Source organism: Stenella coeruleoalba (genome assembly GCF_951394435.1).
Source record: "Stenella coeruleoalba genome assembly, chromosome: 20".
Lineage (NCBI taxonomy): Eukaryota > Metazoa > Chordata > Mammalia > Artiodactyla > Delphinidae > Stenella > Stenella coeruleoalba.
The window spans coordinates 37,462,607-37,606,785 of NC_137166.1; the positions used below are offsets into that span (position 1 = coordinate 37,462,607).

General features: G+C 46.7%; 1 long non-coding RNA gene across 4 annotated transcripts; it reads right to left on the bottom strand.

Moving 5' to 3' along the window:
• Nucleotides 1-10,815: 10,815 nt before the first annotated feature.
• LOC307178970 lies at nt 10,816-112,008 on the bottom strand. 4 transcript variants are annotated; one of them, XR_013825315.1, is made up of 9 exons: nt 111,581-112,008; nt 107,996-108,141; nt 79,939-80,206; nt 79,174-79,285; nt 68,207-68,343; nt 64,892-65,037; nt 57,866-58,006; nt 54,301-54,437; nt 10,816-10,868 (listed from the first exon to the last, which is right to left on the bottom strand). It is a non-coding gene; the product is annotated as an uncharacterized lncRNA (long non-coding RNA). The 4 variants fall into 4 exon arrangements; XR_013825313.1 differs by lacking the exon at nt 57,866-58,006 and having other exon boundaries at nt 68,207-68,326; XR_013825314.1 differs by lacking the exon at nt 57,866-58,006.
• Between the last annotated feature and the right edge of the window lie 32,171 nt (nt 112,009-144,179).

Below are 144,179 nucleotides of genomic sequence, written 5' to 3' on the forward strand. Positions count from 1 at the left end.
TTGAGGAGGCTTTTCTTCCTGCTTTTACTGACCAGTAACAAAAATTAGATCCCGTGACCAGCCCACCAATCACTGGCTGCCATGGTTCTTTCCTGGGCCTTAATGGACTATGCAGTACTGTTCATTAATAAGCACTTAGAACCAGGGCAGTTCTTCCTTCTATCTTACATGGACCCCATTATCTTCGGTGCAATTATTACTGCACCTGTGAAAATGGAATAAATCATTACAGTAGAGTGTTGTATTTTTTAACATCTTTATTGGAGTATAATTGCTTTACATTGTTGTGTTTGTTGCTGTTGTATAACAAAGTGAATCCGCTATACGTATACATATATACCCATATCCCCACCCTCTTGTGTCTCCCTCCCACCCTCCCTATCCCACCCCTCTAGGTGGTCACAAAGCACCGAGCTGATCTCCCTGTGCTATGTGGCTGCACCCCACTAGCTATCTGTTTTACATTTGGTAGTGTATATATGTCAATGCCACTCTCTCACTTCATCCCAGCTTACCCTTCCCCTCCCTGTGTCCTTAAATCCATTCAGTAGAGTGGTTTTTAATTTGAAGGTTGTAATGGAGGGAAAAAATGTTTCTATTTGGGCTACTTGTCATAATTCCTTTTTAGCAAGATGCAATACCACACCTCCCCCTGCCCCAAATTGCTATCCAGTTGGAACTTCAATTACTTTTTCAGTCTTAGTTGCTTGGAGACGGCTCCTTCCCCAAAGAGTTAGCCTTGTTAGAAAGAAGAGCCGTTTGTTCTCTCCATAACAAGACACAAGGGTGAAGGGCCCACCCTTGTCCTACCAAGAGAGGTGGGAAGCAGTTCCCCAACATGCCTCCCTGGCGTGGTCACTGCCTGCACAGTGATGTCTGCTTACTGTCCTTCCCTCCTTAAGCAAGGCAGCTTCATTTCTGTTCCTGTTGAGAGGCTCATATTCTTTCAGGTTTCCTTTTCTGGAGGCCAGTCTCAATGGAAATGAAGCATCTTTTAAGACTGTACAGAGGAGAGGGTCATGTCAGAGATGCTGGGCAGTTCTGTGGAGAGGCGGCACAGTCAACCGGTGAGAGCAGAGACTGCTAGGTAGACAGATCTGGAGTGGAAGTTGGCTCTGCTGCTTCTTGGCTGGCATATCTTGAGCAAGCCACTTTACCATACTGAGCCTCCATTTTTGCATCTTATAGAATAGGAATAAAGTAGTATTTACTTTAGATTGCAGAGGCAATTAAATGAGATAATGAAAGTACTCATACAGTACACAGTAAATGACAGCTATTATTGTCACTGGAGTCACTACCACTCAGATAGGCCCTGGGATCAGGAGGTGGGACAGCAAGAAAAAAATATACAGTGTATAACCCTAACTTCCCTTAGGAAGAGGAATTAATTGATGATGGTGGAATAAAAAATTCAAATGTATTTGTCCCCTCCTGATTTATGTTGAATCTCAGCTGGAGTTTCTGACTGCATACACAGCCCCCTCATTATTGTCTTCTCCTCCTCCTTGGAAGCCAGGGCCCACTGCCTGCAGTGCTCTCAAGACCTGTGGGAAGAATGCTGGCACATTGCTCAAGAGATTGCCACCATGGGCTTTCAAAGCCCAGTCTCATTTTCCTCCACAGATAATTGATCCCCTCTTGTCCATTATGGCTCACAGTTTGTCCAACCCAACATCAGAGGCAGGGCTGCCTCAGGGTCCAGGGGACCTCTCTGAAGATGGCTTCTTTGGCTTCTGCCTGAGGTATCGCTTTGTGCAACTCTGGCCTGGTCCCTGGAGCTGGGTGGGGCAGATAGCAGCCATTACCTTGTCTTTTAGTAAAAGCACCCAATTTGGGGGAGAGAACCACTCTTTCTGTTCTCTCAGCTCAGTGGGCCATGTCTCTCTGACCACTGTGACTAGTTTCAGCATGAAGACATGACCAGTGGGTCCACTTCCAAGTGGTAGCTGGGTGATGGTCAGCTTGCTGTGCTGGGTGAGACCTGGGCCACCCCAGAGCTGAGGCCTTGCTCTGCCTTGTCCACCCTCTGTGCCAGGAATGGCACAGGACTGGGACAGAGGCTGGGGCAGATATTGTAACAGCCTGCAAACAGGCCCATTGGGTAAGAGCTTTAAAATGGTGAGCACAATACTTCATGTGAGGAAATATTGGACGGACCATGGCTGGAGGGCTTATTTGTTGGTGAGTGAGGGAAGTGACATTTATTGAGGTATGTGATATACTGTACACATACCTGACATAAATTATCCAGTTTCATTCTCAAGCTTGTCCCATTACGTTAATATTATCCCCATTTAAAAGTTCTGTGTTAGATAAGGATTTGAGATTCATGTAATCTCAGGGAAGTTATTTAATCTCTTTGTGACATAGTTAACTAACCTCTTATACAGAGAGAGAAAGTAAGTGTCCACTTTAGACCTCAGTTGTACTATAATTTTGGATGATATTGAAAAAGAAAAAAATTAATAATAGTAAAAGTTTATAATTTGATCTGCAGTCACTCCTTCGTACCAAAGGGTTCTACATCTGCAGATTCAACCAACTGTGGATCAAAAATGTTTGAAAAAAAAACCTCCGGGCTTCCCTAGTGGCGCAGTGGTTGAGAGTCCGCCTGCCGATGCAGGGGACACGGGTTCGTGCCCCGGTCCAGGAGGATCCCGCATGCCGCGGAGCGGCTGTGCCCGTGAGCCATGACCGCTGAGCCTGCGCGTCCGGAGCCTGTTGCTCCGCAGCGGGAGAGGCCACAACAGTGAGAGGCCTGCGTACCACAAAAAAAAAAAAAAAAAATCTCAGAACGTTCTAAAATGCAAAACTTGAATTTGCTGCATTCCAGCAACTATTTACATAGCATTTACAATACATTGTATTAGGTATTGTATGTAATGTAGAGATGATTTAAAGTGTAAGGGAGAATGTGCATAGGTTACATGTAAATACTAAGCCATCATATATAGGGGACCTGAACATCTGCAGATTTTGGTATTCACATGGGGTTCTGGAACTAATCTCCCCTACCCAGATACTGGGGGATGACTGTATTTATATAATACAAAATGTAGTTTGATTTAAATTGTCCATATCCTTCAAAACAAATATTTGCCATCTAAAAAATAAAATATACAAGGGTGAACAGATTGAAGCAGTAAATGTCTTTTCTCCCAACCCTCAGTGCCCCATGGCCAGGCTCCCTAGGATTGGCCCTGTTGCCCTTTTCATAAGCTGAGGTTATCACACCTACAGTCACCTCCCCAAAGAGTGAGTTCTGGTAGGAGGGCAGAGGTGGATAGGAAGTTGGGCTGAATCAGGGAAAGCTATTACATGCATTGTCTTATTTAATTATCACAACAACCCTGTGAGGTAAGCACTGTTATCATCTCTATTTTAAAGATGAGGAAACAGAAATTCAGGGAGGTTAAGTAACCTGCCCAAGGTGTATAGTTAGAGCCCAGGTTGGGATGAACTTCAAGTTTGTGTTCTCTCTCCTACCGTGATGTACCTAACGAGATATTTTGAGATAGAAATCAACTTTTTACCCATTCATTCTGTCTTCATCTTTGCACATTTCTTAGGCAATTGTCACTCTCGAGAGATGATAGATACAAAGATGATCAAGACATAAATCTGATACTTGAGAAGTTCAAAGGTAGCAGGAAGAGGGAGGGGGCGCTCAATAAGTTTAGTACAGAATATTTGTTAAACCTTGCTTCTTTTAAGGAAGGTAAGTTTTCAAAACTAAACAGAAGGAAGAAAAGTACTTGTCAAGAAATCATCCTGTAAAACGTGGTCACAACTTGCTAATTTCTTTTCAGATGATTTTAAACAATGGAATTCTGCAGTATTTTAGCAAACAATTATGTCAAAATTCAAAATCTCTGGAAATTGCTAAAAACCGGATTTTAGAGAATCGGAGAACCATAAGGGCATGAGCCTTGTGGGCCTGTAGTTGTCAGTGCCTCTTTTCTGGGCTCTGGTTGAGTGGATGCATTAAAAGATAGGAGAGATGACCACTGGGACCTAATCAGACCTCCTGAGCCAGCTCCTCCTCTCTTTGTATTTGGGTTCTGCTGGGGATAATTCCCCTAGGGAGTCATGAGATCTTTAAACTTTTTTTGTTTGTTTGATAATAAAGAGACACAGACCTTTAATGTACTAATGTGCACAGACAATACTTGTAATTTTTTTGAAATTAGATACTTTTTCTTGGGTATTATTCTTGGCCTTTGCTGTTTTACAGGTAAGATTTCAGCAGATGAGAGGAAAATGTACAAATACAGAAGGAGAATGGGAAACGATTTTTCTGTTAAGCTGAGAAGAGAACAAATAGGTTAAAGAAACTTGGAGTCCTGTCTTTGAAAAGTCATTTCAAGTTCCATTCAGCTGCACAATCTGGCTCCGAGCTACTGTGACAGCTAGGCATAGGCATTTGGCTGTCAAACACTCAGATGAACTTGTGTGCATGATTCAAACTGAAAAGTTAACCAGCCTTACAGAGCCAGTCAGCAGGATGGGCGAGACAGCTAAAGCCTGGTGCAGAGGGCGCTTCCTCCCAATGCAGTGTGTCCTGGGGCTCTACAGCAAATGTGCTTCTTTGCCTAGAATCAGGCACTTACCTGGGGGAAAGTACTGTGAAAAATAGGGCCCAGCGTCTAGGGCCTCTCTGCTTTTATCAACTCACCAACCTCCCCAAGTCAGGGCCAAGCTCACTAATTGGGTGCAGGTGGATTTCATTATGACATTTTTCAGGGACTGGCTAGAACTCTGACAAAATCCTGCTTTTATGTGCTTGTCTGTTTTCTATAATGAAACAATCAATAGTTTTCCTCTCTTTCCTATTTTGCTTTACAGGTTAAGTATGTGTAATAAATTCTGTCTTTTGGGCCTCATGATGAAATAAACCTGCTATTGAATTATTTCTTTTATATTGTTCTCATTAATTTGTTCAAATTAAATTTAGTTATTTACCTCAGTGATATCTGAGTTTCATCATACAGTCCATTAGTAAAGCCTTTGAAGCATGTCCCCCCCACAATATATCAGTATTTATTTATAAATTATAAATATGTTCTATCTTTAGCTAATAGCTGAAGGCACCATTGACCCTTAGGGTGAGGCTTATCATTAATGACAGTATATATAAAAAAATTACTGATTGTTTTGTTTGTTTTTGTTGATATTTTGACCACTCTAGTTAGATAATGATGATTTTAGCCTTGTAATGTGGCTGACAAAGAGCTCAAACTATGAGATGGAGTTCTGTCACCCCATTTTCTTATTGATCCCTTCTTCTCACTTCATCAGTATTATCTCCATTTTGCAGTTCCTCTGTAGGAAACTTCTGAAGCCTTCTGTTCATTGGTCAGTATTGGTTTGATTAAAACAAGACATTACCATCCTCAAATCCACTAACCAAGCACAAGTAAATTGCAGAAGGAACACTCAGTTCTGATCTGTGAAACTCTTCATTCCTCTCAAGGTACCTCATGGAATTCATAGGACATGTGCCATCTGACAACCTAGGAGAGGGATTCAGGGACAATCATGCATTAACTATTAGTAAACTTATTTTTTTCTTATTATTTCTAATGTTTCTCTCCTGTACTCCAGTGGATTGTCCTGTGCATGCATCCTGGGAGGGCATGTAATGGTTTTCAAGACAGTGTCTGAAACCTGCAGAACTTTGCTGGATCTGAGGACCCAGTTTGGGGACCTTGTCTGAGGCAGGGGGAGATATAGGACTAGCAGGGGTTGAGCCATGAGGTGACCAAAGTCCTGATGTGAAAGTGGCTTCAGAAAGGAACATGTGGTATGTCAAAGTGTCAAAGGTAACCTTCATTAGGTCCCATTTGTTTATTTTATTTACTTATTTAATTTTTAACATCTTTATTAGAGTATAATTGCTTTACAATGTTGTGTCAGTTTCTGCTTTATAACAAAGTGAATCAGTTACACATACACATATGTTCCCATATCCCTTCCCTCTTGCATCTCCCTCCCTCCCACACTCCCTATCCCACCCCTCTAAGTGGTCACAAAGCACAGAGCTGATCTCCCTGTGCTATGTGGCTGCTTCCCACTACCTATCTATTTTACGTTTGGTAGTGTATATACGTCCATGCCACTCTCTCACTTTCTCCCAGCATATCCTTCTCCCTCCCCGTATCCTCAAGTCCATTCTATAGTAGGTCTGCATCTTTATTCCCGTCTTGGCCCTAGCTTCTTCTGACCATTTTTCTTTCTTTTTCTTCTTTTTTTTTTTTTAGATTCCATATATATGTGTTAGCATATGGTATTTGTTTTTCTCTTTCTGACATACTTCACTCTGTATGACAGTCTCTAGGTCCATCCACCTCACTACAAGTAACTCACTTTCGTTCCTTTTTTATGGCTGAGTAATATTCCATTGTATATATGTGCCACATCTTCTTTATCCATTCATCTGTTGATGGACACTTAGGTTGCCTCCATGTTCTGGCTATTGTAAATAGAGCTGTAATGAACATTTTGGTACATGACTCTTTTTGAATTATGGTTTTCTCATGGTATATGCCCAGTACTGGGATTGCTGGGTCATATGGTAGTTCTATTTTTAGTTTTTTAAGGAACCTCCATACTGTTCTCCATAGTGGCTGTATCAATTTACATTCCCACCAACAGTGCAAGATGGTTCCGTTTTCTCCACACCCTCTCCAGCACATACTGTTTGTAGATTTTTTGATGATGGCCATTCTCACCAGTGTGAGATGATATCTCGTTGTACTTTTGATTTGCATTTCTCTAATGATTAATGATGTTGAGCATGCTTTCATGTGTTTGTTGGCAATCTGTATATCTTCTTTCGATAAACGTCTATTTAGATCTGCCCATTTTTGGATTGGGTTGTTTGTTTTTTTGATATTGAGCTGCATGAGTTGCTTGAATGTTTTGGAGATTAATCCTTTGTCAGTTGCTTCTTTTGCAAATATTTTCTCCCATTCTGAGGGTTATCTTTTCGTCTTGTTTATGGTTTCCTTTGCTGAGCAAAAGCTTTTAAGTTTCATTAGGCCCCATTTGTTTATTTTTGTTTTTATTTCCATTTCTCTAGGAGGTGGGTCAAAAAGGATCTTGCTGTGATTTATGTCATAGGGTGTTCTGCCTATGTTTTCCTCTAAGAGTTTGATGGTGTCTGGCCTTACATTTAGGTCTTTAATCCATTTTGAGTTTATTTTTGTGTATGGTGTTAGAGAGTGTTTGAATTTCATTCTTTTATATGTAGCTGTCCAGTTTTCCCAGCACCATTAATTGAAGAGGCTGTCTTTTCTCCACTGTATATTCTTGCCTCCTTTATCAAAGATAATGTGACCATATGTGCGTGGGTTTATCTCTGGGCTTTCTATCCTGTTCCATTGATCTATATTTCTGTTCTTGTGCCAGTACCATACTATCTTGATTACTGTAGCTTTGTAGTATAGTCTGAAGTCAGGGAGCCTGATTCCTCCAGCTCCATTTTTCTTTCTCAAGATTGCTTTGGCTATTTGGGATCTTTTCTGTTTCCATACAAATTGTGAAATTATGTCTTCTAGTTCTATGAACAATACCAGTGGTAGTTTCATAGGGATTGCATTGAATCTGTAGAATGCTTTGGGTAGTAGAATCATTTTCACAATGTTGATTCTTCCAATCCAAGAACATGGTATGTCTCTCCACCTATTTATATCATTTTTAATTTCTTTCATCAGTGTCTTATAATTTTCTGCATACAGGTCTTTTTCCCCTTAGGTAGGTTTATTCCTAGATATTTTTTTGTTGTTGTTGCAGTGGTAAATGGGAGTGCTTTCTTGATTTCAGTTTCAGATTTTTCATCATTAGTGTATAGGAATGCAAGAGTTTTCTGTGCATTGATTTTGTATCCTGCTAAGGCAACCATAAACAAGATGAAAAGACAACCCTCAGAATGGGAGAAAATATTTGCAAATGAAGCAACTGACAAAGGATTAATCTCCAAAAATACAAGCAACTCATGCAGTTCAATATCAAATAAACAAAAAACACAATCCAAAAATGGGCAGAAGAACTAAATAGACATTTCTGCAAAGAAGATATACAGATTTCCAACAAACATATGAAAGAATGCTAACATCATTAATCATTAGAGAACTGCAAATCAAAAGTACAATGAGATACCATGTCACACTGGGCAGAATGGCCATCATCAAAAAATCTACAAACAATAAATTCTGGAGAGGGTGTGGGAAAAAGGGAACCCTCTTGCACTGTTGGTGGGAATGTAAATTAATACAGCCACTATGGAGAACAGTATGGAGGTTCCTTAAAAAACTAAAAATAGAACTACCATATGACCCAGCAATCCCAGTACTGGGCATATACCCTGAGAAAACCATAATTCAAAAAGAGTCATGTACCAAAATGTTCATTACAGCTCTATTTACAATAGCCAGTGCATGGAAGCAACCAAACTGTCCATCGACAGATGAATGGATAAAGAAGATGTGGCACATATATACAATGGAATATTACTCAGCCATAAAAAGGAATGAAAGTGAGTTATTTGTAGTGAGGTGGATGGACCTAGAGACTGTCATACAGAGTGAAGTGCATCAGGAAGAGAAAAACAAATACCATATGCTAACACATATATATGGAATCTAAAAAAAAAAAAAAAAGAAGAAAAAGAAAAAAAATGGTCAGAAGAAGCTAGGGCCAAGACAGGAATAAAGATGCAGACCTACTAGAGAATGTACTTGAGGATACCGGGAAGGGAATGGGTAAGCTGGGACAAGGTGAGAGAGTGGCATGGACGTATATACACTACCAAACCTAAAATAGATAGGTAGTGGGAAGCAGCCACATAGCACAGGGATATCAGCTCAGTACTTTGTGACCACCTAGAGGGGTGGGATAGGGAGTGTGGGAGGGAGGGAGATGCAAGAGGGAAGAGATATGGGGACATATGTATATGTATAACGGATTCACTTTGTTATAAAGCAGAAACTGACACACCATTGTAAAGCAATTACACTCCAATAAAGATGTTAAAAAAATAAAATAAATAAAAAATACAAAAAAAAGGTAAGCTTCACCTGCATCATAATTTTGATGTGAGCTAAACATTTTTTCTTCTGCCTGATGTTCTGACCTTTAACATGGTTTTTGAATTAAATGGTACTGTGTACTAGACATAGTAACCCATATTTGTTGAACAGTAGCATTTAATGTCAATTTATATTGTTTTGCTGCCTTTAAATTTAGTAATGAAGAGCTTAATGGTGTTTCTCTCTCTTTAAATCTTATGCATTTTCCAACTCGACAGCTTTTGTTTTATATCTGTTGCATGAATGTATTTGCTATATTCCAGATCATTCTGCAATTGTCTTCATCACCCACTAGTCCATCCATAAGCTCCCTGAAAGCAGGGCTGGATCTAGAGCACCTCTGAACTCCCTATATCACCCAGAAAAATTCTGAGCACAGAATGAGTACTAAAACAAAACTTTAAATTGGAGGGTGAAAACTGGCCATGTATGGGAAAATTCAGCGCTGAGATATATAAGCTTGTAGTGCTATACATCTGTATAACATTTCTATATGCCCAAAGTCTACTTTTTCTTCATCAGTTTCCAACATTTAAAAGTCAGGAGATGCTGCATCAGGAGCCAGATTCGCAACGTTCTTAAAAAAGAGAAGATATGGAAAACCTAGACCTAGCCTGCATTCCTGCATAGCAACTATCAGCTGGAGGTGACTCCTGGCTGCCATTCTTGACTGGGCACTCTGTCCCAGTCCTCACCACTTCCTTTGGGATCCCTGATATAAGACTGAGTATCAGGTGGTCATTTATCATCATACATGTCCTTTTGGTTTTATTTATTGAACCTATAGCAGTTGCTCTTTGTGCCTTAAATATTTCCCCGCTGCATTCACCTCTTATGCCCAAGGCTGCTTAGTAACAGTCATGGCTGCAGCAGGGCAGGCCAGAGTGCTAGAAAGTTAACACTCCTAGAAGTGGCCCACAACCAATAACAAGAAGCTGGGGGGTAAGAAGCCCAGCCTCCTTGACTCTCAGGTGGAATTCTCTGAGGCATGTTCCATTTCATTTCCCAGAGTCCCCAGCAGGTTGAGCCCACAGTTGCCCACAGTTCTTAATAGCACACCCTTTATTGGCTTCCTTCTCTTCTTGTCCTACACATTCACCCCCCGCCCCCCGACCAGAGAGTCCTAGGATCACCTCCCAAAGAAACCACTTGTTCTCAAACATTTGTCTCAGGTTTTGCCTTTCCGGAAACTCAAACTGAGCACCCTTGTTTCTATCATAAGTAAAGGAAAGAATTTGTGAAGCATATGTTTCAAGAAAATGGGAGTGAGACTATTTCTTTATTAGCATATTAAACATATAGGAATAGTCTTTACTTGAACAAATTGTGTCACTGTTGAAATAATAACTCAGCACACTTTGCCCGTTTACATTACATTTCTGTAGGCATCTGAGATTTCAAGCTCTGCTTTAATAGAATAATAAATGAATGAATAAAAAGTAAAAATATCTAAATTAAGTGTTACTGTTCTTAAGCTTTCTTGAAGGTTTCTGAGCCTTAAGAAAGCTGCTGGGATTGAAATAAGACTATAATTTAGAATTCATTGGAACCTCCTCTTTTGTAAAACTCACACCAAGGCCAGTTTCCTATAGCCTCTAAACAAATGCTTAATGAGAGTGTGACCTAAGTGGTCACTAGAGTTCCAAGGCATATCTGCTGTGACTAATTATGTCACAGTAGATGTGTGAGCCTTTAGAATCACAGCATTACCTTATTTTCTGAAGCACCGATTTGGCTGCTGGATCCAGGAGAGATCATTTCATAGGTTCTGGGACTCTAGGTTTTGTAGAGAGAAAACAAATAATAAAAAGAAAATGTAGCTGTAATTCCGAACGGCAACATGTCCCACTTTTCACTACGTTCTCCTAAAGGCAATTAAGTGAGTTGCAATTAGTTAAAGATAAGTATCTGAGATTTAAAGGTGCATTCTGAAAGTGGGGAGCCTGGCCTCAGATGTATATTAATGATCAAAAGTATTAAATCAGAACTGCAGCCATGGGCTTCTCTAGTGGTGCAGGGGACATGGGTTCTAGCCTTGGTCTGGGAGGATCCCACATACTGCGGAGTGACTAAGCCCGTGCACCACGACTACGGAGCCTGTGCTCTAGAGCCTGCGTGCCACAACTACTAAGCCCATGTGCCACAACTACTGAAGCCTGTGCACCTAAAGCCCATGTTTGGCAACAAGAGAAGCCACCACAATGAGAAGCCTGCACACCACAACGAAGAGTAGCCCCGCTCGCTGCAACTAGAGAAAGCCCACGCGCAGACCCAACACAACCAAACATAAATGTAAATAAAATAAATAATTTTTAAAAAACCCCTGCAGCTGCTCTGTTTTGACTCAAAGATTTCCCTTTTTTCTTTTTCTACTGCTACCTGCCTTGCTCTTTTTTCTTTTTCTTTTTTCTAAAGTTAATTTTTATTAGAGTATAGTTGATTTACAATGTTGCATTAGTTTCTGCTGTACAGCAAAGTGAATCAGTTATACCTACACATATATCCACTCTTTTTTAGATTCTTTTCCCACATAGCTCATTACAGACTATTGAACTCTTTTCCTATGCTATACAGTAGGTTCTTCTTAGGTATCTATTTTATATATAGTAGTGTATATAAATTAATCCCAATCTCCCAGTTTATCCCTCCCCCCCACTTTGGTAACCATAGTTTGTTTTCTACATCTGTGACTCTATTTTTGTTTTGTAAATAAGTTCATTTTTACCATTTTTTTTAGATTCCACATATAAACGATATCATGATATTTGTCATCCTCTGTCTGACTTACTTCACTCAGTATGACAATCTATAGTTCCAATCATGTTGCTGCAAATGGCATTATTTTGTTCTTTTTTATGGCTGAGTAATATTCCATTGTATATATGTACCACATTACCCGTTCTGCTGTTGTTGGACATTTAGGTTGCTTCCATGTCCTGGCTATTGTAAATAGTGCTGCAGTGAACATTGGGATCCATGTAACTTTTCGAATTATGATTTTATCCAGATATATGCCCAGGAGTGGGATTGCTGAGTCATATGGCAGTTCTATTTTCAGTTTTTTTAAGGAATCTCCATACTGTTCCCCATAGTGGCTGTACCAATTTACATTCCCGCCAACAGTGTAGGAAGGTTCCCTTTTCTCCACACCCTCTCCAGCATTTACTGTTTGTAGAGTTTTTGATTTATAGCCATTCTGACCAGTGTGAGGTGATACCTCATTGTATTTTTGATTTGTATTTTTCTAATAATTAGTGATGTTGAGCAGCTTTTCTTGTGCCTCTTGGCCGTCTGTGTGTCTTCTTTGGAGAAATGTCTATTTAGATCTTCTGCCTATTTTTTGATTGGGTTGTTTGTTTTTTTGATATTGAGATACATGAGCTCTTTGTATATTTTGGAGATTAATCCATTGTTGGTTGCTTCATTTGCATATATTTTCTGCCTTTCTGAGGGTTGCCTTTTCATTTTCTTTGTGGTTTCCTTTGCTGTGCAAAATCTTTTATGTTTAATTAGGTCCCATTTGTTTATTTTTGTTTTTATTTCCATTACTCTAGGTGGAGGATCAAAAAAGATCTTGCTGTGATTTATGTCAGAGAGTGTTCTGCCTATGTTTTCCTCTAAGAGTTTTATAGTATCCAGTCTTACATTTAGGTCTTTAATCCATTTTGAGCTTACCTTTGTGTATGGTATTAGAGTAGTTGTCCCCAACCATTTTGGCACCAGGGACAGGTTTCTTGGAAGACAATTTTTCCATGGACCAGGGTCGGGGGACGGTTTTGGGAAGAACAAGTGCATTACATTTATTGTGCACTTTATTTCTATTACTATTACATTGTAATATATAATGAAATAATTATGCAGAATCAGTGGGAGCCCTGAGCTTTTTTTCACTTGCCACTGACTGATAGGGTTTTGATGAGTCTGCAGGCAATTGATTTATTATTATCTCTGTGCAGTCAAACCTCTCTGCTAATGATAATCTGTATTTGCAGCTGCTCCCCAGTGATAGCATCACTGCCTCAGCTCCACCTCAGATCATCAGGCATTAGATTCTCATAAGGAACGTGCAACGTAGATCCCTCGCACCTGGAGTTCACAGTAGGGTTTGTGATCCTATGAGAATCTAATGCCGCTGTTGATCTAACAGGAGGTGGAGCTCAGACAGTAATGCAAGTGATAGGGAGTGGATGTAAATACAGATGAAGCTTTGCTCGCTTGCCCACAACTCACCTCTTGCTGTGTGGCCTGGTTCCTAACAGGCCACAGACTGGTACTGTTCTGTGGCCCAGTGGGTGGGGACCCCTGTGTTAGAGAATGTTCTAGTTTTATTCTTTTACATGTACCTGTCCAGTTTTTCTCAGCATCACTTATTGAAGAGACTGTCTTTTCTCTAATGTATATTCTTGCCTCCATTTTCATAGATTAGGTGACCATAGGTGCATGGGTTATCTCTGGAACTTCTATCCTGTTCCATTGATGTATATTTCTGTTTCTGTGTCAGTACCATACTGTGTTGATTACTGCAGTTTCATAATATAGTCTGAAGTCATGTAGCCTGACTCCTCCAGCTCCGTTTTTCTTTCTCAAGGTTGCTTTGGCTATTTGGAATCTTTTGTGTATCCACACAAATTGTACAATTTTTGGTTCTAGCTCTTTGAAAAAGTCTGTTGGTAATTTGATAGGGGTTGTACTGAATCTGTAGATTACTTGGGTAGTACAGTCATTTTGACAATATTGATTCTTCCAATCCACGAACATGGTATATGTCTCCATCCATTTGTGTCATCTTTGATTTCTTCAATCAATATCTAATAGATTTCTGAGTACAGGTCTTTTGCCTTCTTAGGTAGGTTTATTCCTAGGCATTTTATTCTTTTTGATGTGACAGTAAATGGGATTGTTTCCTTCATTTCTCTTTCTGATTTTTTGTTGTTAGTGTATAGGAATGCAGGAGATTTCTGTGCATTAATTGTGTATTGTGCCACTTTACCAAATTCATTGATGAGCTCTAGTAGTTTTCTGGTGGCATCTTTAGGATTTTCTATATATAGTATCATGTCATCTGCAAACAGTGACAATTTTACTTCTGTTTTTTCCAATTTGGATTCTTTTATTTCTTTATCTTTGATAGCCATGGCTAGGACTTCCAAAACTATGTTGAATAAAAGTGGGGGAATTGGAATCCTTATCTTGTTCCTGATTTTAGAGGAAATGCTTTCAGCTTTTCACCATTGAGAAGGATGTTTGCTGTGGGATTTGTTGTATATGACCTTTATTATGTTGAGGTAGGTTCCCTCCAAGCCCATTTTATGGGGAGTTTTTATCATAAATGGATGTGACTATTGTCAGAAGATTTTTATGCATTTATTGAGATGATCATATAGTTTTTATTCTTCAATTTGTTAATGTGATTGGCAGGTACTGAAAAATCCTTGCATCCCTGGGATAAATCCCACTTGGTAATGGTGTATGATCCTTTTAAGGTATTGTTGGATTCAGATTGCTAGTATTTGGTTGAGGATTTTTGCGTCTATGTTCATCAGTGATATTGGCGTCTAATTTCCTTTTTTGTGGTGTCTTTTTCTGGTTTTGGTATCAGGGTGATGGTGACCTCATACAATGTGTTTGAGAGTTTTCCTTCCTCTGAAATTTTTTTGGAAGAGTTTGAGAAGTGTAGGTGTTAGCTCTTCTCTAACTATTTGATAGAGTTCACTTGTGAAGCCATTTGGTCCCGGACTTTTGTTTGTTGGCAGTTTTTTTTTTTTTTTAAACACGGTTTCAATTTCAGTACTTGTGATTGGTCTGTTTATATTTTCTATTTCTTCCTCGTTCAGTCTTGGAAGGTTTTAGCTTTCTAGGAATTTGTCCATTTCTTCTAGATTGTCCGTTTTATTGGCATATAGTTGCTTGTAGTAGTCTCTTATGATGCTTTGTATTTCTGTGATATCCATTGTAATTTCTTCTTTTTCATTTCAAATTTTATTGATTTGAGTCCTCTCCCTTTTTTTCTTGATGAGTCTGGCTATAGGATTATCAATTTTGTTTATCTTCTCAAAGAACCAGCTTTTAGTTTCATTGATCTTTCCTATTGTTTTCTTCATCTCTATTTCATTTATTTCTGCTCTGATATTTATGCTTTCTTTCCTTCTACTAGTTTTTGTTTCTTCTTCTTTCTCTAGTTGCTTTAGGTGTACAGTTAGGTTGTTTATTTGAGATTTTCCTTGTTTCCTGAGGTAAGATTGTATTGCTATAAACTTCCCTCTTAGAACTGCTTTTGTTGCATTGCATACGTTTTGGACCATCGTGTTTTCATTGTCATTTGTCTCAGGTATTTTTTGATTTCCACTCTGATTTCTTCAGTGATCTATTGGTTGTTTAGTAACACATTGTTTAGCCTCCATGTGTTTGTGTTTTATACGTTTTTTCCCCTGTAATTGATTTCAAATCTCATAGCATTGTGGTTGGAAAAGATGCTTGATACATTTTCAATTTTCTTAAATTTACTGAGGCTTGAATTTTTGTCCCAACATATGGTCTATCCTGGAGGATGTTCCATGTGTACCTGAGAAGAATGTGTATTCTGCTGCTTTCAGATGGAATGCCCTACAAATATCAATTTAGTCTATTTGGTCTAATGTGTCATTTAAGGCTTTTGTTTCCTTCTTAATTTTCTGTCTGGATGATCTATCCACTGGTGTAACTGGGGTGTTAAAGTTCTCCACTATTACTGTGTTACTGTTGATTTCCCCTTTTATAACTGTTAGTATTTGCCTTATATATTGACGTGCTCCTATATTGCGTGTGTATATATTTACAATTGTTGTATCTTCTTCTTGGGTTGATTCCTTGATCACTATTTAGTGTCCTTCTTTGCCTTTTTTTTAAAGTTTATTTTGTTTGATGTGAGTGTTGCTACTCCAGCTTTCTTTTGATTTCCATTTGCATGGAATATTTTTCTCCATCCCCTCACTTTTAGTCTGTATGTGTCCCTAGGTCTGAAGTGGGTCTCTTGTAGACAGCTTATCCAGAGGCCTTGTTTTTGTATCCACTCAGCCAGTTTATGTCCTTGGTTGGAGCATTTAATCCATTCACATTTAATGTAATTATCGATATGTATGTCCCTATTACCATTTTCTTAATTATTTTAAGTTTGTTTTTGAAGATATTTTTTCTTCCCTTCCTCTTTTGTTCTCTTACCTTGTGGTTTGATAACAATCTTTAATGTTGTGTTTGGGTTGCTTTTTCTTTTTTGTGTGTGTATCTACTGTAGTTTTGGGGTTTGCTCTTCCCATGAGATTTTGATATAGCAGTCTATATATGTACAAGGTTGTTTTAAGTTGCTGGTCCCTTTTCCACCTAGAGAAGTTCCTTTAGCATTTGTTGTAAAGCTGATTTGGTGGTGTTGAATTCTCTTAGCTTTTGCTTGTCTGTAAAGTTTTTGATTTCTCTGTCAAATCTGAGTGAGAGCCTTACTGGATAGAGTATTTTTGGTTATAGGTTTTTCCCTTTTATTACTTGAAATATGTTGTGCCATTCCCTTCTGACTTGCAGAGTTTCTGCTGAAAAATCAGCTGATAACCTTATGGGGATTCCCTTGTATGTTATTTGTTGCTTTTCCCTTGTTGCTTTTAATGTTTTTTCTTTGTCTTTAATTTTTGTCAGTTTGATTAATATTTGTCTCAGAGTGTTCCTCCTTGGGTTTAATCTTGCATGGGAATTTCTGCACTTTTTGGACCTGGGAGACTATTTTCTCTCCCATGTTAGGGAAGTTTTTGACTATAAGCTCTTCAAATATTTTCTCAGACCGTTTCTCTTTCTCTTCTTCTGGGACCCTTATAATTCAAATGTTAGTGCATTTAGCATTGCCCCAGAAGTCTCTGAGGCTGTCCTCATTTGTTTTCATTATTTTTTCTTTATTCTCTTCTGTGCCAGTGATTTCCACCACTCTGATTTCCCGATCACTTATTCGTTTTTCTGCCTCAGTTATTCTGCTATTGACTCCTTCTAGTGTATTTTTCATTCCAGTTATTGTACTGTTCATCTCCGTTCTTTCAATCTTCTAGCTCCTTGTTAAACATTTCTTGTATCTTCTCGATCTATGCCTCCAATCTTTTGCAAGATTTTGGATAAACTTTACTATGATTACTATGAATTCTTTTTCAGGTAGTTTGCCTATCTCCTCTTCATTTAGTTGTTCTTGTGGGTTTTTATCTTGTTTCTTCATTTGCAGCATATTTCTCTGTCATCTCACTTTGTCTAACTTTCTGTATTTGTGGTCTCCTTTCCTCAGGCTGTAGGATCATAGTTCTTTTTGTTTCTGGTGTCTGTCCCTGGTTAATGAGGTTGGTCCAGGGGCTTGTACAGGCTTCCTATGGGAGGGGCTGGTTCCTGCCCTCTGGTGGGTGGAGCTGGGTCTTGTCCTGCTAGTGGACAAAGCCTTGTCAAGGGGTTTGTTTTGAGGTGGCTGTGAACTCATTATGACTTTAGGCAGCCTGTCTGCTGATGGGTGGAGCTGTGTTCCTATCTTGGTCGTGTGGCCTGAGGCTTTCCAGCACTGGAGCCTGCAGGTTGTTGGGTGGGAATGGGTCTTGGTGCTGAAATGTGGACCTCTAGGAGAGCTCACACAGATCAATATTCCCTGGGGCTTCTGCTACCAGTGTCTTTTTCCCCACAGTGAGCTATAGTCGACTTTTGCCTCCCTAGGAGATCCTCCATGACCCCTAGGTATGTGTAATCCTGGTTCCTATGGAGATACTGCTTTGTGTTGGGTCCCAGTTCATGTGAGACCTTGTGTGTGCCCTCCAAGAATGGAGTCTTTATTTCCCCCACCCCTGTGGAGCTCCTGCACTCAAGCCCTGCTGGCCTTCAAGGCTAAATGCTCTTGGGGTTCTTCCTCCTGATGCCAGACCCTCAGACTGTCTTGGAGTGCTATTTTTATGTGGGAAAGTCCCTGTGTAGCCTGAGTAGTTTAATATTTTTTGGTACAAGGGCTGTTTTTAGTATAAATCTCACCACCTCTTTCCTCAGCGTATGCTGGTCATTATCCCCATAATAGAAGGTGTGACTGATGGTGCGGTGATCAGAGCCTGCACTGGATATTGAGCAGGGCCTCCCCTTTACTCTGTGGTTGTCACTGCCCTGTCATATTTGGGGTCTGCTCCCTAGTTGTTGGAGTAGAGGGCCCCAGATATGTTTCTTAGCTGTGTATCTGATCTGCAGTGCAAGGTAGATGGGATTGAAGCACTCCCACTTGGAGGGAAGCCACTGACTATTCCTCCTCTGGATCTGTTCACCTGTGGGTGTGTCCTGTTGTGTCACCTTTCACCCATTGTGTGAGCTCTCAGGTTACACTGTTCTTGGCACTGTTCTAAGTCCCACCTTAACTGTGGGTATGCTGGCAATTGGCCCTGGTGTGTCTCAGACATTGTTTTCACCAGGCCATCAGCATAGATGCACTGAAGTCAGGTCCTAGGATTGCAGTAATCATGGATCTGGACCTGCTGTGGTCACTACTGGGGCAGCTGAGACTCTGGCTTGGCCCAACCCCCACATGTATGTGCCCACAAAGTCTACAACTGCTAAAACTAGACCTGTCTTGGCTGCTGGAGCACTCGTTGTCTGTTCAGATGTTCTGTAGGCACTGAGTTTACAAAACTGGTCACAGGGATGTCAGTTCTCAGTTTGCACAGCAATGAGGAAAGATTTTAGCTTTTCTTCCTTAGTTGCATGGCCCCTGGGTCTCAACTGTGGTTTCAGTCCCACCTCTACATGTGTGCCATCCACGGAAGTATGATCCTGAGGCTGCCCAGGAGCACACGAGTCCAACCCAGTGTGGAAGCAGCATCAGCTGGGGTTGTGTGAGCCCCAGTGGGGATGTGTCATGCAGGGAAGCTGGCAGCCATGGGCGTGAGAGAGCCAGTCCCAGTGAGAGCCCTTCCTAGTGCCTGGGGAGGCAGGGGTCATCATGTGGGGAGAGAGGCTGCCATAGTGGCTCCACCCATTCTGCATGATTCAACAGTTGTGCTTTACTTCTATGGCAGTCTGGGCTTCCTCTAGGAGCATTCCTGCTTGCGAATTTTCTCACTCCCATCCCCTCAGGCTTTCTCCTCACATCCAACAGCAGTCCTCTCCACTCGTTTGCTCTCCAAACACCATGTTCAAGCACCCAGCTCTTGTTCACACTGGCAGACACATGTCTCAGGCTGGGGCCTGCAGGGCTGTAACACAGACCGTCTTTGTAGGTCTCAATCTGCCTTGTCTGCCACAGACCAGTTGCTGTGTTCTCCTCTGATAGCCCCCAAAGGTCCCCTTCTGTCCCAACTGATCTATCTGCTGGTGAGGGGTCTTCCCAGATGTAGGAACCTCTCTTCTCCTTCAGCTGCCCACCAGGGGCACAGGTCCCATCCCGCTTCTTCTCTTCTTCCTTTTCCCTTCTTCTTTCTTTTATCCTACCTGGTTACACAGGGATCTTCCTTGTCCTTTTAGGTGTCCAAGGTCCTCTGTTAGTGTTCAGCTGGTACTCTGTGAGAATTGTTCCATTTGTGAATGTATTCTTGGTGCATTTGTGGGGAGAGATGAACTCCATGTCCTCCTACTCCTCTGCCATCTTGACTCCTTTTTCATCATACTTTTCAAGTGTCTTCTCTGTGCTTAGGCATGTAAGTGACCAGGTGTATAACTCATGACCCTTAAGAATGGCCAATATCTTTTTTTTGGTGCTTCACATATCATTTGTTTCACAGGCCAGGTAGGCCACCTCCAATAGGTCAGAAGTGTGAAACATATTAAGTTGCATCTGAGCTCAGTAAGCAAATGCAGAGATTGATTGCTCATGTCTTCTATGGGTGGAGGTGTGGTCACTCACTGCACACTTGTCATTTGTGCTACAGACAGAGGTGGCACACTGTGGGCAGCATCTGATACACAACAGTGATATGTTTAGCTAGGATACTATTAGCCCACAATGTGCATGTGTTTGAAAAAGGTATTGTCGGGCTTCCCTGGTGGCGCAGTGGTTGGGAGTCCGCCTGCCAATGCAGGCGACACCAGTTCGTGCCCCAGTCCGGGAAGATCCCACATGCCGCGGAGTGGCTAGGCCCGTAAGCCATGGCCGCTGGGCTTGTGCGTCCGGAGCCTGTGCTCCGCAACGTGAGAGGCCCGCGTACCACAAAAAATAATGATAATAAATAAAATAAAATAAAAAAGGTATTGTCAGCACTTAAACCTCATAGGTTTACATTTTAAAAACCTGGCTTCTTGCTAAATTTCTATTGAAATTTAGAAGATCTGGTGTGATTGAGCCTATATGGCCTGGTGAGAGAAGTTGCAGAAGTTAAGGAGCACCTGTGCTCATGTGCTTCCCAATTCACCTCAGTGCTCTCTGCTCCATATCACTTTCTCAAATCTGTACCTGCTGATCCCCTGTGAGCATTTGAGTTTGTGAATACAGGTCCATGCTCATGAAAAGGCTATTTCTAGTGTGTTCTCTCTCTTCCCCAAAACAGCAATGCAACCCAGCTAAGATGGCACTGACCTTGGAAACAGAAGGTTTGTTTTCACATTTAAGGGCTGGTGTGGCTTTCAGAAAGTCACTTAAACTCTCAATTCCTCAGTTGCCTTAATTATAAAATGAAGAGAGTCAACTCTTAGATAGTTATTTGCCAATCAAATGAGATGGTGTATTTGAAAGTTGTAAGTGTTATGTTTAAGATCACAGATTAACAATGGTAACATTAAAAGCCACAACAACCTATTATTTTTACACAATAAAAATATTGAAGAAAATTTAAATTGTTTTCATAATGAAGAAAATTGCCTTCAATCAGAGGACATTTTTTTAAGAAATTCATTTTGGCCCCAAGAATGGAAGGAAGATAGGAAGTGAGAAGAAAGTAAAAAGTTTATTAAGGAAATTGTGATTTTTGTTTTTGTTTTTTGCAACAGCAACAGAGTGGGGGATTTGACCCTTTCCTATTAACAAGCAAAACAAATTATTGAGCAGGGACAACTGACATGGGAGCCTGATATAGACTTTTGCCACTGCAGTGTGTTTACAGCATTCTGGTTGTCAACCTGTCAACCTGACAATCCTTGGTTACTGGCAACTTATTATTCAAGCAAATAAATGAGAGTGTGTGTAATCTCAGAATATGTATAAAATTCCATGGATCCTAAAAGAAATTCGACTCTGGGTGAGGGAGAATGTCAGCATTCAAAGAAATGGATGACAGTGTTGCTGGTTTTGTTTCATCTATTAGAACAAATGATATAAAATTGTCATTTCTGTAAGTAAAAGATGACAGAATATTGGCAATAGCATATGATTCCAACTTGTTTTAGTCTGTTTAGGTTGCTATAATAGAATACGACAAACTGTGTGTCTTTTAAACAATATCTATTTATCTTTTACAGTTCTAGAGCCTGGCCAATTTATTGGCTAGTGAGAACCCACTTCCTGTTTCGTAGTGGTCATCTTCTTGCTATTCCCTCACATGGTGGAAGGGGTAAGGGATCCCTCTGGGGCCTTTTTCACAAGGGCACTAATCCCATTTATGAGGAGTCCACCTTCATGGCCTAATCATTTCCCAAAGGTCACCACTTCCTAATACCATTACACTGGGAGTTAGGATTCCAACTTATGAATTTGGGGGAACACAAACATTTAGTCTATAGCACAATGAATATTAAAACAAAAACTATTAATTTTGTATCCTGCAACTTTACTGAATTTATTGATGAACTCTGGTAGTTTTCTGGTGGCATCTTTAAGATTTTCTATGTATAGTGTCATGCCACTTACAAACAGTGACAGTTTTACTTCTTCCTTTCCAACTTGGATTCCTGTTATTTATTTTCCTTGTCTGATGCTGTGGCTAGGACTTCCAATACTATGTTGAATAAAAGTGATGAGAGTGGGCATCCTTGTCTTGTTCCTGATCTTAGAGGAAATGTTTTCAGCTTTTCACCATTGAGTATTATGTGGGTTTGTCATATATGGCCTTTATTATGTTGAGATATGTTCCCAATATGTTCATTTTCTGGAGAGTTTTTTTTAAATACCATAAATGGATATTGAATTTTGTCAAAAGCTTTTTTTGCATCTATTGAGATGATCCTATCGTTTTTATTCTTCAATTTGTTAATGTGGTGTATCACACTGATTGATTTGCAGATATTGAAAAATCTTTGCATCCCTGGGATAAATCTCACTTGATCATGGTGTATGATTCTTTTAATGTATTTTTGGAGTCAGTTTGCTAGTACTTTGTTGATAATTTTTGTATCTATGTTCATTAGTAATATTGGCCTGTGATTTTCTCTCATTCTTTCCTTTTGTTTTTTGGTATCTTTGTCTAGTTTTGGTATCAGGGTGGTGGTGTCTTCATAGAACGGGTTTGGGAGTGTTCCTTCCTCTGAAATTTTTTGGAATAGTTTGAGAAGGGTAGGTGTTAACTCTTCTCTAAATGTTTGGTAGAATTCACCTGTGAAATTATCTGGTCCTGGACATTTGTTTGTTAGTTTTTAAATTACTTATTCAATTTCATTATGGTAATTAGTCTGTTAATTTCTATTTTTTCCTGGTTCAGTCTTGGGAGATTTCTAAGAATTTGTCCATTTCTTCTAGGTTGTCCATTTTATTGACATATAGTTGTGCAATTCCACTCCTGGGTATATGTTCAAAAAAACCAAAAATAATAATTTGAAAAGATACATGTATCTCAATGTTCATAGCAGCATTATTTACAGTTGCCAAGATATGGAAGCAACCTAAGTGTCCATCAACAGACGAATGGATGAAGAAGATGTGAGATGCACATTGGAATACTACTCAGCCATAAACAATGGAATTTTGCCATTTGTAACAACATGGGTGGATTTGGAGAGTATTATGCCAAATGAAATAAGTCAGACAGAGGAAGACAAATACTGTATGACATCACTTATATGTGGAATCCAAAAAATAAAACAAACTAGTGAATATATAAAAAAGAAGCCAACTCACAGATATAGAGCACAAACTAGCAGTTAGCAGTGGGGAGAAAGAAGCGAGGAGGGACAATATAAGGGTAGGAGATTAGGAGGTACAAAGTAATATATATAAAATAAAGTACAAAGACATATTGTACCACACAGGGAATATAGACAATATTTTATAATAACTATAAATGGAGTATAAACTTAAAAATTGTGACTCACTATATTGTGCACCTGCAACTTATATAATATTGTACATCAACTATACTTCAATAAAGATTTAATTAATTAATTTACTATTAAAAAAATAACTAAAATAACTAAGAGCTGACTTTGCCCTATTGGACTAGGGTGACATGTGAAGAAACAAGGCTGAATCAGATCTGGACTCTTCCCTCCAGAAACAGCCCTGTTTATGGCCAACCAGGAGAAGGCCCATGGCCGAGCTCAGCAATTACAGTGACAGAGAAGCTAATCTTGTCTGGGGCAATCTGGGAGAGCCTGCTGGAGAGAGTGAGCTGTGAACTGGTTCTTGAAAGAAGAGCAAGAGTGTGGAGTAGGGCTGGGTGATGGTGGTGATGGAAAACATGAGTTTCTCCTTTAAATCCTGTTATTAGCTCATAAAAACACTTATTTCTAGCAACTGGCACGGCAATACCTAAGCCCACAGAGTCTGGGAACATCTGGAAGAAAAGAAAGATGGTTTCAACCAACTCTCCCAGATCCTAAGTCTGTAGAAGAGCATCTGTATGTTAGTCAACATATGAATATTAATATTAAAGTAAAAATTAAGGTCCAATATAGTGACCAGGAAAGGGGTGCAGATTTATTGAGAAATAACTCAGTCCCTGCATTGGTCAGAGAAATGTGTACAGAGCACATAGTACAAACACATTCACATTTCTATTTGCTCCCCTTCCCCCCTCCCAAGATTTAATCTTTCAGCACTGACAGCATAGAAAGGAACTTAGATTTATTTTTATCTTATAGTCTGAGATGTGGGTACAACTTAACTTTTTCATTCTGACTTAAATAAAAATAACTCATGTGCATTTCCATCTCAGCAGCCAGGATCACTCTGATAGTATCTTCATTTTTTTTTGGTACCATTTTCCACTGGGGGTTGTTGCCAGAACTCTAATAAGAACAGTAATTTGTTATATCATGAAAAAAATGTATATAAATCCTTAGGGACTTGTCATATTAGAAAGAATTTAACTTCACGGTATGAGCAAAACTTTGTAGAATCAATGATAATAGTAAATAAGAAATAGCAGGTGGTTTAAATTGATATTGACATTGTACAATGCCAGCTATCTCTACCCCATTACACCTGCCCTAACCCTGGAGGGATGCCTAGGATCACTTATACTGTGTCAAGAGAAGAGAGTTTGAAGAGCATCAGTTTTGAATATGTTATATTTTAGTTCTTTTGTGCACCTAAGGGGGACGCTATAATTCATATTTTAACTTCAAGTCTCTTAAAGATGTAGAGATTGTCACTGCTTGAAAACAGATGGGGATTTCAGACAAAGCTAGGTATCCTTGAAAATGTGCTTAGTGTCAGCCAGAATAAATCTGTGGTTGGAATTCTAGGCAGATTGACTTTTTCTTTAAAAGATTAAAATTTCCAGGTGGAAAGAAAGAATGATGGTGTAAAGGACCTGATGAAGGATTCCCCTGCTATTTCTAGAAAGGAAAGTATATTTCTAGTAATTAAGAATTTCTGAAATGAAATCCCTGCCCAGACCTGCATGGGAGGATGTTGAATAGGGATTTCTGGAACCTCTAGGGCTGGCTATGAAACTGGTGTGAAATGCACAAATCCAGCATGGTGAGGTGTGGCTGTGAGCCAGTGTTTCTGCTTTCACATGTTTAATTGAGGAGTAAACTGACAGAGGGGCAAAAGTTTAGCTTGGTCATTTGGAAGTTAGAAAGTATGTTCTTTATTATTTTTTCTTGGAGTATAATTGCTTTATAATGTTGTGTTATATTCTGCTGTACAACGAAATGAATGTGCTATGTGTATACATATATACCCTCCCTCTTGAACCTCCCTCCTACCCAACCCTTCCCACCCATCTAGGTCATCAGAGAGCTCCTTGTGCTATACCGCAGGTTCCCACTAGCTATTTATTTTACATACGGTAGTGTATATATGTTAATCCTAATTTCCCAATTGATCCCACACTCTCCTTCCCCCTACTGTGTCCACACATCAATTACCTACATCTATGTCTCTATTCCTGCCCTGGAACTAGGTTCATCTGTAACATTTTTCTACATTCCACATACATGTGTTAATATTTGATTTTTTTTTCTATTTCTGACTTACTTCCCTCGGTTTATTTTTCTTATGTCAATGTTACTCTCTCACTTCGTCCTAGCTTACGCTTCCCCTTCCCTGTGTCCTCAAGTCCATTCTCTACGTCTGCATCTTTATTCCTGTCCTGCCCCTAGGTTCATTAGAACCATTTTTTTAGATTTCATATTATGTGTTAGCATACAGTATTTGTCTTTCTATTTCTGACTTACTTCACTCTGTATGACAGACTCTAGGTCCATCCACCTCACTACAAATAACTCATTTTCGTTTTCTTTTATGGCTGAATAATATTCCATTGTACATATGTACCAAATCTTCTTTATCCATTCATTTGTCAATGGACACTTAGGTTGCTTGCATGTCCTGGCTATTGTAAATAGTGCTGCAATGAACATTGTGGTACATGACTGTTTTTGAATTATGGTTTTCTCAGGATATCTGCCCAGTAGTGGGATTTCTGGGTCACATGGTAGTTCTAGTTTTTGTTCTTTAAGGAATCTCCATACTGTTCTCCATAGTTGCTGTATCAATTTAAAACCCCACCAACAGTGCAAGAGTGTTCCCTTTTCGCGACACCCTCTCCAGCATTTATTGTTTGTAGATTTTTTGATGATGGCCATTCTGACTGGTGTGAGGTGATACCTCACTGGAGTTTTGATTTGCGTTTCTCTAATAATTAGTGATGTTGAGCACCTTTTCATGTGCCTCTTGGCCATCTGTATGTCCTCTTTGGGGAAATGTCTATTTATGTCTTCTGCCCATGTTTTGATTGGTTTTTTTTCTTCTTTTGTTATTGAGCTGCATGAGCTGTTTATATATTTTGGAGATTAATCGTTTGTCCATTGCTTCATTTGCAAATACTTCCTCCCATTCTGAGGGTTGTCTTTTCATCTTGTTTATGGTTTCCTTTGTTGTGCAAAACCTTTTAAGTTTAATTAGGCCCCATGTGTTTATTTTTGTTTTTATTTTCATTATTCTAGGAAGTGGGTCAAAAAAGACCTTGCTGTGATTTATGTCAAAGAGTGTTTTTCCTATGTTTTCCTCTAACAGTTTTATAGTGTCCGGTCTTACTTTTAGGTCTTTAATCCATTTTGTGTTTATTTTTCTGAATGGTGTTAAGTAGTGTTCTAATTTCATTCTTCTACATGTACCTGTCCAGTTTTCTCAGCACCAGCTATTGAAGAGACTGTCTTTTCTACATTGTATGTTCTTGCCTCCTTTGTCATAGATTAGGTGACCATAGGTGTGTGGGTTTATCTCTGTGCTTTCTATCCTGTACCATTGATCTATATTTTTGTTTTTGTGCAAATGCCATACTGTCTTGATTACTGTAGCTTTGTAGTATAGTATGAAGTCAGGAAGACTGATTCCTTCAGCTCAGTTTTTCTTTCTCAAGAATGATTTAGTTTTTCAGGGTCTTTTGTGTTTCCATACAAATTGTAAAATCTTTTGTTCAAATTCTGTGAAAAAAATATCATTGGTAATTTGATAGGGATTGCATTGAATCTATAGATTGCTTTGGGTAATATAGTCATTTTGACAATATTGATTCTTCCAATCCAAGAACATGGTATATCTCTGTTTGTGTCACCTTTGATTTCTTTCATCAGTGTTTTACAGTTTTCTGAGAACAGATATTTTGCCTTCTTAGGTAGGTTTATTCTTAAGTATTTTATTCTTTTTGTTGTGATGGTAAAGGGGATTGTTTCCTTAATCTCTCTTTCTGATCTTTAGTTGTTAGTGTATAGGAATGCAAGAGATTTCTGTGCATTAACTGTGTATTGTGCCACTTTACCAAATTCATTGATGAACTCTAGTAGTTATCTGGTGACATCTTTAAGATTTTCTATATATAGTGTCATGTCATCTGCAAACCATGACAGTTTTACTTCTTCTTTTCCAATTTGGATTTTTTATTCCTTTTTCTTCTCTGATTTCCATGCCTAGGAATTCCAAAACTATGCTGAATAACAGTGGCGAGACTGGACACCCTTGTCTTGTTCCTGATCTTAGAGGATACACTTTTAGGTTTTCACCATTGAGAATGAGTTTGCTGTGGGTTTATCTTATTTGACCTTCATTATGCTGAGCTAAGTTCCCTCTGAGCCCACTCTGGAAAGTTTTTATCATAAATGGGTGTTGAATTTTGTCAAAAGTTTTTCTGCATCTACTGAGATGATCATATGGTTTTTATTCTTTAATTTTTTAATATAGTGTATCACATTGATTGATTTGCATATATTGAAGAATCCTTGCTTCCCTGGGATAAATCCCACTTTATAATGATGTATGATCCTTTTAATGTGTTGTTGGATTCTATTTGCTAGTATTTTGTTGAGGATTTTTGCATCTATCTTCCTCAGTGATATTGGTCTGTAACTTCTTTTTTGTGATCTCTTTGTCTGGTTGGGTATAACGGTGATGGTGGCTTTGTAGAATGAGTATGGGAGTTTTCCTCCTTCTGCAATGTTTTGGAAGAATTTGAGAAGGATGGGTGTTAGTTCTCCTCTAAATGTTTGATAGAATTCACTTGTGAAGGTATCTGGTCCTAGACATTTTTTTGTTGGAAGATTTTAAATTACAGTTTCAATTTCATTACTTGTTATTTGTCTGTTTCTATTTTCTAATTCTTCCTGGTTCAGTCTTGGAAAGTTTTATCTTGCCAAGAGTTTGTCCATTTCTTCCAGGTTGCCCATTTTATTGTCATATAGTTGCTTGTAGTAGTCTCTTATGATCCTTTATATTTCTGTGGTGTCAGTTGTAATTTCTCTTTTTTCATTTCTAATTTTATTGATTTGAGTCTTCACCTTTTTCCTTGATGATTCTGGCTAAAGGTTTATCAATTTTATCTATCTTCTCAAAGAATCAGCTTTCATTTTTTTGATCTTTGCTATTATTTTCTTCATTTCTATTTCATTTCAGTTCTAATCTTTATGATTTCTTTCCTTCTACCAACTTTGGGTTTTGTTTGTTCTTCTTTCTCTAGTTCCTTCAGGTATAATGTTAGACTGTTTATTTTAGATTCTTCTTGTTTCTTGAGGCACGCTTGTATTGCTATAAACTTCCCTCTTAGAACTGCTTTTGCTACATCCCATAGGTTTTGTATCATCGTGTTTTCTTTGTAATTTGTCTCTAGGTATTTTTTTTATTTCACCTTTGGTTTCTTCAGTGATCTTTTGGTTATTTAGTAACGTATTGTTTAGCCTCCATGTGTTTGTGTTTTATACTTTTTTTCCCCTGTAATTGATTTCTAATCTCATAACGTTGTGGTTGGAAAAGATTCTTGATATGATTTCAATTTTCTTAAATTTACCAAGGCTTGATTTGTAACCCAAGATGTGATCTATCCTGGAGAATGTTCTGTGCACACTTCAGAAGAAAGTGTAATCTGCTGGTTTTGGATGGAATGTCCTATAAATATCAATTAAATCTATCTGGTCTATTATGTCATTTAAAGCTTGTGTTTCCTTATTAATTTTCTGTTTGGATGATCTGTCCATTGGTTTAAGTGAGGAGTTAAAGTCTCCCACTATTATTGTGTTACTGTCGATTTCCCTTTTTAGCTGTTAGTAGTTGCCTTATGTATTGAGGTGCTCCTATGTTGGGTGCATATATATTTATAATTGTTATGTCTTCTTCTTGGATTGATCCCTTGATCATTATGTAGTGTCGTTCCTTGTCTCTTGTAACAGTCTTTATTTTAAAGTCTATTTTATCTGATATTAGTATTGCTACTCCAGCTTTCATTTGATTTCCATTTGCATGGAATATCTTTTTCCATCCCCTCACTTTCAGTCTGTATGTGTCCCTAGGTCTGAAGTGGGTCTCTTGTAGACAACATATATGGGTCTTGTTTTTGTATCCATTCAGCGAGCCTGTGTCTTTTGGTTGGAGCATTTAATCCATTCACGTTTAAGGTAATTATCGATATGTATGTTCCTATGACCATTTTCTTAATTGTTTTGGGTTTCTTTTTGTAGGTCCTTTTCTTCTCTTGCGTTTCCCACTTAGAGTTCTTTTAGCATTTGTTGTAGATCTGGTTTGATGGTGCTGAATCCTCTTAGCTTTTGCTTGTCTGTAAAGCTTTTTTTTCTCCATTGAATCTGAATGAGATTCTTGCTGGGTAGAGTAATCTTGGCTGTAGATTTTTCCCTTTCATCACTTTAAATATATCCTGTATTCCCTTCTGGTCTGAAAATTTTCTGCTGAAAAATCAGCTAATAATGTTATGGGGATTACCTTTTATGTTATTTGTTTCCTTGTTGCTTTTAATATTTTTCTTTGTATTTAATTTTTGTTAGTTTGATTAATACATGTCTTATTGTGTTTCTCCTTGAGTTTATCCTCTGTGTGACTCTCTTCGCTTTCTGTACTTCAGTGACTATTTCCTTTCCCATGTTAGGGAACTTTCCTACTATAATCTCTTCAAATCTTTTCTCAGGCCATTTCTCTTTCTCTTCTTCTTCTGGGACCCCTTCAATTCGAATGTTGGTGTGTTTAATATTGTTTCACAAGTCTCTGAGACTGTCCTCAATACTTTTCATTGTTTTTTTTTTTATTCTGCTTCTCAGCAGTTATTTTCACCATTCTATCTTCCAGTACACTTATTCATTCTTCTGCTTCAGTTATTCTGCTATTGATTCCTTCTTGTGTATTTTTTCATTTCAGTTATGTTTTTGTTCATCACTCTTTGTTCTGTAGTTCTTTTAGGTTCTTGTTAAATATCTCTTGTATTTTCTCAATCCATACCTACATTCCATTTCCGAGATTCTGGATCATCTTTACTATCATTACTCTGAATTCTTTTTCAGGTAGGTTGCCTATTTCCTCTTGATTTATTTGGTCTTGTAGGTTTTTTATCTTACTCCTTCATCTGTAACATATTTTTTTGTCATCTCATTTTTTTTATTGTGTGGGGCTGTTTTCCCATCTTACTGGTTATTTGACCTGAGGTGTCCAGCAGTGGAGTTTGCAGGTAAGTATGTAGAGCAAGGTCTTGGTGCTGAAATGAGAACCTCTGTGAGACCTCACTCTGATTAATATTCCCTGGGGTCTGAGATTCTCTGTTAGTCCAGTAGTTTGGACTCAGCACTCTCACTATAGGAGCTCAGACCTGACTCCCAGCTTGGGAACCAAAATTCTGCAAACCAAGTGGCACTGAAAAAAAGCAGAACAGTAACAAAGAATAAAAAATAAAATAAAATTAGAAAAATAAAAAATATTATATATTAGAAAAAATAAAACTATTAATGAAAAACAACAAGAAGGCAAAACAGAACCACAACAGCAAAAAAACCACAAGGGGCCAGAAAAGGTCTGGCTGTGGGGGATGGGGCCTAGTTCAGGACCAGCACATCAGGTAAAGGTCCTGGGTGTGTGGTGGGCATGGGGCTTAGTCTCAGTGTGACCATAGGGGCCCTCGGAGTGTGAAGGTTTAGGCCCAGGACACCACAAGGCTTGCTGGTGACCGTGTGGGCAGGAGAAATGCTGGCTGCATTCCCCTCTGATCCCCTAATTGCCCAAATGTCTCTCACCTTCCATGCTGATCCCCTCACCGTAAGTGGGCCCCTCCAGAGCATGGGAACCCCTCACCTCCCCCTGCTACCCCTTAGGGGCACTGGTCCATCTTACCTCTTCTTTTCCTCCCCTCTTCCCTCCTTCCATGCCCCTAGGACTGCACAGACAGATGGGGCCTCGGAAGTTGGAGGCTCAGTTCTGGGACCCCAACACACTCCTCAGGGCCTGAGCAGGTGGGGAAACACTGTCCACATTCCCTTCCAATCCTCTGATTCCCCTGAAGGTCTCTCCCTGTCCCTGCTGATCCCCTTGCCGTGAGTGGGCCTCTCCAAGCATGGGAACCCCTCCCCTCCCCCAGCTGCCCCTCAGGGGTGCTGGTCCCATCCTGCCTCCACTTATCCTCCCTCTCTCAGCCCCCCTTTACCCAGTCACACGGGGGTTCCTTCCATACCCTTAGGTGTCTGAGGTCCCCCAGCAGTTCCTGGTAGGTGCCCTAGTTGTGAGGAGATGCAAACTCTGTGTCCCCCTACTCTGCCATCTTGTGGAAAGTATTTTCATTTCTCTGACGTCCCTCAATCCTGATCTCTTTTGTTGTCTGTTCAGTTGTAAAACAGACCATTCTATATACCAGGAGCTGGAAACAAACCTGTCTGTCACATTTAATAGCAGTTTGAAACTAGTGGTGAATTGGAATTGGACTTAAGTGGTCATGTGAATGATCAGCCTGTACAAACAGATCTTTCAGGCAAAGTAATGAACTTTCTGTTGGATTTACGAGGTGGGGTGAGGCCATTCATCCCCAGACCATGGTATTGCTGCTTGATGGAATACTCATTTCCTATTTGTGTTTCATGTTTTTCTGTAGCAGTTTGTCAGCGTCAATTTTACAGGCTCAGGCTCCTTGAGGCATTTAACAAAGGGTTGTGTTCTCTGTGGAAGCTTTTCCTGGAGGCACTGTAATTCAGAAATCATAGACTATTTTCCACCTTTGGATGGGGGGAAATGGACTCCAAGCATCCTGCTACAATGAAATATTATGAGAAAAGCAACCAGTAATATGGACAATTATTTTAAATATTCTAGATGCACAGATCATCTAGATTCCACTTCTTATGAGTTTTTGAAACAAATGTGATGTTTGGTAAATTAACCTTTCTGTTGCATTTTGCTAGAAAATCTGGGGATTACTGCTTGATGCTGACATTCATTAAAATGTCATTGCAGTTAATGGATGCAAATATTAGTACACTTAATGTTATCCCAGAGGTCTCTTAAACTTTCCTCATTAAAAAAAAATTCTTTCTTCTTTTTGCAGTTCTGATGCAACGATTTCCACCGTTCTTATTCCAGGTCAGTTTTCTCTTCTGTATTATCTAATCTGCTGTTTATTTCCTCTAGAATAATTTTTACTTAAGATATTTTATTCTTTGGTTCTGACTGATTTTTTATTATATTTTAAAGTCTTTGTTGAAATTCTCACCAAGTTCCTCCATTCTTTTCGTGAGTTCGGTGAGCATCCTTATGACCGTTTCTTTGAACTCTTTATCAAGTAAATTACTTATCTCTGTTTATTAGGGGTTTTTTCCCCTGGACTTTTTTTCTTTCATTTGGAATATATTCATCTGTCTCCTTATTTTGTTTGACTTTTGGCTTATGGCCCCTACTTGGAAACACACAGTGCTACACCCAAGGACAACTTAGTGGAGTGACTGGTGCTGGAGTGGTCTTAGCCTGGGGGCAGTGCCTTGGGAACACTGTGCTTGAGACTTCCTTGGTGGAGTGAGGAGCCACATTACTTTTTGAAGATGTGAAGGGAACTGCCTACCCCAGTCTGTGAGTAGTTTAAGACCTACTTGGGAACACCTAGCACCCCTCTCTGTCTCCACATATATACCAGAAGTGCTGGATCAGAGTTGTTATTCCAGCTTCGTTTCCTAGAAACTGAAATTAATGTTTAAGGGAAACTGCTAGAGAGTCTCAGAGTTGCTGGTGGCCAAGTCAGGGAAAGGAGAGCTAGATGGTGGCAGACTCAAAGAGGATTTTAGAGAAAGGAGAGGAGTCAGACACTTTGGTCCTGATTCAAAGCATCACTGCTGTCTACCCCCACCCCACCTTAACCTAGGCCCACACAATGCCAGCCACAAGGAATGATTTAATGCATATACAATAAAATATGAATAAGAAAGTCATTGATTAGCTATTTTCTTGTAAATCTTAACCAGTGTTGTGACAATAATGATAACATTATTATTATTATTTGACATTACTGAGAAACTACTCTGGGCCAGGTCCTAGGCTAAGTACTTTACATGCATTATCAGGCTTAATACTTATATACACAGTCTATGAAGTCCATGAAGCCATTTTTTCCCTCTACAATGAAACAGACATTAAAAAATTTGAGTAACCACCTGAGGTCATATACATAAGAAACCAGAAGGAACCAGGATTCCAGGGACCATGCATGTTCATAACCATGATGCTCTACTGCAATGTCTTGAAGTTCCTACTGGGGTGGCCTCTGTACAATAATTTCTACTTCTCTGCAATGCAAGCTATATGGGTCATGTTACTGTCATGTCCCCAGAATTTGGTGCAGTGCCTGGGACATAGTACACATTCATTAATGCCTATTGACTGGATGTTGGAGGAATGCAGACCCCCTGTTGCAAAATGGAAGGCTCCCAGTGGCCATGGCTATGCTGGAAGATCCTGCCCTTTTGCCTTAGCTCAGGGACAGATCTCTTCCTGCAGCCCACACTGTTGGTGTCCTTCCCAGAACCTTTTTAGCTGGCCAGCGTCTTCCCCATCTTCTGTGGGTGTTGGATGGAAATGGCTCACACTTGCACCTTTTTCAGGAGGATTATTCTCAGCTGACAAGCGCTGTCTTGTCTGGTGATGTCTAGGGGGGTTTATGTGCTGCCACCTCCTAACACGCCTCACAGGAATGGACCTAGCAAACATCTCTAGTGCATTCACACTCTAGAGCACCCCATAGAACCAGGTTAAAGATAGACTTCTCCTAAAAACACATCATTGCTATGCTTCTTCTCCTTCTTTCATTTCCTAACAATCTTTCCTGAGAATATCCCTCAGTAAGTCACTTATACAAGAATTATCATCTTAGTCTTTGCTTTTAGGAAACATGAACTAGGATACCCTAGAATTTAAAATGTGAAAGGAAGATATCCCTACTACCTTTCTCTCATATTCATGAAATACTCTAGCATATTTCTAGACATTTTGCTGAGGCCAACTGGGGTGGATTTTGTTGCCAGTAAGCAAAATAAACTTGAAATATGCAAACCCATCTCTCTGTTTTTAATCAGTCAGTAAAGAGATTTAAAATTCAGAGACTGAACAGAGTTCCTATAATACCACCATACATTGAGGTTGTGGGTATCTTGATCTAAGATGGTGAGTTAGATCTGATGATAGTCCTGATAATCTCAAAATATGTCCTTGCTAGAGGCTAGGACTTGTGTCTGTCACATCAGAGAAGCTTAATTATCTGAAAGCACCACTCAAAAGAGCCTTTATAAACTTCCTGTGGAAGAAAGATTGCTGCTGCCACCAGCTTTTGTTCTTGCTGACAAGGTTGCATTAGCAGCCTTGGATTCTATCCAAATTCATCAAGATCTTAAAGTAGTTAATGGGATCTTTGTACTAATAAATACAGAGTGTCCAGAATAAGGGAGGAGTAACCCCACTTTTCCTGTTGCTGTTCAGATACCAGATGAAGTGTTGTAGTCAGTTAGGAAAGCATCAATTAAGTTGGTGGTTGACAATCTGGATGGAGAAGGACCAGGAGGAAAAGGGCCTGAAAATCATGCCACCTGAAGAACTAAGGATGCTGTGCCTCTTTTTAAAAAAGAGACATCACTGGGACATACCTAGGTCAGTCTTCATGTTTTGGAAAGGCTGTCATGTAGCTGCAGAGGAATAATTAAGAGTGGGTGGAAGCTATGCAGAAATCATGCTGTCCTAACATAAGGAAGTGTTTCTAACAAACAAAATCATTGAAGTACTTGAATTCCCATCACTGACCCGTTGGAGCTGATGTCTGAGGACCATTTACCCCACTGTATAACAAGACAGTGTGTGTTGTGCAGAGGTCTATATTAGGCGGCCTCTGGGTTCCCTTTAAACATGAAAGCCTCAAATTCTATGAATTAGGTTTAAACAGAGAAACATACCTGTTAGATATGATCTGGCAATTTACACAACTTTTGTTGGGCTACTTTTGGGGATAACAGTTGAGATAAACCAAAGAAAAGACAATACATTGCATTTGTAAGATTTTTAGGCTCTAGTCCTTTAGCTTGGGAAGTGAGGTTGTCACTGCTGGGGCAGTTGGATATGTATCCTAACCCTATCAGGCAGCCGTTCTATTTTAGGGATGATTCACTGTGGTTAAATAAGGCTTCCTCAGCACACGTTGGGAAACACCATCAGTGCCAAACCTGGGGGTGCTGGCTCTTCTGCTCATTATCTTTCTGACATTGAGAAAGTTCTCTAAGCTCTCTGTTTCCTGAAAATTTCTGCCATGTCTACTGATGAGATAAAAGAGGATATGGGAAGATACCCAGAGATGACTTCAAATTTCCAGGCTTGGCAGTAGCAAAACTGAAGCCCAGTTACTGATAGAAATGCCACATTTTCTGTGTAAATTGCTGAGCTCCTCTTGAGACGTGCTGAGACTGCTGGAGAGATGGAGAGTTAGGTAAGTAACCCCGAAGCACAATTAAGAGGAAAATCAGGGCTGGGGCTATGAATGTGGGAGCCACTAAGTATTTACTGAGGCCATAGAATGGATGATACCTGAGAAAAAAAGTATGCAGAGAAAGAGCAGATGCTTGAGACAGAACTTGGATAATGAGGGGAAGCCAGGTAATGGAAGGATTTATAGGGTTATCAAAGGAATTCAAGAGAGTGATTTAGAGCCAGAGGGGTCAAAGAGGGGAAGAAGAAAAGCCACCAAGGTGTGGATTCATGGACCAAGTGTATGATTTTTTTTTATTAATTTTTATTGGAGTATAGTTGCTTTACAATGTTGTGGTAGTTACTGCTGTACAGCAAAGTGAATCAGTCATGCATATGCATATATCCACTCTTTTTTAGACTTCCTTCCCATTTAGGACACCACAGACCATTGAGTAGTGTTTCCTGTGCTATACAGTTGGTTCTCATTAGTTATCCATTTTATACAAGGTAGTGCATAAATGTCAACCCAGTCTCCCAATTCATTCTACCACCACCCCCTTCTCCACTTGGTAACCATAAGTTTGTTTTCTACATCTGTCACTCCATTTCTGCTTTGCAAATAAGTTCATCTGTACAATTTTTCTAGATTCCATATATAAGTGATATTATACAATAATTGTCTCTTTCTGACTTACTTCACTCTGTATGACAATGTCTAGGTCCATCCATGTCACTTCAAATGGCATTATTTCATTCCTTTTTATGGCTGAGTAATATTCCATTGTATACATGTACCACTTCTTTATCTATTCCTCTGTTGATGGACATTTAGGCTGCTTCCATGTCCTGGTTATTGTGAATAGTGCTGCAATGAACACGGGGGTGCATGCATCCTTTCGAATTATGGTTTTCTCCGGACATATGCCCAGGAGTGGGATTGCTGTATCATATGGTAGCTCTATCTTTAGTTTTAAAGGAACCTCCATACTGTTCTCCATAGTGGCTGTACCAATTTACATTCCCACCAACAGTGTAGGAGTTCTCTTTTCTCCACACTCTCTCCAGCATTTATTGTTTGAAGGTTTTTTTTAATATAAATTTAATTATTTATTTTTTGCTATATTGGGTCTTCATTGCTGTGTGCAGGCTTTCTCTAGTTGTGCAATTGAGGGCTACTCTTTGTTTTGGAGTGCAGGTTTCTCATTGTGGTGGCTTCTTTTGTTGCCGAGCATGGGCTCTAGGTGCATGGGCTTCAGTGGTTATGGCATATGGGCTTCAGTAGCTATGGCATGCAGGCTCAGTAGTTGTGGCACACGAGCTTAGTTGCTCCACGGCATGTGGGATCTTCCTGGACCACGGCTTCAACTCATGTCCCTTTCATTGGCAGGTGGATTCTTAAGCACTGCGCCACCACGGAGGTCCTATTGTTTGTAGACTTTTTGATGATGGCCATTCTAACCGGTGTAAGATGATACCTCCTTGTTGTTTTGCTTTGCATCTCTCTAGAAAATAGTGGTGATAAGTATCTTTTCATATGCTTTTTGCCCATCTGTATGTCTTCTTTGGAGAAATGTCTATTTAGATTTTCTGCCCATATGTTGATTGGGTTATTTGTTTTTTTTCATATTGAACTGCATGAGCTGTTTGTATATATTGGAGATTAAAACCTTGTCAGTTGCTTCATTTGCAAATATTTTCTCCCATTCTGTGGATTGTCTTTTCATTTTGTTTATGATTTCCTTTGCTGTGCAAAAGCTTTTAAGTTTAATTAGGCCCATTTGTTTATTTTTGTTTTTATTTTCATTACTCTAAGAGGTGGATCAGAAAAAGATCTTGCTGCAATTTACTTCAAAGAGTGTTCTGCCTATGTTTTCCTCTAAGAGTTTTATAGTATCCAGCCTTACATTTAGGTCTTTAGTCCATTTTGAGTTTATTTTTGTGTATGGTGTTAGGGAGTGTTCTAATTTCATTCTTTAACATGTAGCTGTCCAGTTTTCCCAGCAACACTTATTGAAGAGACTGTCTTTTTTCCATTGTATATTCTTGCCTACTTTGTCATAGATTAGGTGGCCATAGGTGCGTGGTTTTATTTCTGGACTTTCTATCTTGCTCCACTGATCTATGTTTCTTTTTTTTATGTGTGTGCCAATACCATACTGTCTCAATTACTGTAACTTCTGGTAGAGTCTGAAGTCAGGGAGAATGACTCTTCTAGCTCTGTTCTTCTTTCTAAAGATTGCTTTGGCTATTCAGGGTCTTTTGTGTTTCCAAGCAAATTGTAAAATTTTTTGTTCTAATTCTGTGAAAAATGCCATTGGTAATTTGATAGGGATTGCATTGAATCTGTAGATTGCTTTGGGTAGTATAGTCATTTTTACAATGTTGATTTTTCCCATCCAAGAACATGGTATCTACCTGTTTATGTCATCTTTGATTTCTTTCGTCAGTTTCTTACAGTTTTCCGAGTACAGGTCTTTTGCTTCCTTAGGTAGGTTTATTCTTAGGTATTTTATTCTTTTTGTTTCAATGGTAAATGAGATTGTTTCCCTAATTTCTCTTTCTGATCTTTTTGTTGTTAGTGTATAGGAATGCAAGAGATTTCTGTGTATTAATTTTGTATCCTGAAACTTTACCAAATGCATTGATTAGCTCTAGTAATTTTCTGGTGGCATCTTTAGGATTTTCTATGTTTAGTATCATGTCATCTGCAAGCAGTGACAATTTTACAATTTTTCAATTTGGATTCCTTTTGTTTTTTTCTCTTTTCTGATTGCCATGGCTAGGACTTCCAAAGCTACATTGAATAGAAGTGGTGAGAGTGGACATCCTTGTCTTGATCCTGACCCTAGAGGAAATGCTTTCAACTTTTCACCATTGAGTATGATGTTAGCTGCAGGTTTGTCATATACAGCCTTTATTACATTGAGGTAGGTTCCCTCTAAGCCCACTTTCCAGAGAGTTATTATCAAAAATCAGTGTTGAATTTTGTCAAAAGCTTTTTCTGCATCTATTGAGATGATTGTATTTTTTTACAATAATATATATGTATATTTATTGGAGTATAGTTGATTTACAATGTTGTGTTAGTTTCTGTTGTACAGTGAAGTGAAATAGCTATATGTATAAATATATATCCTCCCTCTTGGACCTCCTTCCCACTCCCCACCCATCTAGGTCATCACAGAGCACCAGGCTGAGCTCCCTGTACTATACTGCATGTTCCCACTAGCTATCTATTTTACACATGGTAAGTGTATATATGTCAATCCTAATTTCCCAATTCATCTCACACTTCCCTTCCCCCAAACCCCCATGTCCACATGTCCATCCTCTACAACTGACCTCTGTTCCTGCCCTGCAAATAAACTCATCTGTACCATTTTTCTAGATTCTACATATATACCTTAATATATGAAAAATTTTTTCTCTTTCTTACTTCACCCTGTATGACAGACTCTAGGTCCATTCACATCTCTACAAATGACACTGTTTCATTCCTTTTTATGGCTGAGTAATATTCCATTGTATATATGTACCACATCTTTATCCATTTATCTGTCAATGGACATATAGGTTGCTTCCATGACCTGGCTATTGTAAATAGTGCTGCAGTGAACACTGGGGTACATGTGTTCTTTTGAATTATGGTTTTCTCAGGGTATATGCCCAGTAGAGCATTTTCTGGGTCATATGTTAGTTCTATTTTTATTTTTTAAAGGAACCTCCATACTGTTCTCCATAGTGGCTGTATCAATTTACATTCCCACCAACAGTGCAAGAGTGTTCCCTTTTCTCCACACCCTCTCCAGTATTTATTGTTTGTAGATTTTTTGATGATGGCCATTTGACCAGTGTGAGGTGATACATCATTGTAGTTTTGATTTGCATTTCTCTAACAATTAGTGACGCTGAGCATCTTTTCATGTGCCTCTTGGCCATCTGTATGTCTTCTTTGGAGAATTGTCTATTTAGGTGTTCTGCCCATTTTTTGACTGGGTTATTTTGTGTTTTTATTTTTTAATATTGAGCTGCATGAGCTGTTTGTATATTTTAGAGATTAATCCTTTGTCCATTGCTTCGTTTGCAAATATTCTCTCCCAACTGAGGGTTGTCTTTTCGTCTTGTTTATCATTTCCTTTGCTGTGCAAAACATTTTAATTATAGATCAATGGTACAGGATAGAAAGCCCAGAGATAAACCCACACACCTATGGTCACCTAAAATATGAAAAGGGAGGCAAGAATATACAATGGAAAAAAAGACAGTCTCTTCAATAATTGGTGCTGGGAAAACTAGACAGCTCTTGTAAAAGAATGAAATTGGAACACTACCTAACACGACACAAAAACTCAAAACGGATTAAAGACCTAAATATAAGGCAGACACTATAAAACTCTAATAGGAAAACATAGGAAAAACACTCTTTCACATAAATCACAGCAAGATCGTTTTTGACCCACCTCCTAGAGTAATGATAATAAAAACAAACAAATGGGACCAGATTATATGTTTTTTATTCTCCAATTTGTTAATGATGTGTATCACATTGATTGATTTGTATATATTGAAGAATCCTTGCTTCCCTGGGATAAATACTGCTTAATCACGGTGTATGAACATTTTAATGTGTTATTGGATTCAGTTCGTTAGCATTATGTTGAGGATATTTGCGTCTATGTTCATCAGTGATATTGGCCTGTAAATTCCTTTTTTGTGATATCTTAGTCTGGTTTGGTATCAGGGCGATGGTTGCCTCACAGAATGAACTTGGGGGTATTCCTCCCAATGCAATTTTTTGGAAGAGTTTCAGAAGGGTAGGCGTTAACGCTTCTCTAAATGTTTGATAGAATTCACCTGTGAAGCACGTGGTCCTGGACTTTTCTTTTTTGGGAGTGTTTTAACCACAGTTTCCATTTCGTTGCTTGTGATTGGTCTGTTTATATTTTCTATTTCTTCCTCCTTCAGTCTTGGAAGGTTTTACCTTTCTAGGAATTTTTCCATTTCTTCTAGGTTGTCCATTTTATTGGTGTATAGTTGCTTGTAGTAGTCTCTTATGATCCTTTCTATGTCTGTGGTGTCTGTTGTAACTTCTCCTTTTTCATTTCAAATTTTATTGATATGAGTCCTCTCCCTTTTTTTCTTGATGAGTCTGGCTAAAGGTTTATCAATTTTGTTTTTCTTCTCAAAGAACCAGCAGTTGGTTTCATTGATCTTTTCTATTGTTTTCTTCATCTCTATTTCATTTATTTCTGCTCTGATCTTTATGATTTCTTTCCTTCTATTGTACTGTTTGGGTCTTGCTTGTTCTTCTTTCTCTAGTTACATTAGATGTAAAGTTTGATTGTTTTGGGTTTTTAATTTTTTTACATCGTTATTGGAGTATAATTGCTTTGCAATGGTGTGTTAGTTTCTGCTTTATTACAAAGTCAATCAGTTATACATATACATATGTTCCCATATCTCTTCCCTCTTGTGTCTCCCTCCCTCCCACCTCCCTATCCCACCCCTCCAGGTGGTCACAAAGCACCGAGCTGATCTCCCTGTGCTATGGGGTTTTATTGTTTTTTGTGGGTTTTTTTGAGATTTTTCTTGTTTCTTGAAGTAAGCTGGTATTGCTATAAACTTCCCTCTTAGAACTGCTTTTGCTGAGTCCCATAGGTTTTGGATTGACGTGCTTTCATTGTCATTTGTCTCTAGGCATTTTTTGATTTCCCCTTTGATTTCCTCAGTGACCCATTGGGTATTTAATAACATTGTTTAGTGTCAATGTGTTTGTGTTCTTACAGTTCTTTTTTTCCTTTAATTGATTTCATATCTCATAGTGCTGTGGTCAGAAAAGATGCTTGATATAATTTCAATTTTCTTAAATTTATCAAGGCTTGATTTGTGTCCCAAGATGTGATCTACCTTCCAGAACATTCTGGTGTACTTGAGAAGAAAGTGTATTCTGCTGCTTTTGTATGGAAAGCCCTATTAATATCAATTAATTCTATTTGGTCTAATGTGTCATTTAAGGGTTGTGTTTCCTTATTAATTTTTCTGTCTGGATGATCTGTCCATTGGTGTTAGTGGGGTGTTAAAGTCTCCCACTATTATTGTGTTATTGTTGATTTCCCCTTTTATGGCTGTTAGCATTTGCCTTATGTATTAAGGTGCTCCTATGTTGGGTGCCTATATATATTTACAATTGTTATATTTTCTTCTTGTATTGATCCACTGATCATTATGTAGTGACCTTCCTTGTCTCTTGTAACAGTCTTAATTTTAAAGTGTTTTTGTCTGATATGAGTACTGCTACTCCAGCTTTCTTTTGATTTCCATTTGCATGGCATATCTTTTTCCATCCCCTCAGTCTGTTATGTGTCCCTAGTTCTGAAGTAGGTCTCTTGTAGACAGCATATATAGGGGTCTTGTTTTGGTATCCATTCAGCCAGTCTTTCAGTTGGAGCATTTAATCAATTTACATTTAAGGTAATTATCAACATGTATGTTCCTATTGTCATTTTCTTAATTGTTTTGGGTTCATTTTTGTAGGTCTTCTTTCTTCCCTCCTCTTTTGTTCTCTTCTCTTGTGGTGTGATGATTATTTTTAGTGCTGTGTTTGGGTTCTTTTTTTCTTTTGTGTGTGCATATCTATTGTAGTTGTTTGGTTTGCATTCCCCATGAGGTTTTTTTTTCTTCTTTTAACATCTTTATCGGAGTATAATTTGTTTACAATGTTGTGTTAGTTTCTACTGTATAAAAAAGTGAATCAGCTATATGTAAACATATAGCCCCATATCTCCTCCCCCTTGTGCCTCCCTCCCACCCTCCCTATCCCACCTCTTTAGGTGGTCACAAAGCACTGAGCTGATCTCTCTGTGCTATGCAGCTGTTTCCCACTAGCTATCTATTTTACATTTGGTAGTGTATATATGTCAATGCTACTCTCTCATTTTGTCCCAGCTTACACTTCCCCTCTCCGTGTCCTCAAGTCCAATCTCTATGTCTGTGTCTTTATTCCTGTCCTACCCCTAGGTTCATCAGAACCATTTTTTAAAATTCCATATATATGTGTTAACATATGGTATTTGTTTTCTAGAGTCTGTCATACAGAGTGAAGTATGTCAGAAAGAGAAAAACAAATCTCATGAGGTTTTGATAAAGCAGTCTATATGTATACAAGCTTGTTTTAATTTGCTGGCCTCTTCGTTTCAAATGCAATTCCCTTTTCCTGCATTTGTACTCTTCTCACTGTTGCTGGTTTTTATATCATATTTGTGTTTGGTTGATTTCCTGTTTTTACTGTATGTTTGCCTTTACCAGTTAGTGTTCCTATTTGTGATTTTCTTGTTTCTAGTTGTGGTCTTTTCTTTCCCCCTGCCTAAAGGAGTTCCTTTAGCATTTGTTGTAGGACTGGTTTAGTGGTGCTGAATTCTCTTAGTTTTTGACTGTAAATGTTTTGATTTCTCTGTCAAATCTGAATGAGAGCTTTCTTGTTAGAGTATTCTTGGTTGTAGGTTTTCCCTTTTACTACTTGAATTATATCATACCACTTCCTTCTGGCCTGCAGAGTTTCTGCTGAAAAATCAGTTGATAATCTTATGGTGACTCCCTTATATGTTATTTGTTGATTTTCCCTTGTTGCTTTTAATATATTTTCTTTGCATTTAATTTTTGTTAGTTTGATTAATATGTGTCTCGGCATTTTCCTCCTTGGGTTTATCCTGCATGGGACTTTCTGCACTTCTTGGACTTGGGTGACTATTTCCTTTCCCATGTTCAGGAAGTTTTTGACTATAATCTCCTCAAATATTTTCTCAGACCCTTTCTCTTTCTCTTGTTCTTGGACACCTATAATTCAAATGTTAGTGCATTTAACGTCCCAAAGGTCTCTGAGACTGTCCTCATTTCTTCTTATTTTTCTTTATTCTGTTCCATGGCAGTGATTCCCACCATTCTGTCTTCCAGCTCACTTATCTGTTTTTTTGGCCTCAGTTATTCTGCTATTGATTCCTTCTAGAGTATTTTTTTCATTTCAGTTATTGTGTTGTTCATCTCTGTTTGTTCTTTAGTTCTTCTAAGTATTTGTTAAACTTGCCTTACATCTTCTCAATCTATGCCTCCATTCTTTTTCTGAGATCTTGGATCATCTTTACTATCATTATGCTGAATTCCATTTCAGATAGATTTCCTATCTCCTCTTCATTTATTTGTTCTTGTAAGTTTTAATCTTGTTCCTTTGTCCACAAGAGATTTCTCTGTCATCTAATTTTGTCTAACTTATTGTGTTTGTGGTCTTTCTGCAGGCTGCTGGATTGTAGCTCCTCTTCCTTCTGCTGTCTGCCCCCTTGTGGTTGAGGTAGATATTGAGCGAGGTCTCCCCTTTGCTCTGTGGTTGTCACTGCCCTGTCAGAGGCATGGTGTTGTCCCTAGTTGTTGAAGTAGAGGCCTCAAGATTTGTTTCTTAGCTGTGTTTCTGATCTTCCATGTGAATTAGGTGGGATTGGAGCACTCCCACTGGGAGAGAAGGCTCCTAGTATTCCTTCTCTGGGACTGTTCACCTCCGAGTGTGCTCTGTTGTGACCCCTTTTTCCCATTGTGCAGTCTCACAAAGTACACTGTTGCTGACACTGCTCAGTCCCACCTTAACTGTGAGAAGGCAGGCAAATTGTTCTCAGGTGTTGTTTTCACCAGGCCACTAGTGCAGATCCACTGAGGTCAGGTTCCAGGATTGCATTTGTCATGCACGTGGACCTGCTGTGGGAGCAATGGAGGTAGCTCAGACTTTGGACTGTCTCAACCTGCATGTGTACATGCCCACAAAGCCTACAGCTGTTAGAGCCAGACTTGTCTCAGCTACAGGAGTGCTTGTTTTGTCCATTCAGATGTTCCACAGGTTCTGAGTATAGGAAGCTGTCAGCAGAGGTGTAACTCTGTGGTTCATGTAGCTGCTAGGAGAGATTTCAGCTTGTCTTCCTTAGTTGCACGACCTCTGGGGCTCAGCTGTGGTTTCAGCACCTCCTCTGTGTTTGTTCCTCCTACCAGCATCTCTTCCCAAGGATGCCCCAGAGCACACATGCCCACACAGGCAGGCAGGGGTGGAGGCGTCATTAGGCATGACCACTGGGACAGGCATGGCCCAAGGAGTTTGGTGGGGTTGGCACTTGGGCCGCCAGGGCCTGCACAGTTGGAGGAGGCTTTGGCTTGAGGGGTGGGTGAGACTGCTCAGGCAGGCACGCCTACTAGTACCTGCAGAGGCAGGGGCTGGTGCATGGGGAAGGGGGTTGCAATGGCAACCCTGCCTCTTGCACACTACTCAAAAATGGCACCTTGCTTCTATGGTGTCCCTGGCTTCTTCTGCAAATTACCCAGTTGTGGAGCTCCTTACTCCCATCCCTTCAGGCTGTCTCTTCACAGCCAACACTGTCCCCTTCCTGGGCCCACTCTCGAAATCCCACATTCCAGCACCCCCACACACACCAGGAGACACACAATTCAAGCTGGGATGCTCAGGGATGCGGCATGGGCCATGCACCTAGGTCTTGCTCTGTCCTGCCTTCCACAGACCAGTTGTTGCATTCCACTCCAATCTCTTGAAGCTCCCTCTCACTCCCAGTTGATCTCCCTGCTGTGAGGATGCTTCCCTGCATCCAGGAATCTCTCCTCTCTTTCAGCAACCCCCAGGGGTGCTGCTCCCATGCCATTTCCAATTTTTCTTTCTTTCTTTCATCCTATCCAGTTGTGTGGGGATTTTTCTTGTCCTTTTAGGTGTCCAAGGTCCTCCGCTAGTGTTCAACAGGTGCTCTGTGAGAACTGTTCCTTTTGTAGATGTATTCTTCATGCGCTTGTGAGGAGAGGTGAACTCCACGACTTCCTATTCTGTCATCTTGACTCCTCCCCCTAGTGTATGATTAACAGTGTTATATTTTCAGGCTTTCAAGGAGGCTGAGGACTAAGAAAGGAATACTGGTCTGGTTGACTGGGGAGTCACTACTAGTGAGTGAACAGCATACGACTCTCTTAGCTGAAACCTAACAGAAATTAGGAGAGTTAAATCGGGAATGTAATAGCTCTTAAAATCACAGGAAGGACTGATTCAGCAAATCACAAAGAGGGCGAAAGGTGTAGATATCTTTAGATAGCTGGAACCGAGAACACAGGCCACCAAGCCTCTCTAGCTTTCACTCTTGCTTCTCTCTGCATATTGGCTCCATTCTTTCAGATTGACTTTTTCACAAGGCCAGAAACCTGATAAAAGCAACTCTACACTAACCCGAACTTTTCCACAATGTAGTATAGGCATCACTTTTCAAGCCCACGTAAATTTCATAGAGAACACACCGGGCCTCGGTGTGCCTTCTTGTGGTAAGGAAACTTTGCATTTCATTCCTTGGGTGGCACACTGGCTCAGGACTGCCCTACCCCAGAGACTCACAGCGCGCAGCCCGATTGGTTGAGATCAGCCCCCTTGGCGCTTCCAAGGATGAAACCAACTCGGGAAAGAGCCGTTCAAAAGCTGGGGACCGTGGTGGCTTTCACTAGTCTTCACAGCCTGAGCACCCTGAAGGAGAGGAGCTGCTGAAGTCCGCTAGCAAAGTCTTTTAATCCGAAGAGGAGCCTTTCCTTTAAAGGGGCTTCCAAAGGCCGTGATGCATTTTCGCCGTTATCTAGAGTGGAGGCCTGTCGCCTGGCAGACTCCCCCAGTGGCCTGCTTCCCTGGCTGGGATACGGACACGCCGCCTGCTGCAGCCGAAAGGGACAGCTTAGAGTAAAGGTAAAAACGCAGTGTGTAAACGTTCTTGCCTAGCCCTCGCCACAAGCACAAGCGTACAGGCCTCTGGTCAAAGGCTTTCGCCACAAGCTGAACACGTTTGGTCTCATCTAGCCTCTGAAGCCCGAGTTTACCCAGCAACGAATCAAATTTCAGAAAACGTACTCAGGGTGGTTCGGACTGCCAAGTACTTCACCAGGCAGCCCAGATCGAGTACAAATACTTGTGTATTAAACAGGCAGAAGAAATGGTGTCAACAGCAGGCCTCCATCTGCCGGGTGACGTACAAATTTTCTCCATAAGATGCAAGCCCTTCCTTCAAGTGTGAAAGGCCTCTACTCCTCTTCGCACTCACAGCACAGAGGTGCCACCAGCTCTGAAAATCTTCCAAAGGCACAGGGTCACACAACGTGTGAACCACCGAGCGGGTGCAGCACACACCTAGGTCTTCTCTGTCGGCCTGAGAACACCCACGGCACAGGGCTTCTTGGGTGCACACACGTGGTGGCGGTCGGTGATGCATTCTGCTACATGAAACCTTCTAGCGGACACATAGAATGAGCGCACGTAGATTAGCCCTACACCTCATTCCTGTTTCTTGAGTGAGTTGTACTGCTACAAGGCAAAACTCCCCGCTGGAATCTCAGTGTGGCGTAAGTATCCTCCGGGAAGCGATCGCTGCTAGAGACACTGTGCTGGTATCTAGGATAACGGTCTGTGCCTCCACTGCGCTGTTGTTGTCTCCAAGCCATTTGCAAAGGTTTTTTGGAAGATGTTGCTCACAGTGTCGTTTCTTTAGAGTAACCCACAGGCATACGAGGATACTGGTTCTGTGAAGTAAAATGCTACCTGCCTCAGCCACTTGGGCGCAGTTTTGTACAGGAAAGGACACTCCGCCTTGAAGGTTCTTCCTTCCGGATTGCCACTTGCACTGGCAGTGTCTCCTAAATCTCGCAGGGTTTCCAGCCGTCACAAGGTCCATATCTAAGGCCTAGAACGGCAGAGCGTCCGGCAGCTTTGAAAGAGACCTTTGGCATTCTGGCCCTTTGGCTCCCTCCATGAGGAACAAGGCCCTCAGGACCATGCGTCTTTAGTTCTTTCATGTCAGAACGGCTGTGGGCGACCTCATTCCTCCCCCCACGTAAGAGACACACAGACTTGCCATTAGGGGTGGAAGGTTTCAGAGTCCAGAAGGGAGGCTGGCGCTCCCACGCAACATTCCTACACGGAACTGAGCCCGGGTACGTGAGACCGTGAGAGGGGGCAAGACAGGCGTACCAGCGAGCTGTTCACAGTGTGCTATGACGCATCACCCTTCAAGCTCACATTCATTTCATGGAGAGAACACGAGGCCTTGATGCGCTTTCCTGTGGTAAGTAAACTTTGGTTGCATCCCTTGGTGGGCACATCGGCTCAGGACTGCCCTGTCCCAAAGGCTCAAGGTGTGGAGCCCGATTGTTGGAGATCAGCCTCCCGTGGATCTTGCACGGATGAAACCGGCTCGCAATGGGACCGTTCCCACGCTGGGGACCGTGGTGGCTGTTAGGCGTCGGCACACCAAGAGCACTCCGAGGGAGAGGAGCTGCTGACGTTTGCCAGCACAGTCTCCAATTCCGAATTGGAACCTTTCCTTGTAAGTGGCTCCCGAAAGCCTCGACGCATTTTCTCAGTTAGCTATAATGGAGGCCAGTCACTTGGCAGACTCCCCCAACGCCCTGCCTCCCAGGCTGCGAAACAGACACGCCGACTGCTTCTGCCAACAGGGACAGCTTAGAGTAAAGGTAAGAATCCTGCGTGTCAAAGTACTTGCGTGACGCTGGCCAGAAGCACAAACATTTAGGGCAGGGCATCAAGGCTCTTCGCCGCACGCTGAGCAAGTTTGTTCTCATCTCGCCTCTGAATGCCGAGTTTAAGCAGCTAGGAAGCAAACTTCAGGAAAGGTACTCAGGGTGCCGCCGATTCAAAATTCTTTCACCAGGCAGCCCAAATCGTGTCCGCCTGTTTGTATTTTCCATGGGCAGAACAAAATGGTGTCAACCTGCACGCCTCCAGCTGGGGGTGGTGTGGTGTGGGGTGGGGGGTGGATGACGTACACTTTCTCCCTGGGAAAGAAGCCCACGCCTTCAGTGTGAAAGGCCTCTACGTCTCTCTGCTTTCGCAGCCCAGGGGTAGCCTCAGCTCTGAAAAGCTTCCAGAGGAGGAAGGTCAGAGAACCTTTGAAGCACCCAGCAGGTGCAGCACAGAACAAGGACTTCTCTCTTGGCCTGAGAACACCCAGTGCCCGGTGCTCCTTTGGTGTACACACGTGGTGGTGGAAGGGTGCTGGATTCGGCTCCGTGAGAACTCCTCCGGGCCACGTAGTGTGAATGCAAGTTGATGAGCCCTACCTCTCATGCCAGTTTCCTGTGCAAGTTGGACAAGGCAAACTCCCTGCTTCAATCCCTGGGTGGGTTAAGTACCCTCCAGGGAAGGATCGTTGCTTGGGACACGGGGCTGGAATTAAGGTGAATGCGCAGAAAGGTGAGGAACCCAGGCAGGATCAGACTCTCACCACAGGGCCCACATTACCAAGGGGATGGGAACCAGGCAGGAGTGTCCTCACACCAGTGGGGCCACATCCACATCATCGAAAGTTGTGGAACCCAGCACATGTGGCCTCAAACCAGAGGACCCACATCACCAAGGGGCTTGGAGTGAGGCAGGCAGGAGGAGCCTCACAACAGAGGGCTCACGGAATAAAAAGGTGAGGAATCCAGCAGTTGGAATCCCCCAGCAGGCGGCACGGAGCACTAAGGCTATGGGATCCAGGCTGCAGTGAACTCACACCAGAGGGCTCCACACCATGAAAGTGTGAGAAAGCCAGCCGTTGAGACCTCAGAGCATAAGGCTCACAACCCCATGGGGATGGGAACCTGGCAGGGGTGTCCTGGCAACACTGGGCACACATCAGGAAACGTGGGGGGTGCCCAGCAGTTAGGGCAACAGTCTTGCCTCTTATGCTGATGCCATTATGATGTGTCTAACTCAGGCCCTGAATTTAGTCCCAAGGCCGTGGCACTGTCCCTAACTGAGGCCTAGATGCTCTTCCTAAATCTGGCCCAGAACTGTCCCTCACTAAAGCCCTAACACTATTCCTAACTCAGGTCCTGATACGATATCTAACAGAGGCCCAGATGCTAGTCCTAATGCAGGCTCTGACACTGTCTCTAACTAAGGCCCTGCTGCCATCAATGTCTAAAGTCCTGACATTATCCTGAGGTAATATCCTGAACCAAGTCTCACCAAGGTCTTGAAATTGTCCTAAAGTATGCCCTGACGCTGTCCCTAACTGAGGCCCTGAAGCTGTGCCTATCAGAGGCCCTGAGAAGGTCTTTAACGAAGACCCTAATACTGATACTACAGAGGCCGTTATACTACTAAGTCATGCCCTGACACTGTCCCTCACTCAGGCTCTAAAGATAGGCCTCACTTAGGCCCTGTTGCTGCACCTTAGTTAGGCTCTGACGCTGTCCCTACATCAAGCCCTGACACTGTTCTTGATTAAGCCCCTCACACTGGTCCTAACTAAGGCCCTGATGCTTTCAATAACTAAGGTCTTCGCGCTATCCCTGGCTCATTTACTGACACTATCCCTGGCCTGGAACCTGACTCTGTCCCGAGATAATTTCCTGCATCTTATCCTCACTGAAACCCTTATGCTCTCCCTAACAAAGGCCCAGAGTAGTCCTAACTAAGGCCCTGACACTGTCTCTAACTAAGCCCGGAATCTGTCCCTAATATAGGACTTCCTGCTGGCAACAACAAAATCCAGACACTATCTTGAGTTAATAAACTCACACATTTCTAACCAAGGTCCTATCACTGTCCCTAATAAAGCTCTGTCGCTGTCCCTATGTGAAGTCCTGAGGCTGTACCTAACTCAGAACCTGATCATGTCTTTAACTAAGATCCTATTGCTGACCCAACAAAGGCGCTGATGCCGCTCCTACATCATGCCCTGACAGTGTCCCCAGCTAAGGGCCTGACGCTAGGCCTCACTCAGGCCCTGTGGCTCTCCTTAAGTCAGGCTCTGACGCTGTCCCTACCTGAAGCCCTGACACTGGTCCTAATTAAGGCCCTGATACTCTCAGTGACTAAGGTCTTGACACTACCCCTAGGTCATTTCCTGACATGATCCCTATAATTTACCCTAAGCCTGTTCCTTGCAACTGTCCTGCATCTTATGCTAACTGAAGCACTTTTGCTGTGCCTAACTCAGGCCCTGAATTCAGTCCCAAGGCCGTGACACTGTCCCTAACTGAGGCCTAGATGTTCTTCCTAAATCTGGCCCAGAACTGTCCCTCACTCAAGCCCTAACACTATTCCTAACTCAGGCCCTGACACGGTACCTAACAGAGGCCGAGATGCTAGTCCTAATTCAGGCCCTGACACTGTGTCTAACTAAGCCACTGCTGCCATCAATATCTAAAGTCCTGACATTATCCTGACCTAATATCCTGAGCCATGTCTTACCAAGGTCCTGAAACTGTCCCAAAGTAAGCCCTGACGCTGTCCCTAAGTGAGGCCCTGAGGCTGTCCCTATCAGAGGCCCTGAGAATGTCTTTAACGAAGACCCTAATGCTGACCCAACAAAGGCCCTGACGCAGCTCCTACATCGTGCCCTGACAGTGTCCCCAGCTAAGGGCGTGACGCTAGGCCTCACTCAGTCCCTGTGGCTCTAAGTCAGGCTCTGACGCTGTCCTTACCTGAAGCCCTGACACTGGTTCTAATTTAGGCCCTGATACTCTCAGTGACTAAGGTTTTGACAGTATCCCTAGGTCATTTCCTGACACGATCCCTAAACTTTACCCTAAGCCTGTCCCTAGCAACTCTTCTGCCTCTTATGCTAACTGAAGCCCTGATGCTGTGAATACCTCAGGCCCTGAATTTAGTCCCAAGGCCGTGACACTGTCCCTAATTAAGGCCTAGATGCTCATCCTAAATCCTGCCCTGATACTGTCCCTAACTATGGCCCTCACACTCTTGCTAACACAGGCCCTGACATGGTACCTAACAGAGACCCAGATCCTATCTAAGGCCTTGACACTGTCCCTAACTAAGGCCCTGCTGCCGTCAGTATTTAAAGTCCTGACAGTATCCTGAGCTTATTATATCCTGACCCATGTTTTATTAAGGTCCTCAAACTGTCCCAAAGTAAGCCTTGACACTGTCCCTACGTGAGGCTGTGAGGCTGTCTCTCACAGAGGCCCTGAGAATGTCTTTAACAAACCCCTTAGGCTGTTCCTACTGAGGCCCTTATGCTGCTTCTAAGTCATGCCCTGACACTGTCCCCAGCTAAGGCACTGACTCTAGGCCTCACTCAGTCCCTGTCGCTCTCCCTAAGTCAGGCTCTGACGCTGTCCCTACCTGAAGCCCTGACACTGGTTCTAAATTAGGCACTGATGCTCTAAGTAGCTATGGTCTTGACACTATCCCTACGTCATTTCCTGATGCTATTCCTAGACCTTAACCTAACCTTGTCTTTAGCTAATGTCAAGTCTCTTATGCTAACTAAATCTCTGATGCTGTCCCTAACTAAGACCCTGAATTTAGTCCCGAGCCCGTGAACCTGTCTCTAACTGAGGCCTGGAGGCTGTCCTTAACAAAGGCCCTCAACTTATCTTTAACTGAGGCCCTGACACTCTCCCTAATTAAGGACTGAGGCTGTCTCTGACTAAGGCCCTGAGTCTGTCTTTAACTACTGGCCTCACTCTTTCCCTAACAAAGGTCCTGAAACTTTCCCTAACTAAGACCCTGACACGATCCCTAATAACTTGAGCTGTCCCTCATTACTGCCCTGATGTGGCCCATAAATGATGTACTGAAGACGGCACGAAGGTCCAGATGATGTCACTAATGACCCAAAATGTCTCTTACTAAGGCCCTCAAATTACCTCTAACTGAGGCCCTAAAGATGTCCATAACTAAGGCCCTGACACTATCTCGAACTAAGACCCTCAAGTTATCTTTAACTGAGGCCATGACAGTGTCCCTAAAAAAGAACCTGACACTGTCTCTAACTAAGGCCCTGAGTCTATCTTTACCTAACGGCCTCACTCTTTCCCCAACTACTCCCTGATGCTGCCCCTACTCAAGGCCCTGACGGTGTGCCTAACTGCCTGAGCTGTCTTTCACTAATACCCTGACCCTGTCCATAACTAATGCCCTGATGATGTCCCTAACGAACAGCCTGAAGCCTCTCTTACTAAGGCCCTCAAGGTTTTCTCTGAGGCCAGGAAACTCTCCCTAATTAAGGCCTTGACACTGTCTGTAAGTAATGGCCTGATGCAGCTCCTACCTGAGATGCTGATGCTCTCACTGAGACCCTGAAGTCTCTACCTGAGAAGCTGACACTGTCTGTAACTAATTTTCTGGCTTTTTCCTTAACTAACATCCTAATTTTGTCCCTAAATAAGGCCCTGACACTGGTCCTAACTACGGCCCTGATGCTGACCCTATCTAAGGCCCTGACGATGTCCCTAATAGACTTAGATGTCCCTTACTGTTGGCCTGAACCTGTCCTTCACCAAGGCCCTGACCCTCTTCCTAACTAAGGCTGTGATGATGTCTCTACCTGAGGCACTGTCACTGTCTATAATAACGGCCGACTCTTTCCCTAACACCCTGATGCTGTCCCAAATAGCCTCATGTATCTCTCAATAATGCCCTGATCCTGTCCATAACTAAGGCCCTGAATATGTCCCTAAGTATGTCTCTGACGCTGTCCTTCACTAAGGCCCTGATACTCTCTCTATGTAAGGCACTGACACTATCTATAATAATGGCCTGACTCTTTCCCTAACTAATACCCTGATGTTATCGCTAATTGAGGCCCTGAAGATGTCGCTAATACGCTTAGGTGTTCCTCTCTATGACCCTGATCCTGTCCATAGCTAAGGCCCTGAATATGTCCCTAGGTAAGTCTCTGACCCTGTCCCTAACTAAGGACCTGATGCTGTCTCTACCTCAGAATCTGAAATTCTAATGTCCTGACTCTCCCTAACTAACATCCTGACGCTGCTCCTAAGTGAGGCTCTGACACTCCTCTTAATTAAGGACTTGCCGCTGTCCCTACGTAAAACCCTGACACTGTCTGTAACTAATGACCTGACTCTTTTCCTAACTAACACCCCAGTTTTGGCCCTAACTAACGCCCTGACACTGGTTCTAATTATGGCCATGATGCTGGCTCTAAGGCCCTGAAGATATCCCTAAATAACAGCCTGAACTGTGTCTAACTGAGGCTCTCACGTTATTTCTAAGTAAAGCACTGATACTGTCCCTAACTTAGTCCATGATGCTGGCCCTTATAGTCTAAGCTGTCACTAAATAATGCCCTGATCCTGTCCCTAAGTAAGGTCCTGAATATGTCCCTAAGTGCATCTCTGACGATGTCCTTAACAGCCTGAACTCTCTCCAAGTTATCTCTGAGGCTCTGACACTGGCCCTTCCTAAGGCCTCACCCCAGGGTTGTCCCAGGCTGCTGGGCGGTTTTCTCTTGTCCGCATCTCTAGCCAGCTGCCTGCCATCGGCCACTCTAAGATTCTGCGATACAGTGGTCCCACGTGGGATGTGCCTGTGTAGGCTCACCTGCGGGAGGAGAGTCATGGCCACTCCGCCTTCCAGGGGACTGCGGCTCAGGGTAGGAGCCTCACAGCCAGTGTCTGGACACAGGGTTCTGTGTCCTTGTTTGTTGTAATTCCCTTGGAGTTACCTCTAACATTTTTGAATGGATATCGCCCCCTCTGCATATTTATAATATAAATTATTTACCACATTCAAATCCAGGAATGACATTCTTAGAACGAGCAGGAGAACACTGGATGCCCCCCCCCCCAATGATCTATTACTTGGAGGATTTAAAATTCTAATGAGAAAACACTCATTCTCCTCACACTCTTGGGCGTCAGCACAAGGCGGGAATCAGCTGCGTCCTTTATTTATCCTTCTGATTTTCCAGAACCTTTCCTTCCAGAAGAAATCTCTGGGCTCTTCAGGAGCTGTGAGTGGTGGCCGTCAGGTAAATCTGAGACTGAAAAGCAAGAGAAAGACAGACAGAGGAGGAGATGAGAATTGGTGATGGGGAGAAGCAGGGGCGTCCACGTTCAATCGCAGGCTGAGAGTCTGGGTTAGTCTCCAGCGAAGCTAAGGACCACCAGGGTCTGGCCCCACTGGCCTTGTCACCTGGTGTGGGGACTGGGGACAGCCAACCCCCCATGGCCACTCTCAGAGAAATCAGGGAGGTGGGAGGGCACCCCTGAGAGCCAGATTGAAAATGGTCATGCTGTGAAATAATAAGATGCCCTTTCAGAAAAGTGAAGACTGTTCTCTTGGTTCTCAAAGACTTGCAAATACTCTGTGTCCTTCTGGAGGCATGCTGAAGCCTTCAGCCTTTGAGGGCAGTAATGGGAGTGCATCTGGGCTCAAAACCATCCAGCACTCACTCCCTGAGGGTGCTGAGGATGACCCGTGTCCACCCCTCGGGTGCTGTGGGGCCTGAAACTCCCTGATCACCGAGGACGGGAGGGGTCGCACAGACACTCCACTGGACCACCAGGGGCTTGGCTGCTGGGCTACAGTCCTTTATCAGATACATGGTTTGCAAACATCTTGGGCCATTTTGGATGGTGGATTATCTTATTCCTTGCTCCTTTTATACACAACTGTTTTTCATCTTGAGGAAGTCCAGTTCATCTATTTTGTCTTTTGTTGCTTGTGCTTTTGGTAGATCTAAGAAATCATGACCAAATCCAAGGTCATGAAGATTTACTCTCATGTTTTCTTCTAGGAGTTTCCTAATTTTGGTTCTTGCATCTAGGCCTTCGGTTGATTTTGTATATGAGGTGGGGGGAGGTAAGGGTCCAACTTTACTCTTCTGCATGTGGGTATCCAGTTGTTCCGGAACCTGTGCTCATTCTTTGGGAGAAAATACCTGCAAATGACGTGACCAACAAGGGCTTAATTCTAAAATATACAAACAGCTCATACAACTCAAAAGAGAAAAAAAATCAAAAAATAGGCAGAATTTTAGAAGGTCCAAATAGACATTTCTCCAAGGACATACAGATGGCCAAGAGGCACGTGAAAAGATGCTCCACATCGCTAATTATGAGAGAATGCAAATCAAAACTACAGTGAGTTATCACCCCGTAGTGGTCAGAATGGCCATCATTAAAATGTCTAGAAATAAATGCTGGAAAGGGTGTGGAGAAAAGGGAACCCTCCTACACTACTGGTGGGAATGTAAATTGATGCAGCCGCTATGGAAAACAGTACGGAGGTTCCTCAAGAACTAAAAATAGAATTACCATATGAACCAGCAATCTCACTCCTGGGCACACATCCAGACAAAACTATAATTGGAAAAGGTACGTGCACCCCAGCATTCACAGCAGCACTCTTCACAATAGCCAAGACACGGAAGCAACCTGAATGTGCCTCAACAGATGAATGGATATAGAAGATGTGGTACATATATACAATGGAATATTACTCAGCCATAAAACAGAATGAAATAATGCCATCTGCGGCTACATGGATGGACCTAGAGATTATCATACAAAGTTTAGTAAGTCAGACAGAGAACAACACATACCATGTGATATCACTTATATGTGGATTATAAAATGAGACCCAAATGAACCTATCTACAGAACAAAAACACACTCACAAATATACAAAACAGACTTGTGGTTGTCAAGGGGAAGACAGGGGAGAGGGATGGATTGGGAGTTTGGGATTAGTAGATGCAAATTATTATATATAGGATGGATAAACAAGGTCTTACTGTACAGCACAGGGAACTGTACTCAATACCCTGTAATTAACCATAATGGAAAAGAATATGAAAAATATGTATATATGTATGTTTCTATATATGAATCACTTTGCTGTACAGTAGAAATTAACACAACATTGTAGGAGCACGGACACTCCGGTCAGACTCAAGGTGACCTCTGGAGCCAGGACAGAGGCCCGGCCTGTCTGTGGGCAGGCAAACCCACACCGCACGGGCCCTGGTGCAGTGCCCGTTCCGTGGGGTCAGGTGGGTGCACGCAGGTCAGCCAGTGTCTGTGTGTCTCAGCCTGTAACCACAGACCACACTGTCCTGCTCTGCTCACAAGAGCGAGGACAATGGAGGGACAACAGGGGTGGGAACAAAGCCGGGTCATGGTCTGGCCGGGTGAGAAAAGGTCCAAGGAGCGAGAACCCGGCTGCCCTTGCCTGGTGAGACGAGAGCTGACGTCCACCCTGTGGGCAGCCCCTCTCCCCACGTCCCGAGGTAAGGCTGCCTTTCCTGCACCCTGGGCAGTGTCATGCCCATGTATACAGCAGGACGCACAGCAGTGCACGCAGCAGGCCTGATGCCTGCCCTTGCCATGTACTTGGGGGCTTCCTGAGGGTGGAACATCCCGACAGGACACGGGCCGACCAAGGGGAGGATGCAGGGGTGAAGCATTTGGGAGCCTCTGGAGGGGATCCTCACCTGTCTGCACAGGTGGAATGAGGACACCGACCAAGGGTGAGCAGGTGGGGAGCCCCGCAAGGGTCCTAGGACTTCCCAATATAAAGGACTTCCCTTTCCTCCCTGTTGTGGATGACTTGGATGTGGTCGAAAAAGCGGGATTTTGGAAGTTCAATTTTCCACATCATTCCACCAAAAAATACTGTTAGAAATAATAAATGAATTCAGTAAAGACACAAAATCAGTACACACAGCTCAACTGCATTTCTAAACACTAATAATGAACCATCAGAAAGAGAAAAAAACCCTATTTACAACCGCATCAAAAAGAACAAAATACCAAGGAATAAATTTAACCGAGCATGTGAAAGACCTGAAAACTTTAAGACACTGAAGAAGACACAAGTCGGTGGAAAGACTCCCCGTGCTCATGGAATGCAAGAAGTACTGTCGCTAAAATGTCCATTCTACCCAAAGCGGTGCACACAGGGAAGGCAGGCTGTCCTGAAATTCCAATGGTGTTTTTCACAGAAATGGAGCAAATCCTCCTAAGATGTGTGTGGAGCCACAAAGGACCCCGAAGAGCCAAGGCGACCCTGAGAAAGGAGAACGGGCCGCAGGCATCTCCCTCCCTGACTTCACACTTCATCCCGAAGCTACAGTCCCCAAAACAGTGCGGAACTGGCTCAAAACAGGCACACAGACCAGAGGGAAGGGTCGGCGAGCCCAGAACACATCCTGCACGGTGGGGGGGGGAGGGGGCCATTAAGTTACGACAAGGGGGCCAAGGACACACCAAGCGGAAGGGCAGCCCCACGGTAAACGGCGCAGGGAAGACTGCACACCCCATAACCCACGCGGCTCCACCGCACGCAGCCTGACCAAACACCCAGCTTTGCACACCAAGGCCTTCCTGGGTCGCATGAAGATGGACCCCCGCAGCCATCAGTCGCCCCCAGGAAGCTTCTCCCCACTGTTCCTCACTGTCTCCTCACCTGTTCCTCCGGCGTCGCCTGCGTCCTCAGGAAACCCAGCTCCCGCCAGCGTGGACGCAGCCCCACGTTGTCCTGAAGCCAAAACCACAGCGAGTCCTTAAGGAGACCGAGCGCCCGTCAGCAGCCACAACCCCGCGGTGCCTGAGGAGACACAACTCCCCTCAGCTGCGCTCAGAGCGGGGTCCGCGGGGAACGCGCATGCGCTGTGGGTCACAGAAGGGGTGTCAGCGCCACCCTGTGGTCGGAGCGGGAACTGCAGGCCGCCCCTCCCTCATGGGTCACTGGAGACAGAGACCCTGCTGGCAGAACTGCTGAACCCATTAAATGGTGGAAATCAAACAAATGAAGACAATATCCCATAGCTTCTCCAAAGTAGTTAGGGAACAATGAATTGGAAACCATATGGAATAAGATGAATGTAGACACGAGCTTTACAACTTACACCAAATTCACTCAAAATGATTCAGATACAAGTTTGAAATGCAAAACTATTCAAAATTATAGGAGAAAACATAAAAGAAAATTGATATGAGCTTGGGCTTGGTCATGTCCATCACAAGCTTTGTGGTTTTAACACACAACACAAAAAAGGAGTCCAGAAATAAAAACAAGGGATTCTGTGGACGTTATAAAATTAAAGATTTCTACTGTGTGAAAAACCTCATTCAGAAAATCAAAAGACAACACACACTGGGGGAAAAAAACTGCAAACATATCTAATAAAGAATTTGTCTCAAAATATACAAAGAACTACAACACAACCCCATTAAAAATAGGGAAAGCTCTAAATAGACACTTGGTCAAAGAAGGTACAGAGATAGTATACAAAACTATGCCCAGGACAGGGGGGCAGAGAAACAGTGGTCCAGTTCAACTCCCTGAGTCATGTGTGACCCAGGACTAGTCCTGTCCTTCCTGGAGGCCTCAGAGTGATAGGGAGGGAGGAAGGGGAAGAGGGCGGATTCTGCTTAAACCTAACTCTAACCCCGACCACTCTCACCACTTTCATTCAACATGGTCTAGGAGTCCTAGACATAGTAATTACATGAGAAAAAGAAATAAAAGGAATCCAATGGCAGAGGAAAAGGTAAAACTGTCACTGTTTGTAGATGAGATGATGCTTTATATTTCATTTATTTATTCATTCATTTATTTATTCTGGTTTCGCTGGGTCTTAGTTGTGGCAGGTGAGCTCCTTAGTTGTGGCAGGCAGGCTCCTTAGTTGTGGCATGCGAACTCTTAGTTGTGGCATGCATGTGGGATCTAGTTCCCTGACCAGGGATCGAACCCACACCCCCTCCATTGGGAGCGCGGAGTATTAACCTCTGGACCACTGGGGAAGTCCCGACATGATGTTTTATTTAGAAAATCCTTCAGATGACCCCCCAAAACAAATAGAATTCATTGGAAAATTCAGTTAAGTTGCAGGATACAAAATTCACCTATAGAAATCAGTTGCATCTCTATCCACTGGCAACAAACTTTCAGAATGAGAAATTAAGAAAACAAACCCATTGACAATGGTATTAACAAAAATGAAATACCTAGGAATACATCTAACCCAGGAGGTAAAAGACCTGTACTCAGAGAACTGGAAGACACTGATGAAAGAAACTGGAGACGACACAGACAAATGGACAGATATAATGTGTTCATGGACTGGAAGAATTCATATTCTTAAAATGATTCCACACCCCAGAGCAATCTAGAGATTTGATGCCATTCTTATCAAAATACCAATGGAATTGTATGAGAACTAGAACAAAGAATTCTGATATGTGTAAGGAAACAGAAAAGAACCTGAATAGTCAATACGATCTTAAGAAAGAAGAACAAACTTGGACATATCACACTCCCTGTTTCAAACTAGACGACATATGTAGAGTAATCAAGACAGTATGGTACAGGAACAAAAGAAATACACATAGACCCACGGAACAGAACTGAGAGCCCCAAAATCAACATAGGCACTTATGGTCAATTCATCTAAGACAAAGGAGGTGAGACTATACAATGGGGAAAAGATAGCCTCTTCAATGAATGGTGGTGGGAAAACTGGACAACTACATGCACAAGAATCAAACTGGAATCCTTTCTTATACCACCTACACAAGCAACCTCAAAATGAATCAAATACTTCAATGTAAGACCTGAAGCCATAAAGCTCCTTGAAGAAAACATAAGCAGTCTGCTCTTTGACATCCGTCTTAGCACTATTTTCTGGATCTGTCTCCTCAACAAGAGGAACAAAAGCAGAATAAACCAATGGGACTCCATCCAACTTTAAAGCTTTTCAATGGCAAAGGAAACCATCCACAAAATGAAGAGGCAGGCTACCGAATGTGAGAAAATAGTTGCAAACAATATGTCTGAAAAGGGGTTCATATCCAAAATAGACGAAGAACTCACACAACTCAACCTCCAAAAACCAAAAACCCAATTAAAACATGGGACTGAACATGTTTCCAAAGAGTACTTACAGATGGCCAAGAGACATAGGAAAAGATGACCAATATCACTTATCATCAGGGAAACGCACATCAAAAGAAAAATGAGATTATCACCTCACACCTAAAACTTTGGCTATCGTCCAAAAGACGACACTGTACCTAACAAAGGCTCTGATGCTCGTACTAAGTCAGGCCCTGACACTGTCTCTAAGACCCTGCAGCCATCAATATCTAAAGTCCTGACATTATCCTGAGCTAATATCCTGACCCATGTCTTACCAAGGTCGTGAAACTGTCCCAAAGTAAGCCCTGACGCTGTCCCTAAGGGAGGCCCTGAGGCTGTCCCTAACAGAGGCCCTGAGAATGTCTTTTACGAAGACCCTAAGGCTGATCTTACAGAGGCCCTTATACTACTCCTACGTCATGCCCTGACACTGTCCCTCACTCAGGCCCTAAAGATAGGCCTCACTTAGACCCTGTTGCCGTACCTTAGTTAGGCTCTGACGCTGACCCTACATCAAGCCCTGACACTGGTCCTGATTAAGCCCCTGACACTGGTCCTAACTAAGGCCCTGTTGCTCTCAATCACTAAGGTCTTCACGCTATCCCTAGCTCATTTCCTGACACTGTCCCTGGCCTGGAAGCTGACTCTGTCCCGAGCTAATTGCCTGCCTCTTTTCCTCACAGAAGCCCTAATGCTCTCCTTAACTAAGGCCCAGACTAGTCCTAACTCGGGCCCTCACACTGTCTCTAACTAAGGCCTGGAATATGTCCCTAATATAGGCCCTGCTGCCGGCCATAACTAAAACCCGGACACTATCCTGAGCTAATATCCTGACCCATTTCTAACCAAGGGCCTGATGCTCTCCCTAAGAAAGCCCTGTCTCTGTCCCTAAGTGAAGGCCTGAGGCTGTACCTAACTCAGGCCCTGAAGCTGTGCCTACCTGAGGCCTTGAAGCTGTGACTACCTCAGACCCTGATCATGTCGTTAACTAAGACCCTATTGCTGACCCAACAAAGGCCCTGATGCACCTCCTACATCATGCCCTGACACTGTCCCCAGCTAAGGGCCTGACGCTAGGCCTAAATCAGGCCCTGTGGCTCTCCCTAAGTCAGGCACTGGAGCTGTCCCTACTGGCAGCCATGATAGTGGTTCTAAATAAGGCCCTGATACTCTCAGTGACTAAGGTCTTGACACTATCCCTAGGTCATTTCCTGACATGATCCATAAACTTTACCCTAAACCTAGCCCCAGCAAATGTCCTGCCTCTTATGCTAACTGAAGCCCTTCATCTGTGCCTAACACAGACATTGAATTTAGGCCCAAGGCCATGACACTGTCCCTAATTGAGGCCTAGATGCTCGTCCTAAATCTGGCCCAGAACTGTCCCTCACTAAAGCCCTAACACTATTCCTAACTCAGGCCCCGACACAGTACCTAACAGAGGCCCAGATGCTGGTCCTAACGCAGGCCCTGACTCTGTGTCTAACTAAGGCCCTGCTGCCATCAATATCCAATGCCCTGACATTATCCTGAGCTAATATCCTGACCTATGTCTTATCAAGGTCCTGAAACTGTCCCATAGTAAGCCCTGACGCTGTCCCTAAGGGAGGCCCTGAGGCTGTCCCTATCAGAAGACCTGAGAACGTCTTTAACGAAGACCCTAATGCTGATCGTACAAAGGCCCTTATACTACTCGTACGTCATGCCCTGACACTGTCCCTAACTCAGGCCCTAAAGATAGGCCTCACTGAGGCCCTGTTACTGTACCTTAGTTAGGATCTGACGCTATCGCTACATCAAGCCCTGACACTGGTCCCAACTAAGGCCCTGATGCTCTCAATGACTACGGACTTCACGCTATCCCTAGGTCTTTTCCTGACCCTATCCCTGGCCTGGAACCTGACTCTGTCCCGAGCTAATTTCCTGCCTCTTATCCTCACTGAAGCCCTAATGCTCTCCCTAACTAAGGCCCAGACTAGTCCTAACTAGGGCCCTGACACTGTCTCTAAATAAGGCCCGGAATCTGTCCCTATGATAGGTCCTGTTCCCGGCAATAACTAAAATCCGGACACTCTCCGGAGCTAAGAATCTGACCCATATCTAACCAAGGTCCTGAAACTGTCCCTAAGAAAGCCCTGTCTCTGTCCCTAAGTGAAGGCCTGAGGCTATGCCTAACTCAGGCCCTGAAGCTATGCCTACCTGAGGCCTCGCCTCTGTGACTACCTCAGGCCCTGATCATGCCTTTAACTAAGACCCTGTTGCTGACCCAACAAAGGCCCTGATGCACCTCCGGCACCATCATGCTGGAACGGTGTCCCCAGCTAAGGGCCTGATGCTAGGCCTCACTCAGGCCCTGTGGCTCTCCCTAAGTCAGGCTCTGACGCTATCCCTACCTGAAGCCCTGACACTGGTTCTAATTAAGGCCCAGATACTCTCAGGGCCCAAGGCCTTGACACCACCCCTAGGTCATTTCCTGACACGATCCCTAGACTTCACCCTAAGCCTGGCCCTTGCAAAGGTCCTGCCTCTTATGCTAACGGAAACCCTTATGCTGTGCCTAACTCAGGCCCTGAATTTAGTCCCAAGGCCGTGACACTGTCCCTAACTGAGGCCTAGATGCTCTTCCTAAATCTGGCCCATAACTGTCCCTCGCTAAAGCCCTAGCACTATTCCTAACTCACGCCTTGACACGGTACCTAACAGAGGCCCAGATTCTAGTCCTAACTAAGGCCCTGAGTCGGTCTTTACCTAACGGCCTCACTCTTTCCCCAACTACTCCCTGACGCTGCCCCTACCCAAGGCCCTGACGGGGTGCCTAATTGCCTGAGCTGTCTTTCACTAATACCCTGACCCTATCCGTAACTAACGCCCTGATGATGTCCCTAACGAACAGCCTGAAGTATCTCTCACTAAGCCCCCCATGTTTTTCTCTGAGGCCAGGAAACTCTCCCTAATTAAGGCCTTGACACTGTCTGTAAGTAATGGCCTGATGCAGCTCCTACCTGAGATGCTGATACTCTCACTTAGACCTTGATGTCTCTACCTGAGAAGCTGACACTGTCTGTAACTAATTTCCTGACTTTTTCCTTAACTAACATCCTAATTTTGTCCCTAGATAACGCCCTAACACTGGTGCTAACTACGGCCCTGATGCTGACCCTATCTAAGGCCCCGACGATGTCCCTAATAGACTTAGATGTCCCTCACTGTTGGCCTGACCCTGTCCCTCACCAAGGCCCTGACCCTCTTCCTAACTAAGGCTGTGATGATGTCTCTACCTGAGGCACTGTCACTGTCTATAATAACAGCCGACTCTTTCCCTAACACACTGATGCTGTCCCTAATAGCCTCATGTATCTCTCAATAACGCCCTGATCCTGTCCATAACTAAGGCCCTGAATATGTCCCTAACTATGTCTCTGACGCTGTCCTTAACTAAGGCCCTGATGCTCTCTCTACGTAAGGCACTGACACTATCTATAATAATGGCCTGACTCTTTCCCTAACTAATACCCTGATGTTATCGCTAATTGAGGCCCTGAAGATGGCCCTAATACCCTTAGGTGTTCCTCTGTATCACCCTGATCCTGTCCATAACTAAGGCCCTGAATATGTCCCTAGGTAAGTCTCTGACGCTATCCCTAACTAAGGCCCTGAGGCTGTCTCTACCTCAGAATCTGAAATTCTAATGTCCTGACTCTCCCTAACTAACATCCTGACGCTGCCCCTAAGTGAGGCCCCGACACTCTTCTTAACTAAGGACTCGCCGCTGTCCCTACCTAAAACCCTGACACTGTCTGTAACTAATGACCTGACTCCCTAACTAACACCCTAGTTTGGGCCCTAACTAACGCCCTGACACTGGTTCTAATTATGGCCATAATGCTGGTTCTAAGGCCCTGAAGATATCCCTGAGTAACAGCCTGAACTGTGTCTAACTAAGGCTCTCACGTTATCTCTAAGTGAAACACTGACACTGTCCCTAACTTAGGCCCTTATAGTCGAAGCTGTCACTAAATAATGCCCTGATCCTGTCCCTAAGTGAGGTCCTGAATATGTCCCTAAGTGCATCTCTGACGATGTCCTTAACAGCCTGAACTCTCTCCAAGTTATCTCTGAGGCTCTGACACTGGCCCTTCCTAAGGCCTCACCCCAGGGTTGTCCCAGGCTGCTGGGCGGTTTTCTCTTGTCCGCATCTCTAGCCAGCTGCCTGCCATTGGCCACTCTAAGATTCTGCGATACAGTGGTCCCACGTGGGATGTGCCTGTGTAGGCTCACCTGCGGGAGGAGAGTCATGGCCGCTCCGCCTTCCAGGGGACTGCGGCTCAGGGTAGGAGCCTCACAGCCAGTGTCTGGACACAGGGTTCTGTGTCCTTGTTTGTTGTAATTCCCTCGGAGTTACCTCTAACATTTTTGAATGGATATCGCCCCCCTGCATATTTATAATATAAATTATTTACCACATTAAAATCCAGGAATGACATTCTTAGAACGAGCAGGAGAACACTGGATGCCCCCCCCCCAATGATCTATTACTTGGAGGATTTAAAATTCTAATGAGAAAACACTCACTCTCCTCACCCTCTTGGGCGTCAGCACAAGGCGGGAATCAGCCGCATCCTTTATTTATCCCTCTGATTTTCCAGAACCTTTCCTTCCAGGAGAAATCTCTGGGCTCTTCGGGAGCTGTGAGTGGTGGCCGTCAGGTAAACCTGAGACTGAAAAGCAAGAGAAAGACAGACAGAGGAGGAGATGAGAATTGGTGACGGGGAGAAGCAGGGGCGTCCACGTTCAATCGCAGGCTGAGAGTCTGGGTTAGTCTCCAGCGAAGCTAAGGACCACCAGGGTCTGGCCCCACTGGCCTTGTCACCTGGTGTGGGGACTGGGAGCCAACCCCCCATGGCCACTCTCAGAGGAATCAGGGAGGTGGGAGGGCACCCCCGAGAGCCAGATTGAAAATGGTCATGCTGTGAAATAATAAGATGCCCTTTCAGAAAAGTGAAGACTGTTCTCTTGGTTCTCAAAGACTTGCAAATACTCTGTGTCCTTCTGGAGGCATGCTGAAGCCTTCAGCCTTTGAGGGCAGTAATGGGAGTGCATCTGGGCTCAAAACCATCCAGCACTCACTCCCTGAGGGTGCTGAGGATGACCCGTGTCCACCCCTCGGGTGCTGTGGGGCCTGAAACCCCCTGATCACCGAGGACGGGAGGGGCCGCACAGACACTCCACTGCACCACCGGGGGCTTGGCTGCTGGGCTACAGTCCTTTATCAGATACATGGTTTGCAAACATCTTGGGCCATTTTGGATGGTGGATTATCTTATTCCTTGCTCCTTTTATACACAACTGTTTTTCATCTTGAGGAAGTCCAATTCATCTGTTTTGTCTTTTGTTGCTTGTGCTTTTGGTAGATCTAAGAAATCATGACCAAATCCAAGGTCATGAAGATTTACTCTCATGTTTTCTTCTAGGAGTTTCCTAATTTTGGTTCTTGCATCTAGGCCTTTGGTCCATTTTGCGTTGATTTTGTATATGAGGTGGGGGGAGGTAAGGGTCCAACTTTACTCTTCTGCATGTGGGTATCCATTTGTTCCGGAACCTGTGCTCATTCTTTGGGAGAAAATACCTGCAAATGACGTGACCAACAAGGGCTTAATTCTAAAATATACAAACAGCTCATACAACTCAAAACAGAAGAAAAAAATCAAAAAATAGGCAGAATTTTAGAAGGTCTAAATAGACATTTCTCCAAGGACATACAGATGGCCAAGAGGCACGTGAAAAGATGCTCCACATCGCTAATTATGAGAGAAAGCAAATCAAAACTACAGTGAGTTATCACCCCGTAGTGGTCAGAATGGCCATCATTAAAATGTCTAGAAATAAATGCTGGAAGGGGTGTGGAGAAAAGGGAACCATCCTACACTACTGGTGGGAATGTAAATTGATGCAGCCGCTATGGAAAACAGTATGGAGGTTCCTCAAGAACTAAAAATAGAATTACCATATGAACCAGCAATCTCACTCCTGGGCACACATCCAGACAAAACTATAATTGGAAAAGGTACGTGCACCCCAGCATTCACAGCAGCACTCTTCACAATAGCCAAGACACGGAAACAACCTGAATGTGCCTCAACAGATGAATGGATATAGAAGATGTGGTACATATATACAATGGAATATTACTCAGCCATAAAACAGAATGAAATAATGCCACCTGCAGCTACATGGATGGACCTAGAGATTATCATACAAAGTTTAGTAAGTCAGACAGAGAACAACACATACCATGTGATATCACTTATATGTGGATTATAAAATGAGACCCAAATGAACCTATCTACAGAACAAAAACACACTCACAAATATAGAAAACAGGCTTGTGGTTGTCAAGGTGAAGACAGCGAGAGGGATGGATTGGGAGTTTGGGATTAGTAGATGAAAATTATTATATATTGAATGGATAGACAAGGTCTTCCTGCACAACACAGGGAACTGTATTCAATACCCTGTAATTAACCATAATGGAAAGGAATATGAAAAATATGTATATATGTATGTTTCTATATATGAATCACTTTGCTGTACAGTAGAAATTAACACAACATTGTAGGTCAACTACACTTTAATATCAATTGGTTTGAAGGCACTTTTATAAATTAGGTCTTATTTCTCTTGTCCTTTCATCCTGGGACAAATGTATAACAGAAACTAACCTGGATTACTCCGGGATGAACTCGTATCACAGAGAACTTTAATTGTTGAACAAACCATGAATACGAGTTACACCATGGGATGTCCTGACCCAATATGAAGTTTGTAAACCTTGTATCAAGCCGGCAGAATCTACTAAATTTGGAAATTCAAACTGAAATGAAGCCACCTATCCCATGACTTCTCCACAACTAGTTATACAACATCAATTGGAAACCATATACAATCAAATGAATGTAGACAAACAACTATAGCCTTCCTTTTTTTGCCTTTTAAATGAAGACGGTATTTAAGGTGATGTCTTGGGCCGTTTCAGGGTGTTACTCAATTTCCTGGGTATCTGCCATGCACACAGGGGGTACACATGTTAGTTAACTTGTTTGTGCAACTACATGAAGGTAGTTAATACCACAAAACTGTATACGTAAAGTGAATTAAATGCTAAAGTTGTGTTTTGTATTTTTAATGACAATGAAAAAAAGTGCAGCGCTGATATTTGTTACAAAAATGAACATTAAAAACATTCTTGGGCTTCCCTGGTGGCGCAGTGGTTGAGAGTCCGCCTGCCGATGCAGGGGACACGGGTTCGTGCCCCGGTCCGGGAAGATCCCACATGCCGCGGAGCGGCTGGGCCCGTGAGCCATGGCCGCTGAGCCTGCGCGTCCGGAGCCTGGGCTCCACAACGGGAGAGGCCACAACAGTGAGAGGCCCGCGTACCGAAAAAAAAAAAAACATTCTTAGTGAAAAAAGTCATACAGAAAAGGCCACCTAGATCCCATACTCATCTTGTCTGCTTCAAATCCATCAAGGTTGTCCAAAGGAGGGAAAAACTCAGTAATGGTTCCAGAAAAAGAAAACTGGATCAGGATGGATAAAGACATTTTCATACAGTTGGGAGAGTAGGTGAAAGTTGAAGTGGGGCTGAGTATTAAATTATAATGTGGACATCCGGATTTCTTCATTTAGGGGTTATGTGCTGGTTCCTTGGGCAAAACACACTGTGCATTTTGTGTGAAGTGGCAAACGTGAGTACTTTTTGCCATTATTGCAACTTCTCAGTACATTTTAAATACTGGAAAGTAAATTACTTTTCTAGACAACCATGTCAGTACCATGCCAGAAAATCAGATAAGATGGACATCAAATTTTGTTATAGAGGCTAAGACTTACCCAGACCACGTTCAACCAAAGTTGTGATACTTATTTCCCTTGTCGGAGTCCGCATGGTATGAAGAGGCACCGTGGGAAGAGTATATTAGTAGCTACCATCTCTTGGGTCCTGTGGATTACCTGGGGTGCAGTAGAAACTGTGAGATTTTAGTATTGCAATTTTTCACATTACTTCAAAAAATATGCTAAAAAATAAATTCAGTAAAGTTGCAAAATATGGATCAATATACACAAATCAGTTTTGTTTCTATACACTAATAATGAACCACCAGCAAGAAAAATTAAGAAAACAATCCCATTTACAATTCCATCGAAAAGAACGAACTATTTAGCAATAAATTTAACCAAGGACATGAAAGACCTATACTCAGAAAACTATAAAGCATTGATAAAGAAACTGAAGACACAATAGAAAACAATACTCCATGCTCATGCATCAGAAAAAATTACTATTATTAAAATGTTTGGGATGGGGGAAGATGGTGGAAAAGGAAGACACGGAGATCACCTTCCTCCCCACAGATACACCAGAAATACATCTACACGTGGAACAACTGATACAGAACACCTACTGAACGCTGACAGAAGACCTCAGACCTCCCAAAAGGCAAGAAACTCCCCACGTACCTGGGTAAGACAAAAATAAATAAATAAACAGAGACAAAAGAATAGGGACGGGCCCTGCACCAGTGGGAGGGAGCTGTGAAGGAGGAAAGGTTTCCACACATTAGGAAGCCCCTTCGCGGGTGGAGACTGTAGGTGGCAGAGGGGGAAAGCTTCAGGGCTGCGGAGGAGAGTGCAGCCACAGGGGTGCGGAAGGCAAAGCAGAGAGATTCCCGCACAGAGGATCGGTGCCGACCGGCACTCACCACCCGATAGGCTTGTCTGCTCCCCGGCCTGGGCAGGCGGGGCTGAGAGCGGAGGCTCGGGCTTCGATCGGAGCGCAGGGAGAGGACTGGGGTTGGCAGCATGAACACAGCCTGCAGAGGACTAGTGCACCACGGCTACTCAGGAGTCCGGGGAAAACTCTGGACCTGCCGAAGAGGCAAGAGACGTTTTCTTCGCTCTTTGTTTCCTGGTGCGCGAGGAGAGGGGATTCAGAGCGCTGCTTAAAGGAGCTCCAGAGGCGGGTGCGAGCCACGGCTAAGAGCGCGGACCCCAGAGACGGGAATGAGACGCTAAGGCTGCTGCTGCCACCACCAAGAAGCCTGTGTGCGAGCACAGGTCACTATCCACACCCCCCCTTCCGGGGAGCCTGTGCAGCCCGCCACTGCCAGGGTCCTGGGATCCAGGGACAACTTCCCCGGGAGAACGCACGGCGCTCCTCAGGCTGGTGCAGCGTCATGGCAGCCTCTGTCGCCGCAGGCCCGCCCCGCACTCCATGCCCCTCTCTCCCCAACGGCCTGAGTGAACCTAGCCCCCCAATCAGTGGCTCCTTTAACCCCGTCCTGTCTGAGCGAAGAACAGACGCCCTCCGACGACCTACATGCACAGGCAGGCCAAATCCAAAGCAGAGCCCCGGGAGCTGTGCGAACAAAGAGAAAGGGAGATCTCTCCCAGCAGCCTCAGAAGCAGCGGATTAAAGCTCCACGATCAACTTGATGTACGCTGCATCTGTGGAATACCTGAATAGACAACGAATCATCCCAAATTGAGGAGGTGGACTTTGAGAGCAAGATTTATGATTTTTTCCCCTTTTCCTCTTTTTGTGTGTATGTGTATGCTTCTGTGTGAGATTTTGTCTGTATAGCTTTGCTTTCACCATTTGTCCCAGGGTTCTATCTGTCCTTTTTGTTTGTTTGTTTTTTCTACTTTCTCAAAAATTTTTTCTTAATAATTATTTTTTATTTTAATAACTTTATTTTATTTTACCTTAATTTATTTTATTTTCTATTGTCCTCTTTCTTTCCACATTTTCTCCCTTTTATTCTGAGCCGTGTGGATGAAAGGCTCTTGGTGCTGCAGCAGGAGTCAGTGCTGTGCCTCTGAGGTGAGAGAGCCAACTTCAGGACACTGGTCCACAAGAGACCTCCAGCTCCATGTAATATCAAACAGCGAAAATCTCCCAGAGACCTCCATCTCAACACCAACACCCAGCTTCACTCAATGACCAGCAAGCTACAGTGCTGGACACCCTATGCTAAACAACTAGCAAGACAGGAACACAACCCCGCCCATTAGCAGAGAGGCTGCCTAAAATCATAGTAAGTCCACAGACACTCCAAAAAACGCCACCAGACGTGGACCTGCCCACCAGAAAGACAAGATCCAGCCTCATCCACCACAACACAGGCACTAGTCCCCTCCACCAGGAAGCCCACACGACCCACTGAACCAACTTTAGCCACTGGGGACAGACACCAAAAACAACGGGAACTACGAACCTGCAGCCTGTAAAAAGGAGACACCAAACACAGTAAGATAAGCAAAATGAGAAGACAGAAAAACACACAGCAGATGAAGGAGCAAGATAAAAACCCACCAGACCTAACAAATGAAGAGGAAATAGGCAGTCTACCTGAAAAAGAATTCATAATAATGATAGTAAAGATGATCCAAAATCTTGGAAACAGAATAGAGAAAATGCAAGAAACACTTAACAAGGACCTAGAAGAACTAAAGAGGAAACAAGCAATGATGAACAACACAATAAATGAAATTAAAAATACTCTAGATGGGATCAGTAGCAGAATAACTGAGGCAGAAGAACGGATAAGTGACCTGGAAGATAAAATAGTGGAAATAACTACTGCAGAGCAGAATAAAGAAAAAAAGAATGAAAAGAACTGAGGACAGTCTCAGAGACCTCTGGGACAACATTAAACGCACCAACATTTGAATTATAGGGGTTCCAGAAGAAGAAGAGAAAAAAGAAAGGGACTGAGAAAATATTTGAAGAGATTATAGTTGAAAACTTCCCTAATATGGGAAAGGAAATAGTTAATCAAGTCCAGGAAGCACAGAGAGTCCCATACAGGATAAATCCAAGGAGAAACACGCCAAGGCACATATTAATCAAACTGTCAAAAATTAAATACAAAGAAAACATATTAAAAGCAGCAAGGGAAAAACAACAAATAACACACAAGGGAATCCCCATAAGGTTAACAGGTGATCTTCCAGCAGAAACTCTGCAAGCCAGAAGGGACTGGCAGAACATATTTAAAGTGATGAAGGAGAAAAACCTACAACCAAGATTACTCTACCCAGCAAGGATCTCATTCAGATTTGATGGAGAAATTAAAACCTTTACAGACAAGCAAAAGCTGAGAGAGTTCAGCACCACCAAACTAGCTTTACAGCATATGCTAAAGGATCCTCTCTAGGCCTGAAACACAAGAGAAGGAAAAGACCTATAGTAACAAACCCAAAACAACTAAGAAAATGGGAATAGGAACATACATCTCGATAATTACCTTAAATGTAAATGGATTAAATGCTCCCACCAAAAGCCACAGACTGGCTGAATGGATACAAAAACAAGACCCATATATATGTTGTCTACAAGACACCCACTTCAGACCTAGAGACACATAGAGACAGAAAGTGAGGGGATAGAAAAAGATATTCCACGCAAATGGAAACCAAAAGAAAGCTGGAGTAGCGATTCTCATATCAGACAAAATAGACTTTAAAATAAAGACTAGTACAAGAGACAAAGAAGGACACTACATAATGATCAAGGGATCGATCCAAGAAGAAGATATAACAATTGTAAATATTTATGCACCCAACATAGGAGCACCTCAATACATAAGACAAATACTAACAGCCATAAAAGGGGAAATTGACAGTAACACATTCATAGTAGGGGACTTTAACACCCCACTTTCACCAATGAACAGATCATCCAAAATGAAAATAAATAAGGAAACACAAGCTTTAAATGATACATTAAAGAAGATGGACTTAACAGTTATTTATAGGACATTCCATCCTAAAACAACAGAATACAGATTTTTCTCAAGTGCTCATGGAACATTCTCCAGGATAGATCGTATCTTGGGTCACAAATCAAGCCTCGGTAAATTTAAGAAAATTGAAATTGTATCAAGTATCTTTTCTGACCACAACGCTATGAGACTAGATATCAATTACAGGAAAAGATCTGCAAAAAAATACAAACACATGGAGGCTAAACAATATAATACTTAATAACGAAGTGATCACTGAAAAAATCAAAGAGGAAATCAAAAAATACCTAGAAACAAGTGACAGTGGAGACACGATGACCCAAAATCTATGGGATGCAGCAAAAGCAGTTCTAAGAGGGAAGTTTATAGCAATACAATCCTACCTTAAGAAACAGGAAACATCTCGAATAAACAACCTAACCTTGCACCTAAAGCAATTAGAGAAAGAAGAACAAAAAAAACCCCGAAGTTAGCAGAAGGAAAGAAATCATAAAGATCAGATCAGAAATAAACGAAAAAGAAATGAAGGAAACGATAGCAAAGATCAATAAAACTAAAAGCTGGTTCTTTGAGAAGATAAACAAAATTGATAAACCATTAGCCAGACTCATCAAGAAAATGAGGGAGAAGACTCAAATCAATAGAATTAGAAATGAAAAAGGAGAAGTAACAACTGACACTGCAGAAATACAAAAGATCATGAGAGATTACTACAAGCAACTCTATGCCAATAAAATGGACAACCTGGAAGAAATAGACAAATTCTTAGAAATGCACAACCTGCCAAGACTGAATCAGGAAGAAATAGAAAATATGAACAGCCCAATCACAAGCACTGAAAGTGAAACTGTGATTTAAAATCTTCTAACAAACAAAAGCCAGGGACCAGATGGCTTCACAGGCAAATATTATCAAACATTTAGAAAAGAGCTAACACCTATCCTTCTCAAATTCTTCCAAAATATAGCAGAGGGAGGAACACTCCCAAACTCATTCTACGAGGCCACCATAACCCTGATACCAAAACCAGACAAGGATGTCACAAAGAAAGAAAACTACAGGCCAATATCACTGATGAACACAGATGTAATCTTCAACAAAATACTAGCAAACAGAATCCAACAGCACATTAAAAGGATCCTACACCATGATCAAGTGGGGTTTATTCCAGGAATGCAAGGATTCTTCAATATACGCAAATCAATGTGATACACCATATTAACAAATTGAAGGAGAAAAACCATATGGTCATTTCAATAGATGCAGAGAAAGCTTTTGACAAAATTCAACACCCATTTATGATTAAAACCCTCCAGAAAGTAGGCATAGAGGGAACTTTCCTCAACATAATAAAGGCCATATATGACAAACCCACAGCCAACGTCTTCCTCAATGGTGAAAAACTGAAAGCACTTCCACTAAGATCAGGAACAAGACAAGGTTGCCCACTCTCACCACTCTTACTCAACATAGTTCTGGAAGTTTTAGCCACAGCAATCAGAGAAGAAAAATAAATAAAAGGAATCCAAATCGGAAAAGAAGTAAAGCTGTCACTGTTTGCAAATGACATGACACTATACATAGAGAATCCTAAAGATGCTACCAGAAAACCACTAGAGCTAATCAATGAATTTGGTAAAGCAGCAGGATACAAAATTAATGCACAGAAGTCTCTGGCATTCCTACACACTAATGATGAAAACATCTGAAAGTAAAATCAAGAAAACACTCCCATTTACCACTGCAACAAAGAGAATAAAATATCTAGGAATAAACCTCCCTAAGGAAAGAAAAGACCTGTATGCAGAAAATTATAAGACACTGATGAAAGAAATTAAAGATGATACAAATAGATGGAGAGATATACCATGTTCTGGGATTGGAAGAATCAACATTGTGAAAATGACTCTACTACCCAAAGCAATCTACAGATTCAATGCAATCCCTGTCAAACAACCACTGGCATTTTTCACAGAACTAGAACAAAAAAAATTCACAATTTGTATGGAAACACAAAAGACCCCGAATAGCCAAAGCAATCTTGAGAACGAAAAATGGAGCTGGAGGAATCAGGCTACCTGACTTCAGACTATACTACAAAGCTACAGTAATCAAGACAGTATGGTACTGGCACAAAAACAGAAAGATAGATCAATGGAACAGGATAGAAAGCCCAGAGATAAACCCACGCACATATGGTCACCTTATCTTTGATAAAGGAGGCAGGAATGTACTGTGGAGAAAGGACAGCCTCTTCAATAAGTGGTGCTAGGAAAACTGGACAGGTACATATAAAAGTATGAGATAACATCACTCCCGATCACCATATGCAAAAATAAGCTCAAAATGGATGAAAGACCTAAATGTAAGGCCAGAAACTATCAAACTCTTAGAGGAAAACATAGGCAGAACACTCTATGACATAAATCACAGCAAGATCCTTTTTGACCCACCTCCTAGAGAAATGGAAATAAAAACAAAAATAAACAAATGGGACCTAATGAAACTGCAAAGCTTTTGCACAGCAAAGAAAACCATAACAAGACCAAAAGACAACCCTCAGAATGGGAGAAAATATTTGCAAATGAAGCAACTGACAAAGGATTAATCTCCAAAATTTACCAGCAGCTCATGCAGCTCAGTAACAAAAAAACAAACAACCCAATCCAAAATTGGGCAGAAGACCTAAATAGACATTACTCCAAAGAAGATATACAGACTGCCAACAAACACATGAAAGAATGCACAACGTCATTAATCATTAGAGACATGCAAATCAAAACTACAATGAGGTACCATCTCATACCAGTCAGAATGGCCATCACCAAAAAATCTAGAAACAATAAATGCTGGAGAGGGTGTGGAGAAAAGGGAACACTCTTGCACTGCCGGTGGGAATGTGAATTGGTACAGCCACTATGGAGAACAGTATGGAGGTTCCTTAAGAAACTACAAATAGAACTACCATATGACCCAGCAATCCCACTACTGGGCATATACCCTGAGAAAACCATAATTCAAAAAGAGTCATGTACCAAAATGCTCATTGCAGTTCTATTTACAATAGCCAGGAGATGGAAACAACCTAAGTGTCCATCATCGGATGTATGGATAAAAAAGATGTGGCACATATATACAGTGGAAAATTACTCAGCCATAAAAAGAAATGAAACTGAGCGATTTGTAATGAGGTGGATGGACCTAGAGTCTGTCATACAGAGGGAAGTAAGTCAGAAGGAGAAAGACAAATACCGTATGCTGACACATATATATGGAACTTAAGAAAAAAAAATATCATGAAGAACCTAGGGGTAAGACAGGAATAAAGAAATAGACCTACTAGAGAATGGACTTGAGGATATGGGGAGGGGGAAGGGTTAGCTGTGACAAAGTGAGAGAGTGGCATGGACATATATACACTACCAAGCGTAAAATAGATAGCTAGTGGGAAGCAGCCGCATAGCACAGGGAGATCAGCTCGGTGCTTTGTGACCACCTAGAGGGGTGGGATAGGGAGGGTGGGAGGGAGGGAGACGCAAGAGGGAAGAGATATGGGAACATATGTATAACTGATTCACCTTGTTATAAAGCAGAATCTAAAACACCATTGTAAAGCAATTATACTCCAAAAAAGATGTAAAAAAAAAAAGTTTATTCTACCTAAAGCAATCAACAGACAGTGCCAGGAAAAGTAGACACCAATCTCCAAAGAACGACACTGGTCACCATCTACACTGCACATAAAACTAACTAAAAGTGCACAGTATTCCACATTAAACCCTCTCTCTCCTGAGTCCCCTGAAGATGCACCCCACCCAGCCAGCAGTCAGCTGCACAGGAAGATTCTCCACACTTGCTCATTTTTTCCTCTTGTGGAGTCTCCTTACCAGTGGTTCCTGAGAAAACCCAGCTCCTGTCAGTGTGGACAATGCCTCATGGTCCGGAAACCTAGGCCCTGACAGGAGACAAAGCTCCTGTCTGCTTGTCACAGAGCAAAGTCTGTGGGCAGGGTGCACCTGTGCCCCCAGGGTCACACAGGTGGGTTCGGCGCCCCCTGTGGGATGTGAGAAAAGTGCCGGGAGTGTCGCACTCACAAACCCAGAGGCCTCATCTGGGAGGCAGTTCTGCTATATATACTAAGTTTGGAAATCCAAACTGAAATGGAGCCAAGTATCTCATTGTATCTTCTCAAAAGATGGTTAAGGAGCAATTAATTACAAACCATATGTAATGAAATGAATGTAGACACAAACTTTACAACTTAAACCAAAATTCACTCAAAATGCCCGTAGCCAAATTTAAATTACCAAACTATAAAAATCCTAGGGAAAAAAAAAGATAATCTACATGACTTTGGGTCTGGTGACCTTATTCAGAAAACCAGAAGACAAACCACAAACTGCAAGAAACTATTTCCAAAACACATATCTGATAAAGGATTTGTACTCAAATTATGCCAACAACGCCATTAAAAACTGGTAAAGATTGAAACACACACCTGGCCCAAGAAGATAAACAGGCAGTAAATAAGCATACAAGAATAAACTCAAGATGCTGGTGGAATGCATGTACAACCAACTTTGAAAGACAGTTTGGCAGATTTTTCCAAATCAAAAGTCTCACCTTAGGATCCAAGAAGTGTACCTCTTGTATTTAGACAACGGCTTTGAAAAACTGTATTCAAACCAAAACTAGCATCAAGTAATGCACAGCAGCTCTATTCATAATTGTTAAAAACTTAAAGATATCAGGATGTCCTTCTGTAGATGAATTCATAAGCAAATTAGGGCACATACATGTCAAGGGGAGCAGAATACACCACCCCAAAATATGCCCATTTGACAAAAGGATTATTTTGGACTGATTAATTTAAGAAACAGCAGACCCAGGAGAATCTTTCAAAACCAAGTAGAAAATGCCCTTTTAGTAGGTAAATTTACATTTATTAAGAATATCTCCATTTGTAAGGGTATGTCCCTCTCTGGACCAGGAATTGAATGATGACTAAATATCAAGGAAAGCTTGTTGGGACCTCCCTGCTGGTCCAGTGGTTAACACCCTATGTTCCCAATGCAGGGGACCAGGGTTCAATCCCTGGTCAGGGAACTAGATCCCGCATGCTGCAATTAAGAGCCCGCATGCCGCAACTAAAGATTCCACAGGCCGCAACTAAGACACGGTGCAGCCAAATAAATAAATGTTTTTTTTAAAAAAAAAAAGCTTGTCAATGAAATAGGCCTGGATGTAAATCTGTGTAACAACCTTACCCTTGTTTACTGGGCTTTGCCTAATAACATCCCTTAAATGGCTGCCTCCATTCCCTGACATCTTTTTTTTTGTTCTCAGCAGAAGTGTCTAAGGTAACGGCTTGGGCCATTTCAGGGAGTGACTCAGTTTTCCTGGGTATCTTTCAAGTATACAGGAGGTATGCATGGTATATATTAAACTTCTGATTGTTTTCTCCAGTTCATCTCTTTTTCATTACAAGGGGGATCTCAATAAAGAACATAGAAGTGTAGAGGGAAAATTATTTTTCCTCTCATATACATGCAGTGCAATAGTATTCAGAGATATAAAGGAATGGATCATCAACCCGTGCCCCCCCCCCAAAAAAATAATACATGCATCTAACACTTACATTGCTAAGTGAAAGAATCCAGTCTGAAGTGCTACACAGTGTATGACCTCATTTATATGACATTCTAGAAAAGGCAAAACTGACATGGTAAACAGTTTACAGAATATGTGCTTGAAAATAGTCCATATGATACTTCAGTGGTGAATACCTGTCACTGCATTTGGCTATACCCACAGATTTTTACAACCCAACAAGTAATTTACAATCTATTCAAACTTAACTACTTAGGATATGGGAGTGTCAAAAACTGGGATACAGAATGTAACAAAGAATCTAACTGATTCAGAAATGTATGAAAAAACTCACAGTTGGTAGTGGGACAAATGGGCTGACCTAAGTTAACTTTGGAAATGTACAGAATCTTAGGCCAAAGACAAAATGTGCCATACATACACAGTGGACTCTATGTTCTTTCCCATGAGGGGTAGCAGCTAACAGTACTGAAACTACTATATCAGTCATCAAATGGAACAAGCACTGAATTTAATAAATGACAAATGGTGGAAGCCAGGTTTCTTACCACTGGAGTTGGATGTTACAGTCAAACGAAGGGAGAAGGTTACAATATCCATGTCATAACAGATCCACTTGGAGATATCAGTATAAACTATCTTTAGCCTACACATAGTTCCACATGGAAATCTTTGTAATTATGTGTATATGCATAGGCTGGGATACATGCATATATTTCTATGTACTGTCAGCTGAGCATATTTAGCTCCCACATGTAAGTTTTTAATACCATTCTCTAATAAAAGGAACTAGGGCTCTTTGAAGAAAGGGCTGATGGTAGGACTGAGACAGTAAATATATGAAGCAGGATAATCTTAAAATATCAGAAAGTAAAGAAGTACCAAAAATTTTTTAAACCCACAAAAGAAAAAATATGTAAAATGAAAACAAGAGCAAATGGAAGAAGCTCTCAACAGCCAAAGCAACAATGAACTAAGCAGTCTAATAATGCAGTGCTGGATTATAACCAAAAGTTTACAATAATTATTCACGTGTCCAAACTGGTATAAATAAATTACATAGTTTTTGATGAATGGTGTTAAATAGAAATCTCCTATGCAGAAAGCTTCTAAACAATGTATATAGCAAGTCAGCTGTCCATCAGGGATGTGAAGCTAACCCCTCTCCTCAAGTGTGGCTTCTGCATTATGACTGCCTCCTACATAAGACACACAGGATGGACATGGGAAAAAATTAACCTCACTGTGGGAAAACGTGACAAACATTACCTCAGCTAGGTGACCAAAATTAAGAATATAAGGGAGAAGTTCCCTTAAGAGCCTGTCCTCTTGATATATAGTGAAGAGGAAGCACTTCACATCTGTGGTCTGCTTTTGCAAAGCCAAGTCTAACCACGACAAAACCACCAAGCAAATCCCAGCGCCTGGCAGTCTATACAATACCTGAGCAGCCCTCCTCCACGCTGTCAAGGTCATGGAAACAAGGAGAATCTGAGCAACTGTCAGAGCCCAGAACAGACTAAACAGACATGATGACCCCATGTCCTCTGAGACCCTGGAACAAGGAAAGGTATAACAAAGGGAACGTGAATAGAGACTTCAGTTAATAGTAGAGTATCAGTATATTGTTCATTATTTGTCATGATTCTGTAGAAAATTAGACAGGAACAATTAAACGTCAAAATAAGAGAGACCTACTGTAACAAACTGGAAATCTAGAGGAAAAGGGGGATTTCTTTGTAAAAACACATTACCAAAATGGACCCTAAATGAAGGAAAACACAAAAAGGCCAATTAACCACTGAGGAAAGACAGAGCTGTTTGCCAGCTCCCCTAGTTTATGACCCCACCCAGTGTTTTCACCTACCCCAGCCACGCCTACCCAGTGAGGACACCTGAGGAAGGGTCAGGGATTATTGACTCAGATGTATCAACCAGGACTTTTTCTTTTCCCAGTGACTGGACACACTTACGGAAATAAAATAAATTAGTATTTATTGTAAGGGTAGAAATACGTTAATATTTACAAGTGGCAAGTTGAAGAATGGGTTTGGACCTGGCAGGTCCAGGGGCTCACACTGTCTCAGTGTGACCTTGCTTCTCTCCAAAACTTTGTCCCGCTCAGTGCCTTTGGGGGAGCCCATTCATAGGCACAGGCTCTCTCACTGCACTTGGACCAACAGCAGTTCTAGGCTGACAACCACTCACCATCCATTTTCCAAGGAAGAGTTTCTCCTTTTCTTGGATTCCAAGAAAGTCATGGTTTTAAATGCCTTTGATCTGGCTTGGGTTGCACTCTCATCCTTGACCGATCACCAGAAGATGGAAAATGGGACTGGCTAGATGTGGGTTGTAAACCCATCTTCGAGCTGGGTGGAATATGGGGTCATCCTTCTGCAACTGTTTGGACTGGAAGCAGGTGACATGTAATTCCCAAAGGAAAACTGAGGCACTTAGGCCTGAGAACAGATGCTGGCTGGGAGAAAGCAACAGATTCTATGTCAATGACAGCTCACTGCACAGCACAGAATCTGACACAAAAGGAGGAAAGGGGTTCACTTAGGGTCAGGGGCTGCAGCGACTCATCCAGTGCCCTTACTGTCCCTCCCAAGACTGCAAAAAGTTCTTTCACTTGCTGAAAAGTCAGGATCATTGGTGGTGGTAAACTCAAGTCTCTTTCCTTGGGCATCAGGTCCTCACATCTCAGAGGCTGGCCCAGAACAGCCCATGTGTCCTGAGAAGACACACAGACCTCATTCCTGCCCCTGAGAGGTGGGAGCCCTGAGTGATGCCATCTCCCTGGCCATATTAATTGCCCATCCCTGAAAAACAATACTGCTCCTTTTCCAGTTTCTTCTCTCTCCTTTACTAAGAGGAAGAAACCAAATGCTAAGGTGGTAAGGACACTTGAGCAATGAAGTAACGGGAGGCTCGAGAATTATTCCATGCCATGGAACCCATAATTGGCAGGCTTTCCAGAGGCCACATGGATGCATATGGCTCTCCAAGACAATGGCAGTGGCAGTGTAAACCTCACACTGGGAGGTCCAGTTGCTCCCATATCTTTGATTCTTAATGAATATGCATGTCAAAAGTTTCTAACGACTGAAAGGACAGAGGATTGCAGGGCCATGGTCTGCTGCATGGGTGTTGCATCAGGGCCACACTCCAATGTCTAGAGGATTACTCCCTCGCTTGGCAGCCTATGAGGCCGTGAGCGGGAGGCCTTTTTCTCAGCCACATGCATGTTGGTGGTTGAAACTTCTCAAAGGAATGTCTACACTGCTCAGGTAGCTCTTGAATTGCCCAGCATCATGGTCAGCTCCATAGCTGTACATGAGGGCATGACAATGCCCAGGCTGGACTGAGCTAGAGGACCACAGATGCCTGCCTGGATAGTCAGAGGTCGAGGGATGTCCTGCCTGAGACTTGATCATCTATTCATGCCCACTCAGATGGGACAAAGGATGCCTCCAGTGCCAGGAGGGCCCCAGCAGCCCTCAAGAAGGCAGCATCTGGGGGCTGGCAGGTCACTGCACCCAGTCCTGTATAAATCCACACATGTCCACTGAGTGCCCTCCTGTCTGGGCTGTGCTGGAACCTGGGGCTGCCCAGGCAGAGTAGGGCCAGCATCACCCTTCCCAGATAGGAGGGCAGAAGGAAACCATGCATGACTTCTGACACCCTCCCCAATGCTTGACAGAGGTTGAGGTGGATAAGAAACAGTCCTAGACAAGAACAGACAGTTCATTCTTCTCTCAGAGCCCAGGACTGGGGGAAGGGAGGCCAGAAAAACAGTTATTGACCTCAGCTCCCTGACTCCTGTTTGACCCTGGGCAAGTCCTACCCATTCTGGAGGCTTCACAGAGAAGGAGAGGGGAGGACAATGAGGGCCAATTGTGCTTAAACCTAACTCTAACCTTTACCCTAAGAACCCTAACCTCTAACCGTAACCCCCTAACAACCCTAGCCACAGACCCCTAGACCCTCACCACTGACCCCTAAACTCTAATCCCTGACCCTTTAACCACAACCCTCTACCATGACTCTCCAACGATGACCCATAACCCTAAACCGTGACCGCTGAACCCTCACACTGACTCAGCCCCAGGCCTAAAACCTGGCCTAGTGGGCGCCGAGGGATGACTGAATGAACTCTCAAATAAACCGAGGAATTAAATCTTCCCGACCATGAATTTAGCAATGGTTTCTTAGATTTGATAGTAAAGCATAAGAAATGAAAGAAAAAAATAGATAAATTGGATTTCCTCAAAATTACAAACCTTTGTGCATCAAAAGAGGCTATCCAGAAAGTAAAAAGACAGCCCACAGAATGGAAGACAATATTGGCACATTATATATCTCATAAGACTCTTTACCTAGAATGTACCCAGGACTTTTCCAACTCATCAACAAAAAGACAAACAATACAATTTTTGAAACAGACAAATAACTTGCATGGACTGCTCTCCAGGCAAGACATACAAATGGTCAACAAGGACATGAAAAGATGTCAAATGTCAGGAGTCATGATGAAAATGCAAATTAAGGCCACAGTGTGATGCCCCTTCACACACACTAGAATAAAAATAAAATTTTAAATAAATTTTAAAATATGTAAATAAAAATAACAAACGTTGGCAACAATGCAGAGGAATTGGAACCCTTAAAAGTTACTTATGGAGATGTACAATGGTGCAGTCTATGTGTACAAACCTTTAGCATTTACTCAAAAATATAAAATATAATTACCATGTGGTTCAACAACTCCACTCCTAGATATATACCAAAAAAATGGAAAACAGGCATTCAAACAAAAACTTGTACACCAATTATTCACAGCAGCACTGTTCACAATAGCCTAGGGTAGGAAAGATTTAAATGTCCCTCAGCAGGTAAACGGATAAGCAAAATAAGGTAGATCCATAAGCTGCATTATTCTGTCATATAAAGGAATAAAGTAAAATTATACAGCCGCTGTGGAAAACTGTATGGTGGCTCCTCAAAAACATGGAAAATGTATGATTCCTTGATTCCACTCCAGGGTGTACACCCAGAATATTAGAAAGCAAGGACTGGAACAGATATCTGTACCCCATATTCATAGCAACATTATTCACAATAGCCAAAAGGTGGAAGCAACACAACACATCCTTCAACAGATGAATGGATAAGTACAGTGTAGTATATACGCAATGGAATATGATTCAACCTTTAAAACTAAGGTAATTCTCACACATGCTACAATGTGGATGAACCTTGAAGTCATTATGCTAAGTGAAACCAGCCAGACACAAAAAGGACAAACGTTCTATGATTCCACTAGTATGAGGTATCCAGATAAGTCAAATCCAAAGACAAAGTAGAATAAGGTTGCCAGGGGTTGAGGTGAGTTAGTGTTTAATGGCTACAGTTTCACATGGGGAAAATAAAGTTCTGGAGATGGATGGTGAGGATATTTTTACAACAATGTGAATGTACTTAAGGCCATAGAACTATATACTTACAAATGGTTTAAATGGGGCTTTCCTCGTGGCACAGTGGTTAAGAATCCGCCTGCCAATTGCAGGAAACACGGGTTCAAGCGCTGGTCCTGGAAGATCCTGCATGCCGCAGAGCAACTAAGCTCGTGAGCCACAGCTATTGAGCCCTCGTGCCACAACTACTGAAACCCGTGCGCCTAGAGACCGTGCTCCGTAACGAGAGAAGCCACCGCAATGAGGAGCCTGCACACGGCAATGAAGAGTAGCCCCCGCTGGCCGCAACTAGAGAAAGCCTGCGTGCAGCAGCAAAGACCCGACACAGCCAAAGAATAGAAAATAATTTTTTTAAAAAGCTTTTAAAAAATGGTTTAAATGGCAAATGTTATGTGTTTTTAATCACAATGGAAAAATGAATGAAATAATGATCAACGTTACAATGCGGATAAACAGTGGAAACATCCTAAGTGAAAGAAGCCATACAGAAAAACCACCCAGATCATGCTCATCTTGTACACTTTCAATCCAGCAAGGTTTTTAAAGTGAGGAAAAGCCCTAGTGATGGTTCCAAGAAGAGAAAACTGGATTCGAATAGAAAAATACATTTCCACAAAGCTGGGGCAGCTGGTGAAAGTTGAAGCGGGTCCGTGGATAGGATTATAATGTGGAAACCTTAATTATTCCTCACTTTGGGGTTATGTGCTGGTTCCCTGAGAGAGTGGCCCTCCCACTCTCACAGGGTAAAACAAACTGGAGTATTTTGTGAAGATGGAAAACTTTATACTGCTATTTAAAGTCTTTTATACACTTGAAATTTACTAGAAAATAAAGTACTTATCAAAACAACCACGTCATACCATGCCAGAAATACAGACATCAAACTCTGTTATAGAGGCCAAGCCCTACCCAGATCCAGTTCACCCACAGTGGGGAGGCTAATCACCCTTGTAAGGAGTCCACATACTACAAGAGGCACCATGGGAAGATTATATTCGGAGCCACTATGTCTTGGGTGCTGTGGATGACCTGGATGTAGATGAAACAGTGGGATTTCTGAATTCTAGTTCTCCACATTCAACCACCAAAAAACTGTTACAACTAAAAAATGAATTCAGTAAAGCTGAAGGATACAAAAAAAAGAGAAAAATCAATGCACAAAAATCATTTGTGATTCTATACACTGATAATGAACCATCAGAAAAAGAATTTTAAAAAAATCCCACTTACAGTTGCATCCAAAAAGATAGCTAGGAGTAAATTTAACCAAGGACATGAAGGACCGGCACACTGAAAACTGGGAGACACTGATAGAGGACACTGAACAGACGAAAATAAATGGAGGGGCTTCCCTGGTGGCGCAGTGGTTGAGAGTCTGCCTGCCGATGCAGGGGACGTGGGTTCGTGCCCCAGTCCAGGAAGAACCCACATGCCGTGGGGCAGCTGGGCCCGTGAGCCTTGGCCGCTGAGCCTGCGCTCTGCAACGGCAGAGGCCACAACAGTGAGAGGCCCGCATACCGCAAAAAACCAAAACAAAACAAGGGCTTCCCTGGTGGCGCAGTGGTTGAGAGTCCGCCTGCCGATGCAGGGGACACGGGTTCATGCCCCGGTCTGGGAGGATCCCACATGCCGCGGAGTGGCTGGGCCTGTGAGCCATGGCCACTGAGCCTGCGCTTCCGGAGCCTGTGCTCCGCAACCGGAGAGGCCACAACGATGAGAGTCCCGCATACCGCAAAAAAAAAAAAAAAAAAAAAGAATACTGTGAAAATATGCATTCTATGGTGGGAATTCCCTGGCTGTCCATGGGTTGGGACTCTGTGCTCCCACTGCAGGGGGCGCGGGTTCGATCCCGGGTTGGGGAACTAAGATCACGCACCCTGCATGCTACATGGTGTGACCCAAATTTTTGTTTAATTTAAAACAAATATGCAGTCTAGCCAAATTAATGTATGCATTCAATGCAATCCTTACCAAAAGTCCAATGACATTTTCCATAGAAACAGAACAAATAATCTTAAGTTGTGTGTGGAACCACAAAGGACCCAGAAGAGCCAAAACGACCTTGAGGAAGGAGAATGGGCTGGAGGTGTCTCCCTCCCTGATTTCACACTACATTACGAAGCTACAGTCCCCAAAAAGTGTGGAATGGGCACAAAAACAGGCACACAGACCAGAGGAACAGAGCAGAGAACCCAGGAATCAACCTACAGGTATGTGGTCAGTTAATTCACAAGAAAGGAGCCAAGAACATACACCAGGGAAAGGACAGTCCCCTCAATAAATGGTGCTGGGAAAACCAGACGCCACACGCCAAAGAACAACACTGCATTCTGTCTACACCACACACAAAAGGGGCCAAAAACCCAGTTTTCCACATCAAGCCCTTCCTCTCCTGGGTCCTCTGAAGACAGACACCCTCAGTGGTCAGCCACGCACAGGAACCTTCTGCCCACTTTTCCTCACCTTCTCCCTCAGCAGCATCACCTCCCGGCAGGTCCTGAGGAGACCAGGCTCCTGTCAGCATGAACTGGACCCCACAGTGTCCCAAAGCTGAAGGCCCAGCGGGTCCTGAGGAGACCCGGCTTCTGTTAGTGTGGATCCGACCCCGGCTTGTTCCGAAGCCCGGCCATCAGCGTGGACACAGCCCCACGTGTTCCAGAAGCCAAAGCCCCAGCAGGTCCTGAGGAGACAGGGCTCCTCTCAGCATGAACATGAACAGCATGATCTGAACAGACATTCCGCCAAAAAAGATATACAGATAGTAAAAGTCATACAGAAACAAGCTCAAGGGCTTCTCTGGTGGCGCAGTGGTTGAGAGTCCACCTGCCGATGCGGGGGGCACGGGTTCTTGCCCTGGTCCGGGAAGATTCCACGTGCCACGGAGCAGCTGGTTCCGTGAGCCATGGCCGCTGAGCCTGCGTGTCCAGAGCCTGTGTTCTGCAACGGGAGATGCCACAACAGTGAGAGGACCGCATACCGCAAGAAAAAAAAAAGAAAAAGAAACAAGCTCAACATCATATACCATTAGGGAATTACAAATTAAAATCATGAGCTATCACAGCACACCTATTAGGACTGCTAAGCTCCAAAAATATGACAATACCAATTGCTAGAGGGTGAGGAACAAAAGGAACTCTCCCTCATACCTGGGGGGATGCATGTGCAGCCACTTTGTAAGACAATTTGGCAGTTTTTTCCAAAGCTAAACAAGTCTCATGTTGGGATCCAACAATCACACTTCCAGTATTTAGGCAACTGCTTTGAAAATCTACGTCCAAATGCAAAGAAGGATGCAATTATGAAGAGCAGCACTTCCATAATGGCTAAAAACTTGAAGAAATCAGGATATCCTTCAAAAGATGAATGCATAAGCAAATTGGGGTACATCCATGTCAACGCGAGTAAAATATGCCACCCCAAAATATGTCTCTCTGGCATGAGGATTACTGGTCTGCTTTAAAAAAAAGGGCTTCCCTGATGGCTAAGTGGTTAAGAGTCCACCTGCCGATTCAGGGGACACAGGTTCGAGCCCTGGTCCGGGAAGATCCCACATGCCGCAGATCAACTAAGCCTGTGAGCCACAACTACTGAGCCTGCGCTCAAGAGCCCGCGAGCCACAACTACTGAGCCTGTGTGCCACAACTACTGAAGCCCACACGCCTAGAGCCTGTGCTCCGTGACAAGAAAAGCCACCACAATGAGAAGTCCACACACCGCAATGAAGAGTAGCCCCTGCTCGCCACAACCAGAGAAAAGCCTGCGCGTGGCAATGGAGACCCAATGCAGCCAAAAATAATAAATTTTTTTAAAAATCTTAGAAAACTGAGATTGCCGTTTTATGAAGGACATTTACAACAGAGAAATCTCCATTTATAAGGGTATGTCCCTCTTTGCACCCAAAATAGAAGGATAATTAAATATTAGGTAACTCTTTTCAATGGGGAAGTCCTGACTTAAATGTGCAGTCATACCCTTGTTTACTGTGCTTTGCATGATAACCTGCCATAACTGGCCTTCCCCCCTTCCCCAGCATCTTTCTTCTGTTTTTAGCTGAAGACAGTATTTAAGGGGATGGTTTTGGTCATTTCAGGGCGTGACTCAGTTTTCCGTGGTATCCCCCCTGTATTCAGAAGGTATACATGTTATTAAACTTCGGCTTTTCTTCTGGTAATCTGTCTTTTATTACAGGGGCGGGGGGGGGGGCCTCAACCAAGAACCTAGAAAAGTAGAGGGAAAATTGTTTTTCCTCCCATACACGTGCAGTGGAATACTACTCAGCAGAAAAGAATGCACAACCAACCTATGGAAAGACATTGATAAATCTTCAGTATATACTGCTAAGTGAAAGACTTCAGTCTGCGGAGGCTGCACACAGTATGACCCCATTGATGACATTCCGGGAAAGGCAAAGCTACGTAGACGATAAGCAGATCATGGGGTGGGGTGTCTGAAGTAGTCCACGTGATACTCTAGGGTGGATACCTGTCACTATGCATTTGTCTAAGCCCACAGATGTGCATAGCCCAAGGGGCCAATCATAATCTATTCAAATTTAGTTATTTAGGATGTAGGAATGTTGCAGGATGGAATACATAATGTCACAGAATCTAACTGTATTAGAAATATATGGAAGCAACTCACTGTAGGGGATGGGATAAAAGGTGCTGACTTAAGTCACCTTTGGAAATGAATGGAATCTGTAGACTAAAGGCAAAATGGACCGTATATAAACAGTGGGCTTTATTCTATGAAGTTCTTTCCAGGGTGTAGTAGCTAACAATTCTGAAACCTCTGCACATGTATCCTGGAAAGGAGCAATGCACAGATAAATGGCAGATGGTGGGAGCCAGGGAGCCAGCCACAGCCTTGCTGTGGGAGTGGGAAATTACAGATAAGCAAGGGGAGAGCCTTTGCCCTCGTAATACTGGATCTGGGCTTCCTGGGAGGATGCTGACTGGCCGGGGGAAACACAGAGATCTTCACGCTGGGAAGACCCTGCAGGCACAGGAAGTTCACGCCCCATCTTTCCACCCATACCTGCTGGAAACACTCAGCCCTCCATAATCAGTCAATTGCAGCGTTTAAGACATTCTCACCCCCAGGCAGATAAAGGAGCGTGAGGGTCTTGCTTACCCCTAAGCTGTCCCAGAATCCAGGCCCTGGGTGTGGAGCCAGGTTGGGGGTTCCTGGGCCTCTGACCAGCAGGTGAGAGGAGGGAGGAAGACCGGTCCTGAGGACAGAGGTTCCCTCAAGTCTGTGAGCCCAGGAGCCCCGATGGGGCTCATTCCCAGTGCGGACATGGGCGGGACCTGCAGTGGTTCTCTTCCCCCTGGGCCCTTTGATGAAGCCATGGCAGCACTGGGCCCTGACATCTCCTGGCGGTGTCTCAAACTCTTACACAGCAGTTTTACAAAGGAACAGGAGAATGGAGCTGAGCCCCTGACGGCCACTCCTTTGTGGCTCTGAGTTGCTTCCACCAGGACCGCAGTCACCTGCACATAGTCCGCTGTGACCTACCTGCCCCCATTGGCCTTTCCTCTCCCTCCTTGTGATGATTCCCGTGACATTTCCAGCCTGGACCCCTCTCCCAGGCCAGACGTCTCTGTCCAGCCACTGCACCCCCATCTCACCTTGGGGGCTAACAGGCCCCTCAGAGGACTGAGCCCACAGCTCCCCACACCCAGGAGCAGCCCCACCTTCCCAGGTTGCCGAGCCCAGGCACCGGGTGTAACCAAGCAGGACCCTATTGGGCCTTCCCAGGACAGGCCCCTCCCCCACATGCTCTGCTGTAGCTCCTGTCTGAAGTACCTGGATAACAGTATCTGATACACGCTTCCTGAGTTGTTTTACAGATGCTAAAACCACCACCAAGTGGAAGAACTTAACTAACTTGATGATCATGAACATGTAGCCCCGGAACTTCTAGCGCCTAAGAATTTATAATGTTAACCGCCTGTTACCTCACCATCAACCAGAGAATTGTGCACCAGCTGATCACATACCCTGCGACGCCCCTCCTTCACCTGGCCTTTAATATTGCTTTACTGAAATCCTTCAGGGAGCTTGGGGTTTTAGAGCACAAGCCACCTGGCCTCCTTGTATTGGCACTTTTACAACTAAAGCTGCACTTTCCTTCACCACACCCGGTGTCAGTAGATTGGCTTTACTGCACTCGGGCAAGGGGACCCAAGTTTTGTTCGGTAACACTGGGGCCTCCCAGGCTCCCACCCTCCTTGTGCCCCAGTGACTGTCATCTGCTCCTCCAGTCTTGTTGCAGCAAAAGTAGAAATGAAGTTTTCCTTCCCCTGAGAACAAGGAAAACAAAGGGAACTGCAAACAGGCTAGAGAAGAAACATAACCTGGCCTGAAAGAGTTCATCACTCCTTGTTATACTTTGTCACTAATCTGTAATAACTACATTTGTACTTTACAAAGCTAACCTCACTCCCTGACACTATGTAATTTACATTCGGCACCCATCACCCCTGACTCTGTGAGTTACATCCCCTGCCTCTCACTCCCTAACCTTATTATGTCCAGCACTTACATTCTATACGCCCCTCATAACAAATCACCCCCTATAGCTTTTGCATTTCAGAAACGAGGTCACCGCCGATAAACCAGAGGCAAACGTATGCAATTACCAGACTGCTGGACCCCAATTACCACGCGGCCTGATGCCAGCTATGACTGTTTTGAAATAATGCAAAGGAAAGGAAGAATGCAAGACATTCACTACTTTTATACTCACCCTATACCCCGGACTGCGAGAGCCCCACGCATAAAATTTTCCCTGATTCTCAAGGAGAGTGGGGTGCCCAGTTCTTGTGGCGCTAGCCAGCTGTGTCTTCCCTTCTGCCTGGCAGAAAAATAAAGCCATCGCTCTCTTCCTCCAAAATTCCTGTCTCCGTATTTCTGTCTGGCCTCGGTGCACGGGGAAGCCGAGATTTCGACAACAGTCTGTGGCCAGTTCCCACACTAATTCCCCTCTACGCCCACAACCCTGGCCCAAGCCCGAACTTGTGCCTGGTTCCTCCATCAGGCCTGACAAAGCTCCCTGCCCGCACAGTGCGTCTCACATCCCACCCCAACCTGGTCTTTCTGAAGCATAAACGAGACTGACTCTCCCCCGCCTGTAATCCCCCAAATGTTTCCCCACTTTCTCTAGGGTATCTGCCGGGAGAGACATCTGCCAAGGCCCTGAGAGTCCCCGGCATCCCCACTAGGCTGCTGGCTCCTGAGTTCCCTGACAATGAGCACCTCAGCAGGCCGGGATACACAGCAGGAAACCCCAGAACTGCTCATCTCAGGACAGGGCAGGCACTGCCATGGCCTGATCAGAGAGAGCAGAGAAGGGCTCCCCAGCTGGGACACAAACTCTGCACGAGTGGCCTCTCCTTCAGCCATTACATCGCCTCGTGTGACTGGAGGGAAGGAAGGACCGAGGCACATGTTAGTTCCTAAGCAGGATGGTATAGGCTCAGTCACGTCCCTCCAAATTCACATGCTGAATCCCTAACCCCCAGGACCCCAGGATGTGGCTGTATTTGGAGATGGGATTTTTAAAGAGGTGATCAAGGTAAAAATGAGGTCACCAGGGTGGATCCTAATCCAATAGGATTGATGTCCTACAAGAAGAGATTAGGACACAGATAGGCACAGGGGGAGACCATGTGAGGACCTGGGGAGAAGATGGCTGTCTAAGCACCAAGGAGAGAGGCCTCAGGAGAAGCCAGCGTGCACACACCTTGATCTCCGACAGCATCCAGGACTGGGAGATAGGTCTGTTACCCAAGCTGCCCTATCTGTGCTATTTGTTACGGCGGTCCTGAGCAGACTCACACGCAGGGTTAACTCAGAGCTCAGACTGGACAGAGCCCACTCTCCATCCCCCTGTACGTGGGTTACAGGAACCCCAGGAACTGAGGAGGGGGTCCCTGAGGGGAGGCACAAGATAGAAGATGCTAGGCATTAACATGGCTGCATTCATGTTAAACGTGCCTGAAGTCCAATCACACGAGATGGTTTTGTCCTGTATGTACATCGGCACCTTCAGTCTGAACTGCAGATCTTTGGCTTCACCAGCTCCACTGAGAGCATTAGCTTCACCTGCTGTGGACCGTCTCCTACAGGATTTCCAGAACCACAAAGCACTGAAGCTTCACAGGACCCAATGTCTGTGTGCTACCATCCAGATGACCGTCACAACAGGGCTGCGCAGCTGGCCATAAGAACCCATTTCCCTTTTTCCTGTTCACAGCTACCCTGCACCTCCCAGCCTTCCCACCCCTTCCAGCTGGGGCGTACTCTCTCCTGTTACCAAGGGAAACAGGTGAAGTTGGTGAGGGCCTTGGCCAGCCTGCATCCTACAACAGAGGGCATGAAGCCCAGCTGTTCACCGCACCCTGCTGGTTGGAGACCTCACCTGGAAGCAGGGAGGAGAAACAAGGGGGCCAGAGCTTGGGACCTGACACTCACCTGCCCTGGACTGACTCTCACAAGAAGGGGACAGACACATCTTGAGCTCCAGCCCAGTTTTGGGAGACACTTTGTTCCAGCAACAAACTTTACCTTAAAACCCAAGGTGCTTTACAAACCCCTCCCCAGCTGTCACAGAAAGTCAGGCTTCATCTCATCACACTTTTCTCAAACCCCAGCTCATGCTGAGACCACCTCTCAGGTGATGGTGCTTCAGAGAAGCCCCTTTAAAAGATCCCTGGAGTTCAGCTCTCCCAGCCCTGCCTTCAGTTTAAGGGAGAAGTTTCCTTGACAAACCTTCTCAGTTTCCTTGACAACCAAGCTTCACAATCTCCCAAACTCTTCTCCTTCAAACATTCCTATTCTAGGCTGGATGAGCCTAAAGAGACAGTGCTGTCATCACATGCCAGAAACCGATTCCAAGCCCGTAGTTATTGGTTACATGATGCTATTGATGATGAAGTCCAGGAGAGCCTGCTTTCCAATATAACCAATTCTGGACTCGGCACTGGGTCCCTTTCCACGGACAGAGTGGAGTGGCTGTTTCCACGTGCCCCGTGGTAGAAGAGCTCACCTAATGCAGCCAGGACTTCATCCTTTCCAGGTGATTCCAGGGTCCTCACTCTGCCCAGACCCCACCCACATGGCTGCTGTCTGTGCCAGTCTATACAGGACCTTGGCAATCTCCAAAAATGAGGGTTATTTTATACACAGGCAATGGGTTGAATGCTGGCCCCGAAAGATGTGCCCCCCCCCCAGAACACGTGAACAGGACCATATCTGGGAAAAGGGTCTTTCTATATGTAGTTAAGGATCTCGAAGTGAGGTCATCTTGTGTTAGGGTGGCCCTCAATCCAATTGAGAAAGTCCTTATGAGAGACAAAAGAGGAGAGACACAGAGGAGAAGCCACGTGAAGACAGAGGCAGAGACGGGAGGGATGCAGCTGCAAGCCTGGGAATGCCTGGAGCCCCCAAAAGCTGGAAAAGGCAGGAAGAACCCTATCCTGGAGCCTTTGGAGAGACTTCTGTCCTGCAACACCTTGATCTCAGATGTCTGGTCTCCAGGACTGGGGGAGGATGAATTCCTGTTGTTTTGAACCACCCAGCTTGTGGTCATTTGTTACAGAAGCCACAGAATGGTCACACAGACCCTGCTCTGTAGGATCCTGGAGTGCAGGCCTCATTAAAGGTCCACAGAGGCTGGGTTACAGAACCCTTAGGGTCAGCATTGGGCCTCAGAAATACTAAAACAGTGGCTGGACACCAGAATGTTGAGGGGTCAGTCAGAAGCCCATCCCTAAGGGTGCCGGCTGCACACGGCCTCCCCTGGTTTTTACGCCTGTACCTGTTGGGGATAAGTATTTCCATCCTGATTCATGACTTCTGATGTCACCCTTCACGTTGCTAATCAAGAACCCACTAGTTATACAGATGAAAACCCTATCAGGGCACTTGCTCCAGTGGTAAACAATTCTGAAGTTGGTCAGAGGTGGGGAATCGTCTCCCATGCAGCCAGCAGCTCCCCCGCAAGGAGTGTCCTCATTGCAAGGCTGGGGGACGGTGCCAAGGCATCTGTGAGTAAACGTGAGCTGAGCCCCAGGCCAGCTGTTGCTGAACTGTTCCCACCCTTCCCAGGCAAATCACCTGAATGTGTGCAAGGACTTGAAAGCCTAGCGGAAAGGGCTTGGAGTCACACCAGCCACAGCACGCAGGCCGAGTTGGTGCCTGCAGGCCAGCCAGGATGGTCCTGGCCCCGGGCGCTCTTCTGGAAGCTTTCCATTTCCCTGCCTGAGGTACCCCTCCTGTCCCGGCCCCCCCTGGGTTTTTCCTTCCTCACCTCTGCCCGGGGAGAAATTCCAGCAGAAGGTATGGGTGACACATCCTCTCCTTTAGGAGGTGGCAGCCCGGCAACTCCTGCAGAAAGTCCAGCAGAGCCCCACTCACACTGGGCCACCAACAGAGCCGTGGCCCCTCACTCCCTCCCAGCAGCCCAGCTCCGAGACTGCTGACGGGGCAGAGAATATGGCGTCAGGCCCAGCTGCAGGGGCTCTTGCTGCCTGGAGCGGTGTTTATATTGACCTCAACGCAGGCACACCTGGGGAGGGCTGGCCGGCAGGGTCAGGCTGCCCAGGTCAGCCAATCCTCACCCCTCAGGGTCTCACAGTTGCATTCTAGCCAAATTCTAGCTCTCACATTCCTGCCCCAGTGCACCTGGGGTCGGGGGCAGCAGACCCAGGCTCTGTTCCGGCAGAAGTTCCCTTTCTGTGAACAGGTCTTCCCCCACTCCCATTATCCTCACTGGAGACTCAGGAGGTCACAGCATTGGGGCACCTCCAGCACCAGGACCCCACCCTAGGGAATCTCTCAAGAGCAGGGACCAGGCCTGCAGGTGGAGGGGAGGAGGAAGCCGGCCTCTTCAGGATCCCCGGGGCTAGGAAGCCTCTTACGCAGGAGGGCCTTGGACTCAGCTTAACTGCCACCCAGGGTCTCCTAACCCTCCCCTGGTAGGGGGGGCCCTTCAGATTCCAGGGCCCCAAGATCCTCCCCACCGACTTCTGACCCCAACTGCAGGGTAGGGGACCCCCTCCGCGCCTTCTTTTTTCTTGCTCCCAGAATTCCCTGAAGCTGTTATACTCAGGGCGGGATCAGGGCTGCTCCCTGCAGGGCCAGACCCTGATGTCCGGCCAGACCCCAGCTGGCAAGAAAAAGGAAGCCCCGTCTCCGCTGCTGAAAACACCAGTGTGGGACGTTTGCCGTCCACTTCACCTGGCGGGGAAACGGGCACACTGAAGTGGAGAGTGATGGGGCGGAGGTGGGAAATGCAGGTGCTCGGAGCCTGGAGAGGAGGGTTCCTGAGGGGTTGAGGTCACAGGGTGCAGGAGGGGGCCGGGAGATGGGCAGGGGGACGGGCTGTGCGTGTCCAGCGCTGGAGCACGTGCACCCTCGCTTGGGCCGGCCCCCTGACCTGAAGGCTGCGTCTAGTAACACAGGGGACCCTGGAAGGGGGTTTGCTGTGTGGCTGGTTCACTAAAGCTGGGTGTCTGTGGGCACATGGGCCTGGCTGCAGTCCCGGTGAACACACTGTTCTCTCCAGGGAAATGAGTTGGACACTCAGTCCCCGGTCTGTGGATGGTCTAGTCCTCTGGGTGTCTTGTCTCTTCTTGGGGGTCACTGGGGCTTTATCCTCACTCCGTGGGGTACAGGAGGGGAGGGATGCACACACCCCGGGCTCACTGTGCCTGGGCTCCTGGGGAGGACCTCTCTGGCCCACATGTTCACAGACCTCAGTCACCCCTGCTCGACACTCCCCTCCAGAGACTCGGCAAGAGGACCTGCCCTGTGAAACGGGGCGCCTGGGTCGGGGGGCTTGTGGGTCCCTCCTCAGATGGCCACACTCAGGTCTCGGGGTGGGTGCGGTGGCCTGTGACCACTCGCCAAGTCACCACGCTGCTGCGGCTCCTTTCTGGGGCCTGAGATGCCCCAGGGGTGGCTGGGGGAGTGGGGGAGGTTGCTGTGATGGGGAAGTGTGGGACGGGGGTCCTGGGCCCTGGGTCTCTCACCGAGGAGGAGAGGGGGTCATGCCCAGAGGGGGGGAGGCCAGTGACGGTCCTGGGTGTCAGCAAGCACAGCGCCACGCCCCGCAGGCCGGGTGTGGGATTCCTGTGGCCCCGGCACAGAACACCAGATGGGGGGTAGGGTTGGGACAGGGGACGCTTCCTCTCAGGCCTGGAGCCCAAGGTCAAGGTGCTGGGGGCCCACTCCTCCACGGCTTCTGGGGTCAGTCAGTCCCAGGCCACTCCCAGCCCCGTCTCCGTCTCTGCCATGACATCGCCTTCTCTCCCGTGTGTCTGGGTGCAAATGCCCCCCATGAGGACGCCCGCACACTGGTCAGTGACCTCAGCTCACCCCGGGCAGCTCTGTGGTGGCCTATCTGCACACAAAGTCCCATACTGAGGTCCCGGGGAGTCCATCTTCCGGGGCCTCTTGAGGTGACAATCCTCGTGGTCGACACAGCTCGTGGGGGTGTGTGGGTCCCCCAGGCAGGAATCCAGGAGCCTCATGGAGGACGGGGTGTCCTGAATCAGGGAGGACGGACAGACGGGCAGAGGGGGGAGGGAGGCTGAGGGGCGGTCAGCCCTGCCCTCCAAGGACGGGGAGAGTCTCTAGAGGGCCGGGCTGGAGCTGGCGAGGGGACGCGGTGGTCAGAGGCGGGCGGCCTGGGCTGCAACGTCAGGGTCACTTAGGGCAACCATAACCCAGTCCCAGCCCTAATGCTGACCCTTCAAAGCACCAACACCAAGCCACATCTAATCAAGTCACACAAATACATCATGAGAAAGAAAAGTACACCAGTATACCTTAGAAATATGAACGCAAGAATCCTCCACAAAATTAGAACAACATGGAGCCAACAGAACATTAAATGGATGATGCCATAAGCAAGTATCTCTACACTGGAAATGTCAGGTTGTTCAACATATTAAACCTAAGCAATGTACTGAAGAACTATAAAGAAGTGAAGTCAAAGCACATGATCCTATCAATTACTGCAGGAAAAGCTATAATCAAAATCCGGTGCTATTTCATAATACAAGCACTCAAGAAAGTAGGAATAAAAGGAAGTTTGTTCAATATGAAAAAGAGTAGTATACAAAGCCACAGCAAACACCATGCTCAATGTTAAAAACTGAAAGATTCACTCCTGAAATCAGGAACAAGGCCAGGAAGCTGGCCTCCACCGCTGATAATAGTGTACTGGAAGTTCTACCCAGAGTTTTGAGGGAAGAAACCAAAGGCATCCATATGTGAATGGAAAAATTAAAACTGTGTCTATTCACAGAATACAGATCACACCATCTTAAATATAAAACTTCCTATAACAACAAAAATTATTTGACTAATCAGTAATTCAGCAAAGTTATAGAAAAAAAATCAATTCACAAAAATCTATCTTATACATATATACTAGCAATAAACAATCTAAAAAAGAACTTACGAAAACAACTCCATTTTAAATAATGTCAACATTAATATTTAGGAATATATTTAATCAAGATACAAGACTTGCTTTTCTGTATGTAAAGCTGTCTGTACATTTGAAAATAATGGAAAGTCAAGTACTTTTCAAAACACCATGTCAAAACCATGCCAGAAAGGCAGAGGAAACATCAAACTTCCATACAGAGGCCAAGCCTTACCCAGATCCAGTCCACCCCAAGTCCACATGTCGTTTAGAGGCACTGTGGAAAGAATTATTAGGACTTCCCAATATAAAGGACTTCCCTTTCTTCCCTGTTGTGGATGACCTGGATGTGGCAGAAACAGTGGGATTTTGGAAGTTCAATTATCCACACCATTCCACCAAAAAAACCTGTTAGAAATAATAAATGAATTCAGTAAAGACGCAAAATCAGTACACACAACTCAACTGCATCTCTAAACACTAATAATGAACCATCAGAAAGAGAAAAAAAACCCTATTTACAACCGCATCAAAAAGAACAAAATACCAAGGAATAAATTTAACCGAGGATGTGAAAGACCTGAAAACTTTAAGACACTCATGAAGACATTGAAGAAGACACAAGTCGGTGGAAAGACTCCCCGTGCTCATGGAATGCAAGAAGTACTGTTGCTAAAATGTCCATTCTACCCAAAGCGGTGCACACAGGGAAGGCAGGCCGTCCTGAAATTCCAATGGTGTTTTTCACAGAAATGGAGCAAATCCTCCTAAGATGTGTGTGGAGCCACAAAGGACCCCGAAGAGCCAAGGCGACCCTGAGAAAGGAGAACGGGCCGCAGGCATCTCCCTCCCTGACTTCACACTTCATCCCGAAGCTACAGTCCCCAAAACAGTGTGGAACTGGCTCAAAACAGGCGCACAGACTAGAGGGACAGGACGGAGAGCCCAAAACCCACCCAGCACGGTGGGGGAGGAGGGGGCCGTTAAGTTACGACAAGGGGGCCAGGGACACACCAAGTGGAAGGGCAGCCCCACGGTAAACGGCGCGGGGAAGACTGCACACCCCATAACCCACGCGGCTCCACCGCACACCAGCCTGACCAAACACCCAGCTTTGCACACCAAGGCCTTCCTGGGTCGCATGAGGACGGACCCCGGCAGCCGTCAGTCGCTCCCAGGAAGTTTCTCCCCACTGTTCCTCACTGTCTCCTCACCTGTTCCTCCGGCGTCGCCTGCGTCCTCAGGAAACCCAGCTCCCGCCAGCGTGAACGCAGCCCCACGTTGTCCTGAAGCCGAAACCACAGCGAGTCCTTGAGGAGACCGAGCGCCCGTCAGCAGCCACAACCCGGCGGTGCCTGAGGAGACACAACTCCCCTCAGCGGCGCTCAGAGCGGGGTCCGCAGGGAACGCGCATGCGCTGTGGGTCAGAGAGGCGGGATCAGCGCCACCCTGTGGTCGGTGCGGAAAGTGCAGGCCGCCCTTCCCTCACGGGTCACTGGAGACAGAGACCCTGCTGGCAGAACTGCTGAACTCATTAAATGGTGGAAATTCAAACAAATGAAGACAATATCCCATAGCTTCTCTAAAGTAGTTAATGAACAATGAATTGGAAACCAGATGGAATAAAATGAATGTAGACACAAGCTTTACAACTTACACCAAATTCACTCAAAATGAATCAGACAAGTTTGAAATGCAAAACTATTCAAAATTATAGGAGAAAACATAAAAGAAAATTGATATGAGCTTGGGCTTGGTCATGCCCATCACAAGATTTGTGGTTTTAACACACAACACAAAAAAACAGTCCAGAAAGAAAAACAAGGGCTTCTGTGGACTTTATAAAATTAAAGGTTTCTACTGTGTGATAAACCTCATTCAGAAAATCGAAAGACAACACACACTGGGGGAAAAAAACTGCAAACATATCTAATAAAGAATTTGTCTCAAAATATACAAAGAACTACAACACAACCCCATTAAAAATAGGGAAAGCTCTAAATAGACACCTGGTCAAAGAAGGTACAGAGATAGTATACAAAACTATGCCCAGGACAGGGGAACAGAGAAACAGTGGTCCAGTTCAACTCCCTGAGTCATGTGTGACCCAGGACTAGTCCTGTCTTTCCTGGAAGCCTCAGAGTGATGGGGAGGGAGGAAGGGAAAGAGGGCGGATTCTGCTTAAACCTAACTCTAACCCCGACCACTCTCACCACTTTCATTCAACATGGTCTAGGAAGTCCTAGACATAGTAATCACATGAGAAAAAGAAATAAAAGGAATCCAATGGCAGAGGAAAAAGTAAAACTGTCACTGTTTGTAGATGAGATGATGTTTTATATTTCATTTATTTATTTATTTATTCATTTATTTATTCTGGTTGCGCTGGGTCTTAGTTGTGGCAGGTGAGCTCCTTAATGGCGGCAGGCAGGCTCCTTAGTTGTGGCATGCGAACTCTTAGTTGTGGCATGCATGTGGGATCTAGTTCCCTGACCAGAGATCGAACCCAGGCCCCCTGCATTGGGAGCGGGGACCCTTAACCACTGGACCACTGGGGAAGTTCCGACATGATGTTTTATTTAGAAAATCCTTAAGATGGCCCCCAAAAACAAATAGAATTCATTGGAGAATTCAGTTAAGTTGCAGGACACAAATTTCACCTATAGAAATCAGTTGCATCTCTATCCACTGGCAACAAACTTTCAGAATGAGAAATTAAGAAAACAAACCCATTGACAATGGTATTAACAAAAATGAAATACCTAGGAATACATCTAACCCAGGAGGTAAAAGACCTGTACTCAGAAAACTGGAAGACACTGATGAAAGAAATTGGAGATGACACAGACAAATGGACAGATATAATGTGTTCATGGATTGGAAGAATTCATATTGTTAAAATGATTCCACACCCCAGAGCAATCTAGAGATTTGATGCCATTCTTATCAAAATACCAATGGAATTTTATGAGAACTAGACCAAAGTATTCTGATATGTGTAAGGAAACAGAAAAGAACCTGAATAGTCAATACGATCTTAAGAAAGAAGCACAAACTTGGACATATCACACTCCCTGTTTCAAACTATACTACATATCTAGAATAATCAAGACAGTATGGTACAGGAACAAAAGAAATACACATAGATCCATGGAACAGAATTGAGAGCCCCAAAATAAACATAGGCATATATGGTCAATTCATCTATGACAACGGAGGTGAGACTACACAATGGGGAAAAGATAGCCTCTTCAATGAACGGTGGTGGGGAAACTGGACAACCACATGCACAAGAATCAAACTGGAATCCTTTCTTATACCACCGACACAAGCAACCTCAAAATGAATCAAATACTTCAATGTAAAACCTGAAGCCATAAAGCTCCTCGAAGAAAACATAAGCAGTCTGGTCTTTGACATCCATCTTAGCAATATTTTCTGGATCTGTCTCCCGAAGCAAGAGGAACAAAAGCAGAATAAACCAATGGGACTCCATCTAACTTTAAAGGTTTTTCAATGTCAAAGGAAACCATCCACAAAATGAAGAGGCAGCCTACCGAATGTGAGAAAATAGTTGCAAACAATCTGTCTGAAAAGGGGTTCATATCCAAAATAGATGAAGAACTCACACAACTGAACCTCCAAAAACCAAAAACCCAATTAAAACTTGAGACCGAACATTTTTCCAAAGAGTACGTACAGATGGCCGAGAGACATATGAAACTATGACCAATATCACTTATCATCAGGGAAATGCACATCAAAAGAACAATGAGATTATCACCTCACACCTAAAAACTTGGCTATCGTCCAAAAGACAACAAATAACAAGCCTTGGCGAGGATGAGGAGAACCTTCACGCATTCTCTTGGGAATGTTCATTGGTGCAGCCACTATGGAAAGCAGTACAGAGGTTCCTCAAAAAATTAAAAATAGAACTACCATATGATGCAGGAATTACACTTGGGGGTATCTTTCTGAAGGAAACAAAACCACGAATTCAAAAAGATATACACAAGGAGATCAGCTCAGTGCTTTGTGACCACATAGAGGGGTGGGATAGGGAGGGTGGGAGGGAGGGAGACGCAAGAGGGAAGAGATATGGGAACATATGTATATGTATAACTGATTCACTTTGTTATAAAGCAGAAACTAACACACCACTGTAAAGCAATTATACTCCAATAAAGATTTAGAAAAAAAAAGAAAAAAGAAAACAAAAAATACATGAATGCATCTAAATCACCTCTACAATGGACACTTAGGTTTATCTTGTATGTCTGAACCACAGTTACTCCTTTTTGACAGTAAAATGCATTCCCCTCCTCAATGCCAAAGCAGATGTACAATTCGTATCCAAAAGACCACAAAACAGGCCAATTTGGTCAGTAAAATTTAAGTTAAACCATGTATAAGCCAGAGTGACTTCCTCACACCTCAATATGTGAAGAATTTTTTTCCCTTTTGATTACAAGTCTTTCAATAGAAAGCACTGATGATCAAAATGTCAATCCCTCAGTGCCAGAATGAGTCAGCTGTTTGGCCCAGGTGTAGATCATGTCCCTCAGTGATAGGCCTCCTTTATATTTGCCTAGTTAATCCACATTGGGGGAATACTGATCAGGTATCGTGAACATGCTCAGAGGAATGTTAATGAGAAAACGCTTTATATAGGTCATACATTTTATTATTCATACCCAATTGTCACACAAGCATTGCACATGTGCTTTTAGCAGTAGACCTAAAGCAAACAGTGATACATCATGAGTAGTTACATTCTCATAAATTCACTAGGTAATTTTCCTTTCCTCTTAAATATCAGGGCAAAATGAAGCCAACACAGTAACTTTCATAAATACACACTTCCATACAGAGGTGTCATTTATCCAATTGCTCCAAGTCCTAAGTAGCTTGAGGGGAAGGACTTCCCTGTGTCTGGAAAACACAGATCAAAGCCAGTAACAAAAAAACCCAAAAACATTATAACCATATTCACCAGTTCACTCAATAACCAATCCTTCTGTTAACTTTTTATGAAGCCATACGATTCTCCATTAAGATTTTTCATTTCTTACCCAGTTTGGCATTATGATATGAAATTTATCAGAGACCTGTGCTTGCCAAAAGGTCCTTCACATAGATCTTCTTGAAGATGGAGCACTTTTGCAAAGTGTTAGAGCACAACAGTAACTATCTATAAATCACATAAAGACTTAAAAGGTCATGGTTAAACATTTGACCACAATGTAAATGACAAAAGAAACCATTAATGCTGTTACATACAACATTTAAAAATAACTAGAATTATGACCGATAAAATTTTACCAGGACATACTAGCTTTTTAGGAATTCCATGTAATTTAACATACTAATCAAACATTTCTCTCTGAGATGGCTCAAGGACCTTCGAAAGCAGCTCAAAGTTAGCTGGAGATCAAAAGTACTGTTAGACTTGGCCAAACAACACTTATTCACTGAACCAAAGTAAAGAGATTTCAAACAAAAATACAGATGACAGACAGGCAAAGGAACTCACAAGCTGTTCACAATCAAAAGCAGCATTCCAAGGAAACTTTGGAGGGAGAATCCAAATCCAGGCTTGCCCTAACCCACTTCCAACAAAATCCATCTTAGAAAATCCTGGTCATGCACAACTCTTTCCTCAGTGTTCCCTTTTCACAAATTACCTTCTGTATCCATCTTATGTTGCCCCTTATTTTTTTCTGCATTCAGACACAACTAGCTCTACTACAAAGTGACTTTCTTTTCTCTTTGTACCATCAGGCTGTTACCTAGCTGCTCACTTTCTTTATTATGTAGCTTAATAAATGCTTGAACATATGGAACTCCTTTTGTCTTTCTCTTCCTGTGACAAAATAACTCTTAGCTGAAGGATGGTATAGTCATTTAGGCTCCCACTCAAAGACCACCATTCCTCATTTTTCAAGAATGTATCCATACATTGGCCAGACAAAATTACAATAGAATTGCATTCTTTTCTTAGTCTTAGGTTTACAACTATAGGTTGACCAGTCTGCCAGGATTTTGCCCATTGGCTATCACATGGAACTGAAGAAGAAGCACTTCTTATGCTTGAACCATAGAACACTCACACACGGACTAAAAACAAAACAAAATCCTAAACACCAACGGAAGCCTCAAACCAAAGGAACCAGAAACCAAACAGAAACCAAAAACCAAACAGCACAAGACTCAAATCATCTTCCAACTCTCAACTTAGCCTGTGACCTCTGTCCAAGTGGTGCACCTTCCAAATGAGATTTCCTGGAATGAAAAGTCACCCAAATGGGAACCAAGGTTACCCCAAATGTACAGGGTTAAAAGGACCTCAGACTGCATGCCAGGGGAGTTACCACACGCTGGCTGAGGTGCTGCAACCTCCCAAATGCTATTTTTCTGGTTCCCCAAAATAATCCCTTGGAGTAAGACATTCGGGGCAGCCCAGGCAGGAGGAAGAGAGGAACGTCCTCAAGGCAAAGATGGCCTCGGCAGCTGGTAGGGTGTTCCCTCTTCCACCATCTATTCCTGCCCCAGAGTTCTAACTACTGGGATGACTGGGGCACAGCCTTCCCAGGCAAGGGTCCCAGGTGGTCTGCCCTCTAAAGGAATTCTCCAACCCTACACTCTCTCGAAAGAGGCTGGCGTGGAGAAAATCTCAGTACCCGATTGAGTCAGGGAACCCACAGGGGCCAACCCCAAGTCAGCCCCACATTGGGTACTAAATTTGATGTTGAAAACTCGACCACTGTGCACCAGTGCCAAATCGAATCTGAGAGAGAGTGGTTTGGAGGAAGTAGAAAAGAATAGCTTTACTGCTTTGGCAGCCAAAGGGGGACACAGAAAACTCGTGCCCTCAAAAACCGTGCGTCCCAATGCAGGAGGATCTGGTGAGGAGTTTTACACCAATGGTTTAAGGATGCAGCTCCTCCTGAGGTTTAGTGTGTGTACAGGGACTTAACTCCCTTTAATCTGGCCTCAGATGGTCTCTTGATGAGCTTCTCTGAAATAAAGAAGACTAAAATCTTCTATTTTGTGGGGGTTTTAGGTTGCTAAAGAGCCCAAAGATACGCTTACCTGTATCTCTTGAGGCAAAATCAGGATCCAGCCCCAAGGCAGCACTATTGTTTCTTGACGCTTCCTCACTTTTCTCTGCATCCCCTCCCTTCCCTGATTAGCAACTGTTCGAATCTGCCCTTTGGAAATCAGGGAGGGTCCTGGAGTCTCTAGTCTAAATAAGGCGCTGACACTACACCTAACTCAGACCCTGACACTCTCCCTAAGCAAAGCCCTGAGACTACTCCTAACTCATTCCCTGACACTGTACCTAACAAAAGGCTCTGATGCTAATCCTAAATCAGGCCCTGACACTGTGTCTAACGAAGGCCCTGCTGCCATCAATAACTAAAGTCCTGACACTATCCTGAGCTAATATCCTCACCCATGTCTTACTAAGGTCCTGAAACTGTCCCAAAGGAAGCCCTTACACTGTCCCTAAAAGAGGCCCTGAGCGTGTTTTTAACAAAGACCCTAATGCTGCTCCTACAGAGGCCCTTATGCTGCTCCTAAGTCATGCCCTGACACTGTCCCTGACTCAGGCCCTAAAGATAGGCTTCACATAGGCCCTGTTGCTGTACTTCAGTTAGGCTCTGACGTTGTCCCTACATCACGGCCTGACACTGGTCTTGATTAAAGACCTGACACTGGTCCTGATTAAAGCCCTGACACTGGTCCTAACTAGGACCCTGATGCTCTCAATAACTAACGTCTTCACGCTATCCCTAGCTCATTTCCTGACACTACCCCTGGCCTGGAAACTGACTCTGTCCCGAGCTAATTTCCTGCCTCTTATCCTCACTGATGACCTAATGCTCTCCCTAATTAAGACCCAGACTAGTCCTAACTAAGGTCCTGACACTGTCGCTAACTAAGGCCCGGAATCTTCACTAATACAGGTCCTGCTACCGGCAATAACTAAAATACGACACAATCCTGAGCTAATATCCTGACCCATTTCTAAACAAGGTCCTGACACTCTCCCTAAGAAATCCCCGTTGCTTTCCCTAAGTCAAGCAGTGACGCTGTCCCTGCCTGCATCAATGACACTGGTTCTAAATAAGGTCCTGATAAACTCAGTGACTAAGGTCTAGACACTATCCCTAGGTCATTTCCTGACACGATCCATGAACTTTACCCTAAACCTAGCCCTAGCAAATGTCCTGCCTCTTATGCTAATTGAAGCCCTTACTCTGTGTCTAACACAGACCCTGAATATAGGCCCAATGCCGTGACACTGTCACTAAGGCCTAGATGCTTGTCCTAAATCGGGCCCAGAACTGACACTCAATAAAACCCTAACACTATTCCTAACTCAGGCCCTGACACGGTACCTAACAAAGGCCCAGATACTAGTCCTAATGCAGGCCCTGACACTGTCTCTAACTAAGGACCTGCTGCCATCAATATCTAATGTCCTGACACTATCCTGAGCTCATTTCATGACCCATCTCTTAACGAGGACCTGAAACTGTCCCTAAATAAGCCTGACGCTGTCCCTAAGAGAGACCCTGAGGCTGTCCCTAACAGAGGTCCTGATAATGGCTTTAGCAAAGCACCTGAGGCCGATCCTACCTAGGCCCTTATGCTGCTCCTAAGTCATGCCCTAATACTGTACCTAGCTAAGGCCCTGACCCTAAGCCTCACTCAATCCCTGTCACCCTTCCCAAGTCCGGCTCTGACGCTGTCCCTACCTGAAGGCCTGACAATGGTCCTAAATTAGACCCTGATGCACTAAGTAACTGAAGTCTTGGCACTAATCCTAGGTCATGTCCTGACACTATCCCTAGACCTTAACCTAAACTTGCCTTTCACTAATGTCGAGCCTCTTGCGCTAACTAAATCCCAGATGCTGTCCCAAACTAAGGCACTGAAATTAGTCCCGAGGCTATGAACCTCTCTCTAACAGAGGCGTGGAGGCTCGTTCTAACTCAGGCACTGACACAACACCTAACTTAGGCCCTGACACTGTACTTAACGAAGGCTCTGACGCTCCTCCTAAAATCCTGACCCATGTTTTACCAAGATCCTAAAACTGTCCCAAAGTAAGCCCTGACGCTGTCCCGAAGGGAGGCCCTGAGAATGTCCCTAACAGAGGCCCTAAAAATGTCTTTTACTAAGACCCTAATGCTGATCCTACAGAGGACGTTATACTACTCCTACGTTATGCCCTGACACCGTCCCTCACTCAGGCCCTAAAGATAGGCCTCACTTAGGCCCTGTTGCCGTACCTTAGTTAGGCTCTGACGTTATCCCTACATCAAGCCCTGACACTGGTCCTGATTAAGGCCCTGACACTGGTCCTAACAAAGGCACTGATGCTCTCAATCACTAAGGTCTTCACGCTATCCCTAGCTCATTTCCTGACCCTATCCCTGACCTGGAAGCTGACTGTGTCCCGAGCTAATTTCCCGCCTCTTGTCCTCACAGAAGCCCTAATGCTCTCCTTAACTAAGGCCCAGACTAGTCCTAACTCGGGCCCTCACACTGTCTCTAAGACGGGAATATGTCCCTAATATAGGACCTGCTGCCGGCCATAACTAAAATCCGAACAATATCCTGAGCCAATATCCTGACCCATTTCTAACCAAGGGCCTGACACTCTCCCTAAGAAAGCCCTGTCTCTGTCGCTAAGTGAAGGACTGAGGCTGTACCTAACTCAGGCCCTGAAGCTGTGCCGACCTGAGGCCTTGAAGCTGTGACTACCTCAGACCCTGATCATGTCGTTAACTAAGACTCTATTGCAGACCCAACAAAGGCCCTGATGCACCTCCTACATCATGCCCTGACACTGTCCCCAGCTAAGGGCCTGACGCTAGGCCTAAATCAGGCCCTGTGGCTCTCCCTAAGTCAGGCACTGGAGCTGTCCCTACTGGCAGCCATGATAGTGGTTCTAAATAAGGCCCTGATACTGTCAGTGACTAAGGTTCTGACACTATCCCTAGGTCATTTCCTGACACGATCCATAAACTTTAGTCTAAAACTAGCCCCAGCAAATGTCCTGCCTCTTATGCTAAATGAAGCCCTTCATCTGTGCCTAACACAGACATTGAATTTAGGCCCAAGGCCATAACACTGTCCTTAATTGAGGCCTAGATGCTCATCCTAAATCTGGCCCAGAACTGTCCCTCACTAAAGCCCTAACACTATTCCTAACTCAGGCCCCGACACGGTACCTAACAGAGGTCCAGATGCTGATCCTAACGCAGGCCCTGACTCTGTGTCTAAATAAGGCCTTGCTGCCATCAATATCTAATGTCCTGACATTATCCTGAGCTAATATCATGACCGATGTCTTATCAAGGTCCTGAAACTGTCCCATAGTAAGCCCTGACGCTGTCCCTAGGTGAGGCCCTGAGGCTGTCTCTACCTCAGAATCTGAAATTCTAATGTCCTGACTCTCCCTAACTAACATCCTGACGCTGCCCCTAAGTGAGGCCCCGACACTCTTCTTAACTAAGGACTCGCCGCTGTCCCTACCTAAAACCCTGACACTGTCTGTAACTAATGACCTGACTCCCTAACTAACACCCTAGTTTGGGCCCTAACTAACGTCCTGACACTGGTTCTAATTATGGCCATAATGCTGGTTCTAAGGCCCTGAAGTTCTCCCTAAGTAACAGCCTGAACTGTGTCTAACTAAGGCTCTCACGTTATCTCTAAGTGAAGCACTGACACTGTCCCTAACTTACGCCCTTATAGTCGAAGCTGTCACTAAATAATGCCCTGATCCTGTCCCTAAGTAAGGTCCTGAATATGTCCCTAAGTGCATCTCTGACGATGTCCTTAACAGCCTGAACTCTCTCCAAGTTATCTCTGAGGCTCTGACACTGGCCCTTCCTAAGGCCTCACCCCAGGGTTGTCCCAGGCTGCTGGGCGGTTTTCTCTTGTCCGCATCTCTAGCCAGCTGCCTGCCATCGGCCACTCTAAGATTCTGCGATACAGTGGTCCCACGTGGGATGTGCCTGTGTAGGCTCACCTGCGGGAGGAGAGTCATGGCCACTCCACCTTCCAGGGGACTGCGGCTCAGGGTAGGAGCCTCACAGCCAGTGTCTGGACACAGGGTTCTGTGTCCTTGTTCGTTGTAAATCCCTTGGAGTTACCTCTAACATTTTTGAATGGATATCGCCCCCTCTGCATTTTTATAATATAAATTATTTACCACATTAAAATCCAGGAATGACATTCTTAGAACGAGCAGGAGAACACTGGATGCCCCCCCCCAATGATCTATTACTTGGAGGATTTAAAATTCTAATGAGAAAACACTCACTCTCCTCACCCTCTTGGGCGTCAGCACAAGGCGGGAATCAGCCGCATCCTTTATTTATCCCTCTGATTTTCCAGAACCTTTCCTTCCAGGAGAAATCTCTGGGCTCTTCGGGAGCTGTGAGTGGTGGCCGTCAGGTAAACCTGAGACTGAAAAGCAAGAGAAAGACAGACAGAGGAGGAGATGAGAATTGGTGACGGGGAGAAGCAGGGGCGTCCACGTTCAATCGCAGGCTGAGAGTCTGGGTTAGTCTCCAGCGAAGCTAAGGACCACCAGGGTCTGGCCCCACTGGCCTTGTCACCTGGTGTGGGGACTGGGGACAGCCAACCCCCCATGGCCACTCTCAGAGAAATCAGGGAGGTGGGAGGGCACCCCTGAGAGCCAGATTGAAAATGGTCATGCTGTGAAATAATAAGATGCCCTTTCAGAAAAGTGAAGACTGTTCTCTTGGTTCTCAAAGACTTGCAAATACTCTGTGTCCTTCTGGAGGCATGCTGAAGCCTTCAGCCTTTGAGGGCAGTAATGGGAGTGCATCTGGGCTCAAAACCATCCAGCACTCACTCCCTGAGGGTGCTGAGGATGACCCGTGTCCACCCCTCGGGTGCTGTGGGGCCTGAAACCCCCTGATCACCGAGGACGGGAGGGGCCGCACAGACACTCCACTGCACCACCGGGGGCTTGGCTGCTGGGCTACAGTCCTTTATCAGATACATGGTTTGCAAACATCTTGGGCCATTTTGGATGGTGGATTATCTTATTCCTTGCTCCTTTTATACACAACTGTTTTTCATCTTGAGGAAGTCCAATTCATCTGTTTTGTCTTTTGTTGCTTGTGCTTTTGGTAGATCTAAGAAATCATGACCAAATCCAAGGTCATGAAGATTTACTCTCATGTTTTCTTCTAGGAGTTTTCTAATTTTGGTTCTTGCATCTAGGCCTTCGGTTGATTTTGTATATGAGGTGGGGGGAGGTAAGGGTCCAACTTTACTCTTCTGCATGTGGGTATCCATTTGTTCCAGAACCTGTGCTCATTCTTTGGGAGAAAATACCTGCAAATGACGTGACCAACAAGGGCTTAATTCTAAAATATACAAACAGCTCATACAACTCAAAAGAGAAAAAAAATCAAAAAATAGGCAGAATTTTAGAAGGTCTAAATAGACATTTCTCCAAGGACATACAGATGGCCAAGAGGCACGTGAAAAGATGCTCCACATCGCTAATTATGAGAGAATGCAAATCAAAACTACAGTGAGTTATCACCCCATAGTGGTCAGAATGGTCATCATTAAAATGTCTAGAAATAAATGCTGGAAGGGGTGTGGAGAAAAGGGAACCCTCCTACACTACTGGCGGGAATGTAAATTGATGCAGCCGCTATGGAAAACAGTATGGAGGTTCCTCAAAAACTAAAAATAGAATTACCATATGAACCAGCAATCTCACTCCTGGGCACACATCCAGACAAAACTATAATTCGAAAAGGTACGTGCACCCCAGCATTCACAGCAGCACTCTTCACAATAGCCAAGACACGGAAGCAACCTGAATGTCCCTCAACAGATGAATGGATATAGAAGATGTGGTACATATATACAGTGGAATATTACTCAGCCATAAAACAGAATGAAATAATGCCATCTGCAGCTACATGGATGGACCTAAAGATTCTCATACAAAGTGAAGTAAGTCAGACAGAGAACAACACATACCATGTGATATCACTTATATGTGGATTATAAAATGAGACACAAATGAACCTATCTACAGAACAAAAAAACACAAGTATAGAAAACAGACTTGTGGTTCTCAAGGGGAAGACAGGGGAGAGGGATGGATTGGGAGTTTGGGATTAGTAGATGCAAATTATTATATATAGGATGGATAAACAAGGTCTTACTGTACAGCACAGGGAACTGTATTCAATACCCTGTAATTAATCATAATGGAAAAGAATATGAAAAATATGTATATATGTATGTTTGTATATATGAATCACTTTGCTGCACAGTAGAAATTAACACAACATTGTAGGAGCACGGACACTCCGGTCAGACTCAAGGTGACCTCTGGAGCCAGGACAGAGGCCCGGCCTCTCTGTGGGCAGAAGAACCCACACCACACAGGCCCTGGTGCAGTGCCCGTTCCGTGGGGTCCGGTGGGTGCACGCAGGTCAGCCAGTGTCTGTGTGTCTCAGCCTGTAACCACAGACCACACTGTCCTGCTCTGCTCACAAGAGCGAGGACAATGGAGGGACAACAGGGGTGGGAACAATGCCGGGTCATGATCTGACCGGGTGAGAAAGGGTCCAAGGAGCGAGAACCCGGCTGCCTTTTCCTGATGAGACGAGAGCTGACGTCCACCCTGTGGGCAGCCCCTCTCCCCACGTCCCGAGGTAAGGCTACATTTCCTGCACCCTGGGCAGTGTCATGCCCGTGTATACAGCAGGACGCACAGCAATGCACGCAGCAGGCCTGATGCCTGCCCTTGCCATGTACTTGGGGGCTTCCTGAGGGTGGAACATCCCGACAGGACACGGGCCGACCCCGGGGAGGATGTAGGGGTGAAGCGTTTGGGAGCCTCTGGAGGGGATCCTCACCTGTCTGCACAGATGGCCTGAGGACACCGACCAAGGGTGAGCAGGTGGGGAGCCCCGCAAGGGTCCTAGGACTTCCCAATATAAAGGACTTCCCTTTCCTCCCTGCTGTGGATGACTTGGATGTGGTCGAAAAAGTGGGATTTTGGAAGTTCAATTTTCCACATCATTCCACCAAAAAAAAACTGTTAGAAATAATAAATGAATTCAGTAAAGACACAAAATCAGTACACACAGCTCAACTGCATTTCTAAACACTAATAATGAACCATCAGAAAGAGAAAAAAAATCCTATTTACAACTGCATCAAAAACAAAAAAATACCAAGGAATAAATTTAACCGAGCATGTGAAAGACCTGAAAACTTTAAGACACTCATGAAGACATTGAAGAAGACACAAGTCGGTGGAAAGACTCCCCGTGCTCATGGAATGCAAGAAGTACTGTCGCTAAAATGTCCATTCTACCCAAAGCGGTGCACACAGGGAAGGCAGGCTGTCCTGAAATTCCAATGGTGTTTTTCACAGAAATGGAGCAAATCCTCCTAAGATGTGTGTGGAGCCACAAAGGACCCCGAAGAGCCAAGGCGACCCTGAGAAAGGAGAACGGGCCGCAGGCATCTCCCTCCCTGACTTCACACTTCATCCCGAAGCTACAGTCCCCAAAACAGTGCGGAACTGGCTCAAAACAGGCGCACAGACCAGAGCGACGGGACGGAGAGCCCAGAACACATCCTGCACGGTGGGGGGGGGGGGCGGGCATTAAGTTATGACAAGGGGGCCAAGGACACACCAAGTGGAAGGGCAGCCCCACGGTAAACGGCGCAGGGAAGACTGCACACCCCATAACCCACGCGGCTCCACCGCACACCAGCCTGACCAAACACCCAGCTTTGCACACCAAGGCCTTCCTGGGTCGCATGAAGACGGACCCCCGCAGCCGTCAGTCGCCCCCAGGAAGCTTCTCCCCACTGTTCCTCACTGTCTCCTCACCTGTTCCTCCGGCGTCGCCTGCGTCCTCAGGAAACCCAGCTCCCGCCAGCGTGGACGCAGCCCCACGTTGTCCTGAAGCCAAAACCACAGCGAGTCCTTGAGGAGACCGAGCGCCCGTCAGCAGCCACAACCCGGCGGTGCCTGAGGAGACACAACTCCCCTCAGCTGCGCTCAGAGCGGGGTCCACGGGGAACGCGCATGCGTTGTGGGTCAGAGAGGCGGGATCAGCGCCACCCTGTGGTCGGAGCGGGAATTGCAGGCCGCCCCTCCCTCACGGGTCACTGGAGACAGAGACCCTGCTGGCAGAACTGCTGAACCCATTAAATAGTGGAAATCAAACAAATGAAGACAATATCCCATAGCTTCTCCAAAGTAGTTAGGGAACAATGAATTGGAAACCATATGGAATAAGATGAATGTAGACACGAGCTATATAACTTACACCAAATTCACTCAAAATGATTCAGAGACAAGTTTGAAATGCAAAACTATTCAAAATCATAGGAGAAAACATAAAAGAAAATTGATATGAGCTTGGGCTTGGTCATGGCCATCACAAGCATTGTGGTTTTAACACACAACACAAAAAAGGAGTCCAGAAAGAAAAACAAGAGATTCTGTGGACTTTATAAAATTAAAGGTTTCTACTGTCTGAAAAACCTCATTCAGAAAATCGAAAGACAACACACACTGGGGGAAAAAACTGCAAACCTATCTAATAGAGAATTTGTCTCAAAATATACAAAGAACTACAACACAACCCCATTAAAAATAGGGAAAGCTCTAAATAGACACCTGGTCAAAGAAGGTACAGAGATAGTATACAAAACTATGCCCAGGACAGGGGGGCAGAGAAACAGTAGTCCAGTTCAACTCCCTGAGTCATGTGTGACCCAGGACTAGTCCTGTCTTTCCTGGAGGCCTCAGAGTGAGGGGAGGGAGGAAGGGGAAGAGGGCGGATTCTGCTTAAACCTAACTCTAACCCCGACCACTCTCACCAATTTCATTCAACATGGTCTAGGAAGTCCTAGACATAGTAATTACATGCGAAAAAGAAATAAAAGGAATCCAATGGCAGAGGAAAATCTAAAACTGTCACTGTTTGTAGATGAGATGATATTTTATGTTTCATTTATTTATTTATTCATTTATTTATTCTGGTTTTGCTGGGTCTTAGTTGTGGCAGGTGAGCTCCTTAGTTGCGGCAGGCAGGGTCCTTTGTTGTGGCATGCGAACTCTTAGTTGTGGCATGCATGTGGGATCTAGTTCCCTGACCAGGGATTGAACCCAAGCCCCCTGTACTGGGAGTGTGGAGTATTAACCTCTGGACCACTGGGGAAGTTTTGACATGATGTTTTATTTAGAAAATCCTTAGGATGACCCCCCCAAAACAAATAGAATTCATTGGAAAATTCAGGTAAGTTGCAGGACACAAAATTAACCTATAGAAATCAGTTGCATCTCTATCCACTGGCAACAAACTTTCAGAATGAGAAATTAAGAAAACAAACCCATTGACAATGGTATTAACAAAAATGAAATACCTAGGAATACATCTAACCCAGGAGGTAAAAGACCTGTACTCAGAAAACTGGAAGACACTGATGAAGGAAACTGGAGACGACACAGACAAATGGACAGATATAATGTGTTCATGGATTGGAAGAATTCATATTGTTCAAATGATTCCACACCCCAGAGCAATCTAGAGATATGATGCCATTCTTATCAAAATACCAATGGAATTTTATGAGAACTAGACCAAAGTATTCTGATATGTGTAAGGAAACAGAAAAGTACCTGAATAGTCAATACGATCTTAAGAAAGAAGCACAAACTTGGACATATCACACTCCCTGTTTCAAACTAGACGACATATGTAATCAAGACAGTATGGTACAGGAACAAAAGAAATACACATAGATCCATGGAACAGAACTGAGAGCCCCAAAATAAACATAGGCATATATGGTCAATCATCTATGATAAAGGAGGTGAGACTATACAATGGGGAAAAGATAGCCTCTTCAATGAATGGTGGTGGGAAAACTGGACAACTGCATGCACAAGAATCAAACTGGAATCCTTTCTTATACCACCTACACAAGCAACCTCAAAATGAATCAAATACTTCAATGTAAGACCTGAAGCCATAAAGCTCCTTGAAGAAAACATAAGCAGTCTGCTCTTTGACATCCGTCTTAGCAATATTTTCTGGATCTGTCTCCCGAAGCAAGAGGAACAAAAGCAGAATAAACCAATGGGACTCCATCCAACTTTAAAGCTTTTCAATGTCAAAGGAAACCATCCACAAAATGAAGAGGCAGCCTACCGAACGTGAGAAAATAGTTGCAAACAATCTGTCTGAAAAGGGGTTCATATCCAAAATAGACTAAGAACTCACACAACTGAACCTCCAGAACCCAAAAACCCGATTAAACCATGGGACCGAACATTTTTCCAAAGAGTACGTACAGATGGCCAAGAGACATAAAAAAAGATGACCAATATCACTTATCATCAGGGAAATGCACATCAAAAGAACAATGAGATTATCACCTCACACCTAAAAATTTGGCTATCGTCCAAAAGACAACACTGTACCTAATAAAGGCTCTGATGCTCGTCCTAAGTCAGGCCCTGACGCTGTCTCTAAGGCCCTGTGGCCATCAATACCTAAAATCCTGACATTATCCTGAGCTAATATCCTGACCCATGTCTTACCAAGGTCCTGAAACTGTCCCAAAGTAAGCCCTGACGCTGTCCCTAAGTGAGGCCCGGAGGATGTCTTTATCAGAGGCCCTGAGAATGTCTTTTATGAAGACCCTAATGCTGATCCTACAGGGGCCCTTATACTACTCCTAAGTCACGCCCTGACACTGTCCCTCACTCAGGCCCCAAAGATAGGCCTCACTTAGGCCCTGTTGCCGTACCTTAGTTAGGCTCTGACGCTATCCCTACATCAAGCCCTGACACTGGTCCTGATTAAGCCCCTGACACTGGTCCTTACAAAGGCACTGATGCTCTCAATAACTAAGGTCTTCACGCTATCCCTAGTTCATTTACTGACACTGTCCCTGGCCTGGAACCTGACACTGTCCCGAGCTATTTTCCTGACACTTATCCTCACTGAAGCCATAATGCTCTCCCTAATTAAGGCCCGGATTAGTCCTAACAGGGGCCCTCACACTGTCTCTAACTAAGGCCCAGAATCTGTCCCTAATATAGGCCCTGCTGCCGGCAATAACTAAAATCCGGACACTATCCTTAGCTAAGAATCTGACCCATTTCTATCCAATGTCCTGACACTGTCCCTAAGAAAGCCCTGTCTCTGTCCTTAAGTGAAGGTCTGAGGCTCTGCCTAACTCAGACCCTGAAGCTATGCCTACCTGAGGCCTTGAGCCTGTGTCAACCTCAGGCCCTGACCATGTCTTCAACTAAGACCCTATTGCTGACCCAAAAAAGGCCCTGATGCACCTCCTACATCATGCCCTGACAGGGTGCCCAGCTAAGGGCCTGACGTTAGGCCTCACTCAGGCCCTGTCGCTCTCCCTAAGTCAGGCACTAGCACTGTTGCTACCTGCAGCCACGATACTGCTTCTAAATAAGGCCCTGATACTCTCAGTGACTAAGGTCTTGACACTATCCCTAGCTCATTTCCTGTTACAATCCGTAAACTTTACCCTAAAACTTGGCTTAGAAAATGTCCTGCCCCTTATGCTAATTGAAGCCCTTACTCTGTGCCTAACACAGACACTGAATTTAGGCCCAGGGCCATGACACTGTCACTAACTAAGGCCTAGATGCTCGTCCTAAATCCGGCCCAGAACTGTCCCTCACGAAAGCCCTAACACTATTCCTGACTCAGGCCCTGACACGGTACCTAACAGAGGCACAGATGCTAGTCCTAACGCAGGCCCTGACACTGTCTCTAACTAATGCCCTCATACCATCAATATCGAATGTCCTGACACTATGCTGAGCTCATTTCCTCACCCATCTCTTACCAAGGTCCTGAAACTGTCTGAAAGTAAGCCCTGACGCTGTTCCTAAGTGCGACCCTGAGGCTGTCCCTATCAGAGGCCCTGATAATGGCTTTAGCAAAGCCCCTGAGGCTGATCCTACCGAGGCCCTTATGCTGCTCCGAAGTCATGCCCTGATACTATCCCTAGCTAAGGCCCTGACACTAGGCCTCACTCAAGCCCTGTCACTCTTCCTAAGTCCGGCTCTGACCCTGTCCCTACCTGAAGTCCTGATACTGGTCCTAAATTAGGCCCTGATGTGCTAAGTAACTGAAGTCTTGGCACTATTCCTAGGTCATGTCCTGACACTATCCCTAGACCTTAACCTAACCTTGCTCTTAACTAATGTCGAGCCTCTTATGCTAACTAAATCCCTGATGCTGTCCCTAACTAAGGCCCAGAAATTTGTCCCGAGGCCGTGACGCTGCCCCTAACTGAGGCCTGGAGGCTTCTTGTAACTCAGGCCCTGACACAACCCCTAACTCAGTCCCTGACACTGTACCTAACAAAGGCTCTGATGCTCGTTCTAAGTCAGGCCCTGACACTGTCTCTAAGGCCCTGTGGCCATCAATCTCTAAAGTCCTGGCATTATCCTGAGCTGATATCCTGACCCATATATTACCAAGCTCCTGAAACTGTTCCAAAATAACCCCTGACGCTGTCCCTAAGTGAGGCCCTGAGGATGTCCGTAACACATGCCCTGAGAATGTCTTTTATGAGGACCCTAAGGCTGATCCTACAGAGGCCCTTATACTACTCCTACGTCATGCCCTAACACTGTCCCTCACTCAGGCCTTAAAGATAAGCCTCACTTAGGCCCTGGTGCCGTACCTTAGTTAGGCTCTGACGCTGTCACTACACCAGCCCTGATACTGGTCCTGATTAAGGCCCTGACACTGGTCTTAATTAAGGCCCTGATGTTCTCAATAACTAAGGTCTTCACGCCATCCCTCGCTCATTTCCTGACACTATCCCTGTCCTGGAAGCCGACTCTGTCCCGAACTCATTTCCTGCCCCTAATCCTCACAGAAGCCCTACTGCACTCCCTAAATAAGGCCCAGACTAGTCCTAACTAGGGACCTGACACTGTCTCTAAATAAGCCCGGGAATCTGTTCCTATTATAGGTCCTGTTCCCGGCAATAACTGAAATCCGGACACTATCCTCAGCTAATATCCTGACCCATCTCTAACCAAGGGCCTGACAGTCCCTAAGAAAGGCCTGTCTCTGTCCCTAAGTGAAAGTCTGAGGCTGTGCCTAACTCAGGCCCTGAAGCAATGCCTACCTGAGGCCTTGAAGCTGTGACCACATCAGGCTCTGATCATGTCTTTAACTAAGACCCTATTGCTGATCCAACAAAGCCCTGATGCAGCTCCTACATCATGCCCTGACAGTGTCCCCAGCTAAGGGCCTGATGCTAGGCCTCACTCAAGCCCTGTTGCTCTCCCTAAGTCAAGCACTGGAGCTGTCCCTAACTGAAGCTATGATACTGTTTCTACATAAGACCCTGATACTCTCACTGACTAAGGTCTTTTCACCAACCCTAGGTCATTTCATGACACGATCCATAAACTTTACCCTAAACTTAACCCTAGCAACTGTCCTGCCTCTTATGCTAATTGAAGCCCTTACTCTGTGCCTAACACAGACATTGAATTTAGGCCCAAGGCCATGACACAGTCCCTAACTGAGGCCTAGATGCTCGTCCTAATTCTGGCCCAGAACTGTCCCTCACGAAAACCCTAACACTATTCCTAACTCAGGCCCTGACACGGTACCTAACAGAGGCCCAGATGCTAGTCCTAACGCAGGCCCTGACACTGTGTGTAACTATACTCGGGCTGCCGTCGATATTTAATGTCATGATATTATCCTGAGATAATATCCTGACCCAAGTCTTACCAAGGTACTGAAAGTGTCCCAAAATAAGCCCTGACGCTGTCCCTAAGTGAGGCCCTGAGGCTGTCCGTATGCAACACTAGAAACCCTACAGCAGGTGGCCCAGACCACCGTGGCTATGGGATCCAGGTCACAGAGAACTAACATCAGAGGGCCCACATCATGAAACTGTGAGCCACCCAGCAATATGGATCTCAGAGCACAAGGCCAGCATCCCCATGGGATGGGAACCTGGCAGGAGTGTCCTCGCACCACTGGGCCCACATGAAAAAATATGGGGAGCCCATCAGTTAGGGCCTGACGCCAGAGGGTCCTCATCACCGAGGGGAGGAGGATCCCAGCAGGTTTCAACTGACACCTGAGGGCTCACGTCACCAAGGCGACTTGTGCCAAGGAGGAGTGACCTCAGAACAGAGGGCCCACCTCACAGAACGGTGAGGAACCCAGCTTGGATCAGACTCTCACCAGAGGGCCCACATCACCAAGGGGATGAGAACCAGGCAGGAGTGGCCTCACACCAGTGGGGCCACATCATCGAAAGTTGAAGAGCCCAACACATGTGGCCTCAAACCAGAGGACCCACATCACCAAGGTGCTTGGAGTGAAGCAGGCAGGAGGAGCCTCACAAGAGAGGGCCGATAGAATAGAAAAGGTGAGGAATCCAACAGTTGGAACCTCCCAGCTGGCGTCCCAGGAAACCGAGGCTATGGGATCCAGGCTGGAGTGAACTCACACCAGAGGGCCCACATCATGAAACTGTGAATAACCCAGCCGTTGGGATCTCAGAGCAGAAGGCCCACATCCCCATGTGGATGTGAACCTGGCAGGAGTGTCCTCGCACCACTCGCTGCACATCCGAAAATGTGGGGAGCCAAGCAGTTAAGGCCTGACGCCAGAGCACCCTCATTACCGAGGGGAGGAGGCTCCCAGCAGGCTGCAACTGACACCAGAGGGCCCATGTCACCAAGGAGAAGCGTGCCGGCCAAGCAGGAGTGACCTCACTGCAGAGGGCCCAGCTCACAGTAGAGTGAGGGTCCCAGCCAGGATCAGACTCTCACCAGAGGGCCCACATGACCAAGGGGATGGGAACCTGACAGGCGTGTCCTCACACTAGTTGGGCCACATCATCGAAATGTAAGAAACCCAGCACATGTGGCCTCAATCCAGAGGACCCACATCACCAAGGGGCTGGGAGTGAGGCAGGCAGGAGTAGCCTCACAACAGAGGGCCCATAGAATAAAAAGGTGAGGAATCCAGCAGTTGGAACCTCCCATCAGGCGGCCAGGAACACATTGGCCATGGGATCCTGGTCGGAGTGAACTTACATCAAAGAGCCCACACCATGGAACTGTGAGCAACCCAGCCGTTGGGACCTCAGAGCAGAAGGCCCACATCCCCAGCAGGATGGGAACCTGGCAGGAGTGTCCTGGCATCACTGGCTGCACATCAGAAAACGTGGGGAGCCCAGCAGTTACGGTCTTAAGCCATAGGGACCTCATCAACCAGGGGACGAGGAGCCCGGTGGGCTCCAACTGCCACCCGAGGGCCCACGTCGCCAAGGCGACGTGTGCGAGCCAGGTAGGAGTGACCTCACATCGGAGGACCCACCTCACAGAAGTTTGAGGAACCCAGCCAGGATCAGACTCTCACCAGAGGGCCCAAATCACGAAGGGGATGGGAACAAGGCAGGAGTGTCCTCCTACCAGTGTGGTCACTTCATCGAAAGGTGAGGGAACCAGCACATGTGTCTCGGTGGAAGGAGCCAAAAGGCCCACCTTCTTAAGGTCTCCTCTAGAGCTCCCAGACACCCTGCCGTCTTAGGCCTAACACTTGGACATTGTGACGGCATGGAGAGCCTGGGAACCCTAAGACACGGTGGAAGTGCGACTCGCAAGCTGGGTGCCAGGAACCTTCGAAGCACAGTGTGGTTTCATGTACGAAAGCGAGCCCAAGCGTCTGAGGCTGGTAGCCTTTTGCTTGAGAGGGTTGGTATCCTCGTGGGCCTGACGGCTACTTCCCCGTTTCCGCCACCCTCAGGAAACTCTTCAGCAGAGTCTTCGGAACCCGCTGAGAGAGAACAGCTGCCAAGTGGATGCACAGAACAGTCACCTCGATACCAGCCCCGTGTCCCAAGCAACGATCCTTCCCCGGAGGGTACTTAACCCACCCAGGGATTCAAGCAGGGGGTTTGCCTTGTCCAACTTGCACAGGAAAGTGGCAAGAGATGTAGGGCTCATCTACTTGCGTTCACACTACGTGGCCGGCCCGGAGAAGTTGTCACGGAGCCGAATCCAGCACCCTTCCTCCACCACGTGTGTACACCAAAGGAGCGCCGGGCACTGGGTGTTCTCAGGCCAAGAGAGAAGTCCTTGTTCTGTGCTGCACCTGCTGGGTGCTTCAAAGGTTCTCTGACCTTCCTCCTCTGGAAGCTTTTCAGAGCTGAGGCTACCCCTGGGCTGCGAAAGCAGAGAGGCGTAGAGGCCTTTCACACTGAAGGCGTGGGCTTGTTTCCCAGGGAGAAAGTGTACGTCGCCCACCCCCCACCCCCACCCCACCCCACCCCACCCCCAGCTGGAGGCGTGCAGGTGGACACCAGTTTGTTCTGCCCACGGAAAATACAATGAGGCGGACACGATTTGGGCCGTCTGGTGAAAGAATTTTGAATCGGCGGCACCCTGAGTACCTTTCCTGAAGTTTGCTTCCTAGCTGCTTACACTCGGCGTTCAGAGGCGAGATGAGAACAAACTTGCTCAGCGTGCGGCGAAGAGCCTTGATGCCCTGCCCTAAATGTTTGTGCTTCTGGCCAGCGTCACGCAAGGACTTTGACATGCAGGATTCTTACCTTGCCCTCTAAGCTGTCCCTGTTGGCTGAAGCAGTCGGCGTGTCTGTAGCGCAGCCTGGGAGGCAGGGCGTTGGGGGGAGTCTGCCAAGTGACTGGCCTCCATTATATAGCTAACTGAGAAAAATGCGTCGAGGCTTTCGGGAGCCACTTACAGGGAAAGGTTGCAATTCAGAATTGGAGACTGTGCTGGCAAACGTCAGCAGCTCCTCTGCCTCGGAGTGCTCTTGGTGTGCCGACTCCTAACAGCCACCACGGTCCCCAGCATGGGAACGGTCCCATTGCGAGCCGGTTTCATCCGTGCAAGATCCACGGGAGGCTGATCTCCAACGATCGGTCTCCACACCTTGAGCCTTTGGGACAGGGCAGTCCTGAGCCGATGTGCCCACCAGGGGACGCAACCAAAGTTTACTTACCACAGGAAAGAGCATCAAGGCCTCGTGTTCTCTCCATGAAATGAACGTGAGCTTGAAGGGTGATGCGTCAGAGTACGCTGTGAACAGCTCGCTGGTACGCCTGTCTTGCCCCCTCTCACGGTCTCACGCACCCGGGCTCAGGTCCGTGTAGGAATGCTGAGTGGGAGCGCCAGCCTCCCTTCTGGATTCTGAAGCCTTCCACCCCAATGGTGAGTCTGTGTGTCTCTTACGTTGGGGGGGGGGGGCGGGGGGGGCGGAATGAGGTCGCCCACAGAGGTTCTGACATGAAAGAACTAAAGACACACGGTGCTGAGGAGCTGGTTCCTCATGGAAGGAGCCCAAAGGCCAGAAAGCCGAAGGTCTCTTTCAAAGCTGCCGGACGCTCTGCCGTTCTAGGCCTGAGATACGGACCTTGTGTGACGGCACGGAAACCCTGCGAGATTTAGGAGACATCGCCAAGTGCAAGTGGCAATCCGGAAGGAAGAACCTTCAAGGCGGAGTGTCCTTTCCTGTACCAAACTGCGCCCAAGTGGCTGAGGCAGGTAGGCTTTTACTTCACAGAACCGGTATCCACGTATGCATGTGGGTTACTCTAAAGAAACGACACTGTGAGCAACCTCTTCCTAAAAGCCTTCGCAAACGGCTTTGGAGACAACAGCAGCGAGCGCAGTGGAGGCACAGACCATTATCCTAGATAGCAGCACAGTGGCTCTAGCAGCGATCGCTTCCCGGAGGATACTTACGCCACACCGAGATTCCAGCAGGGAGTTTTGCTTTGTAGCAGTACGACTCACTCAAGAAACAGGGATGAGGTGTAGGGCTAATCTACGTGCGCTCACTCTATGTGTCCGCGAGAAGGTTTGACGGAGGGGAATCCTTCACCGACCGCGACCACGCGTGTGCAACAAAGAAGCCCTGTGCCGTGGGTGTTCTCAGGCCGACAGAGGAGACCTAGGTGTGTGCTGCACCCGCTCTCGGTGGTTCACACGTTGCGTGACCCTGTGCCTTTGGAAGGTTTTCAGAGCGGGAGGCACCTGTGTGCTGCTAGCCCGAAGAGGCGTAGAGGCCTTTCACACTGAAGGAAGGGCTTGCATCTCATGGAGAAAATGTGTACGTCGCCCGGCAGATGGAGGCGCGCTCTTGACACCATTTCTTCTGCCAGTTTAAAACACAAGTATTTGTACTCGATCTGGGCTGCCTGGTGAAGTACTTGGCAGTCCGTATCACCCTGAGTACCTTTCCTGAAGTTTGATTCGTAGCTGGGTAAACTCGGGCTTCAGAGGCTAGATGAGACCAAATGAGTTCAGCCTGTGGCGAAAGCCTTTGACCAGAGGCCTATACGCCTGTGCTTGTGGCAAGGGCTAGGCAAGAACGTTTACACACTGGGTTTTTACCTTTACTCTAAGCCATCCCTTTCGGCTGCAGCAGGCGGCGTGTCCGTATCCCAGCCAGGGAAGCAGGCCACTGGGGGAGTCTGCCAGGCGACAGGCCTCCACTCTAGATAACGGCGAAAATGCATCACGGCCTTTGGAAGCCCCTTTAAAGGAAAGGCTCCTCTTCGGATTAGAACACTTTGCTAGCGGACTTCAGCAGCTCCTCTCCTTCAGGGTGCTCGGGCTGTGAAGACTAGTGAAAGCCACCACGGTCCCCAGCTTTTGAACGGCTCTTTCCCGAGTTGGTTCCATCCGTGGAAGCGCCGAAGGGGCTGATCTCCACCAATCGGGCTGCGCACCGTGAGTCTCTGGGGTAGGGCAGTCCTGAGCCAGTGTGCCACCCAAAGAATGAAAGGCAAAGTTCCCTTACCCACAAGAAGGCACACTGAGGCCCGGTGTGTTCTCTATGACACTGTGCACTCACATTCGTGGTAACAACTGTCAAAGGGCACTCACTGTATGCGTTCCAGCTCCTCGGCCGTGTTGGAGCCCCAGGAAGGAAATGCGTTCGTTTGACTAAGCTCCGTGAACGTGCAACGGTGATGGCGAAGCGCTGCCCTGTTCGCTCGAAAGCTCTCGTTCGTGCGGCCTTCACACGGCCTCGAGGTACGCAGTTCTAAACAGCGTTACATTCCATGCTGGTGTGCCAAGCCCCACACCCAGCTGCAGGGAGGAATTTGGGCTCTTCTGAGAAACACCAGTGTGCGCCACAAGTGAAACCAGGGCGTCTCCCCCAGGACGTCGCCGACCGGCAGCCGGATGCCAGAGGTGTACTTCCAGCCGGAAAAAGAGGGAAAAGGACAGCTTTCCCAAGGACAATTCTGGACCCTTGGGGCCATCCAGAATCACCAAGGCCTCAACTTTGCACGGCCTGGGGAACGCTCTTCCGCCTGTCCAGCAATCCCCACGTCAAAACCTTTCTCAGCAGAGGCAGGCACCCTCTCTCTTGTACTAGATAGCTCGGCAGAGCCTTCCGAGAAACATGCTGCGTCATTCAGCTTGAATGTGGGACGCGGAGGGGAGAGTACGCTTTCTCCCCGTTTGGAGGCGCCTTGCGCTTGGCTTCAAAGCTGCCTTGAACAGCACTAGCGGCCCGACGTCTCTGCACGGCAGGGCTGTTGTTGTGGGCCGAGGCTGCGTGATCTCCAAAAGCGAAAACCGTGCTGGCAATCCCTTTCTAGGAACTCCTCCCACGGCACCCCAGGTTCAGCTCCGGCCGAACGAAAGGTGACCTCAGGCCTCAAGGTGAAGTTCCAGCGTTTCACGTCAGGGGAGCTGGGTGTGCAGGGGTCTCCGATGAGGCCATACTCCACCACGGAGTGCCTTAACCCTGCGACGCTCCTGGGGACACACAGGGTGGGAGACCATTCACCATTTTCGCATGATGACCTCTCTCCGTGCCGGAACGGTGGCCTCTGGCTTCTGAGGAGCCTTCGCGTAAGCAGGCCCCTGGAGACAGCTCTTCACATTCATAGCTAGGGCAGTGTACTCCTCTCTGGGTTGCCCAGGTTGAGTGGCCCAGTCGTCAGAGAGACTGGCGAAAGCAGCGCTGGGCGGACTCCCTTTGCCGGTCAGTCGAACGGCCTCCTTGACTGAAAGAGAACTGCAGTGCCAAAAGACACCGCGCTGACGACTGGCTCCGGGAAGAGACTCGGGACAGCACTCTCACAGAAGCGAAAGCTAGGCCGTGGGCCAAGCCTGAGGAGCAGTACGTACGTTTGCCACACTTCTTTACACAGCTAGGCGTGAGCCAGAGAGCCTTGGTCACTGAGGCCTACCTAAGGTACTGCCATACTTACCCAGTAGATCCCACGCAGAGGTCCCTGTGCCCCAAAGGGCCTCCACGGAAGGGCCCTGTTCCTCCCGTTGTGTTTCCTTGAGGTAATCAGAAACCACTGAGGATACCTGTAGGAGCTCAGGTATGAAGCTGGGCGACCCTGGCCAAACCTGATTCCCCTCCGTGGTAGACGAGACAGTGGCGGGTCCTAAGCTGCCTGAAGCACACTCCTCGCGCGCACCTTCTCTTCGCTGCCGGAAGGCCTCACATAAGAAGTCTGAGTCGACTCGTGACAGAAGAAGTCTGGGTTGACTCGTGCGAGGCCTGCTGCTCTCCGTTCCTTGCTGGGAGCTTCAGCAGGAGCGCTCTGGAGCTCGCCGGCAGGAGAATTGTGAGTCCCGCCGCCCCACCCCGGCCTCAAGCAAGAGTCCAGATTTCCCCCGTTAGTAACACCTCGGGTTGCCAGAGGGAGCGGAGGGGCATGCCTTAACGGAATGCTTCAACCGTGGAAGGTATTTCACGAGACACTGTGCACTCACGTTCGTTGTAACAACTGTCAAAGGGCACTCACTGTATGCCTTGCAACTCCTCGGCCGTGTTGGAGCCCCAGGAAGGAAATGCGTTCGTTTGGCTAAGCTCCGTGAACGTGCAACGGTGATGGCGAAGCGCTGCCCTCTTCGCTCGAAAGCTCTCGTTCGTGCGGCCTTCACACGGCCTCAAGGTACGCAGTTCTAAACAGCCTTACATTCCATGCTGGTGTGCCAAGCCCCCCACCCAGCCGCAGGGAGGAATTTGGGCTCTTCTGAGAAACACCAGTGTGCGCCACAAGTGAAACCAGGGCGTCTCCCCCAGGACGTCGCCGACCGGCAGCCGGATGCCAGAGGTGTACTTCCAGCCGGAAAAAGAGGGAAAAGGACAGCTTTCCCAGGGACAATTCTGGACCCTTGGGACCATCCAGAATCACCAAGGCCTCAACTTTGCACGGCCTGGGGAACGCTCTTCCGCCTGTCCAGCAATCCCCACGTCAAAACCTTTCTCAGCAGAGGCAGGCACTCTCTCCCTTGTACTAGCTAGCTCGGCAGAGCCTTCCGAGAAACCTGCTGCGTCATTCAGCTTGAACGTGGGACGCGGAGGGGAGAGTACGCCTTCTCCCCGTTTGGAGGCGCCTTGCGCTTGGCTTCAAAGCTGCCTGAACAGCACTAGCGGCCCGACGTCTCTGCACGGCAGGATTGTCGTTGTGGGCCGAGGCTGCGTGTTCTCCCAAAGCGAAAACCGTGCTGGCAATCCCTTTCTAGGAACTCCTCCCACGGCACCACAGGTTCAGCTCCGGCCGAACGAAAGGTGACCTCAGGCCTCAAGGTAGGTTCCAGTGTTTCACGTCGGGGGAGTTGGGTGTGCAGTGGTTTCCATGAGGCCATACTCCACCACGGAGTGCCTTAACTCTGCGAAGCTCCTGGGGGCACACAGGATAGGAGATCGTTCGCCAGTTTCGCGGGATGACTTCTCTCCGTGCCGGAACGGCGGCTCCTGGCTTCTGAGGAACCTTAGCCTAAACAGGCCCCTGGAGAAAGCTCCTCACATTCATAGCAAGGGCAACGTACTGCTCTCTGGCTTGCCTGGGTTGAATGCCCCAGTCGTCAAAGAGCCTCGCGAAGGCAGTGCTGCGCAGACTCCCTCTGCCAGTCGCACGGCCTCCTTGACTGAAAGAGAACTGCAGTGCCAAAAGACACCGCGCTGACGACTGGCTCCGGGAAGAGACTCGGGACAGCACTCTCACAGAAGCGAAAGCTAGGCCGTGGGCCCAGCCTGAGGAGCAGTACGTACGTTTGCCACACTTCTTTACACAGCTAGGCGTGAGCCAGAGAGCCTTGGTCACTGAGGCCTACCTAAGGTACTGCCATACTTACCCAGTAGATCCCACGCAGAGGTCCCTGTGCCCCAAAGGGCCTCCACGGAAGGGCCCTGTTCCTCCCGTTGTGTTTCCTTGAGGTAATCAGAAACCACTGAGGATACCTGTAGGAGCTCAGGTATGAAGCTGGGCGACCCTGGCCAAACCTGATTCCCCTCCGTGGTAGACGAGACAGTGGCGGGTCCTAAGCTGCCTGAAGCACACTCCTCGCGCGCACCTTCTCTTCGCTGCCGGAAGGCCTCACATAAGAAGTCTGAGTCGACTCGTGACAGAAGAAGTCTGGGTTGACTCGTGCGAGGCCTGCTGCTCTCCGTTCCTTGCTGGGAGCTTCAGCAGGAGCGCTCTGGAGCTCGCCGGCAGGAGAATTGTGAGTCCCGCCGCCCCACCCCGGCCTCAAGCAAGAGTCCAGATTTCCCCCGTTAGTAACACCTCGGGTTGCCAGAGGGAGCGGAGGGGCATGCCTTAACGGAATGCTTCAACCGTGGAAGGTATTTCACGAGACACTGTGCACTCACGTTCGTTGTAACAACTGTCAAAGGGCACTCACTGTATGCCTTGCAACTCCTCGGCCGTGTTGGAGCCCCAGGAAGGAAATGCGTTCGTTTGGCTAAGCTCCGTGAACGTGCAACGGTGATGGCGAAGCGCTGCCCTCTTCGCTCGAAAGCTCTCGTTCGTGCGGCCTTCACACGGCCTCAAGGTACGCAGTTCTAAACAACAGCCTTACATTCCATGCTGGTGTGCCAAGCCCCCCACCCAGCCGCAGGGAGGAATTTGGGCTCTTCTGAGAAACACCAGTGTGCGCCACAAGTGAAACCAGGGCGTCTCCCCCAGGACGTCGCCGACCGGCAGCCGGATGCCAGAGGTGTACTTCCAGCCGGAAAAAGAGGGAAAAGGACAGCTTTCCCAGGGACAATTCTGGACCCTTGGGACCATCCAGAATCACCAAGGCCTCAACTTTGCACGGCCTGGGGAACGCTCTTCCGCCTGTCCAGCAATCCCCACGTCAAAACCTTTCTCAGCAGAGGCAGGCACTCTCTCCCTTGTACTAGCTAGCTCGGCAGAGCCTTCCGAGAAACCTGCTGCGTCATTCAGCTTGAACGTGGGACGCGGAGGGGAGAGTACGCCTTCTCCCCGTTTGGAGGCGCCTTGCGCTTGGCTTCAAAGCTGCCTGAACAGCACTAGCGGCCCGACGTCTCTGCACGGCAGGATTGTCGTTGTGGGCCGAGGCTGCGTGTTCTCCCAAAGCGAAAACCGTGCTGGCAATCCCTTTCTAGGAACTCCTCCCACGGCACCACAGGTTCAGCTCCGGCCGAACGAAAGGTGACCTCAGGCCTCAAGGTAGGTTCCAGTGTTTCACGTCGGGGGAGTTGGGTGTGCAGTGGTTTCCATGAGGCCATACTCCACCACGGAGTGCCTTAACTCTGCGAAGCTCCTGGGGGCACACAGGATAGGAGATCGTTCGCCAGTTTCGCGGGATGACTTCTCTCCGTGCCGGAACGGCGGCTCCTGGCTTCTGAGGAACCTTAGCCTAAACAGGCCCCTGGAGAAAGCTCCTCACATTCATAGCAAGGGCAACGTACTGCTCTCTGGCTTGCCTGGGTTGAATGCCCCAGTCGTCAAAGAGCCTCGCGAAGGCAGTGCTGCGCAGACTCCCTCTGCCAGTCGCACGGCCTCCTTGACTGAAAGAGAACTGCAGTGCCAAAAGACACCGCGCTGACGACTGGCTCCGGGAAGAGACTCGGGACAGCACTCTCACAGAAGCGAAAGCTAGGCCGTGGGCCCAGCCTGAGGAGCAGTACGTACGTTTGCCACACTTCTTTACACAGCTAGGCGTGAGCCAGAGAGCCTTGGTCACTGAGGCCTACCTAAGGTACTGCCATACTTACCCAGTAGATCCCACGCAGAGGTCCCTGTGCCCCAAAGGGCCTCCACGGAAGGGCCCTGTTCCTCCCGTTGTGTTTCCTTGAGGTAATCAGAAACCACTGAGGATACCTGTAGGAGCTCAGGTATGAAGCTGGGCGACCCTGGCCAAACCTGATTCCCCTCCGTGGTAGACGAGACAGTGGCGGGTCCTAAGCTGCCTGAAGCACACTCCTCGCGCGCACCTTCTCTTCGCTGCCGGAAGGCCTCACATAAGAAGTCTGAGTCGACTCGTGACAGAAGAAGTCTGGGTTGACTCGTGCGAGGCCTGCTGCTCTCCGTTCCTTGCTGGGAGCTTCAGCAGGAGCGCTCTGGAGCTCGCCGGCAGGAGAATTGTGAGTCCCGCCGCCCCACCCCGGCCTCAAGCAAGAGTCCAGATTTCCCCCGTTAGTAACACCTCGGCTTGCCAGAGGGAGCGGAGGGGCATGCCTTAACGGAATGCTTCAACCGTGGAAGGTATTTCACGAGACACTGTGCACTCACGTTCGTTGTAACAACTGTCAAAGGGCACTCACTGTATGCCTTGCAACTCCTCGGCCGTGTTGGAGCCCCAGGAAGGAAATGCGTTCGTTTGGCTAAGCTCCGTGAACGTGCAACGGTGATGGCGAAGCGCTGCCCTCTTCGCTCGAAAGCTCTCGTTCGTGCGGCCTTCACACGGCCTCAAGGTACGCAGTTCTAAACAACAGCCTTACATTCCATGCTGGTGTGCCAAGCCCCCCACCCAGCCGCAGGGAGGAATTTGGGCTCTTCTGAGAAACACCAGTGTGCGCCACAAGTGAAACCAGGGCGTCTCCCCCAGGACGTCGCCGACCGGCAGCCGGATGCCAGAGGTGTACTTCCAGCCGGAAAAAGAGGGAAAAGGACAGCTTTCCCAGGGACAATTCTGGACCCTTGGGACCATCCAGAATCACCAAGGCCTCAACTTTGCACGGCCTGGGGAACGCTCTTCCGCCTGTCCAGCAATCCCCACGTCAAAACCTTTCTCAGCAGAGGCAGGCACTCTCTCCCTTGTACTAGCTAGCTCGGCAGAGCCTTCCGAGAAACCTGCTGCGTCATTCAGCTTGAACGTGGGACGCGGAGGGGAGAGTACGCCTTCTCCCCGTTTGGAGGCGCCTTGCGCTTGGCTTCAAAGCTGCCTGAACAGCACTAGCGGCCCGACGTCTCTGCACGGCAGGATTGTCGTTGTGGGCCGAGGCTGCGTGTTCTCCCAAAGCGAAAACCGTGCTGGCAATCCCTTTCTAGGAACTCCTCCCACGGCACCACAGGTTCAGCTCCGGCCGAACGAAAGGTGACCTCAGGCCTCAAGGTAGGTTCCAGTGTTTCACGTCGGGGGAGTTGGGTGTGCAGTGGTTTCCATGAGGCCATACTCCACCACGGAGTGCCTTAACTCTGCGAAGCTCCTGGGGGCACACAGGATAGGAGATCGTTCGCCAGTTTCGCGGGATGACTTCTCTCCGTGCCGGAACGGCGGCTCCTGGCTTCTGAGGAACCTTAGCCTAAACAGGCCCCTGGAGAAAGCTCCTCACATTCATAGCAAGGGCAACGTACTGCTCTCTGGCTTGCCTGGGTTGAATGCCCCAGTCGTCAAAGAGCCTCGCGAAGGCAGTGCTGCGCAGACTCCCTCTGCCAGTCGCACGGCCTCCTTGACTGAAAGAGAACTGCAGTGCCAAAAGACACCGCGCTGACGACTGGCTCCGGGAAGAGACTCGGGACAGCACTCTCACAGAAGCGAAAGCTAGGCCGTGGGCCCAGCCTGAGGAGCAGTACGTACGTTTGCCACACTTCTTTACACAGCTAGGCGTGAGCCAGAGAGCCTTGGTCACTGAGGCCTACCTAAGGTACTGCCATACTTACCCAGTAGATCCCACGCAGAGGTCCCTGTGCCCCAAAGGGCCTCCACGGAAGGGCCCTGTTCCTCCCGTTGTGTTTCCTTGAGGTAATCAGAAACCACTGAGGATACCTGTAGGAGCTCAGGTATGAAGCTGGGCGACCCTGGCCAAACCTGATTCCCCTCCGTGGTAGACGAGACAGTGGCGGGTCCTAAGCTGCCTGAAGCACACTCCTCGCGCGCACCTTCTCTTCGCTGCCGGAAGGCCTCACATAAGAAGTCTGAGTCGACTCGTGACAGAAGAAGTCTGGGTTGACTCGTGCGAGGCCTGCTGCTCTCCGTTCCTTGCTGGGAGCTTCAGCAGGAGCGCTCTGGAGCTCGCCGGCAGGAGAATTGTGAGTCCCGCCGCCCCACCCCGGCCTCAAGCAAGAGTCCAGATTTCCCCCGTTAGTAACACCTCGGCTTGCCAGAGGGAGCGGAGGGGCATGCCTTAACGGAATGCTTCAACCGTGGAAGGTATTTCACGAGACACTGTGCACTCACGTTCGTTGTAACAACTGTCAAAGGGCACTCACTGTATGCCTTGCAACTCCTCGGCCGTGTTGGAGCCCCAGGAAGGAAATGCGTTCGTTTGGCTAAGCTCCGTGAACGTGCAACGGTGATGGCGAAGCGCTGCCCTCTTCGCTCGAAAGCTCTCGTTCGTGCGGCCTTCACACGGCCTCAAGGTACGCAGTTCTAAACAACAGCCTTACATTCCATGCTGGTGTGCCAAGCCCCCCACCCAGCCGCAGGGAGGAATTTGGGCTCTTCTGAGAAACACCAGTGTGCGCCACAAGTGAAACCAGGGCGTCTCCCCCAGGACGTCGCCGACCGGCAGCCGGATGCCAGAGGTGTACTTCCAGCCGGAAAAAGAGGGAAAAGGACAGCTTTCCCAGGGACAATTCTGGACCCTTGGGACCATCCAGAATCACCAAGGCCTCAACTTTGCACGGCCTGGGGAACGCTCTTCCGCCTGTCCAGCAATCCCCACGTCAAAACCTTTCTCAGCAGAGGCAGGCACTCTCTCCCTTGTACTAGCTAGCTCGGCAGAGCCTTCCGAGAAACCTGCTGCGTCATTCAGCTTGAACGTGGGACGCGGAGGGGAGAGTACGCCTTCTCCCCGTTTGGAGGCGCCTTGCGCTTGGCTTCAAAGCTGCCTGAACAGCACTAGCGGCCCGACGTCTCTGCACGGCAGGATTGTCGTTGTGGGCCGAGGCTGCGTGTTCTCCCAAAGCGAAAACCGTGCTGGCAATCCCTTTCTAGGAACTCCTCCCACGGCACCACAGGTTCAGCTCCGGCCGAACGAAAGGTGACCTCAGGCCTCAAGGTAGGTTCCAGTGTTTCACGTCGGGGGAGTTGGGTGTGCAGTGGTTTCCATGAGGCCATACTCCACCACGGAGTGCCTTAACTCTGCGAAGCTCCTGGGGGCACACAGGATAGGAGATCGTTCGCCAGTTTCGCGGGATGACTTCTCTCCGTGCCGGAACGGCGGCTCCTGGCTTCTGAGGAACCTTAGCCTAAACAGGCCCCTGGAGAAAGCTCCTCACATTCATAGCAAGGGCAACGTACTGCTCTCTGGCTTGCCTGGGTTGAATGCCCCAGTCGTCAAAGAGCCTCGCGAAGGCAGTGCTGCGCAGACTCCCTCTGCCAGTCGCACGGCCTCCTTGACTGAAAGAGAACTGCAGTGCCAAAAGACACCGCGCTGACGACTGGCTCCGGGAAGAGACTCGGGACAGCACTCTCACAGAAGCGAAAGCTAGGCCGTGGGCCCAGCCTGAGGAGCAGTACGTACGTTTGCCACACTTCTTTACACAGCTAGGCGTGAGCCAGAGAGCCTTGGTCACTGAGGCCTACCTAAGGTACTGCCATACTTACCCAGTAGATCCCACGCAGAGGTCCCTGTGCCCCAAAGGGCCTCCACGGAAGGGCCCTGTTCCTCCCGTTGTGTTTCCTTGAGGTAATCAGAAACCACTGAGGATACCTGTAGGAGCTCAGGTATGAAGCTGGGCGACCCTGGCCAAACCTGATTCCCCTCCGTGGTAGACGAGACAGTGGCGGGTCCTAAGCTGCCTGAAGCACACTCCTCGCGCGCACCTTCTCTTCGCTGCCGGAAGGCCTCACATAAGAAGTCTGAGTCGACTCGTGACAGAAGAAGTCTGGGTTGACTCGTGCGAGGCCTGCTGCTCTCCGTTCCTTGCTGGGAGCTTCAGCAGGAGCGCTCTGGAGCTCGCCGGCAGGAGAATTGTGAGTCCCGCCGCCCCACCCCGGCCTCAAGCAAGAGTCCAGATTTCCCCCGTTAGTAACACCTCGGCTTGCCAGAGGGAGCGGAGGGGCATGCCTTAACGGAATGCTTCAACCGTGGAAGGTATTTCACGAGACACTGTGCACTCACGTTCGTTGTAACAACTGTCAAAGGGCACTCACTGTATGCCTTGCAACTCCTCGGCCGTGTTGGAGCCCCAGGAAGGAAATGCGTTCGTTTGGCTAAGCTCCGTGAACGTGCAACGGTGATGGCGAAGCGCTGCCCTCTTCGCTCGAAAGCTCTCGTTCGTGCGGCCTTCACACGGCCTCAAGGTACGCAGTTCTAAACAACAGCCTTACATTCCATGCTGGTGTGCCAAGCCCCCCACCCAGCCGCAGGGAGGAATTTGGGCTCTTCTGAGAAACACCAGTGTGCGCCACAAGTGAAACCAGGGCGTCTCCCCCAGGACGTCGCCGACCGGCAGCCGGATGCCAGAGGTGTACTTCCAGCCGGAAAAAGAGGGAAAAGGACAGCTTTCCCAGGGACAATTCTGGACCCTTGGGACCATCCAGAATCACCAAGGCCTCAACTTTGCACGGCCTGGGGAACGCTCTTCCGCCTGTCCAGCAATCCCCACGTCAAAACCTTTCTCAGCAGAGGCAGGCACTCTCTCCCTTGTACTAGCTAGCTCGGCAGAGCCTTCCGAGAAACCTGCTGCGTCATTCAGCTTGAACGTGGGACGCGGAGGGGAGAGTACGCCTTCTCCCCGTTTGGAGGCGCCTTGCGCTTGGCTTCAAAGCTGCCTGAACAGCACTAGCGGCCCGACGTCTCTGCACGGCAGGATTGTCGTTGTGGGCCGAGGCTGCGTGTTCTCCCAAAGCGAAAACCGTGCTGGCAATCCCTTTCTAGGAACTCCTCCCACGGCACCACAGGTTCAGCTCCGGCCGAACGAAAGGTGACCTCAGGCCTCAAGGTAGGTTCCAGTGTTTCACGTCGGGGGAGTTGGGTGTGCAGTGGTTTCCATGAGGCCATACTCCACCACGGAGTGCCTTAACTCTGCGAAGCTCCTGGGGGCACACAGGATAGGAGATCGTTCGCCAGTTTCGCGGGATGACTTCTCTCCGTGCCGGAACGGCGGCTCCTGGCTTCTGAGGAACCTTAGCCTAAACAGGCCCCTGGAGAAAGCTCCTCACATTCATAGCAAGGGCAACGTACTGCTCTCTGGCTTGCCTGGGTTGAATGCCCCAGTCGTCAAAGAGCCTCGCGAAGGCAGTGCTGCGCAGACTCCCTCTGCCAGTCGCACGGCCTCCTTGACTGAAAGAGAACTGCAGTGCCAAAAGACACCGCGCTGACGACTGGCTCCGGGAAGAGACTCGGGACAGCACTCTCACAGAAGCGAAAGCTAGGCCGTGGGCCCAGCCTGAGGAGCAGTACGTACGTTTGCCACACTTCTTTACACAGCTAGGCGTGAGCCAGAGAGCCTTGGTCACTGAGGCCTACCTAAGGTACTGCCATACTTACCCAGTAGATCCCACGCAGAGGTCCCTGTGCCCCAAAGGGCCTCCACGGAAGGGCCCTGTTCCTCCCGTTGTGTTTCCTTGAGGTAATCAGAAACCACTGAGGATACCTGTAGGAGCTCAGGTATGAAGCTGGGCGACCCTGGCCAAACCTGATTCCCCTCCGTGGTAGACGAGACAGTGGCGGGTCCTAAGCTGCCTGAAGCACACTCCTCGCGCGCACCTTCTCTTCGCTGCCGGAAGGCCTCACATAAGAAGTCTGAGTCGACTCGTGACAGAAGAAGTCTGGGTTGACTCGTGCGAGGCCTGCTGCTCTCCGTTCCTTGCTGGGAGCTTCAGCAGGAGCGCTCTGGAGCTCGCCGGCAGGAGAATTGTGAGTCCCGCCGCCCCACCCCGGCCTCAAGCAAGAGTCCAGATTTCCCCCGTTAGTAACACCTCGGCTTGCCAGAGGGAGCGGAGGGGCATGCCTTAACGGAATGCTTCAACCGTGGAAGGTATTTCACGAGACACTGTGCACTCACGTTCGTTGTAACAACTGTCAAAGGGCACTCACTGTATGCCTTGCAACTCCTCGGCCGTGTTGGAGCCCCAGGAAGGAAATGCGTTCGTTTGGCTAAGCTCCGTGAACGTGCAACGGTGATGGCGAAGCGCTGCCCTCTTCGCTCGAAAGCTCTCGTTCGTGCGGCCTTCACACGGCCTCAAGGTACGCAGTTCTAAACAACAGCCTTACATTCCATGCTGGTGTGCCAAGCCCCCCACCCAGCCGCAGGGAGGAATTTGGGCTCTTCTGAGAAACACCAGTGTGCGCCACAAGTGAAACCAGGGCGTCTCCCCCAGGACGTCGCCGACCGGCAGCCGGATGCCAGAGGTGTACTTCCAGCCGGAAAAAGAGGGAAAAGGACAGCTTTCCCAGGGACAATTCTGGACCCTTGGGACCATCCAGAATCACCAAGGCCTCAACTTTGCACGGCCTGGGGAACGCTCTTCCGCCTGTCCAGCAATCCCCACGTCAAAACCTTTCTCAGCAGAGGCAGGCACTCTCTCCCTTGTACTAGCTAGCTCGGCAGAGCCTTCCGAGAAACCTGCTGCGTCATTCAGCTTGAACGTGGGACGCGGAGGGGAGAGTACGCCTTCTCCCCGTTTGGAGGCGCCTTGCGCTTGGCTTCAAAGCTGCCTGAACAGCACTAGCGGCCCGACGTCTCTGCACGGCAGGATTGTCGTTGTGGGCCGAGGCTGCGTGTTCTCCCAAAGCGAAAACCGTGCTGGCAATCCCTTTCTAGGAACTCCTCCCACGGCACCACAGGTTCAGCTCCGGCCGAACGAAAGGTGACCTCAGGCCTCAAGGTAGGTTCCAGTGTTTCACGTCGGGGGAGTTGGGTGTGCAGTGGTTTCCATGAGGCCATACTCCACCACGGAGTGCCTTAACTCTGCGAAGCTCCTGGGGGCACACAGGATAGGAGATCGTTCGCCAGTTTCGCGGGATGACTTCTCTCCGTGCCGGAACGGCGGCTCCTGGCTTCTGAGGAACCTTAGCCTAAACAGGCCCCTGGAGAAAGCTCCTCACATTCATAGCAAGGGCAACGTACTGCTCTCTGGCTTGCCTGGGTTGAATGCCCCAGTCGTCAAAGAGCCTCGCGAAGGCAGTGCTGCGCAGACTCCCTCTGCCAGTCGCACGGCCTCCTTGACTGAAAGAGAACTGCAGTGCCAAAAGACACCGCGCTGACGACTGGCTCCGGGAAGAGACTCGGGACAGCACTCTCACAGAAGCGAAAGCTAGGCCGTGGGCCCAGCCTGAGGAGCAGTACGTACGTTTGCCACACTTCTTTACACAGCTAGGCGTGAGCCAGAGAGCCTTGGTCACTGAGGCCTACCTAAGGTACTGCCATACTTACCCAGTAGATCCCACGCAGAGGTCCCTGTGCCCCAAAGGGCCTCCACGGAAGGGCCCTGTTCCTCCCGTTGTGTTTCCTTGAGGTAATCAGAAACCACTGAGGATACCTGTAGGAGCTCAGGTATGAAGCTGGGCGACCCTGGCCAAACCTGATTCCCCTCCGTGGTAGACGAGACAGTGGCGGGTCCTAAGCTGCCTGAAGCACACTCCTCGCGCGCACCTTCTCTTCGCTGCCGGAAGGCCTCACATAAGAAGTCTGAGTCGACTCGTGACAGAAGAAGTCTGGGTTGACTCGTGCGAGGCCTGCTGCTCTCCGTTCCTTGCTGGGAGCTTCAGCAGGAGCGCTCTGGAGCTCGCCGGCAGGAGAATTGTGAGTCCCGCCGCCCCACCCCGGCCTCAAGCAAGAGTCCAGATTTCCCCCGTTAGTAACACCTCGGCTTGCCAGAGGGAGCGGAGGGGCATGCCTTAACGGAATGCTTCAACCGTGGAAGGTATTTCACGAGACACTGTGCACTCACGTTCGTTGTAACAACTGTCAAAGGGCACTCACTGTATGCCTTGCAACTCCTCGGCCGTGTTGGAGCCCCAGGAAGGAAATGCGTTCGTTTGGCTAAGCTCCGTGAACGTGCAACGGTGATGGCGAAGCGCTGCCCTCTTCGCTCGAAAGCTCTCGTTCGTGCGGCCTTCACACGGCCTCAAGGTACGCAGTTCTAAACAACAGCCTTACATTCCATGCTGGTGTGCCAAGCCCCCCACCCAGCCGCAGGGAGGAATTTGGGCTCTTCTGAGAAACACCAGTGTGCGCCACAAGTGAAACCAGGGCGTCTCCCCCAGGACGTCGCCGACCGGCAGCCGGATGCCAGAGGTGTACTTCCAGCCGGAAAAAGAGGGAAAAGGACAGCTTTCCCAGGGACAATTCTGGACCCTTGGGACCATCCAGAATCACCAAGGCCTCAACTTTGCACGGCCTGGGGAACGCTCTTCCGCCTGTCCAGCAATCCCCACGTCAAAACCTTTCTCAGCAGAGGCAGGCACTCTCTCCCTTGTACTAGCTAGCTCGGCAGAGCCTTCCGAGAAACCTGCTGCGTCATTCAGCTTGAACGTGGGACGCGGAGGGGAGAGTACGCCTTCTCCCCGTTTGGAGGCGCCTTGCGCTTGGCTTCAAAGCTGCCTGAACAGCACTAGCGGCCCGACGTCTCTGCACGGCAGGATTGTCGTTGTGGGCCGAGGCTGCGTGTTCTCCCAAAGCGAAAACCGTGCTGGCAATCCCTTTCTAGGAACTCCTCCCACGGCACCACAGGTTCAGCTCCGGCCGAACGAAAGGTGACCTCAGGCCTCAAGGTAGGTTCCAGTGTTTCACGTCGGGGGAGTTGGGTGTGCAGTGGTTTCCATGAGGCCATACTCCACCACGGAGTGCCTTAACTCTGCGAAGCTCCTGGGGGCACACAGGATAGGAGATCGTTCGCCAGTTTCGCGGGATGACTTCTCTCCGTGCCGGAACGGCGGCTCCTGGCTTCTGAGGAACCTTAGCCTAAACAGGCCCCTGGAGAAAGCTCCTCACATTCATAGCAAGGGCAACGTACTGCTCTCTGGCTTGCCTGGGTTGAATGCCCCAGTCGTCAAAGAGCCTCGCGAAGGCAGTGCTGCGCAGACTCCCTCTGCCAGTCGCACGGCCTCCTTGACTGAAAGAGAACTGCAGTGCCAAAAGACACCGCGCTGACGACTGGCTCCGGGAAGAGACTCGGGACAGCACTCTCACAGAAGCGAAAGCTAGGCCGTGGGCCCAGCCTGAGGAGCAGTACGTACGTTTGCCACACTTCTTTACACAGCTAGGCGTGAGCCAGAGAGCCTTGGTCACTGAGGCCTACCTAAGGTACTGCCATACTTACCCAGTAGATCCCACGCAGAGGTCCCTGTGCCCCAAAGGGCCTCCACGGAAGGGCCCTGTTCCTCCCGTTGTGTTTCCTTGAGGTAATCAGAAACCACTGAGGATACCTGTAGGAGCTCAGGTATGAAGCTGGGCGACCCTGGCCAAACCTGATTCCCCTCCGTGGTAGACGAGACAGTGGCGGGTCCTAAGCTGCCTGAAGCACACTCCTCGCGCGCACCTTCTCTTCGCTGCCGGAAGGCCTCACATAAGAAGTCTGAGTCGACTCGTGACAGAAGAAGTCTGGGTTGACTCGTGCGAGGCCTGCTGCTCTCCGTTCCTTGCTGGGAGCTTCAGCAGGAGCGCTCTGGAGCTCGCCGGCAGGAGAATTGTGAGTCCCGCCGCCCCACCCCGGCCTCAAGCAAGAGTCCAGATTTCCCCCGTTAGTAACACCTCGGCTTGCCAGAGGGAGCGGAGGGGCATGCCTTAACGGAATGCTTCAACCGTGGAAGGTATTTCACGAGACACTGTGCACTCACGTTCGTTGTAACAACTGTCAAAGGGCACTCACTGTATGCCTTGCAACTCCTCGGCCGTGTTGGAGCCCCAGGAAGGAAATGCGTTCGTTTGGCTAAGCTCCGTGAACGTGCAACGGTGATGGCGAAGCGCTGCCCTCTTCGCTCGAAAGCTCTCGTTCGTGCGGCCTTCACACGGCCTCAAGGTACGCAGTTCTAAACAACAGCCTTACATTCCATGCTGGTGTGCCAAGCCCCCCACCCAGCCGCAGGGAGGAATTTGGGCTCTTCTGAGAAACACCAGTGTGCGCCACAAGTGAAACCAGGGCGTCTCCCCCAGGACGTCGCCGACCGGCAGCCGGATGCCAGAGGTGTACTTCCAGCCGGAAAAAGAGGGAAAAGGACAGCTTTCCCAGGGACAATTCTGGACCCTTGGGACCATCCAGAATCACCAAGGCCTCAACTTTGCACGGCCTGGGGAACGCTCTTCCGCCTGTCCAGCAATCCCCACGTCAAAACCTTTCTCAGCAGAGGCAGGCACTCTCTCCCTTGTACTAGCTAGCTCGGCAGAGCCTTCCGAGAAACCTGCTGCGTCATTCAGCTTGAACGTGGGACGCGGAGGGGAGAGTACGCCTTCTCCCCGTTTGGAGGCGCCTTGCGCTTGGCTTCAAAGCTGCCTGAACAGCACTAGCGGCCCGACGTCTCTGCACGGCAGGATTGTCGTTGTGGGCCGAGGCTGCGTGTTCTCCCAAAGCGAAAACCGTGCTGGCAATCCCTTTCTAGGAACTCCTCCCACGGCACCACAGGTTCAGCTCCGGCCGAACGAAAGGTGACCTCAGGCCTCAAGGTAGGTTCCAGTGTTTCACGTCGGGGGAGTTGGGTGTGCAGTGGTTTCCATGAGGCCATACTCCACCACGGAGTGCCTTAACTCTGCGAAGCTCCTGGGGGCACACAGGATAGGAGATCGTTCGCCAGTTTCGCGGGATGACTTCTCTCCGTGCCGGAACGGCGGCTCCTGGCTTCTGAGGAACCTTAGCCTAAACAGGCCCCTGGAGAAAGCTCCTCACATTCATAGCAAGGGCAACGTACTGCTCTCTGGCTTGCCTGGGTTGAATGCCCCAGTCGTCAAAGAGCCTCGCGAAGGCAGTGCTGCGCAGACTCCCTCTGCCAGTCGCACGGCCTCCTTGACTGAAAGAGAACTGCAGTGCCAAAAGACACCGCGCTGACGACTGGCTCCGGGAAGAGACTCGGGACAGCACTCTCACAGAAGCGAAAGCTAGGCCGTGGGCCCAGCCTGAGGAGCAGTACGTACGTTTGCCACACTTCTTTACACAGCTAGGCGTGAGCCAGAGAGCCTTGGTCACTGAGGCCTACCTAAGGTACTGCCATACTTACCCAGTAGATCCCACGCAGAGGTCCCTGTGCCCCAAAGGGCCTCCACGGAAGGGCCCTGTTCCTCCCGTTGTGTTTCCTTGAGGTAATCAGAAACCACTGAGGATACCTGTAGGAGCTCAGGTATGAAGCTGGGCGACCCTGGCCAAACCTGATTCCCCTCCGTGGTAGACGAGACAGTGGCGGGTCCTAAGCTGCCTGAAGCACACTCCTCGCGCGCACCTTCTCTTCGCTGCCGGAAGGCCTCACATAAGAAGTCTGAGTCGACTCGTGACAGAAGAAGTCTGGGTTGACTCGTGCGAGGCCTGCTGCTCTCCGTTCCTTGCTGGGAGCTTCAGCAGGAGCGCTCTGGAGCTCGCCGGCAGGAGAATTGTGAGTCCCGCCGCCCCACCCCGGCCTCAAGCAAGAGTCCAGATTTCCCCCGTTAGTAACACCTCGGCTTGCCAGAGGGAGCGGAGGGGCATGCCTTAACGGAATGCTTCAACCGTGGAAGGTATTTCACGAGACACTGTGCACTCACGTTCGTTGTAACAACTGTCAAAGGGCACTCACTGTATGCCTTGCAACTCCTCGGCCGTGTTGGAGCCCCAGGAAGGAAATGCGTTCGTTTGGCTAAGCTCCGTGAACGTGCAACGGTGATGGCGAAGCGCTGCCCTCTTCGCTCGAAAGCTCTCGTTCGTGCGGCCTTCACACGGCCTCAAGGTACGCAGTTCTAAACAACAGCCTTACATTCCATGCTGGTGTGCCAAGCCCCCCACCCAGCCGCAGGGAGGAATTTGGGCTCTTCTGAGAAACACCAGTGTGCGCCACAAGTGAAACCAGGGCGTCTCCCCCAGGACGTCGCCGACCGGCAGCCGGATGCCAGAGGTGTACTTCCAGCCGGAAAAAGAGGGAAAAGGACAGCTTTCCCAGGGACAATTCTGGACCCTTGGGACCATCCAGAATCACCAAGGCCTCAACTTTGCACGGCCTGGGGAACGCTCTTCCGCCTGTCCAGCAATCCCCACGTCAAAACCTTTCTCAGCAGAGGCAGGCACTCTCTCCCTTGTACTAGCTAGCTCGGCAGAGCCTTCCGAGAAACCTGCTGCGTCATTCAGCTTGAACGTGGGACGCGGAGGGGAGAGTACGCCTTCTCCCCGTTTGGAGGCGCCTTGCGCTTGGCTTCAAAGCTGCCTGAACAGCACTAGCGGCCCGACGTCTCTGCACGGCAGGATTGTCGTTGTGGGCCGAGGCTGCGTGTTCTCCCAAAGCGAAAACCGTGCTGGCAATCCCTTTCTAGGAACTCCTCCCACGGCACCACAGGTTCAGCTCCGGCCGAACGAAAGGTGACCTCAGGCCTCAAGGTAGGTTCCAGTGTTTCACGTCGGGGGAGTTGGGTGTGCAGTGGTTTCCATGAGGCCATACTCCACCACGGAGTGCCTTAACTCTGCGAAGCTCCTGGGGGCACACAGGATAGGAGATCGTTCGCCAGTTTCGCGGGATGACTTCTCTCCGTGCCGGAACGGCGGCTCCTGGCTTCTGAGGAACCTTAGCCTAAACAGGCCCCTGGAGAAAGCTCCTCACATTCATAGCAAGGGCAACGTACTGCTCTCTGGCTTGCCTGGGTTGAATGCCCCAGTCGTCAAAGAGCCTCGCGAAGGCAGTGCTGCGCAGACTCCCTCTGCCAGTCGCACGGCCTCCTTGACTGAAAGAGAACTGCAGTGCCAAAAGACACCGCGCTGACGACTGGCTCCGGGAAGAGACTCGGGACAGCACTCTCACAGAAGCGAAAGCTAGGCCGTGGGCCCAGCCTGAGGAGCAGTACGTACGTTTGCCACACTTCTTTACACAGCTAGGCGTGAGCCAGAGAGCCTTGGTCACTGAGGCCTACCTAAGGTACTGCCATACTTACCCAGTAGATCCCACGCAGAGGTCCCTGTGCCCCAAAGGGCCTCCACGGAAGGGCCCTGTTCCTCCCGTTGTGTTTCCTTGAGGTAATCAGAAACCACTGAGGATACCTGTAGGAGCTCAGGTATGAAGCTGGGCGACCCTGGCCAAACCTGATTCCCCTCCGTGGTAGACGAGACAGTGGCGGGTCCTAAGCTGCCTGAAGCACACTCCTCGCGCGCACCTTCTCTTCGCTGCCGGAAGGCCTCACATAAGAAGTCTGAGTCGACTCGTGACAGAAGAAGTCTGGGTTGACTCGTGCGAGGCCTGCTGCTCTCCGTTCCTTGCTGGGAGCTTCAGCAGGAGCGCTCTGGAGCTCGCCGGCAGGAGAATTGTGAGTCCCGCCGCCCCACCCCGGCCTCAAGCAAGAGTCCAGATTTCCCCCGTTAGTAACACCTCGGCTTGCCAGAGGGAGCGGAGGGGCATGCCTTAACGGAATGCTTCAACCGTGGAAGGTATTTCACGAGACACTGTGCACTCACGTTCGTTGTAACAACTGTCAAAGGGCACTCACTGTATGCCTTGCAACTCCTCGGCCGTGTTGGAGCCCCAGGAAGGAAATGCGTTCGTTTGGCTAAGCTCCGTGAACGTGCAACGGTGATGGCGAAGCGCTGCCCTCTTCGCTCGAAAGCTCTCGTTCGTGCGGCCTTCACACGGCCTCAAGGTACGCAGTTCTAAACAACAGCCTTACATTCCATGCTGGTGTGCCAAGCCCCCCACCCAGCCGCAGGGAGGAATTTGGGCTCTTCTGAGAAACACCAGTGTGCGCCACAAGTGAAACCAGGGCGTCTCCCCCAGGACGTCGCCGACCGGCAGCCGGATGCCAGAGGTGTACTTCCAGCCGGAAAAAGAGGGAAAAGGACAGCTTTCCCAGGGACAATTCTGGACCCTTGGGACCATCCAGAATCACCAAGGCCTCAACTTTGCACGGCCTGGGGAACGCTCTTCCGCCTGTCCAGCAATCCCCACGTCAAAACCTTTCTCAGCAGAGGCAGGCACTCTCTCCCTTGTACTAGCTAGCTCGGCAGAGCCTTCCGAGAAACCTGCTGCGTCATTCAGCTTGAACGTGGGACGCGGAGGGGAGAGTACGCCTTCTCCCCGTTTGGAGGCGCCTTGCGCTTGGCTTCAAAGCTGCCTGAACAGCACTAGCGGCCCGACGTCTCTGCACGGCAGGATTGTCGTTGTGGGCCGAGGCTGCGTGTTCTCCCAAAGCGAAAACCGTGCTGGCAATCCCTTTCTAGGAACTCCTCCCACGGCACCACAGGTTCAGCTCCGGCCGAACGAAAGGTGACCTCAGGCCTCAAGGTAGGTTCCAGTGTTTCACGTCGGGGGAGTTGGGTGTGCAGTGGTTTCCATGAGGCCATACTCCACCACGGAGTGCCTTAACTCTGCGAAGCTCCTGGGGGCACACAGGATAGGAGATCGTTCGCCAGTTTCGCGGGATGACTTCTCTCCGTGCCGGAACGGCGGCTCCTGGCTTCTGAGGAACCTTAGCCTAAACAGGCCCCTGGAGAAAGCTCCTCACATTCATAGCAAGGGCAACGTACTGCTCTCTGGCTTGCCTGGGTTGAATGCCCCAGTCGTCAAAGAGCCTCGCGAAGGCAGTGCTGCGCAGACTCCCTCTGCCAGTCGCACGGCCTCCTTGACTGAAAGAGAACTGCAGTGCCAAAAGACACCGCGCTGACGACTGGCTCCGGGAAGAGACTCGGGACAGCACTCTCACAGAAGCGAAAGCTAGGCCGTGGGCCCAGCCTGAGGAGCAGTACGTACGTTTGCCACACTTCTTTACACAGCTAGGCGTGAGCCAGAGAGCCTTGGTCACTGAGGCCTACCTAAGGTACTGCCATACTTACCCAGTAGATCCCACGCAGAGGTCCCTGTGCCCCAAAGGGCCTCCACGGAAGGGCCCTGTTCCTCCCGTTGTGTTTCCTTGAGGTAATCAGAAACCACTGAGGATACCTGTAGGAGCTCAGGTATGAAGCTGGGCGACCCTGGCCAAACCTGATTCCCCTCCGTGGTAGACGAGACAGTGGCGGGTCCTAAGCTGCCTGAAGCACACTCCTCGCGCGCACCTTCTCTTCGCTGCCGGAAGGCCTCACATAAGAAGTCTGAGTCGACTCGTGACAGAAGAAGTCTGGGTTGACTCGTGCGAGGCCTGCTGCTCTCCGTTCCTTGCTGGGAGCTTCAGCAGGAGCGCTCTGGAGCTCGCCGGCAGGAGAATTGTGAGTCCCGCCGCCCCACCCCGGCCTCAAGCAAGAGTCCAGATTTCCCCCGTTAGTAACACCTCGGCTTGCCAGAGGGAGCGGAGGGGCATGCCTTAACGGAATGCTTCAACCGTGGAAGGTATTTCACGAGACACTGTGCACTCACGTTCGTTGTAACAACTGTCAAAGGGCACTCACTGTATGCCTTGCAACTCCTCGGCCGTGTTGGAGCCCCAGGAAGGAAATGCGTTCGTTTGGCTAAGCTCCGTGAACGTGCAACGGTGATGGCGAAGCGCTGCCCTCTTCGCTCGAAAGCTCTCGTTCGTGCGGCCTTCACACGGCCTCAAGGTACGCAGTTCTAAACAACAGCCTTACATTCCATGCTGGTGTGCCAAGCCCCCCACCCAGCCGCAGGGAGGAATTTGGGCTCTTCTGAGAAACACCAGTGTGCGCCACAAGTGAAACCAGGGCGTCTCCCCCAGGACGTCGCCGACCGGCAGCCGGATGCCAGAGGTGTACTTCCAGCCGGAAAAAGAGGGAAAAGGACAGCTTTCCCAGGGACAATTCTGGACCCTTGGGACCATCCAGAATCACCAAGGCCTCAACTTTGCACGGCCTGGGGAACGCTCTTCCGCCTGTCCAGCAATCCCCACGTCAAAACCTTTCTCAGCAGAGGCAGGCACTCTCTCCCTTGTACTAGCTAGCTCGGCAGAGCCTTCCGAGAAACCTGCTGCGTCATTCAGCTTGAACGTGGGACGCGGAGGGGAGAGTACGCCTTCTCCCCGTTTGGAGGCGCCTTGCGCTTGGCTTCAAAGCTGCCTGAACAGCACTAGCGGCCCGACGTCTCTGCACGGCAGGATTGTCGTTGTGGGCCGAGGCTGCGTGTTCTCCCAAAGCGAAAACCGTGCTGGCAATCCCTTTCTAGGAACTCCTCCCACGGCACCACAGGTTCAGCTCCGGCCG